Source organism: Poecilia reticulata, chromosome 9, assembly GCF_904066995.2.
Source record: "Poecilia reticulata chromosome 9, P_reticulata-male-v2, whole genome shotgun sequence".
Taxonomy (NCBI): domain Eukaryota; kingdom Metazoa; phylum Chordata; class Actinopteri; order Cyprinodontiformes; family Poeciliidae; genus Poecilia; species Poecilia reticulata.
The window spans coordinates 2,334,031-2,459,143 of record NC_088838.1 but is presented as its reverse complement, the minus strand read 5'-3'; the positions used below and the strand labels follow the sequence as shown (position 1 = coordinate 2,459,143).

At 39.1% G+C, this 125,113-nt stretch overlaps 6 protein-coding genes across 8 annotated transcripts; 2 read left to right on the top strand and 4 right to left on the bottom strand.

The window, feature by feature from the left end:
- Positions 1-4,028: 4,028 nt before the first annotated feature.
- On the bottom strand, positions 4,029-36,778 carry stxbp1b (syntaxin binding protein 1b). Of its 3 annotated transcripts, none has more exons than XM_081611206.1 (20): positions 36,661-36,777; positions 29,977-30,026; positions 29,803-29,884; positions 29,246-29,322; positions 28,970-29,048; positions 25,947-26,050; positions 21,171-21,319; positions 20,451-20,535; positions 18,207-18,337; positions 16,788-16,895; positions 16,645-16,705; positions 16,073-16,138; positions 15,210-15,290; positions 14,656-14,794; positions 14,277-14,386; positions 10,402-10,503; positions 8,895-8,980; positions 8,568-8,722; positions 7,408-7,531; positions 4,029-4,743 (listed from the first exon to the last, which is right to left on the bottom strand). In XM_081611206.1, exons 1-19 carry the CDS (start codon positions 36,695-36,697, stop codon positions 7,422-7,424), a joined length of 1,812 nt encoding a protein of 603 aa, XP_081467332.1. In that variant the 5' UTR covers positions 36,698-36,777; the 3' UTR covers positions 4,029-4,743; positions 7,408-7,421. The 3 variants fall into 3 exon arrangements, with proteins under 3 accessions (XP_081467332.1, XP_081467334.1, XP_081467333.1); XM_081611208.1 differs by lacking the exon at positions 36,661-36,777 and adding an exon at positions 33,541-33,559; XM_081611207.1 differs by lacking the exon at positions 7,408-7,531 and having other exon boundaries at positions 36,661-36,778.
- Positions 36,779-40,693: 3,915 nt separating this feature from the next.
- On the top strand, positions 40,694-86,100 carry LOC103469623 (protein Niban 2-like). Its single transcript, XM_008417415.3, has 14 exons — positions 40,694-40,963; positions 59,990-60,120; positions 61,529-61,657; positions 61,754-61,859; positions 62,020-62,187; positions 71,855-71,970; positions 72,722-72,826; positions 73,141-73,303; positions 75,233-75,420; positions 75,496-75,651; positions 81,739-81,852; positions 82,366-82,473; positions 82,606-82,717; positions 83,970-86,100. Exons 1-14 carry the CDS (start codon positions 40,909-40,911, stop codon positions 85,196-85,198), a joined length of 2,880 nt encoding a protein of 959 aa, XP_008415637.1. The 5' UTR covers positions 40,694-40,908; the 3' UTR covers positions 85,199-86,100.
- A 2,526-nt stretch (positions 86,101-88,626) lies between these two features.
- LOC103469625 (phosphatidylinositol 4-phosphate 5-kinase-like protein 1) lies at positions 88,627-98,495 on the bottom strand. Its single transcript, XM_008417417.2, has 10 exons — positions 97,861-98,495; positions 94,744-94,932; positions 94,615-94,665; positions 94,343-94,497; positions 94,088-94,212; positions 93,128-93,162; positions 92,993-93,048; positions 92,806-92,918; positions 91,284-91,446; positions 88,627-90,074 (listed from the first exon to the last, which is right to left on the bottom strand). The coding sequence occupies exons 2-10, from the start codon at positions 94,930-94,932 to the stop codon at positions 89,633-89,635; spliced, it is 1,329 nt and encodes a 442-aa protein (XP_008415639.1). The 5' UTR covers positions 97,861-98,495; the 3' UTR covers positions 88,627-89,632.
- LOC103469624 (uncharacterized) lies at positions 96,161-103,593 on the top strand. The gene is made up of 6 exons (XM_008417416.2): positions 96,161-96,459; positions 97,273-97,403; positions 102,527-102,697; positions 102,841-102,970; positions 103,069-103,146; positions 103,256-103,593. Exons 3-6 carry the CDS (start codon positions 102,643-102,645, stop codon positions 103,344-103,346), a joined length of 354 nt encoding a protein of 117 aa, XP_008415638.1. The 5' UTR covers positions 96,161-96,459; positions 97,273-97,403; positions 102,527-102,642; the 3' UTR covers positions 103,347-103,593.
- Positions 103,594-105,474: 1,881 nt separating this feature from the next.
- Positions 105,475-120,924, bottom strand: ppm1f (protein phosphatase, Mg2+/Mn2+ dependent, 1F). The gene is made up of 8 exons (XM_008417418.3): positions 120,637-120,924; positions 119,264-119,473; positions 115,305-115,435; positions 114,381-114,577; positions 114,115-114,303; positions 113,880-114,023; positions 111,006-111,099; positions 105,475-109,578 (listed from the first exon to the last, which is right to left on the bottom strand). The coding sequence occupies exons 2-8, from the start codon at positions 119,437-119,439 to the stop codon at positions 109,247-109,249; spliced, it is 1,263 nt and encodes a 420-aa protein (XP_008415640.2). The 5' UTR covers positions 119,440-119,473; positions 120,637-120,924; the 3' UTR covers positions 105,475-109,246.
- A 1,645-nt stretch (positions 120,925-122,569) lies between these two features.
- Positions 122,570-124,513, bottom strand: LOC145552987 (uncharacterized). The gene is made up of 3 exons (XM_081611204.1): positions 124,408-124,513; positions 123,604-123,776; positions 122,570-122,954 (listed from the first exon to the last, which is right to left on the bottom strand). The coding sequence occupies exons 1-3, from the start codon at positions 124,420-124,422 to the stop codon at positions 122,708-122,710; spliced, it is 435 nt and encodes a 144-aa protein (XP_081467330.1). The 5' UTR covers positions 124,423-124,513; the 3' UTR covers positions 122,570-122,707.
- Between the last annotated feature and the right edge of the window lie 600 nt (positions 124,514-125,113).

Here is a 125,113-nt window from a genome sequence, read left to right as displayed (position 1 = left end):
TCTCCGACTGTGGATGTATCAGGAAGTACAGAAGGGATGTTGGTTTAACTGTATTTAAGCTTTGTTTGTGATTTTTAGTTTGCTTAGTGGTATTTGCATGCAGCTCAGATTTTTTCTGTATCATTATTTCTACCTTATTCATCTGTTTCACATGCTTTTTATGTGTTGTAGCTGCAGACTATAATATTTTATATTATTTCCCCTTTTTGAAGAGTAATACATAATTCATCATTCATTCAAAATCACCCTGTGCACCCATCTTATGATGGCTACTTCCAGCAACATAATGCACCATGTCACACAGCTCAAATCATCTGAAGCTGGTAAAATAACCGTGACGATGAGCTCACTGCACTGCAACTGCCACCACAGTCACCAGATCCCAACCCAATAGGTCAATTATGACATGATGCACAGCCAAAAACTCTGCAGTGACTGAATGATGCTATCTTACTAAAATCTCTAGGAATGTTTCTAACCCTTTGTTAAACGCATGCTGTGGAGAACTTCAGCAATTGTGAAGGAAACATTGGGTCACCTTCAGAAACCCAATATTTCTGAATGTCCATCCTGCCAGGTGTCTGTGATTCCGTTTTCTTATCTGTCTGTTCTGGGGGTTTTTAATCACTAATCATTTAATGTTCAATTTTGTTTCTTAAGAGTGCTGTTGTAGTTTGACAGAAAGGCCAACAAATAAGCCATTACAGTGTTGTTTGGATTAGAGAAATGACTATAAAAATGTATTGCAGTCAAATCAAGCCATATTAGCTGTTGCATACTTTACATACTTTGCAGATGAATTTTAATGAATTTTATAATAATGTTCACAACATGAATTAGCTTTATTTTTGGCATATAATTAAACAAATTTAAATCACACAACATTTTAAAGAAATACTTGTTTACATCATAAGCATGCCTTTTGTATTAGCTAATGAGGCTGCTAGCAAGATACATTTTATAACCCCTCATACAATTTGTCTTCTGTCTTTTCATTGCTGTTAAGCTGACAGTTAAACAAGAAATTGCCCCTTCAAAACAAAAGCATCACAACTCAAACAGTCAGGCTAAACTAAATAAAGACTATGTAGCAGGTCTTATATCCTCTAAGTTATCAGTAAGTCATTTGCACATTGTAGTCAACATTTTAACCACATGCTGCCCAGATACTGCAAAACCATACAATCATGTATCGATAAGACATAGACATAGATTTTATTGTCATTGTCAACTTGTACATTTAAAAATGTACACGTTAAAAGAAATTTTGTTGCAAGGCTCCAATAATAATATAAATAAGTAAAAATAAATGTACCAATAGGGAGAACAAACCATGCTGAGGGTAGAAGTGTCTTTGTGATTGGCTGAACCCTGGATTCAAGTTATCCACTCTAAAACCAGTGGATAACTGGACAGGCAGCGACTGGGAACGGTGTCAAGGATGGAAGGAAGCTCAGTTCCGATGACGCTCTCAGCGTCCTCACCACTCTCTCTACACGCTGCCAGTCTGAGGCGTTGCATGTTCCAAACAAGACAGATGCTGCTGGTCAGTTTGCTCTCTATTATTCCTCTATGGTGAGGATGGGAGGGAGGAGGTTTGCTCTTCTCATTTGAGGTAAAAAGTGCAGATATTGCTGAGCTTTTTTCAACAGACCAGAGGTTTGGAGGGACCAGGTCAAAGTATCAGTGATCTGTATCCCCAGAAATGTAATGTTCTTGATCTGCTCCACTGCGGCATCATTGATGAGGAGGATTGTGTGACTTGGCTGATTTTTCCTGAAATCAACAACAATTTATTTTATTTAGAAATTAGATGTGGAACAAAAAAAAGAGTAACATGAATTAATCTGCTGATTCAGATTCACACGTTATAATATTGACTTCCATTGTTCATTTATTAGGCTAAATTTTCAAATGACTGATATGATTATGATGTTTTTTTAGTTAAGAATGTTCAATCGATCTGCTTTAGCATGTGTTTTTAGTTTTTTTATTGAGTATGTTCTGCTTCAATTCCTCATAATCCGCCATTAAAAGATGTTCATTTGGTGTGGGGAATATGGCGTACGCAATAGATTTAGCCTGACATCTGTGAATTTGTGATTGATTTCATGGTTTACTGAAGAAATTTGTTGATTCACTTGTATTACTAGCATGACATAGTCGCTCCTTCCGATAAGGCTGGGATGAACTGATGGTATTAGTCAAGCCTGGTTTTATCTCTTATCCTGGATTTTGTAATCCTACTTTTGTGAAACAGCCCTCTGGAAAAACTAAACAGTGTTCAAACTGTTTTCTCTGAACACAGCTCATTAGTAAGCAGAGAGACAAATTGAAGACCCATTTAAAGACATGGGAATAAAATGTACCAATAAAAAAAGCATTATGGAAATCCTTTGGTGTGTACTTGACACAATGGTCTGCTTATATAAGCCAGCGCTTAGTTGTGCAGTGAGCTGCCCAGCAGTGGTGGTGAGACTGGAAACTACTGGTTTCCATAGCATTGAAATGACTCATAACATCTTCTACTCCCTCTCTTCTTCTGGCCTTGAGCACACTCATAACGAATAAGCTGCACCACACAGACTGCAGAAGAGGATCTATGTTGAGATTCAGTTTTTAACATGCCATTTAAGCATCTTATTGATCTGAGATCACACAGAAAGGTAGAATAATCAGTGACATCTTCTATCCTGTGGCTTCAGTTCTGGGACATTCAAAAGCTCCTTCGCATTTTTATGATTATGATGATTAAATCATCCATGCAGCTGTAGAAGGAAACAAGTCTATAAATAGTGCTTTTATTAAGCCATAGTTCACATGCCTCAAAGCTCTTGGAATGAAAGAGCCTCATTTGTCAGATGGTTTCAGTGCTTCTCATCACTTTGGCAAGGGCTCTCTCCTCTGGTTTCATAGGCAACTACACCTTCATGTCTGTGCAGTAGAGATCCAAACCAAGTTCATCTTCTGAACCCAGAAGGATTTCTAAGGATAATACTTTTAAATCCTAATACAATGTAGTGACAGCCACAGGAGCATCTCCATAACAGAATGTTAATGCATTACAGTGTATTATATTTATGAAAGAAACACAAGAAGACATAGTTAAGTCATAAGGTGTTCTTTTTAAAATTCGCAGGAAACAGCAACAAAAAATGCTCAGTGCAGATTAGAATAAAAAGCTTTATGACCTACATGCAAAAAGTTCTGTCAGCTGGTGTTAAACTAATCAAACTTAACTGTTGGGACCCAAACCATGAAGGACTGAACTAAATACAGAACAAAGAGATAGATTATGACATGATGTCTGTGTTCATGTCCTGGGGTCGCTCCAAGGTCACCCTACACCCTCTACCTGCACAATCTTTTTCTTTCAACAGTTTGAGTTGCTCAACAATCTATTTCCAAACAGCAAACTGAGTTGTTGGTCATCTCTGCTCTCATTTTAGTTCCTCTTTTCTCCAACCTTTACTGCCAGTAAAGGTTGATTGAAGTTACACCTTTTACATCATTTTAAGTTCATTATCAAAATCACATTTATAACCTCATTAGCTTCTGATTTAGCATTCATTTATAATATTATAACCATAACTTATTAGTTATCATAATGCAAGTAATTAGGCATTCTTCTGAAAAGAAAACAGGAATCATCCATGATTCTAATTATTTGAAACCAACGTTACAGTTGTTCATTCTAACAAGTAAAACAATATTAATATAAGTCTTCGGCTTTGAACTTATTCAATTACTCAATGTGTTTAGACTTCATTCTATAAAACATTCATGCACTGGAATAAGGAATAGTCTCAACTGTTTTTTTTAATAAATCTGTACTTGATTTGTAAAGGCACACACCTGTTTACTTAATGTCCCTCTGACCTGCACAGAGGTGTTTGACCTCTGCAGGTCAGAGGTCAAACACCTCTGACCTGCACAGGGGTGTTTGACCTCTGTGCAGGTCAGAGGTCAAACACCAAGCATGAAATCGGAGGAGTTAATGATTGGACGTTCACAAAAACCAAACTAGATTTTAATTGAAACAAATTTATTAGCTCCTTCACAACTGCAGATGTCAAAACAATAACAGCAACATTGTTTAGTGTTTGTCAGGAAATCAGTCTCTGATAATAGATTTGAAATAAAATGTTAGAATGCAATAAAACCCAACAGCAGCATTAGGAGCAAACAGTTGGAACTAAAAGGTAACTAAACACTACAAACACAGCTGATTATGAAGAAAATACAAACTAAATGGTGGCGCTTGAACTAAACCATTATTATTGTGGCTTTCTGCTGCCCCATGTGGTCCAACATGTCATCGCACATGAAATATCATGATTCTGCATATTTATATTATTGCTTGCTTCTAAGGAACACACAACTGTTTTGTTACAAATGAATCTCTGAATAAATAACATGTTATTCATGACATGCCATCTTATTATCTAAATTAAATCACAAGTTTATTCAATCATCATAAATTCCCTATATGCCACAAACAAACTGCAGCAAAATTCAGAACAACAAATCCACCAAACCTATAATTTAAACAACAGCGTCACGTTACAGTGGCTCAAAAGTATACAACATGAAGTGCTACATTTAGGTTAGGGGTCAACACGGGCTGCACAAAGCTTTGACTTATGGGGGCTGATGAAGGAACACGTTAACTGGGCTGCTCTCCCTTCTCCAAATCTTTCAGGGTTTTAAGAAGGCAAGACGGGGTGAGGATTTCTGTTGATCCTGAGAAAACACAGGAGAATACAGGGTTACTTTTCAGCATCTTTATCTGGAGACTCTGATAAACAGAAATCCAATGGTCTTCAAATGCATTTTGTAACACTAAGATGTTGACCGAAACTGGACAGGAAAACAGTGTGATATCAGAAAGTCTGTGTGAATAAGAGACCCGAGCAAAATCAAACAGGCTTTAACCTTTTCCTGTTAGCAGCTCCATGCTGATCAGTTTCAAACATGCATATTGTTACCTTCCCAAAATAACGACGAAAGTCATTTATTGCCAAAAGTGATTTTTTTGTTTTACAATTTAGGCCATTATTTTAAGAAGGTGACATTTTAAGAATGAGCATCTGATGTCATAATGTGCCTGACCAAAGAAGAACTGGATTTCAAGAATGTTCAAAATGTTTCAAAAACATCTTTCAGAATCCAGCACCAAAGTCTGAGATGCTCTTTAAGGTTCTGATTATTCTGCAGAGCTGACTCATTCCCACTCATCCCTTAACATGCTTGCTGGTTTATAGTTTGACTTTATGTTTATTATAACCAACAATAAAACTCTAAACACCTCTTGTCATTCCCTGACTATAAACCTATTAGGATCATGACACCATGGATAATCTAACATATTCATCTTTTTTAAAAGGTTCTATTGGCTCTAGTGGCCTTTATTTGATAGTGAATTAACAAGAAAGTGGGTAATGAGAGAAGGGGGAAGACATGCAGCAAAGGTCATCAGGCTGGAACTTGAATATGTGACGTCCGAGTCGAGGACTAAAGCATCCATATATGGGTTGTGCTTTAAACCTGCAGCACCACATCATCCCACCATGTTCATCTTTTAAGTGTGACATAAATCTTGCAGTAATAAAATTAGGCTCAATGAAATTCTAAATAAAGTCACTGACATTAATACATTAAGTTAATGGCAGCAGAATGCATGTTTGAGGCAGAGATTAGAAACAGAATGAGAATATAACAATTTGTTGAGTTTGACCAAGAGCGAGGTTGTGACCTGATGCTATAGGATGTACCAATTGTGTTCTGGTAAGAATCAGATTTGGCTCAAGGACTGGAAACCAGTTAATGTCAGAGTGTTGCAGGTGCCGGTGCTAAGTGATGCCAATGGGAATTGGAAGTACCCAGACACATCCAAAGGAAGAGCTAATGTTGTTCCAGTTGTTCAGAAAATAACACATGCTGGTTCTGCTTTAAAAGTAACAATCTGGGGAAAACTCATCAGCAAGGGAGCAAAACCAAATCAGAGAAATGGATCCCCTACTGACGGATACCTCCAACCCTTTGGGAGTGTAGGAAAATTCTTAGTTTGATGACTATGAATGATAAATATTTGGAGGCAAGAGAACAGTTTATTTACTTTATATGATGTATTACATTACTTAAATGTATTACACTGTTTCAGCAGGTCAGAGAGCATGACAGAGTTTATAATTAAAGACCAAAACTCTTTCAGCATGACATCAAATGTACAACAGTACATTTGATGCTGTTTATCCTGGTAATAACTTCAGGACAAATTATGCTATTTATCAGACTATCCATAAACAGAAAAAATAAATAACATTTCCATTATAGCAAGAAATAACCACAAAAAGAAAGTAGGTTGAGTTAAATGGATAGGCAATGATCAGAACCAACAAGAAATATATAAAGCAAAGAAACCGCTCCAGATGCCGCTGGAGACACAGAACAAGCACACAGGGGAATGAAACCAGGAAACATTGAACAACACAGGAAGGTGAAATAAGCTTACAAAGGGATTTTCTGTTCATCTCACAGTGTCTGTGCTGTAGAAATCAGTACCACAGTGATTTCTACAGCACTGTGGTAACTCCTCTTAGACACAACATGTCTAAGAGCACAATCCTTGCAAAACAACAGATGTGGAACTGTAGTTCTTGGGAAATCTTTGGAGTGTGAAGCTATAATTACAATTATTTGCTTTTCATCAAAAAATTGTTTCAAGCTAATCAGTTGGCCATGTTGCTGAGGTGACCTGATACAAGTATAAGCTGATCTGGTATTTTCTTAAATATGTTCCATTTTTACAGAATGAACATTTGGTTTTTGACTTGCTGCAAATTATACATTTTATTGGCAAAACTGTAGATTTTACCATGGTTGGTGTCAAATGAGTTCGGTAACCTGGCTGGAACAGATTGGGTAGTTCAAAAAGTTACCAGATGGTACAACTCACAAGCATGTTCATATTTCTTCAGAAAGGTTTTTCAGAAATGTAAAATATTAAAAACATTTTTTCAAATGTTCATTACTTAACTTTACTTTATTCTGATGTTCATAAATTTTGAAAAGCATGACATTTCTATGTTTGTGGTGATTCCTTATCCGTAGGGTGATTGGTTCCACATGTGTGAATATTCAACTCTGATATTCCACAGATTCTTGTTATAAGAGGCTGTCTTTATTCGCATGCGATTACTTTTATAAATTCTTTATAAAAGTAATCACTGCAGCTGAATCACCAGTAATTACTTAGCCATCAATGTGACAGGGTCAATGTTGGAAAGACCTTGGGAAAACATAGCCGACATCAATAGCAGCACGCATTGAAGTGAAGGGAACAGTGCTGAGGGTTGTCAGACAGCCAGCAGCTAACACAAGGGAACATAACATTTAAATATTTACTTGAGAATGTGTTTTTATTGTGCCGGTGATTCCTCTACGCCCTCTGGTAGGGCGTTGGGATCCAGGAAGTCTGGGTGTTGCAGATCCTTAAGGTATCTAGGGGGTGTGAGGATGTGGGTGGAACCTACAGGAGGAGAAAATCCTGAACGCTCAGTTAAAATGGAATCCTGCAGCAAAGCTAGGAAAAGATAAAATTGTTCATGACAAGAATAATGGTGCATACATATTAATTAACTCGAGATTTGCTAAGCTGTAAAAAAAAAAAGAAAAAAGAAGAAGACGGGTTGTTAAGGCTGTGGATGTGGGTCAGTGTCTCAGAAGATCTGATGACATTTTAAAACATAAATAATTAAATAGTAGGGATTCACCATTATGAACATTTGGGCCAATGTTAATATCCAATATTAATATTGCTGAATATAACTGACACGGGTGTGTGTGTGTGTGTGTATATATATATATATATATATTATTTTTTTTTTTTTTCACTACCCTTTTGACAACTTGAAAAAAAAACAACCACACCGCTGACTTCACCACTGCTGTAGCGAAACTCCCCACAATCCTGTACTGCATCACTATTACTGTCACATGACCAACCTTTTGCCCCCCACTCTGGAAACAAATAGCAATAAGATAATATCAGCTCCGTTTTATTTATTGTATATGTTAGAAAATGACTAATATGGACCAATCCAGATGCTGATATATTGTGCCTCACTACTAAACAGGCTCAGCTGTTCCTTTCCAACAAGTCCCAATAACATGCAGGTCCTCACAGTGTGATCAATATACAGACACTCTCACTCTATCCAGTGTACACAGTAATACAATGGTGATCAGTTTAGTCCCATTGCATCCAGTACTAAACACCTTCATATACTGTGTATCAATCAGTCAGTATTAATGACTGACAAGATTTTGCTAAATATTGTTTAAAAGGATCCTACTACTCAACAAACTGTTGAAGAGTAACACATGAAACTGAAACAGGTCTCTTTTATAAGTAATGGAATCTTTCTGTCATAAACTACAAGCTTTTTGACACACAGTAAACCTTATGCTTTTCTGCATCTGAGAGAGTTATATTTTTACTCCAAATCAAATCCAGACCCAAAACATCAGTAGTCTTCCCTTAAAGACTGTTGTGGTAAACTTACCAATCAGAGCCTCCCATTTGCCATTAGCCTGTGTGACCTCATAGACACAGCGCATTTCACTGAATGCCATGCCTCCAATTATGAAGACTATGATCCTGGGACCGGTCTTCATCTCTGTGGGGCCTCTGTTCTTGTGCCAGTTACCATAACGAGCACTGGATGATGAAAAAAAACAGCTTTTGTAGCACAATACTTAACAGAAAAGAATTTATAGTTCAGGAACATCTACATTCTACAGAAATAATATCAACCATTAATACAGGGTCAAATATGTACATTTATTTGCATCATGTAATAGTTATAGTTGCGTTAAAAAAACATGTGCACCTTGACGGAGCACTGGCCTTGGCAGAGACTTGTCGCTGAGAGATGTATGGGTACTGTTTTGGGTCAAGTTTGTCCTCGATTGCATCCTGTAGAAACATGATCAAAACACATTCTGCCATTTTTCTATACAAGATTCTGAATTATTAGGCCCAAGCAGCGACAGCACTGCAAAGTATTGTATTCATAGTGTTTATTCTTCATGGCCTACTAAAAGTTATCAAAACAGTGAATTTTTATGCATGGTGAAAGTACGTGGCCAGGTCTCAAACTCACTGAGACAACAAACCTTCAGTGATTGATCCCTATCCGAAACCTTACAACACTCAATGGTTAAATCGTGACATCATTTAAGCCATGGTGCTTACATTGATCTGTTCCTATCTGATTCCTGTGACCTAATCAACATGAAAGTGTGCCCAGTGACAGAAGACATCAGTGGAGGATGTGGGTGTGGCAAAGTCACATGTCATGATTCAATTGACTGTATGCCATGGACTTCCGTTTGAGCACTTCTGCATTTTTTCGCCACATACAACACTTTCAGTACATAAGGAACAGTATGTTAGCAATGCCTCCTTGGTCGCTACAGGACTATTAATGATGTTCATTGAATTATTCAGACATCCTCAAAAGCTCCAACAACAAGAATGAAGTTAAGCTGGATGTGTTAAGCTTCATAAAGAACTTAGAAGGTAAGTTAATAAATCGTTTGCGTGTTCACCGAAATGCCTCATACATGTCTGTCATAGCTAACACTGAGTCTTTCTGTCAGACTGTTCTCTGCTGGATCCTCTTGATTACTCTATTATTCATATAGACACTGGCTGGTGGCTGAACCATGTGGGCGTGGCTGAATAGCAAATTTCAATCCTGTAGCTTATCCTACAGGAAGTCCTCACCAATCCTTCCACACAAAACAGGAAGTGACAATAATTCCTTTCTTGAAGGCCCAGTTTCAGCAAAACTTTTAAGACATGCTGCCGGCCTCGCATTAAACTGGACTGAAGGCTATTTGGAATATTTGCCAAATGCGACGGGCTGCACAGTGGCACAGTTGGTAGCACTGTTGCCTTGCAGCAAGAAGATCCTGGGTTCGATTCCCGGCCTGGGGTCTTTCTGCATGGAGTTTGTGGGTTTTCTCCAGGTACTCCAGCTTCCTCTCACAGTCCAAAAACATGACTGTCAGGTTAATTGGTTTCTCTAAATTGTCCCTAGGTTTGTGTGTGTGTGCGTGCGTGTGTGTGTGGTTGTTTGTCCTGTCCTGTCTATCTCTGCGACAGACTGGGGACCTGTCCAGGGTGTACCCCACCTCTCTCCCGGAACGTTAGCTGGAGATAGGCACCAGCACCCCCCCGACTCCACTAAGACAGCTGCAGGAATGGTGCAAGAGCGCTGATGATGGCAATGGGGTGGTGCTGGCTGCGAGGGTTGACAACTCTGCTTGCAGATTTACTTATTATTATTATCATCATCATCATTACCGTCGTTGCACCATAAAAAGCAGTACCTCAATAAGATCTTTGATGAGTGGTGTCCATCTGGAGAGCTGGTATGTCTGCTCACTGACCCGCTCCTTACGATCAGGTTTCTTGGGCTTTTTCGTGGTTCCCTGCAACAAACACACCAGTAGAACTTTTCAACTGGTCAGAAAAAATGTGTTCAAAAGAGTAACTAAGCACAAAATCTTTTGCAGATACCCACCATAAATTGGGTGCTAGGTGTGCTATATTTTGCTACTGAACAATGTGTGATATTTTCAAGTAAACGTATTCTGCAACATTTGGACTAAAAGTGCTGCCCACTTTGAGATGAAGGACGGCTACTACAGTTAAAGTTTTCTGTTGGTAAACGGTACAGCTTGGTCAATGTATACAGCACAACCCCACATTCAATTATAAAACCATCACACTCAGAAACACTCCCATAGTAAGTCAAGAGTTGGAATTGTAAGCACCAATTAAACATGGTTTGGTTTTTTTTGCACATGTGTGATTCAAGCTTTCCTTTGGCTGCCACCTTATCGTGGTGGAGGGGTTTGAGTGTCCCAATGATCCTAGGAGCTATGCTGTCTGGGGCTTTATGCCCCTGGTAGGGTCACCCAAGACAGACAGGTCCTAGGTGAGGGACCAGACAAAGCGCAGCCTGAAGACCCCTATGATGAGGAATAACTTTGGACTTGGTTTTCCCTGGCCCAGACACGGATCACTGGGGACCTCTCTGGAGTAAGGCCTGGAGGTAGGGCACGATGGCGAGCGCCTGGTGGCCGGGCTTTTACCCATGGAGCCCGGTCAGGTTCAGCCCGAATAGGAGACGTGGGTCCCCCTTCTCATGGGCTCACCACCTGTGGGAGGGGCCAAAAGGGTCGGGTGCATTTTGTGATGGGCGGCGGCGGAGGGAGGGAACCCTGGCGGTCTGATCCTCAGCTGCAGAAGCTGGCACTTGGGACATGGAATGTCACCTCTCTGGTGGGTAAGGAGCCGAAGCTGGTGTGTGAGGCTGAGAGGTTCTGGCTAGAAATAGTCGGCCTCACCTTGACGCATGGCTCTGGTTCTGGAACCAGTCTCCTTGAGAGGGGCTGGATATACTTCCACTCTGGAGTTGCCCACGATCAGAGGCGCCGGGCAGGAGTGGGCATACTTGTTGGTCCACCAGCTGGCATCTCAGGAGGGGGAAGCAGTGCAGCACCAACAGTGTTTATAGTGGGGATGGTGTGCTATTGACCTCGACTTGGTACGTTGTGGGCCGGTGGGCGGAATACTTCGAAGACCTCCTCAATCCCACCAACACGCCTTCCACTGAGGAAGCTGAGCCTGGGGACTCTGTGTCGGGCTCTCCAATCTCTGGGGACGAGGTCACAGAGGTGGTTAAGGAGTTCCTTGGTGGCAGGGTCCTGGGAGTGGATGAGATCCGCCTGGAGTTCCTTAAGGCTCTGGATGTTGCAGGGGTATGCTGGCTCACGCGACTTTGCAATATCACATGGACATCGGGGGCAGTTCCCCTGGATTGGCAGACTGGGGTGGTGGTCTCCCTGTTCAAAAAGGGGGACAGGAGTGTGTGCTCCAATTACAGGGGGGTCACACTCTTCAGCCTCCCTGGTAATGTCTATTCGGGGGTCCTGGAGAGGAAGATCGGTCAGATAGTCGAACCTCGGATTCAGGAAGTGTAGTGTGGTTTTCGTCCTGGTCCTGGAACACTGGACCAGCTCTACACCCTCAGCAGGGTCCTGGAGGGTGCATGGGAGTTCACCCAAATGGTCTACATGTGTTTTGTGGACTTGGAGAAGGCGTTCGACCGTGTCCCTCAGGGGGCCGTGTGGTGGGTTCTCCAGGAGTATGGGGTACCGGGTCCTTTGATATGGGCTCTCATACAGGTCATACTGAGTCCCTGTATGACTGTTGTCAGAGTCTGGTCCTCATTGCCGGCAGTAAGTTGTGCTAGTTTCCGGTGAGAGTTGGACTCCGCCAAGGCTGCCCTTTGTCACCGTTTCTGTTCATTACTTTCATAGAATTTCTAGGCGCAGCCGAGGTGTTGAGGGGATCCGTTTTGGTGGCCTTAGGATCACATCTCTGCTTTTTGCGGATGATGTGGTCCTATTGGCTTCATCAGATCGTGATCTGCAGCTTTCGCTGGAGTGGTTCGCAGCCAAGTGTGAAGCGGGCGGGATGAGGATCAGTGCCTCCAAATCCGAGGCCATGGCCTTGAACCGGAAAAGGGTAGAGTGCCTTCTATAGGTCAGGGGGGGTGTCCTGCCCCAAGAGGAGGAGTTTAAGTATCTTGGGATCTTGTTCACGAATGAGGGAAGAAGGGAACGAGAGATCAACAGACGGATTGGCGCGGCGTCTGCTGTGAAGAGGGCACTGTACCGATCCGTTGTGGTGAAGAGAGAGCTGAGTCAAAAAGCAAAGCTCTCGATTTACCAGTTTATCTACGTTCCTACCCTCATCCATAGTCATGAGCTTTGGGTCATGACCTAAAGAACGACATCATGGATACAAGTGGCCGAAATGGCTTTCCTCTGCAGGGTGACTGGGCTCTCCCTTAGAGATGGGGTGAGAAGCTCAGTCATCCGGGAGGGACTCAGAGTAGAGCCGCTGCTCCTCCACGTCGAGAGGAGCCAGTTCAGGTGGCCCGGGCATTTGGTCAGGATGCCTCCTGGACACCTCCCTGGTGAGGTGTTCCGGGCACGTCCCACTGGGAGGAGGCCCCGGGGAAGACCCAGGACACGCTGGAGGGACTATGTTTCTCGGTTGACCTGGGAACACCTTGGGGATCCCCTGGAGGAGCTGGAAGAAGTGAATGGGGAGAGGGAAGTCTGGGCCTCCCTTCTGACGCTGCTGCCCCCGCAACCCAACCCCGGCTGAAGCGGAAGAAATTGGATGGATGGATGGATGGAGGGAGGCAGGGAGGGTAAGGGTCTCAGCTCTGTCTGACTGCAGAGGTTATGCTTTTAGATCAGCATTGTTCCACTTCAAACATAAATTATTTAATATACATGTGAGTAGACTGGGACATTAGATTGGTGAATGTAGAATTAAAGATGACTTTAGGTTAGTTACACAACAAGGTTGCTTCTCTGACTTTGCTACATGAAATTAAAAATGTCAGGAGTAGGGACATGCACAGATAGACACTAGGTGGTGCTAGAGCACCTGACATTTTTCCTCTTTGGAAAAAAATTTCCTTTTTGAAATGTTTTGTTTTGTTTTTACAGTGTATAATATATGTCCCAAAGTAGCATTTCTGGATTTTAAAACCTATTTTAGCAGCCCAGACTTTCTTCTCCCCAGCCACTTGTTCCATCTCTTCTGGGGGAAGTGCTGGAACAAGCAGTGTCCTACATTTTAGTAATTTTGTCTGACAAGAACGTCCTCCCCCACATATGTCCTCTCCTCTGCCGTCAGAGCCATGCCCTGATGATGGACTAACCACTCAGGTAACAAAAAAAAGCCTCATAAAACTCAGATGTAAATTTAAAACTTTACTGGCCTAAATTTAGTCAAAGGAAGCAGATCAATTTATTCATCTTCCCCACTATGTCTTCTAAAAGTTAATTACAAAAGGGTATCTTTTTCAAGAGCAGAATTTGTGTTTGTGGGATTGTGATTGGTATGTTATGCAGTCACTGCCATACAATTATCAAAAAAGAAGTAACAAATAGCTTGTATTGTCATTTATATTGTTATTAAATTAGTACCATAACATTTTGTGATAAAACTTTAAGTCTATGTCACTCATCCCTACTATGCAGTTCACTGAGTTCCCTTAGATTAAAACCTTTGGAATATAGTCTGAATTTAACCAGTTGAGTGACCTGAACAAACTTTATGTTTAACATAATTAAACTGAAGGATCATAGCCGACTCCCTGATCAGAACTGCTCACCTCAGAGACAATGGGAACGCCCAGGTGGGCCATGTTGGAAATAATGTCACTGTCCTCAGGTGGGATGTTAGCATGCTGCAGGAGCTTACACAGGTTCTCCTCAGTCACACCTGACACAGAGGTTCAGATACACATGCAGCACACATGCATGCAAGCATGCACAGTCACATATTCAACTTATGCAAACAGCAGGATAAGTGAGATTAACTTCAAACCAGCAAAGCAAAATGCAAAACAAATATATATGCATATACATCTAATATAATGATACAATCTTAGTACAAAACACATAAATATTGACCCAGATTAAATTACAGAGGAGACAACACATTATATGCAAAGTCAAAAAAAGGAACTGGAAGCACTGATGCTATCTGACCATTCTTCATGAAGATGTAGAGCAGGATGATGCGTATCTTGTCGGACACGTTGACGTTGGCATCCAGGAGGACAGGAACAATGAGCCTCATGGGATCCTTGATCTTCTCACCCTCTGCATCTGTGCCCATGGCCAAATCCTGCAAATCAGTAAATGACAAATGATTACACTTCAAAAAATTTATATTTTTTCAGTTAAATTAAGTGTGCGTTAAATGCACGGTCAAGTTATTGGTTCTGGTGGGGGAGCAAAGTTTCTTTTTGAGGTTCTTTGCTGAGATGCTCCTACCCAGTTTTTATACTTCCAATCTGATCCTGATATCTGAATGTGAAGTGATTCATTCATTATTCAATTAGGGCGCTCGGAACAATGTTCTAAAATACATTGCACCCTTCCTATACAATACTCCACCCTGATGTAGGGGGATAAAGGCACTTCCTCGGTACCCAACTTGTTAGATTCAGTAAAACCAACAAGCTAAAGAATGGGAACCATAGATTACCCTGGCTCCTTGCGTGTGTGTGCGTGTGCACGCGTGTGTTTGGGTGTTATACCTGCTCTACACGACAAAGTTTGTCCACAGTACCCTGGTAGCGGTTCATGCAGTCCTCTGCAAGGTGAAGATGGGTTGAATACTAAAGTAAGACAGTAAGGGTGTTTTTAGCAGGTTTGGCATAAATAACAATGACTAATGAAACATCAAGTCGTTGTCTCTTAGTAGCACATGTATTAATGTTGCCAAGGAGTTTTTGCTAGAAAGATGTTAATGATTGCTGATAATGCCATAGATTTAGTTACTATGGCAACGTTATGTGATCATACAAAGAGTAACATAATGCTCCTGTGGTAAATGAAACACCTCTGACCACACCTGTTGACTGAATGAGAATTTTTCTATGCAGTTTAAAAGGGCAACAAAGAGCCGCAGAACATACAATTATGTACACACAGAGCCACCTGTAAGGGCAAATTAGAGTGCTCAGTTGGAAAAGTGGAAATTATTTTTTTTAGGTTTTTATGAACTATAAGGGAACAGCTCTCATTAATTAGGTGTATAATTCACCAGCAGTCAGTATCCCACAGTACTATGAAATATTATTACTAATCTGTTCAGATTTTTTTTGTCTACATTTTCAGATCATCAAGCCAAAAAGCATACTATCAGAAAAAGATCCGAGTAAATACAAAATGCAGGTTTTGATCATTATTTAATTATGTGAAAAAGTAATAGCTCCCTACAACTAATAACTGCTCAGGCCATCTCTAGCATTTGCTATCAGAATCACATTATTTCCATTGCCAGGACATTATTGCCATTGTCAGTACAATGGTCCAAAAATAAATAATGTATAAAAAGTATACATACACCAGAAGAGTAGGGTTAGGGTGGGGTTAGGTTTAGGACTTGGGTTCCTACCTTACTGAGCTCTTTCTGATACTGAGGCATCTTTTTTAGCATCTGAGACAGCTCCTTCATGGTGGTCTGAAAGCAAAGCACAGAACTTACTTAGAACTTACTCAATGTCATCTGCTGGGTTTCCTTAGATAGATTGTTTTTTTAGTAATTTGAATATTAGACTGAGCTTGACTGCATTGTTTGATAATACGGATAAATTCGGAATGTATATAATAAACTTGAAATTTTTCTGTATGAACAGATTTAACGGATTTTATTCTTATTTTATTCCCGTTGCATGTCTTACTTTATACAGTCCAATATTTGACTAAACTATTTTAACACATAGAGATGGTCATGGTCAATTCAATGACTTCAAAGTGCCTTTAGTTCAGAGCATTTTGCTCCACAAGAATTGATTTTTATTCACTTTCAACTTGAACAAGTTTTTTTTTTCTCAGATCATCTACCCCGTTAACAAGCAAAGCACAGGCTGATGTCCTGTCACAGAACAGCACTGCCACCTTTTCCTTCTACCTTCATGTGTCTGTGTACAAAACAGTGAAACAGCAAGAACACAGCTGGGCCTCTACCTTTTCTCCTGTGTTCATCTTCTTGCTGGCAGAGAATTCTTTCAGAGAGCGAGTTACAGCCCTGCTCAGAGTGACATGATAAGAAAGAGTTAGAGAAAAAGGCATGAGAAGCTCTTCTGAGTCCTGAAACAGAAAGCACTCACGTTGAAACCTCAGCTATGTGTTTGTGTCTCAAAGTCAGCCACAGGTCATCATCTTCGTCCAGAACCACCTCCTTCATTCGGGTTTCTCCCATCCCACTGGTCTCATAACTGAGCAAGAGTGAAAGCAGGATTAGATGCAGCTTTTGTGCACCAGAGAGTTATTATAATATGATGGATGTTAAATCAACTTAACATCCATCACATTCATTAACATATTTGTGTTTTAGATTTGCATCAGTATGCCTATTGTTGCATTTCGGTGGTCAGATAGAGCAGGGAAAGCCAGTTTGAGAACCCAATGAACAGTGTCCTGCATGTTTTCAGCAAGTCCCTGCTTCGAGATATCTCAGAAAGAGTGGATTGGTGTTCAAGCTGGGCCACAGCTGGCTAAAGGCCTAATCCTTTAAATCAAGCAGGAAAACAATGGAAAATGCAGGACAATATCTCTCAAGGATAGTGGAACTATGGACCAGAACCAGAGATTAAAAGCAGTGTTGTCAAACATTTTAAGTACACCTTGCTGCTGGACTGAACCCATTTTTTTAAACTTCAGAAACATCTTAATCTTTATGGCATAGATTCCAAATGGTGTCAGCAAGATTCCTCTAAAGTGTTGCTTGATAGTTACATGATGGTTTTATCCATTTGTCTTGTATTCAGAGACAGTTTCCTACATATCAAAGCTTACAATGATTGGCTGCCTAGCCTGCCATTATCTTGATGCTCAATTCTGCTCAATTTCCATCTTCCTTCAGTGCTTCATATGGGATTTCTTTCATTGAACTAGATTTCTCCAGTTGAATTTGAACCAGACCAATCAGCAACAGAAGAAGCAGTTGGGAACAATGACATCAATTTTCTGCAATGTTTTAGAAATGTCGTTTGCCCATGTAAGGTTGTAGTTTGTCAAAGGCCACGAAGGAAATGAATGAAGTCTTTCAGTCTGTGTTTGCCACACAAGTCAGAAAAATAAGAATGTCTCTATAGAGGAAGCTGTAGAACATTTAATTTTCCTCTGGGATCAATAAAATATTTTTGAATTAAACTTAAAGAGACAAGGTCTGAGCAGCATGTACACAAGTTGGGTTGAAGGTGCTAAGGCCCTTCTCCAGGCTCTTATTGGTTATTTCTGAAAAAGCTGAAAATTGCTGCAGATGGCACCTACAGTTTCCCATTCTGACAAAAAACTCCTGCTGATAGCATCAATCTCAGCGCACAGCAGCGTTACGTGTCAGTAACTGCCAAAAATGATTCTTTTCATGCTGTGAAGATTCTGAGAATTTAATATTTTCAAACTGAAATTAATTTCAAAAACATTGTAAGTAAAAAAAAAAGTCTTTTGTGAATGTGCATAACCAAACATATACTAAAAGTGCTAGACACAATTGTTGAAGATAAGGCCTTGTGTAGCATATGTACCTGTAGACGTCATTTTCAATGCCCAGCAAGTCGTAGGCCATAGCCTGCAGTGTGAGCTCATGCAAGAGGGGGGACACAGGGTCAAAGCCACGATCCAGAATCAGCAGCTGAGTGCGACACTTGTCTGGTCCCTGCATCAGAGCATAAACAAGGCATTCACTGCATATGATCAACAAATACTACAGCAGATTTTTTTTTAAATAGTAAACTGAAGGGTACAGGCAGCTGCCAAAGAATGACAACAGAAAGTGAGGGTGAGAAGATCCAGTGAGCCCAGGAAAGGCAGTAAATCTCTAATGTTCTCTGGGATTTCAGGGCTGGTGCCAATTATCCGATGATTAGCTGTTTAATATAGCTAATCATCTTAGGCAGATTTAACATGTGTGTAAAAACACAACATGTTAGGGAAAGTCCATTTACAGAACAAGTTTGTTTATGTGTTAATTACTAAACAGTGTTGGGGTAAACACTTTAACATGAACAACATTTTGTGTTTAGAAACTCTAGGGAATTTTATCACATTGGTACTGTGTTATTTTCTGTTTCTGTTTTTATTTCTGTTTAACAAAAAAAGTATGCAGAGTTTCAACAGATAGTAATAATAATCTATTAGCCCACTGGTAAATGAACAGATTATGTACTATTATACACAAGGCTCACGAATCACATAATGAAAGCAAAGCATTTGAAAATAATTAAATGTCTGATTTTCACAGGACTGCTGATCCACAGAGCTGGGTCTCCTGGATTCTGTATAGCTCTTAACTTTGCCATTTGTTTGCTCACCATCCATATGAATTTCATGTTCATTTTGGACTTTATAATAATGCATTTTAACAAATTTTTGTACAGTGGAAATGATTATACAAAAACGAATGTCAATAAGCTTTAAAACGAAAAATCTGTGAACCAAGCTGATAATTTGTCAAAACTGATCAAAGTCTAAATACATGGTTAGTTCAGCATGAACATTTGAATATATAACCTTCAGCAAGTTATAAATAAATCACAAGTTTTGGTAGCCATCCATAAAATCATCTGCAGTTCTGTCCGGATATTTGGTCCCTTTTCTTTACAGAATTCAAGCAGCTAATATAAAGTAGTTGCTGTCCTGTCAGAAATCAGGCTTTCACGCATAAATGCAAAATTCCTACCGAGTTCAGGTAGCAACTTGGGGTTTCTACCAAGCTTCCAGGGTTATTCTGGAAGCTTGGTGTAAATCCAAGCTTAATGTATGTTTGAGGTCTTTGTCCTAGTGTAGAATACAATATTGCTGTATTGTTATCATTACAACCCAAACTGTAACCCTTCATTTTGAAACATTGACTGGAGTGTTTAGGAACAGTTTAGGAGCAATCATGGCTAAATCCCATTACAAACTGGAAGATCCTGTTAAAGCAAGTTTTGACGTTGACAATGAATTGAGTTTAATGTTCACATGAACCAACAGTATGCAATCAAGAAAGATGCAACCTTTTTAGAAAGCATATCTTTCTCAGTCTGCATGTTTTTGGTTATGAGAACATGACGTTTGAAGTTAGCTTTCTGGATTCTCTTGGTAGAACTATTCAGCCATCACAAGAAGCAGAATATTTGGTGGGGTCAAGTTAAGGTTTTCCACCTAACAACACTCTACCACTTGTTAAGCAATTGGTAGAGTGTGGCAGTAGTAGTCTGTGGGTGTTTCAGGTTACCATTGGTATTGATGCATCACACAAAATGACGGGAATAGGAAAACCTCCAAACTCTTTGACTTTACGTCTAATCATCTCAGGTTTTTATATTTGGGAACAGTTGGATGTTCCAACAGGACACTGATACCAAACAATAAATTAATAATAAAAGTAAGGGTTTTCTCTCTTTTTTGACTTTATTGGCCTTTATTTCACAGTTGACAGGAAAGTGGGTGTGAGAAGACAGGTGGCAAAGGTCAATGGGCCGGGACTCAAACCCGTGATGGCAACTCGAACTCATGGTTTCTCTGCATCTTTCTAAAGAACATGTCTCCAAAAAGTACAGTTCACTTTAGTGCCTTTAACTTTAATACTGGTAATGCATGGACTAGACAAAATCCAAAATAAATACACATGAACACCTAATGGTTTTTTAAGAAGTCTTGAAGTTGTATGTTTTACATTCCATCCTAAAAAACAAACAGCTAAAAACCATTAGAAAGATCCATATTTATAATGTTATTCATGTTAGTGTGATTGTTCTCACTGGCGATGTATTTCCATCCCATACCTCTCCCATGGTGGGGTCATCAGCCTTGTATCCATCTAGTTTCTCCTGAAGCATCTGGGCAAGAACTGCACAGTCTTTGTACTCCCTGATACAAAACATAAATATATGGATATATTAGCCTTCAGCTCAAATCCTTATTTAGTTCTAATCACAAATTTCTAGAAGAGACACTTTAATCACCTTAATTTTTTCACTGGTTCACCTTTTAATCCTAGTTGTTTGAATCATTATGATGTCTAAAGTTGTTTTTTCACCAATTACCAACCTTACTTATTCCTGTCCCATCAACCACAGCATGTTTGGTTGTGATTTAGTCTTTTTTTAAATGACAATGTATCTGATTACAGAGAGTTCCAACTCTAAAACAAAGCAAGCAATCTGGGCCTCCGTTTAAATTGAAAATTCAGTGTAGACATCAAAGAACATTAATAGAAGCGTCATTATGTGGCTAATGTGGTGACTGATAATTCAACTGATTTTATTCATTAAAATCAAATGACCTTAAAGGACAGTGAGGAAGAAAGGATCTATAGAAATTGTATTACCTTGTATTTATTTGGTTAACATTCAAAACTGAAATGGTCAGCACTAAAATGGATGTCATTTTTTTTGCTCTTTTTTTCCCCCTCACCTCCAAAGGATGTTGTCTCAAAGCTGAACTAGTTACTTCCATCATACAAGGAAAAACAAAGACAGAAAGCTGAAATGCTTTGCTCTCACCCTCTGTAACGGACTCCAGGATACTCTTTGAGCGTTGCACACATGGTGGCTATCTGTTCAGCACAACGCTCCAACATGTTATTCTTCACATCAGCTTTGAAGGGGCTGTAGAAGTCCTGGAAGGCATCCACTTTATCCAGGGAGAAGACCTGAACAAAGATCATAAAGGTTAAAGAGGCTGTAAGCATTAATGTCATGTGGATATTTTATGCTGCTGTGCTGACAGCAATAGCAGTATAAACATTTTTCATGGACCAAAAAACATTGGTCTGTGAAAACCAAAAAACTTGATTTTGTCCATGTACTTTAAAATATTATAGTTTAATAACACTTATTTTTTACTAAACCGTGCTAAATAGAGCATGTTGATAGGAATATTATGTGGGATTGAAGCTGCATGATTATGGAAATATTAGTGTATATTAAAACATCCTATAACTTCAGGTGCACAGTGACCTATGCAGTCCGCTGCATTAATGCACAATAAAGAGTTTGCAGGGATTTGTATTTGTGGATGTCTGTGTTTAATTTAATTTAAATAAAAACTAGTTTCCCCTGTCTGATACCGTTTCATTCTTACAAACAGCTCTATATTTAAAATATATGTAAAAAGGCAGAATATTCTACCTTTAATAATAATAAGAGTCTAGGGAACCCAAAGCAATAATGATAAGGTAACTCAAATACATTTGTTTATTAACTCATTTTATTTAGTATGTTGCAACTTAAACCATTAACTATGTTGGACTAAAATGCTCTATTTATTCTTACTTATTTAAATGGATTACATGTTCATTTTAAAATTAAGTCAAATTAACTTCAGAGTTTCTTATTTAAACAACTTTGATCTCAACTGAAGTTACTCAATCCAAATGGAGAAACCGATTGCACAAAACTGTATGAATCTTATGAACACAACAAACTTTGACTTTTTCCATTCAGTTTTTATTAACTCAAAACCGTAGCTTCAAACAGAAATCATGACTACAAAAGCCATTATCAAATATCACAAATTGGTCTTTTAAAGCTGACACCTTAAAGGTATTTATTCATTTGTACTTCTATTGAAATTGCTAAACGCTTTTTGAAACATTGATTTAGGTGTACATCAGTAAATTAGAATACTGTACAAAGTCAGAATAATGTCAGTCTTTTTAAAGTAAATTGTTTTAGTTGTCATTATGAGTCGTAGCAATCACAGAAGATGCATTTTGATTATTATTTTACTTGTTCACAATATCCTGATATAATGATGCACAGCCACAACAAATGCAAATATAGCTGAACTACAAGGATTCAATATTTATCCATCCAAACAGTAATAATGCAACACTAAATGAATGAACTCAAAAAATCCACAACACTTTCCAGGATTGCTCAGATGCACAGCATAGATTAGCCCAAACAAACATACTAGTGTGTCTGTTCATAAGTGATAAGTCTTTCCAAATTGATCCTCACGCACAACAAACATCTGATGTGGTGAGAAAGGAACTCCTGCAGGATCCTCTTCCTCATCCACATGAATCACCAGAGCAACTGCATCTTTATAGGACTCCTTTATGTCCTAAAATGCCACACAAAGTGCAAAATTATTGAGCAATAATATCCATATCAAAGACGTAAAAGTGAAAATAAATGCACTTCATCAGCTACTGTTTTGAATTTTTTGTTAAGCTTCATTCCTTATTATCCATTTTAAAATTCTGATGGCAAATTAGTGTAATCCTCAATAATATCCATATAGTATAATATATCAAGTATAATATATCTAGCATATTTTGAAAACTCCTAAAGATTCCTTTATAATGGTACCGATAAGGCCAGCCAGGGATGCTCCTCTTTTTGCATGCATGTGTTTTTTGCCCTTAATTCTGTTAAATGTTTATACAGAACTTGAAGGTGACTTTATTGTACTATTTTGTTGATTTGCAGAAAAATGGGCCATTCTAGCCCAGCTGCCATCTAGCATTGCTTAAAGTCGGCATGGATAAATTTAAATTATAGCGATTGGTGATTTATTTGGGGAAATAATATTTCAAAGCTACGTAGCACAGAATGTCATGGTAAAATAGAGTTTAATCATTTTAACCACAGTCATGGCCAAAAGTTTTGAGAATGACACAAATATTATATTTTCACATGATCTGCTGCCCTCTGGTTTTCATGTGTGTATGTCAGATGTTTTCGTCACATACAGAAATACAATTGCAATCATATTATGAGTAACAAAAGCTTTTATTCACAAAATGAGTTAATGCAACAAGTCAATATTTACAGTGTTGACCCCTCTTCTTCAGGACCTCTGCAGTTCTCCCTGGCATGCTCTCAATCAACTTCTGGACCAAATCCTGACTAATAGCAGTCCATTCTTGCACAATCAATGCTTGCATTTTGTCAGAATTCCTAGGTTTTTGTTTTTCCACCCGTCTCTTGATGATTAACCACAAGTTTTCAATGGGATTAAGATCTGAGAAGTTTCCAGGCCATGGACCAAAATCTCTGTTTTGTTCCCTGAGTCAGTTATCACCTTTACTTTATAGCAAGGTGCTCCATCATGCTGGAAAAGGCATTGTTCATCCCCAAACTGCTCTTGGACGGTTGGGAGAAGTTGCTCTTGGAGGACATTCTGGTACCATTCTTTATTCATGGCTGTGTTTTTAGGCAAGACTGTGAGAGCCGACTCCCTTGGCTGAGAAGCAACCCCACACATGAATGGTTTCAGGATGCTTTACAGTTGGCGTGAGACAAGACTGGTGGTAGCGCTCACCTCGTCTTCTCCCAACAAGCTGTTTTCCAGATGTCCCAAACAATCGGAAAGGGGATTCATCAGAGAAAATGACTTTACCCCAGTCCTCAGCAATCCACTCCCTGTACCTTTTACAGAATATCAGTCTGTCCCTGATGTTTTTCCTGGAGAGAAGTGGCTTCTTTGCTACCCTCCTTGAGACCAGGACTTGCTCCAAGAGTCTCCGCCTCACAGTGCGTGCAGATGCACTCACACCTGCCTGCTGCCATTCCTGACCAAGCTCTGCACTACTGGTAGCCCGATCCCGCAGCTGAAACATTTTTAAGAGACGGTCCTGGCGCTTGCTGGTCTTTCTTGGGCGCCCTGGAGCCTTTTTGGCAACAATGGAACCTCTCTCCTTGAAGTTCTTGATGATGCGATAGATTGTTGACTGAGGTGCAAACTTTCTAGCTGCGATACTCTTTCTTCCCTGTTAGGCCATTTTTGTGCAGTGCAATGATGACTGCACGTGTTTCTTTAGAGATAACCATGGTTCACAGAAGAGAAACAATGATGCCAAGCACCAGCCTCTTTTTAGTGTCCAGTGGTGTCATTCTTACTTAATCGTGACAGATTGATCTCCAGCCCTCTCCTCATCAACACCCACACCTGTGTTAATGTAGCAATCACTGAAACTATGTTAGCTGGTCCTTTTAAGGCTGCAATGAAGTTGAAATGTGTTTTGGGGGATAAAGTTCAATTTCTAGGCAAATATTGACTTTGCAATTAATTGCTGTTAAGCTGATCACTCTTTATAACATTCTGGAGTATATGCAAATTGCCATTATAAAAACTGAAGCAGTAGACTTTGTAAATATTAACATTTGAATCATTCTCAAAACTTTTGGCCATGACTGAACAGTTTTTCACTTCTACATTCAGCATATGATGCAATATTTTTTCATGTTTTTTGCTCATTTTCCTCAGCTCTACTGCTAATTTCATGGATTACCAGTCAGCATGGATGTATATTCTCCTCAGCTGATTGGACTTTACATAAAGAAGAAGACTGGAGGAGCTGATGAAAATATGGACAAGCTTTATGTAACACTTTTACTCTATTGTTAGCATTATAATTCCAAGTTTCATGTTTTTTTTAAATATTCTTTAAAGAAAAAATGCTTTCCTTGTAATTTTCACGCTGAAGTTGCTAAAATTCTATTTTGAAACTTTCCTCTAATGGCCGACAAGTCCAGGGAAACACCTCATCATCGTGTGCAAAGCTCAGTGATGTCACCAGAAAGAGGAGGAGTTTTATTTCTTTGGTTTGAGTCAATGATCACAACTTGAACAGTTCAAACCAACAATACTCAAAATAAATAATAAGCATATGTGTACTTATTGTAAATGAGTTAGAAAATCAAACTGTTAGTTTTGGATCTACTCAAGAGTAACAATTTATAAAAGTTACTCTTACTATTTGGCTGAAATGAGTACAAATAACTAACTTCTGTTTAGTAAGAAGCACCATTGGGTTTTACAGTGTAGTTTTTACTGCTCCTGAACACACGTAATGCACTGTAGTCTATCTTCGGCAGTGTTGTTCTGGCTTTTTCACAAAATGAATGACAGTTACAAATCAGCTGCTTTAAGTTCAAAAGTGAGTCAAAAAGGGCAACTCAAACCAAATTTAACAACATATTACCTACTCAGGCAATTACTCTGACTCAGCAGGGCAGTAACTATTCTAATGTTGTCTTCTGACAACCAAACTTTTCCAAAGTCTTGTACTGATACATTATATTAAAATCCTGCATGAAAACAAGTCTAATTTGAAAGAATATTCCCAAAACAAAACAGACAGCATGTTACACACCATCTCCAGCACAACTGTGCACATAATCAGAGCTCCAAAATATGTACTAAACATCTGTACAGAAAGCTGAACTGTTCTACAAGTCCTATTCTCATAACATCCTCTATCATTAATGATAATGTGGATGAATTTTCACTTGCCATGACACATCCCAGTCTGGCCTTTGTCTTACCTGAGACTCGTAGGGCAGGAAGGCTATGTGGATCTCTGTCAAGGCCTTCATGGCTTTGGAGGCGCGGGATTTGGTCAGCAGTCCAAACAGGGAATCTGGGATCGCTGCAAAGTATCACCTTTCAATCAGTTATTCTCACCTAAATTTTGAGAAAGATTTCCTTTACTGATTTATTTTCTTGATACCTAATTAAGTTATATTTGGATTAGAAAACATTAAAAGAGAATATATACAAATAAATTAGGGCTATAATGATTCCTCGAATGATTTGAGTATGTTAATCATTAAAATTCCTCCAGGCAAATTATCTGCCTTGAAGCTTCATTAAATTATGCTATATTATTTAGCACACCAGTTCTGGTCGGGTGATTATTTGTGTTGTGCAATGTTCTTTTGCACTTTTGCCTATGAGTTTTTGACAAAATCTAAGTGCTAGCAGCACAATGTCCAAATTTCAAGTTCGGTCCGGAGGTATTTCATTGACTTATGACAATGTCCAGGTTTTTATCGCTTTTCAGGGGATCAATAACATAATATTATAGTGTTAGAAAATACAGACTCTGTTACAGAATGGTCTATTAAAGACAGGAAGGCCTTTAATAGACTGTGGCAGTGATGAGGTTATTAGAGAAATAACTGATTTAAAGAAACAAATGTATTGTAATTAAATCAAGCCATATTAGTTGTACACATCAGACTTCTGTCATCTACAGAAATACTCAGATGACTGTAGTTGTCAGGTGTATCAGAGATGGACAAGAGGCTGAGTACAGAGGACCACTTTGTGTCAAGGTGGGGAAATTCATCTTTAATGTAAAAAACAAAACACAAAAAAAACTAAGGAGATTATTGTTGATTTCAGGATTAACAGGGCTAGATCAAACCCTATTTCCATCAAGGGAGAAGAAGTGGAGGTGGTTGAGGAATATAAATACCTCTTTGTTCACCTGGACAACAGACTAGACTGTAGACACAACAGTGAAGTCGTCTAAAAGAAGGACAGAGCAGACTGGACTGGTTTGCAGCAAAATGCTGCAGGTTTTCTATAAGTCTGTTGTTGAGAGCATCATCTCTTCACCTAAAAAGGCTCAATAGTCTGATAAAGAAGGCTTGTTCAGTTCTGGGGTCAAGTGTGTTAATGTCTCCACAAAGTGGGCAGTAGTGTTGTAGTACTCGAGATCGGTCTTGGTCTCGAGACCGGTCTTGAGACCATTTTTTGATGGTCTCGGTCTCGTCTCAGACTCGACCGCATTTGGTCTCGGGCGCTGAGAACTCGGCATTTTATTTCAAGACCAGTCAAGACCGCAACTGTGAAAATATCACTAAGAGTACAGCACACTGTCCAGTTTATTTGTTAACATCTTTGTTTTCAGTGGATGCAAAACGCACCAATTAAAATCCAAGTAACTACTTGTGTTTCTGTTACTTCCCCTTCCCCTCTCCCTACCTTTCACTCGCACACGGCGCTCCAAGACATGCGCAGTGGTTTTCTCTGAGCGGCAGAAAATGTCTGTCTAATCGTCAGTAATACAATAACGCTGCATAAATCATAAGAAATCCGATGGCCACAGCTAACTCAGCAGCGCTTCGCTTTCACAGATGGTGGGGACTACGTCTAACTTTTTGTCACTTAGAAAAGAAGCTCAAAGAAAGGTAAGCTCCGTTGACGTGATGTTAGCAAAGCTAGCTGTACAGAGATACATAAGCATTTGTAATGGAAAAAAAGTCACTCACTGCGCTGAATTATTGTGCGGAGGTGTTGACTGACTTGTCGCACATATGGGACAACGCTGTGTCCAAAAGTCTGCAATATAGTGATGTGACATTCAGGAACAGTCCGATTCTTCTGAACGGCTCTTTACTTAGAAAATAGGACTGAAGTGTCACTGAGAGCCATTCCTTGTTCTTGTAATGCTTTGCGTACACTGCAGTAGCTATCATTATTTTATTTAATCATGTACATTGATATTTTTTTTACTTAAATAAATAAAACACAAGAACGAAAGAGGACACAGAGCATGCACATTGCTCTATGATTGTTTTCATTCAAAGTGGCAGCTTTAATGTCTGCCATGGTGTCAGACTGCCTGGCTTCATGTAGCGGGAGAGAGAGTGAAAACAGTCACGGTGAACGCCTTGTGCTTGGTTACTTCTTTGTTGGTCCTTGGTCAGAGTTCATAGTTGAGCGTTATTTACCGTCAGGGCATTGCTTCAATTGTTATGTTTAATGGTGCAGACAGTGATGGTTTCTGACATGAGCAATATGTCAGGGTGTTATCTTTTTAGGGATGGCACGAGGCCACAACGGATTGTAGCACAAAGATGGAAACACTTCATTTTAATATTGGTAAAATTTATTAAGTATTTAATATCTAGATGCTTTTATGGGAATATGGATCTTTCAGATCAATTTGAGAAGCAATTTTGATCATATTTCACATTTTATCGTGTCATTTAGCACAGGCCGCTGGTCTTGGTCTTGGCTCGGTCTCAACTTCCCTCGGTCTTGGACTTGACTTGGTCTCAGAGCCTAAAAGTCTTGGTTTTGTCTTGGTCTCGATACGCTCAGGTCTTGGTCTTGTCTTGCTCTCGGGTTAGGTGGTCTTGACCACAACACTGGTGGGCAGTATAAGTGAAAGAGTATGACAATTTTTAATGCATTTTAATCAGCTCATTTCTGTATTTCTCTCTCAATGTCAAATGCAATTTTATTTCTTTTTTTTTTTTGCCCTTGATGTTGCAATGGAGATTCCCCCCCCCCCCAATATTCCTCCTGACTGTAAGCTTCTGTGTTTGATTATCTGCTCCTGCTCATGGGCCACACAGAAGCTTTAGGATGCATTAAAATGTATCTTTTTTTTTTTACAGTCCTTCAACTTCGTAAAATAGATCATTAAAACAGTCTTAGTAGCACAACAATATGAGGACTATTGTTATTTATAACTAAAGACTCTCAGCCAAACATTTACCACATCAGATGGAACAGAAACAATTTGTATTTGGAGAAGGTTAAATGAACTCACTGTCAGTGAAGAAGACATGGGCTGCTCGGTACCTCGGAGCCTGAGGGTCTCTGAAGTCTTCAATCAGACCCTCAACAGACTAAAACAACAGAAGACTATGTGACACCTTCCAAACTGTGCTGGGGAACAGGCAGCTCATCGATATAAAAAGGAGTTATTCTGGTTTCATATAAACATACTTGTATGAACTCAAACAATAAGTTGACACATATCTTCTAATCTTTGATAAACATAAAGACTAGACTTTAAATAATTGGCTAGTCCTCAATTATTTACCTCATCTGATGGTGTGATTAAGTAGATGGCCTCCATGCTGGGCAGAGGCTCCCGCCGCTTATTTATGTCTTCTACAACTGAAGGGCACAGGCAGTAAAGGTTAAACCTCATCACACATCACTCAAATCTATAATTGTATAACTGCTGATCTTATTTAAAGTACTCTATCCAACATTTATTATGATATAGTAAGATTCTACAATATGCATTCAGGCCTTATGGTTCAGGATAAAGGACTGAAATAATGTTTTATTGATCATCATAGTCAAGTCAGAGAGGGGCAGTAAAAGCCCACCCTGTGGGGAGAGGAGACAAGTAATAACTTTATATCCTAGCATCCAGTTCTTGTTTTTAAAGATATTTTAAGTTATTTGTTGTATAAGAATTCCACAAAGAAAAAAACTGTTCAATAAAGACTAAATCATTAAAGCCCCAAATTATTAAAAAAAACAACACTCTTACATAGTAACATTGTCAAAAAGTGTGAACTGATAAAACTTCGAATTAGTTTAAATGAAGCAAAATTGATTTCACATATAGAATCAGATGGAGCTTACTGGTGATTCCCTCTGACATGATGTCTGTCATCTTACAGCAGGATGAAACCATCCTCATGCTCAGCTTGTCCACCACCAGGACCTACAGCACAGTTCCACAAGCCAACAGAAGTTTCACTTGAGGTCAGACTGAAGGATATTTGATGAAAAATATGATCAGAGCAGCACAAATACCTTCCATTTTCCTTTTTCTCTTGCCTTCTTAATCACGTTGTTCATTATCTCTGCAATGTCAAGAGACAAAAAGTGAAAACAACAGTAGGAGTTTAATATTGAACCCACGTTAATTCACCATCATTTGCAATAAAATGAAAAAATGTTTTGCAGCTTTTCACTGTCAACTACAGAGCTTCAGGACAAGATTAAAAATAAATAGTAAATGTATCAAAGCATATTTACAGCCATTTTATGAAACCTTGTGCTTGTGTCAAGTTTATCATAAATGCCTTGTATGGTTCTGGTGGTAAGACTGATTATAGTGTGATCAAAAGTTGGATGGGGTGAAAAGTTTCAGAGACAGGTGCAGCCCCAGAAGTTCATGATGAAGAAGGCCTGTTCAGTGGAACCTCTGGAAATTATGGTGCAAAGAAGGATTCTTCATAAATTAAAGAAAATTATGGACAACCCTGAGACTGTCATAGAACAACAGAATGTCTGCAGTCAGGAGATCCTTCCTGTCCAAAGCCATTGCATCCTCAACAAAATGTTTCTGGATCTTTCTCCAGATTTGTGCCTCAAAACCATCATGTCTCTGAGGTCTACAGACAATCCATTCTTCTTTTGATTTTTATTGGCGGCTGGCATTCAACTTCAGACAATCCCTTCAACTGTATGTAACTATGGGACTTCATACAGACAAGTGTGAGTCTTTCCAAATCAAGTCCAATCAGATGGATTTTCCTCAGGTGCGCTCCATTTAAGCTGTAGAAACATCAAGACTTTTCTACAGAAATAGAATAACTATTTTGCCAGGAAATTGAAGGATCAGTTTTCAGGTTCCAAGTTTGTTTTTTTCAAACTGTACTTTTTCATGGGATGTGGGGTGCATGGGTTGCTCCTTACTAATGAAGTCACAATGATTTCATTAGTAAGGAGCTGTGTCCTTATTTAGAATAGAAATATTTAATTCCCAATCCCATTCCAGCTGTTTTCTGCCTGTTATCAGTTTTTTTTCCCAAATTGCACATGGTAAAATATGTTGACAGGGCAACTACTAGTTGGTCATGCCACATTCTGGTATTTATGGACAACTGAACAAGAACAAGAAGAAAGTTATTGTTGAAAAAAATGTTGGAAAAATGCAGCTAAATACAGTCCTGGAAAAAAAACCTTTCAGATGTTGTAAAAGATAGGAGACTGTGGCAGATGTTTACTTTCTAGCAGGATCCACTACACACAACCAGAGCTACACTGAAATTATTTTTGTTATTTGGTTACTTAAGTCCAGACTTAAATCCAATTGAAAATCCATGAAGAGACTTTAAATGTTAAATGTACAAACTGACAAACCTTGAGCTATGTAGCAAAGCACAATAGGCAAACCTGTCAGTCTTTTTAGACACAAAGCTGGCAGACGTGCTTCAAGACTTTCTAGTTGTAATTTCAGTGATAAGTAGTTCTACACAGGTCTGACTCAGGGAGATGAATACAAATGTAAGTCACATTTTCAGACATAAATTGTTTACAAAATGGAAATCATGTCTAATTTTCTTCCATTCCCATGTTACAGCCCCTGGCCTCTAGAGCTGTACAGGCTCTTTTGTTTATGCAGGTTCAGCTGTGAGAGCAACACCTTCCTGATTGGCTACAGAAGAGCAGCAACACCATTGGACCAGCAGAGGATTGTCAAGCCAATCAGATGCTGATAAGGCCCACCTGCTCCCTATAAAAGACTCCTGCACCCAATCCAGTGGGACAGCTTGTAGGAAGAGGTTTTATTCAGCTGCCCCACCTTAATTTGCTTGCTTGCTTGTAACAGTTGACTGTCTTGGGCAATTTTGGAATATTTTGGTTCTGCTGACCCATTTTGTTCTGCAAAGCAGTTTGACTCTGCTTTTGACTGCTTATAATCAATCTAGAAGCTTGTGTTGGGGAGGATTGGTGTGCCCTCTGTGTTCCTTTTGAGTTTACTTTAGACTGACTTGTTTTTTTTTTGTTTGTTTGTTTTTTTTTTTGTTTTTTTTTGGTCATTTAATCAAATTGTACTGAACCCTCTTTTTATTTTAGTCCTATTTTGAGTATTAATTGGGTCAAGTTGTACTTTGTAAAAAATAATTTTAAACTTAACTTGTTTCTTTGGACACTTTGTTACAACCCCTGATTCCCTAGACCTCAGGGTCGTAACATCCCATATTCTACATCACGTTATTCCAGTGAAATGCATTGAAAGAATATGTAATATGACAAGGCAATGACTGTCACATTAATCTCTGTGTTAATACAAAACATTTTGCCTGATACCATGTGATCTGAAGAGTAGGATGGAATATTTTGTTAGTGTTGGACAATAAACTGTAAAATCTAATTAGTTCACCTTATTTAAAATATGCAAACTCATTACCTTAAAGAATTAAGCAAAGTAAGATCAGTAAGAAAGCAGTAGTAAATCAAGTAGTACAACTGACACAAAATAAGTTAATTAACTTATTTGTCGTGCTTTGTGTTAATTGTTTATGTGTGTGTGGACTGCTTGGTACAATTTTAACCCCACTTAGGATGACTAAGTACCTATAAATTACTACTTATTTTTCAAGTTCACTTAAACCAAATTTCTTGAATGAGTCTTTGCCTTCCTCTCTCTCCTTTTTTCTTTAGGTTTTATTGGCTCTAGTGGCCTTTTCTTGAGACAGGAAAGTGGATAATGATAGAGGGGGAAGACATGCAGCAAAGGTCACCAGTCTGGGAATTGAGCCTGTGACAGCATCCAGGACTAAGGTCTCCATACATGGGTTGTTTTACCTCTGCACCACTGCAGCACCGCTGTCTCCCACTTCCCAGAATTACTAATTACATCAGCATAAAATATTCTAATATAATATGCAACAAAGGTTAATTCACTCTCGACCATCACTGTCACTTGAGTGTCAGATTTACAGGAATACCAGAAACACAATACAAAGGTTCCGGCTTGGGATGTCTACATGAAGAAAAAAATGCAAATAATTGTATTAATGGCCAGAAAAAAAACATTGTTAGTTGACAGGTGATATCTCTAATCATAGGTCAACACATAGTGGTTGTCCTGTCTTTGACAAGCACAGACTGTTATTGTTAGCAACTAAAGTTAGCATAGTGCTAAGAGCCTCGCTTAAGATGAAATGATACACTGACTTGCTCTGATATTCCCCTGTGTGAATGTGCTCCTGTTCATGGAAACGCTGGGATTAGTTTCTCTATCATGAATCAAATGAGATAAATTACTCAAATCAGCCATTTGTACTTGGATGCATGCAGCATTGGGTCTTAGTACTTTTCAACACAGAAAAAAGCATAATTATCAAATTGCTACTTTTCTAAATCAATCCAGTTCAAGTGAGTTGGTGATTAGAGACTTTTCAACCACCAATTCCAAAATTACTTACTGAGGGTGAGTGTTGATAGTAATTTGATGAAAACTTGCTATCAAGTTACTATTTTCTATTATATACCATGTTTTAATTTACAGTGTTTGGCCACATAACTTCCAAAGCAGCCCTGACTGTGGCGGTCTTTAACTGTGCTAAGCAACGACTCTCACACCTCAGTGATGACACAGACACTGAAAGTCTTTCTCCAACTGTAGTCGATGCAAGCGTTTCCAGCACTGTGTAAGTCCAATCTGTCAGATGGAGAATGAAGAGACTCAGTAGGAGGGATCTGCTGCAATCACTCCACTAATCTGCTCCCAATCCTCTTACCAATCCCTGTCGCTATTTCTGTTCTCTTTCTGTGTCAGTGGGTGTGACGTCACATGTAAACAGCCTGGTTCTAGCTTACACACACACTAAAAAACACAGAACACTAGAGTCATCCAATACGGTGACACTATGAATATTGCACAAATATACAAATGTAGTAATTTGTAGGTGTTGTCAAAAATGTAATGACTGTCCCAGCATATCCCTGTATCACATGTGGTATATGATAACATGGTGTGCAGGGTATTTGTTGGACTATTATACATAGAAGCAAAAGTAAGATTTAATTTCCAAGGTAATTATTTTAGTTCTGATCAGATCAACTTTGATGTTTTTCCATAAGGTCCATAAAGAGAGTCCAGCAAGTCACAGGAGGAAACTTCTAGGTTCACATATTCATAAATTCTCCAAGTCTATGACTCACTACTTTTACATTTAAAAAGCCCTTTTAGTGTGTAGTTTATGCATACATGCTTTAATATTCACACTGAAGATGTTTTTCTTGATTTGAATGTTCACCATGTTCACACAGACACCAGCTAAATCTGTGATGTGCCCAATGTAGACACAGTATGAAAATGGGTTTTCTGCAAACTGTCACCTGACTTGAAACCTTATTAGATTGGAATGTCTCTTATGAAGCCTGTACTGTACATTTCACCCTCTCTTAATCAAAATCTTACATATTTAAGCTGATCAAACATGAACTGAACTATATTATATTGAACATAGATTCTTTGAAGCCCAGTTATGAGATCTCTGAAACCTAGACTTTATCTGTGAAAACATAAAACTGGAAATTTGTTTGTGTTTTCTGGACATGAGTACCACCTCAGACTGAGACAAGTGTGAAAAGCAACATATTTCAACTACAGAGAAAAATGGATGACAAAATAATTTATCTGTTTCATAAATCAGAAACATTTATGAACTCATGTAAAAAATATATTGATAATTTTCCTTAAAATGTCTTTCAAATCAGCTTATTTGTCCAACCAAAGTGACGGATTAATATATTTAGTTTACCTTAGTTATATTTCTGATTAATTACATTACCTTTTCCATTAAAAGGTTTTTGCAAAAATATTTAGAGAACAGGAGGAGTTTACCCAGGATTAAGTTTACATCATATTTTTTAAACTACAAGGTGAATCCATCCATCTGTAGACTGGGTTGAAAATCTGTGCTTTTCAGCTAACTGTGGTGCATATACAATACTATATTTATATGAATAATATGTCAGAGAAAAGGAGGAATAAATGACATTGAGTTCATTTTTGAGGATATGAACTCAATTTGAGAATTCCAAATGAGAATGCATAAACATGAACTAGTTCAATGTTCATTTCTGTAGCCATAAAATTCAACCCACAAATACTCAACCACATATAACCAGCAAAAAAACCGGTTATAATAAACTGTCCCTAAATAGCTTTAAAGATTGAAGATTTAACGTTCTCAGCAGTATACTCACATTTACAGTCACATTGGACTGAATTGATGTGGTACTTTGACAATAGTTTTATATTTACTGACACATTCACTGAGTTACTTTTTACCTCCACTTGAGTGATATTGTTTTGAAGTACTCATCTGACTTGAGTACAGGTTTCTTGCTTCTTACTTCACTAAATGAATAAAAATTGTTTTAATCATATAAAAGCACCAGATGCACACACACACACACACACACGCACACACACACACACACACACACCTGTGAAAGTCAGACTTCTTATTTTTACACAAGCTTCATTGTTCTATTTTTATTTTCCATCTGCAGGTCTAGTGTGTAAACAGTAGATATTAATGGAATTGCTTTAAACTGTTCTGGCGTATACAGTGAAAATGAATTCCGTCTTGTTTTTTTCGGGTGGGAGTATTAACGCAATTAATTGCACTTTTTTTCTACATGCAAAAGTCCCAAACCAGAACATTTATATTGTGATTTTGGTATTCCTTTAAATCTGACACACAAGTGACACCTGCAAATGACAGTGTTATTTGATAACAGTCAAATAACTGTTAGTCTGTTGGTGCCTTACTCTTAGTATTCAATTTATTTTCTAAAACAATATATTTATATACAATGTCTTCTATACTACATGTATTTGTGTAGATTCAGATTACATTCACTTCACCACAGATTTTTGTTTCAGTGTGCTTTAACCTTGCACCATCACACCATCCCTCTCTCCCACTTCACAGAATTACTAATTATATCAAATATTTGAAATACATAATGTATTCAAAAAATATTCTGTCTGATACAATATACAATAAAGATAAATTCACTCTCACTCTCGACCATCACTGTCATTTGCAGATGTTTGTCAGATTTACAGGAATACCAGAAACAGAATACTTTTTGGGACTTTTGCATGTAGAATAAAATGCACTTAATTGCTTTAACATCTTGTCATTATTTACAGAATTTCAAGATTGAATCAAAGCGTAAATGAGCACTAACCCATCTGTGGGGTTTTATTTTAAACAAAGTGAAATGGATTTGAGTAATGAGAGACTTTTTAATCTGTTTTGGGGTTTGACTGAATTTGATCTTCCTTCCACTGTTCTCTTCCTCTGAAACGCTGTCACAACAGTTAATCCCACAGATAAAGATTAGAGAGGCAGGATTTACATCGACCGAAGTATCCATGCGCCTATTTTCCTAACAGACACCAGAATAAGGGCTCCGTGTATCCTACAGTTCAGTAGAAACCTAAGAAACTGGCTTCAATGGCATCAGGGGCAAAAACAGCTGAGCGAACACAGAAACCTGCGTCAACAGATGACTTTTTATCGACAATTATCCTCAAACTTCTAGACTGCCTCGCGCCGCGCCTCACACACCTCACAACATCCACTCACAGTGGGACACACTGACTGTACTTCACGTCAGAGACAAAACCACATGGCCGAAATGGATTCCTAAAAAGGAAGACAATAAAACTGTTCTTACTTTCTCCAACAATGGCTTTCAGTCCCAGCGGTGCCATGGTGCGTCCTGTCTGCTCTGCACTGCGAACAGCTCCGACTGCTGCAGCGCTTATCTGGACACAACAGGCTTCCGTTCCAAATTAAAAGTCGGGCCAACGATTATATTGTCATTCATTAGCATGTTAGACTAGACTGAACCAGAAAATCCTTTCTTATCACATCTAAAGGAATGCTTTTCTAAAAGGTTGTAAATAAGGTTTAACATGGTGGTTGTTTTTATGTGTCATTTTTTGTGATTTATCACTGTAGCTTTTTATCTAAGGTTAATTGGCAAAATACTAATATGCCTGCCAAGCGGACGGCTGCCAAGTTGTTTGTATTATCGTGCAAAAGTAATAGAACCAGACGACAGCAGCAGTAAGCGGCTGCTGAAGGACTCCACACCGCCAGAGGGCCCCCAAGAACGTCAAGCATGATTAAACTAAAAAAACACAAACATTTTTAAAGTAACATTAAATAACTAAACTAAATGGTATTACACAAAGAAAAAACTATTTTTATTTTATTTTTATGGTTGTACACAAATATTAGGTTAATCTCTTCATTCTGTTGGCTGCTGCTTCTGAGGAATTAAGATGTTAAACGTGTTAACTGTAATCATTGTTTGTCTGATGTTACTTTCAAATTGTTAAAATAATAAGGAACACTTAAATACTTCTCTGCGTTTATTTATTTTTCCTTTTTTTTGGTTTCTCTAAGCTTAAAACCAATACCAATAGTACTGGTTTTGGCACAATACTGGTATGACACAAGCTATTTTTCCCTCTATTCATCAAACTATATAAGTTTGATGAATTATTATTATGAATTATAATGATGCTACACACACAAAGAAGCATCTGGTGTTGACATGTTCGTATGGGGGCCCCAAATGAAAATATGCTTAGGTCCCTGAAAAGTCTCCATCCAGCTGCTGCATCTTGCCTTGTTTAGTGGATCAGGTGTCTGCATCTCTACTAGATAAAAGACCAAATATGTTTCATCTCTAGCTGGTGTTGGATGAACATGAGGCTACAAAAAACAAAAGCCATACTAGAAAACAAAACAGGGAACCGTGATCTTGGTAACCACGAGGGTCAACAATCTGGCGTTAGTGCAGACTGCCGGCTCCTCTTGGTCCTAGGATCACGCTGATAGCGGGGTGAGCTGCGGGCGCCCTCTGGTGGAAAACTGGCAGCAGTACGTTGACTGAGGATCCCAACATATTCAAGCATCACTATCCTGAACCTGAAAATGAACTGGAATTGAAATGAACCAAAACAGGACCTGTTCCCTTTCTCTTTACTGGATGAGCGATGACCTTTGTTTGGGATTTGGAGTCATAAAAAACTGTCTGAAACAATCCATCTGATATTCCCAGAGTCTTGCCAGCTGCTGCTTACAATCTTAACCCATTGTGGAGTCTCCTGGAGACAAATGGGTAAATTCTAGATGTATAACTCAGTAACACCATTGTTAGGTCAAAAAAACAATGAATAAATTAATGATAACATATAGAAATACATATTTTAAATACATTATTTTATGCCAGAGAAAATATATATGGGCTTTCTGTCATTGAAGATTCTAAAGGTCCAATAAAGTGCATACAGACACATTCAATGGATTAGAATATTATTGAAAAGTTCATTTATTTCAGTAACTCAATTCATCAAGTAAAACATGGTATCTAACATCTGATGTTTTCAAGCCTTTATTTCTGTCAATGATTTTTTTTTTACTCAACTAATGAGTAGAGTATGTTTAAGATTATGTTTTAAGATATGTTTAAGCCGCCACTGAACTATGTGTGACTACAGAATGCAGCTTTAATGGGTCCTTCTACAGTATTCCAGATGTCTAACATGAATAATTCAGATGATCAAAACAGGCGATATGGGAAGAAAAACACACTGCATGTAAATTCTGGAAATTCTGAAGTTGTGGTCAGGAGTGTGGAGGGGTGGTGGGGTTAATGTGTACTTTGGATCGGCCACAGCTGACATTCAGATCCTGTTGTTGAGAAAGCAGGGGCTGGGTACGCGCAGACCGAGCCCCCCTCACATGATGCCACCCTGGGAAGTAGCCCATGTCGCTCATATCAGAAACCGCCACTGCTCAGCACGACCTGGGTGACATGCTGTCATTTTATCAACCTTTGCTAAACACAGCAGAAAATCTCCGACTTAAAATATGTATTTCTCTTTGAATGACAAACAGAGGATTCAAGGTGTCACAATGGCTCAGTCAAAGTCGAGACAATAATTTGATAATTCTGAAATTCTCGAGTGGAACCTGAAGAGATTGTGTTCGGATCAGGCTCATTTGTCAGATTAAAAGTACCTTTTACAACCATTAAGCAGGTGTTGAACATCATTTTAATTCAGCCCTCATTTCTGTATCAACATGTTTTTGGTCAGATGTAAAATTCTAATGTTAAATGTCATGTTTTCATTAGATGGAACTGAATATGACCATGTGTTGTGTAGCATTGTGTCAGTATTCATCATTGGTTGGATTTGATACTTTTAAATACCGGCTGAGGGACAAATTATTTGTATTGTGTATTAAAATGCGAACTATAAACAGATAGAGATGGAAGGCTGGAACGGACAAACTCCTAACAGTCAGAAGGTCTTGTGTTGTTGAAAACCTTTGAGTTGAGCAGTGGCCCAGGTGTAGCATAACTGGCTGTGGCCCCTGAGTTCCTTAGTTTGCTCCCCAGGTGTGCAAATGATCTAATCCAGTGTCCAGTGCCTTGAGGACCCAACCCTGGTCCTCAAGGCACACTGACCTGCATGTTTTAGATGTTCCCCTGCTTCAACACACCTCATTCAGATGATTGCAATTCAGCAAAACCCTGTTAATCAGCCATCATTTGAAATCATATGTGCTGAAGCAGGGGAACATCTAAAACATGCAGGTCAGTGTGCCTTGAGGACCAGGGTTGGGAAACACTGATCTAATTGTCTGACTGTTGGTTGCAGCAATCTGCTTTATTAGCAGAAATAATAATTATTAGCACATGATAATGAATAAAAAGGGGCCGGCGGGATACTCTGGCCCACACTCCAGCACAGTAGATGGCGATAATGCACCTTAAAGTTAGATGCTACCCATCATTAAAAATCAAAAAGAAGAAGAAGGACGTCAAACATTGAGAAGTTTTAATTGTTGTTAAATACCCTCAGAAACATGTAGGGCCAACCATGAGAATCAGCTCATTTAAAGTTAAAACTCAGTTTCACACAAATACAAACATTCTTTGAACAGGACCGTTCTATGGTCCTATCTGCAGCTCCACAAATCTTTTTGATAAACATTGCATTACCAATGCAACATATGCAAACATACCTTTATTTAGGCTTTTTTTTCTATCCTTCCTCTTCCTTTTCTCTCTCCCTGAAGGATAAGTCCTTTTTTACTTAATTGTTTTGCTGATTCATCTTCCAGCAGTGCTTTGATGCTGGATGCGGTCTCCACATTGAACTGCAGCACAGGTGAGGCGTGACCTACTGCGGCCACCAGGGGGCCCCCAAGAGCAATTTATTTTCTCGTTTCGTCCATAAAGAATGATTTCTACATGCATTATCAAATATATGTTATTGTAAAAATCACAACTTTATAATGAAATTTTGTGTTTTTGTTCATATAATCACATAGAAATCATTACTAAAAAATAATTCAATTTAAACAAATGTATCAGCCGGTTAACTTTGCCCTGCTGTACTTTATACAAACATTCATTAAGTCAAATAAATAATGCGGCTGTAAATTTATTTGAACAAAATCTTAATGTTAAAAAATGTGAGTTTGGTAATGAGCATCTTTTTTAGTACATTTTACAGATGTGGTTATTACTTTTTATTATTATTTTTCTTTCCAAATTTGACCAATAAGACGGTATGCAGACGGTAACTTCAAACACGGATGAGAAGCGTTGTTTCCCTACATGATTTGAACGCACCAAGGCAGACAGGAGGGTGGGAGTTTCCCTCCTACTTTTAATGGAGGGTGTGTCTCTTCAAGAAGGAAAAACTCCTGTGGAGGTTTGGAAATTAGTCTGGAAGTCATTTTCCCTTCTCTTCGCCGTGCCACACAAAGCCTTGGAGCCTGTTACAGGGACGCTGCTGTCAGCTGCGGGGGTTGCGGTGGAGAAGAGGCGTGTTTGTTCCAAAGTGTTCTTGAAGACCTCTGTGGAGTCCGATCGAGACTTGGACTCTTTTCTGCCATGGGGGACGTTGTTTCCAGTCACCTGGATGAAGCCAAACGGGAGATTATCTCAGGTGAGGAGCGTGTTACCAGACTTCGCGGTGCGTTTTGATCCATGTGCGCTTTTACGCCTCAGCGGTCCACAGAGAGATCCTCCTCGGGTTCCGTTGCTAGACAGAAACGTTAGTGGAGTCTTTATCAGAGAGGGACAGTCTGTTGGATTCTTTTGAAGAGTCTCACTAAAGTGCTGGGTCGCTATACCAGCGAAACGGCTGAAGTGTGGAACAAACCGGGAGGTGGAGACAGACCAGTTTGAAGACCTGTGGTGTACCCCTGCTCATATTCCTTTTAAAAACTGCATAAAACATTTCTTCACATCTCTTCATCCCATTGAACTTTGAAATGAACACAGCAGACATTGTGTTCATTTCTCTTTTTCTGACCTGTTAAGCCCCCTGGCCCCACCCCACCCCTTAAGTTACAAACTGGTTACGTTTCATTCTCTTTGCTGCCTTTCATGCTTATTTTTGTGTGTGTCCTATTACTCCAAAATATTTTTTGGCCATTGTCTGTAGCATTAGTCATATTGTAAAAGATGGGGGACAGACTGGGTCGGCATACCTGGATCTGTTCTCTCTACAGGTTTATCATTTTGGTCTTTATGTCCTAGTTTCTGACATTTCAAGTTGCTTATCAATACATCTTAGTTCTACTGATCAAGGGTAGAGCACTAAAATCGTATGTATAACTGAAAAAAATGTCCTTTAAAGAGTTTGAATCCTAATTTTCAGGTTTCTGTGGATTTCATTCGGAAAAACTGATCAACTAAAAGTCAGTGATATTCTGCTGAGTTTCCACATCAGTTAAAGTTTCAGTGTTTGAGTCACAGACATGCAGATAGGTGAAAGTGGCCTTTTGTGTTATGGAAGAGCCAGCCCCGCCCTCTCTGTTGAGTTTACCACAGCTTATTAACCAAGGTTAAAGGGCTGTAGTCAGGGAAAAGGAATCATGCTTTCAAGGCCAAAGCCTTTCAATGCTTAAATCCTGGTAACCATTGTTTTCTCTCTGGCAAGGACAGATGCTGCTGTATGTAGTATAATTGATGCATGGGTGCCTGAACGTTTTCCTTAAATTACATTGAAACTAAAATGAGCCATGAAGATACCAGCATCTCAGCTCCTCATGTGGCCTGCTGGAATGTGTCCTGGTGAAGTCAGCTGTAGAGCACAGTAGATTTTTGAAGATAAGCTTCCAGAACAGTATATGGAAGTGGACATACACAATCAGCTATGACATTATTGACATTATCCCCAACACTGACTGGTACCAAGCCCCCTGCAGTAGAAAATATGGAATCTAAATGGAGCAGATCTGTTTGTCCAGCTCGTCTGAACAAAAGTTTGGAAAATTTGGAAGACAGATTCACCCAAGGCGTCTGAGGAGATTGGTTTTTCACAGCCAGTCAGCCATCTTACTTCTACAATTTTGTATAATTGTATTTAGTGTAAAGTGGGGAATGTGACTGCAGCTCCACATGGTGTAATGACCATCCCTAAAATAAACCATGTAAAATAAGACCAAGTTGTGCTGCTCATATGAATCTCAGTTTTTCCCTCTTTTTCTTTTTTAACTGGACTGATAAATAACCCTTAAATATTGTGTTCATAATATTTTATTTGGCCGTTGGTTTATATGAGGCCCTATTTCCAGATTAGCTTGGTAAGAACCAGCTCCTTGTTCTATGCTTTGCTTCATACAGAAGGTCTGGACCCTCAGCTTGAGAAACGATTGCTTCCTGGACGGGTGAATTCTGTTGAAGTTTTAGTCAACTGGTTCTGATTTTACTGGTTAGTGACTGCACTAACGTATGACTCTGACACACGCAATGTGCCAGCTTGATGAAGCTTATTGAAAATTACAGTGTGCTGTAAGCAGAGTGTCAGATCGTATGACATGTGAAAACAGGAAAATGGATGATTGACAAGCATTAATTTGCACCAGATTAGCACTGCAACTGGTTTGGTTAAAAAAACTCCACCACCATGATGTGGCTGCATCCAACGTTTCCCAGTAAACTACTGTCCAAAACTCCCCAGAACCTAAACAGTTTATCTTCTTCCCACCCTGATAACATATCTTTCCCAGAAAATTAACAAACATTAAAATTAAAATTAGAATTAAAAATCATATCCACATATGATTAAACAAATCGATTCGTAGGATATTATTCCAGTTGTCTGGAATTAAACATCCAACACATCAATTGTGTTGGACAGTCTGGCGACCTGTCCAGGGTGAACCCCGCCTCTCGCCCTGAAAATTAGCTGGATATACCAGCAACCCTCCTGACCCCACTAGGGACAGGGGTGTACAAAAAATGGATGGATGGATAGATGGATGGACACATCAATTGTGAAACCTGAATGGACAATGGGCACACCCCTCCCAGTGCTGGGAGCTGTTGAAATGAGGTCTGTACCTCATAGCGATATTGCTTTGGTTAAATTTTGTAAAGTATATTACAACTAATTGCATAACCTGTTTTTATGCAACAGAAAAGGGCAACTATAAACAGATGGGACATGTGACAAGGCCTTTCATTTCTAACTGAGCAAAACTTTCCTTGTGAGCAGTAATTTTCAAGAAATGAAGTGATCAGATACATGTCCAGTTTAGAGAGAACAGCAGTAACCCATCTGCAGTAGGAGACTAAAACCAGCAGAAATGTTATCCTTTCTGCTCAGACTTCCAGGCTTTGTAACTGTGGCCTGGTGACTTGCTGACTTTTTTAAATATTACTTTTGTTTGCTACAGTCACTTCCTCTTCTCTGCACTGCACGTATTTAAGACGTATTTAAGCTCTAAATGAGCTGGATCTGTTGGAACTGTCTACTTCTCTCAGAGATGTGGACTGCAGATGCCATGTTACAAGCCAAATATCATGTCTGCCTTTAGTGGCCTGTTTGGAGTGAGACCCACAAAAATTTATCAGATGTGGAATCTGAGGAATGCATGAAAAAGTTTGTGTGAACATGTGTGTGTACAGGATTGGATGGAAACTTCCTGGCCTTGAGTTGCACAGCCTGCGCCACATAGTCTCTGCAGCTGAGATGAGCCGAGTGCCAGCCTGGATTTATCATTAAGCACACGCAGACACACACACATAGAGACACGCAGATACATACACGCACACAGACACGCACACATATGTTTGCATGGCTATCTTTGTGGGGACTTTCCATTGACTTCCATTCATTTCTACAGCCTAAACCTTACCCTTATCCTAACCCTACCCACCTAACCCTAACTCTAACCAAAATTCAATTCACACCATAATCCTAAATCTAACCCCTGACCCAAAAACCAGGTTTGGTCCCCACAATGAGAAATGGGTCCCCCACAACGTAATATGTGTCAGGAAAATAGTTCCCACAATACATCAAGTACATGTTACAGGCAAATACAAAGCTGTGCACAAATTTCTCAGTAAAGACATATTTTTCATTTATCATGTCAGCACCCATCTTATAGTTGTACATGTTATGACATAACTTGCATTGTTGAAATAAATGGTCTGTATTTAGACCTTTCAGAACACAGAATGAATGTTTCGCCTTAATCATAAACTTTTTAAAGTTACTTTCCTCTCTGGCAGATGCAAATTTTGATCAGAAATAATAAATTATTCTCGGGGGAGGGGATTATTGCAAGCAGTAAACATAATTACAGTAGGCAAAGCTTTGCCACAGGAATCAAGTTTGATCTATTTGTTGATGCTGGTAATAGGGTGTGGTGCACTGGTTTCAAATTTAAGAATTTGTTGGTTGAATAATTTGCTTATAACTAAAGTAACTTCCTTGCGTATTTGACAAAGTGTCTTCCTACTCTGCTGATGGATGAGTCGCGCTTGTCTGTCATCTCACTACAGGGAACGCTGCTCTTACTGATAAGAACAGACGTGTGAGTCCTGGAGGAGATTTGCCTGTTTGAGCAATCAGCAGTTGTACTCAACTTCCCTTGTATGCAGCAGGGCGAGGTCAGCTTCAGTGGGAGAGGGGAAGAGAGGGTGTGTGGTAGGTTGGACATGACCCAGATCATGTGACTAACCTCTCATTTCCGTTTGGTAACGGGCATGATGAGCAAGCATGTGTTAAAGTCAGAGGCCTCAATATACACTCAAACAAAGCATTATAAGTGTTTTATTGTGTTATCAGTCTTCCGTGTTTTGGGAAGAACAGTTTGAACCATGGAGGTCTGCTGGCTCCCAGAATCTTTTCATATGAACATCACATCAAAAAGAGCTGCTAATTTAATTCAATTAATAAAAAAAAAAAACTACAGGTTTAATTCAATCTGTATCATGCATTGCTGCTTAAATTTATATTTGGATTTCCTGGTTGTAGCGGTTACTCTTAATAAAAGTAATGTGTGTGAATAAGAGTAACACAGCCTGACTTGCTAAATAGTTTTTTTTTTTTTTTAGAATTTGTTTTATGTTCTAATACAACCATTTATGATTTATACTTATACAGATTTATAGAATAGTTTATTAATTTCTATTTAGGTTTGAGTTCTACATGCTCGTCTCCTTTCTGGTGCTATGGGCCCTTTCTTATTTGCAAATTAATGAGTGAGGTTAAGCAGAAGTCCTCAGGATTCTAATGTTTGCAGATGGTTTTGTGATCTGCAGTGAATGTGAGCAGCAGATGGAAGGAGAAGTTGAGAATTATGATAACTGTCTGAGAAAATAACAGTGTTTTCTCACCTCATGGTGTGGTAGACTTGGTTTGATTAGGGACCAAAATTGAAAAAATAGTTACATTTTCAGCTGGTGCACTGTCAAACAACCAAACCTAACTGAAAAATCTGTTCACCCCCTTGCCTGAGGTGGTGCTGCACCAAGAACCACCAAAGAAAACGAGCCAAAAACCTCTGAAGAAGACATAAGAAACAAAAAGGGAGTAGCATCAGATTTGAGCAGTTTTCTCTTTTGCTTGGTAAAATACCTCAAGTTATTTCTCCCTCAAGCACTAAACTCTTGCATGTGTTTTGGTTGATTGACCCAGAAGGCCCTGCGTTGTAGTCCACTTTCTGCTTTTGGAGCAGTCTGGGGTCCACTTGACATTCACATAGGCATTTGAACTGCACCAGAATTCACAGAACCAAAACCTAGGTTCATAGGCTAACCAGAGTTTTGTTTTTTGGTCCTCATCAGAGTTTGGTTTTGCATTCACACCTCCCCAATCCCTGGCAGGGTTCAACGTTTCATTAACACATCATGAAAATAATAAAAATGCAATGTTATGTTTTTCTAATGTCATTTAGCCCCCAGTGAGACAGAGGAACTGCTCCAAGGTCAGAGACTAGATGCAATCAGTTGGGCTTCAGCTGTTTGCTTTATCTTTATACAATCAACTGGTTTTGATTGTTCAGTACAACATATCAAGTCCCAGTTACTTTTGCAACATCCACATATGCATTAGTCATCGCCAAGTGCTGCTTGAATGCAATGTTGGGTTGCATATTTAAAATTCCATGCATGCAACTGTGCATGCCAATAATATATGGGGCCGTTGAATGGACTCTTCCAGGCTGTGATGTCCACATGGAATGCATAGTTTTGGTGGCTGAGATGCTAGTAATGGGTACATTGTGAAAAAATGTTAATTTGCCTGATATTGTGAATTGCATAATTTTGCAATTCTTTTTTGGAATCAAGATAAGATAAGTTCATTTTATGAGTCTCCCATAGGAGAAATTTATCTTGGAAGCAGGGGCAAAACTGCAATACAACAATAAAAGCCTGTCCAAAAGGACGGTAGCCATGAATAAATACATTTTTTTTTTTAATTACATAAAAGCGCAAATGTGAGATCGGCAGTACATCCTATACATACTACCCTTGTCATCATCTGGATCTCCTGTTACTCTGTCATAATCAATCAAAATTGATTATGTGGTGCTTCACTCAAAATATTTGCAACAAATTTTTTATTTTTTTTTCCACATTATTGACCTTCCAAAAGTACTGTATTACAAGGTAAGCAAGATAATTATTCCAACTCTCATGGAGAACCTAGGGATTCTGCTTTGCTCAGTTTGTTCAGCTTGTTTATGATGCTAAATGTGACTTTTTGTTGTGACATGGGTCACAAACTATAACTTGACATCAAGTAAGGCTGAAGCAGCTGTCAAGTAAAAGCAAGAAGAATATTGCAGAGAACTGTCATTTAAACCAATATTTTTGGCCGTTTTTGCCAAAAAATTTCAAGAAATTCACAATTGCACGTAGCACAAAAAATGCAGAAATTTGATTTTTGCATGAATTTCTGTGATCACAGAATTGCAAAAACTGGAGTGACTAAATATGAGTTGAACATCTTCCTCTTGAGATTACAAGAGCTTAAAATCTGAAGTGAATTATGAGAAGTAACATGTCCTACCTAAACCTTTTATTTTGTCATCTGCTTGCCGTTTAAACAGCTGCTTTAAAGAAACCAGTTGAACTTGCATGTGTTGTATGGTTAACTAGTTCTAGTCAGGGGTTTCACATTCTACAAAACTTGGATTCTAAGGGCACATGTGTAACACCATAGCAACAAGTAGACGACACAGCAGTACTAAGATGCATCATGAACAGTGAGTCCAATTACAGAGAGGAGGTGGTACACCTGGGACAGAGGAAATAATTGCTGCATCGATGTGAATAAGACCAAGGAGATGATGATGGATTTCAGCCCCTTCACATCAGAGGAGCAGCTGTGGAGGTGGTCTCCAGCTATAGGTACCTGGGTGGGCATATATCCAGTGACCTCATCTGGAGTACCAACACCTCCCATCTGGTCAGGAAGGCACACCAGCATCTACTTACTCAGAAAGCTGCAGGGAGCCTGGCTTGGAAACTCTGAGAAGCTTCTATCACTGTGTGGTGGAGAACGTTCTCTGCACCTGCATCAAAGTGTGGTACATCAACTGCACTCCTGCTGAGAGGATGGCTCTGCAGAGGGTGGTTAAGGTTGCACAGAGGACCCTGGGGAGCAGCCTTTCCTCCACCTCTGACCTCTACTCAACATGATGCAGGAGGAGGGCGCTCCTCATCATGAAGGACTCCACCCATCCTGCACACAGACTGTTTCAGCTGCTCTCCTCCAGAGCAAGACCACCAGGTTGAGAAATAGTTTCTTCCCTTCAGCCATCAGACTCCTGAGCTCAAGCTGCCCCTAATTTAGCGTAATCCCAGAAATTATTTACACACACACACACACACATACCTATACATCACATAAATTTCTTTATTATTTATTTATTTTTGTGTAGTAAGTTTCTTAATCTGGGACCTGAGTCCATATTGTGCACCACAAAAGAGCAAAGGTGGTATAACAATAAAAAATTCTTGAATCCTTGAACAGTCCTACAGGCTCTCCCCATGCAGACAAAGAAACAGTCTGGTGGGTCAGTGGGTGAGGGGACAGGAAACAGGAAATACTTGAGAACCCTGCACCAACAGATATCTTCTATAAGTGATTCTGTTAAGTAACGCCTGAAAATAGGACAGTTTCAAGAAAGTTGCATCATGAGGGAACTCACAGAGTAGGATGAGGGGGAGAGTACAAACTAAGGAAACTTGTTTTTATTTTATTTAAAAGCTACAGTTCAAGTGCTTCAATCTCACTAGATGTTGACTAGTTAAACATACAGTTCTGCAACAAGGTTACACCCACCACCTTGTACAAATCCAGTATTCTTCTTCCACATCAGGATAATGCTTTATGTTCAGGGATTTGGAATATTTTAGTATTTCACAACCACCAGATTGCAGTCTTCACCAGCGTCATAACAACAGAACTTGAGCCCAGTCATCGGTGTGTACTTATTTCACATCCAGTCTTATGTTCCTGGTTCCATATTTGCCTTGAAGTTCAGATAAACATTTGGTGCTTCCATTAGCACTCTGGGAACACGGGCTTTATTTATGAGTCAGTGTGTGGGTCTATCTCAGTGGAATGTTATGTAAGCAGTGTGGAGAAAATGGGTTGGAACGTGGAAAAATTAAGTTGAGGGTCTCATTGGGCTGTGTTAGAGGAATGGGGATCTCTGTGATCCCAATTATCTGAAAATGTTGAATGAACCTTAAGTTTTAAGAATAGATTCCATGAGAACACCCTATTGGTGTGATCAGGTTAATTCAGTGATGGAAGACAGCACTGTAGATGACCTCAGCACCATGGAGGCCCGAGGGACAATTAATCTGGGAGCTGGCTGCAGCACAACAAAGAGTTAGCTAGATGCACAAGCTTACTCAGCTCTCTGTGCTCTGGGGTTGAAGTACACAGGGTGGAGGGGAGGGGGGAACGGGAGACATAATTTGTGGAATGTGGGACTGTGTGGAGACGCTGTAACTGAATTTTTAAAGATATGTTTATGGTACTCCTGTTATTTTAAACTCAGAGATAATCTCTTCTGTTTGCTTTGGTTGTTAACAGAGAACTCTGGTACTTATGATTATATTACAGTTTATTGTAATGCTAAATCTACATGCACTATGTACTCTCCTTTGGAAGAAAAAAAACAACCTTGACCCAACTGTTCTCTCCAACTGCTGGATTATGTCCAAACTTTCTTCCAATGATCTGGAGAAAGTAGTTTTTACAAAACTTTGCTTTGCACAGAGGGTCTAGACCAGTGTTTCTGAATCCCAGTCCTCAGGAAGCACTGCCCTGCATGTTTTAGGTGTTTCCCTTCTTCCACACATCTGGCTTGAATAAGTGGGTGATGGTTGTTGTGGCACTTGATGGCATACAGAGAAGGTCATGGTCATTTGAATCAGGCGTTGTGGAACAGAGACTCATCTAAGATATACAGGGCAAGCAGAAGGGGGCGGGGACCCATGGACCGGAATTGAGAAACACTTGGGTTTGGAGAAGCGATTGCTTACAGTCTTAATCAATTAGATCTGATTTTACCCAATTGCTAATGTTTGGCTGTGATGTAAGTAGTGTGCCAGGAATGGCTAGAAATATACTTTTCATATACACACATGTACAAAATTGCTTGGAACCGCTTAAATAACCGTCTTTACTATAATCAAAAATATGGAGAAAAAAAAATGTTATTTTGTCAAAACATCTTGTACGTAGCCCACATGCACACATGGACAAAATTGTTGGTACCCCTCAGTTAATGAAAGAAAACCCACAATGGTCACAGAAATAATTTCAATCTGACAAAGGTAATAATGAATGCAAATTTGTGAAAATTGACGAATGAAAGTCAGACATTGCATTTCAAACATGCTTCAACAGAATTATAAAAAAAAAAAATAAGCTCATGAAACAGGCCTGGACAAAAATGATGGTACCCTTAATATTTTGTTGCACAATCTTTTGAGGCAATCACTGCAATCAAACGATTCCTATAACTGGCGATGAGACTTTTCTGAAGCTCTCTATTTTGGCCCACTCCTCCTGAGCAAACTGCTCCACTTGTCTGAGGTTTGCAGGGTGAAGAGGCATATTTCAACTCCTTGCAAAGGCTCATAAAAGGTCACTGAAGAATAGGCCTCTTAGTCATGTTTGGGTGTTTTTAGCTGTGTGTTTTGGGTCATTATCCTGCTGCTAGACCCATGACCTGATACCGAGACCAAGCTTTCTGACACTGCGCAGCACATTTCTCTGTAGAATCCCAAGTACAATTTCCGTGCATCTGTACTTTACTTAAGTAGATTTAATAATGGGTACTTTCTACTTTTACTCCACTACATTTTATAGTAAGCATCTGTACTTTCTACTTCACTCAGTTTCTACAAAAGTGTCGCGTTACTCGTTACATCCAAGTCGCATTGCTCTTTTTGTCCGTTAAAATGTGAAGTTCAGGGACTTAAGGTGGCCCTGTGAAATCCAAGCAATAACGTGACTTACGTGTCTGTTGTCACCCATCGCCTCCCCCTTTACTCGCACGCGGAGCTCCAAGACATGCGCAGTGGTTTCCTCTGAGCGGGAGAAGATGTCTGTCTAATCGTCAGTAATGAAAAAGCGCTGCATAAATCGATATGGCGACATGTAAAATCAGCAGCGCTTCGCTTTCACAGACGGTGGGACTTCGTCCAACTTTTAGCATCACTTGGAAAGAAAGCTTAAAGAAAAGTAAGATCTGTGGACATGTTGCTAGCAAAGCTAGCTGTACTGAGACACATGTTGCATCTGCGATTAAAAAAAAGTTGTCACTCATGCACTGAATTATTGTGTGGAGGTGTTGACTGAGGTGTCGCATATATGGGACAACGCTGGTACCAAAGCGCAATAAAGTGGTATGATATTCAGGAACGATCCGATTCTTCTGGACGGATCTTTACTGATTACATTTATTTCAGCTCTAAGTAATTAATATCTAGATGTTTTATGGGAATGTGGATCTTTCAGATCAATTTGAGAAGCAATTTTGATAGGTAAAAGGTTTTTTTTAGTCGTGCTGAGTTTCATAGTGGTGCTGAATATTGTATTCCTTAAGCACCAAAACTGGCCACAGGCAGCATTTAGATTTTCTTTCATATACCGTATTTTCCTTAACTATAAGCCGCTACGTTTTTCCTAAGCTTTGAACCATGTGGCTTATATGTGGATTTTTTTTCAACCACCAGGGGGCTCTTTAGCAAGAAGTGAATCATTGGAAATTGGAAATGAAAGAAGCGCCCATTAAAGCAGAATTAGGTTTTAATAGGGAATTGAAATTTGAGAATGTTGTTGATCAGTTAAATAGCATTGAAGGGAAAAAAGAAGATTTTTCGTTTTTTTTTAAATAATACTGGGATTATTATGAGAATTTGAGGTATAGATATTAGGATCCAGTAGATGGCAGTAGTGCAACTATAATGGATGCAAGTTGCCGTTGAAATCTAAAGAAGAAGAAGAAAAAGTAGAATAAGAAGAATGCGCCTATGTTCATTTAGCACATGCTAGTAGCAACACGAAGGATCAGCACTTTTACCGTTACAGTTACCTTTCGGAAACTACCGTATTCAGTTCAGTTAAATCTAAACTTATCAACTTTTTCTTTTTCATCCGTATTAAATGTGATATTCAATTGACTTGTTATGAATTAAATGTTGGGTGTCCGCCCCCCTCTGCTGCTGCTGCATCTCTGTATCTGCGGCTTATAGCTCAGTGCGGCTTATAGTCCAGAAAATACGGTATTTATTTCATAAATAGTATTATTTCCTGGATTTTTTTCTGGGAAGAACCCAGAGAGAGTTATTTGATTGTGCTTTCTGTTCTGGAAAACAATAGATGTTTACATTTAGGCACTCCTGCAAACGTCACACTTTTTCTGTTACTACTCAAATACTGCATATTATTTTGAGTGTATAGTCAGTTATTTCAAAATATAGTTACCGATGTCTCTGTTTCACCTAATCAGTTTTCTTCTGTTTTTAATGTGACTGAAGAGTAAATATTCTATGATCTTGTCCTGGCGTGTTTCTGTGTCAGATTCAGATGTGACCCGGTTGGAACCAGTCGAGTCCAACATCAGCTAAGTCTTAAAGTTTTTTGTGTGTAATTTGACTAAAGCAACTAGAGCAGCACAACTAAAACTTTAAAGCTGATTAGATGAGTTGTAAAGTAAAGAACACTGAGAGCTGGGATGAACAGTTTTCATTTCAACACTGGCCCTCCCAGTGTGTGGGTCGTGGGGGGGTTTTCTCAAGTGCTCTCATTTAGTTATCATGAGGAACTTGGTGCTGTGTGACTAATGTGTCAGGGATGACTGCATTGTTACTCCCAGCTGTTTGAAATGTGGCCCTGCTTCACCCTCCATGTTGAATCACAACTTCTGTTGAATCACAACTTCTCGGATATTTATGGTTAACTACAGCCTCTTGAACTGTGCTGTTCTATTGACTATCTACAGAATTCCTTAAATGGCCACTCTACAGAGTCTTTACATACTGTATATAAAGGCAAATTTATTTTCATACTCTAGAAAATCGAAGACTTTATAGGAGCAGGGATGAAAAAACATCAAAGACCAACAGTTAGGGTTTAACAATAGTAGGAGAACGTGAAGTAATGATGTCACAATGATGAAATAACTTTCAAAAGATAAACAAATATTGAACCAAATGTTAATGTCTTTCTGCCTTGGGTTTCTATTCTCTGACTGGAAAAAATATGTTGATTGCTTTCATCTCAACCACGTGACTTTAATCACACAGTGCCATCTGGATACATCTGCTGCTTCTAGTTCTTAGTTGGGATCACTTGATGATTTTCCCAGAAGATTTTAATGTCTTTCTAAAACATAATTTGCTGCATTAAATAACAAACCTCACCAAATATATTACTGACAAAGATGGCCTGAATACTTTTTGCCCGCATATTTGGATATTTAGTATTTATGGCAGCCCAGTTCTTTCTTATACTTTTAAATTAATTTTACGATACCAGCAACATTTCAACATATAGTGGAGCCTTACCAGTGTGACGGTACAAGGCAAAGATTGAAGCAGCAGTCGGTCAGTAGGTTGGTTCGCACTGAAAAGAGACATCAACTGTTCTGTACATGTGAGAAATATGTTGATTTGCAGTTTCAGATGAATACAGTAACATGCTGGTGTGTGATGGGTTGGCATAAAGCACTGCATGCTTTTGGTCAGCATGCACGGGGATCACAACACTGAGCTCACACCATGGGAAATTCTCTTCCTCAAATCCCCTACTGAGGCGTGAGTTGTAAAACATTTCCTGTTTGATTCTGCAATCCCAGCTATATGATCTGAAAGCTCACACAGCCCATCAGGCTAGGTTACCTATGGACCCATAATAAATTGATATTTAGGTTTGGGTTGGACTTTCAAATGAGGTCTGATGTTTGCTGTATTCAAAGCCTTTAAATGAGGATCTAAGTGAATGGAAGAATTTTCAATCTGCAGAATTTTTGGTCCAAAGCAGATATTCTGGTGTTTGTGGGCACCACAGAAAGGCAGGAGGTTGTTGATTCCAGGTTATGGGTCATTTTTTTGTCCAAGAAGCACAATTTAGTGGTTAAAATGATCCAGTTTCACTAGTGTGCAAAACAATGTTATCAGATGTGTATTCTCAGAATTATGTCTGTGGAAAGAAAACCATGAACACTAAACATTAACTAAGAACCACTGGACTTTAGACATCCTACTTGGCTTCCATAATAACTTTAACTGAACAATTTATTGTTTTGAGACAAAACAATGACTCAACTTTATATAAATAATTTTTTCTCTTGCATTCACAGTCACTTTTTAAGCAGCTATATGCACTATCCTGCCAAAAGTATACTTCTTCCTCCATTATTCCACCTGAATCTTTTGAATTCAGGTGGCATAATTATGTCCACATGTGTATAAAATCCTGCACCGGTGCAGGAGAAGTCACTAACTTTCTGCAGAAACAGACTTCCAAACTTAACGTGGCCTTAGATTATTTAAAGAACAGCATGTAGAGAGCTTCATGGAAAGACTTGTAATGGCCAAAGTGCTGCATCCTGAACCCTTCCCTTGGACAATCAGGGTAAAAAGTATTCACCCCATTGTATGCATCACCTTTTATTATTTTTTTCCAAATCTATGATCAACCATTTTTTACTGTTTCATTTGTGTTTTTAATGCTGTAAAGTGTCCTTGGGTGTTTTGAAAGGTGCTGTCAAATGAAATGTATCATTATTATTATTAAAGAGAAGAGCCAATGCTTCATTTGTGGTCAGCAGAGCCCTGTTTCTCATGCAGTGTGCCATCTTTGTAAGTAGTGGCAAAAATGCTCAAGTGAAAATGATGCCTTGTCAGAACTCTGACTTGAGTTCTGTATAAGGCAGGATGATGCAGCGGTGGTAGGAGAGTAAAGTTGGGCAGAGATCACAAATTGGCCAAATAATTACTTGGGCAATTATGCTGTTAGGCCAGCTATATTTTTTTATTAAAGTTATATAGTGCAGCTTGAACAAAATGCAACAACATATTTTTTGAGAAGTCTTAATTGCGTTATGTATATTTTGCATGTTGCCTGTGACTGTTACTGGTAGGGAGAGACCTTTTAGTGAGCTAAAACTGAAAATAGAAAAACATTTAAGCAACCTATTTGCATATAGTACTGTTGCATGTAAAATTCACTAGCAGCAAATATTGCAGTAGTATGAATTTTGGACCAAAGAAAACACGGCAGTTGCAAGCCTTTACAATTGTGAGGCTTTTGATGGGTCAGACTCAAGAAATTGTATCAGCAGCTGCACGGGGGGCCCAATTTAATTTGTTGTCATGGGGCCCAAGATTCCTGGCAGCACCCCTGGGTTGGTGGCATGTCTGACTTTAAATAAACCTGCTTTTAAGGTGTATTTTGAGCAGGTTAGTTCTGGAATATTCATTGGAATGGAGTTTCACTCCTATGCAGCTCTGAAAATACACACTGACTGTAAGTATGCCTTCTGAGAGGAACAATGCAGTCCCCTCTAACTCTTGTTCCTCTCTAATAAAGTCTTGATTAAGTGTAAACACATCAACTGAAGTGTGAAGCTTAAACTGAGGGCAGCATATAGGCAGAAATTACCAACATGGGCCACAAAGCTGAGTAGTAAACTGTATTACCAAACATCTTTGCCCACCCATCCTGGAATCAGGTGTACCAATCACTTCCTTGGCCACAGGTGTATACAATGAAGCACTTGGGCATGCAGAGTGTTTTTACAAACATTTGTGAAAGGTGTCGCTCTCAAGAGCTCAGTGAATTCCAGCATGTAACTGTGACAGGACCTGTGCAACAAATCCAGTCGTGAAATTTCCTCGCTCCTAAATATTCCACGGTCAACTGTTGGCTGTATTATAAGAAAATGGAAGTGTTTGAATGACAGCAACTCGGCCATGAAGTGGTAGACCACGTAAACTGACAGAGCAGGGTCAGTGGATGCTGAAGTGCATAGTGTTAAGAGGTCGGCTGGCAGAGTGCTGTGGATAAACATAACTGGCCTGACCTCAACCCGATAGAACACCTTTGGGATGAAGTAGAGCGGAGATTGAGAGCCAGGCCTTCTTGTCCAACATCGGAGTGTGACCTCACAAATGCACTTCTGGAAGAATGTTGTAATTTATAATTGCATTGGGATAACTAATGGTTTTAGCAGAGCACTTAATTACACAGCTCTAAATGTAAAAGCGGCGTTTCTAGCCACAACACAGAGCTGATGGGCTCCAGTTGGTCATCCTCCTCCCTGCTGCAGTGGCAGCTGGGAAGCATCATTCCCATGAAATGCAGATGGAATTTAATTTTGAGTCTCAGTGATTACCAGTCACCATTGAATGAATGTATCCAATTCATTCTGGGTTCCTCACTATGTAGGGTGGGTGGGCTCAACCTCCTTTTTTCAACAGTGTCTAATACCGTTTTTCTGAAGTGTTGAAGAGGTCAATCCGAGGACTCATAGTGTTGCTATTGGAGATTGACTCTGTTCTGAAAGCAACAAAGAAAGTGAAAAAAGTCTCCAGACTTTTCCCACATGACAAAAGTGAAGACATTTCCTCAGGATTTATGTAACCTCAACATCTTTCATCTGTTTGAGTCCTTTGTCAGCTATAAAGCTCCCATCAGTACCCCGCTCAATACTCCTCCTTTGTGTTCCAGGACCAACTACTAAAAGACAAGTGTGTTATCATATGGTAGCTCTTTCATCCATCAGCTAAACATATTTTATACTGAAGTGATTTTGTCTCAGAATTGAATCGGACTAGACATTAGTTTAGCTTAATGTCATTGATTGCCTTACTTAATTTGGCTGCATCTCTTAGCATCCTGATGAAGGTTTCAGGAACACCTCCATGGCTGTCGTCCTCTCAGCACAACACCGAGACTACTCAGGTTGAATCTGAGGCCAGTATTTTCTCTATATGTCTAGATAAGTCTGTCATATCATTAACCACCGATTTATATTAATAAACATGCTGTTTATTTGTAGCAACATACTGTTGTACAATTCTGGGAATGAAAAGAAAAACATATTAAAATATACAAAAAATACAAATGATAATGTTGGGTTCAATCTAAGCCCATAAGAAAGGAATCATTTATTTTATTTCATTCACCCTGCTGTTGGACATTTTAAGTCCAGCCATTTATCAAGGATTTAATTTTGGAAATCAGATTTGACACATCCGTCCATCCATCCTCCGCTTGTCCTGGGTCAGGTGACCGGGGGGAGGGAGTGTAGCAGCCTCAGAAAGGACGTCCGGACTTCACTCTGGGAGAATCCGGGGGAATCCCAAGGCATTCCCAGGCCAGCCGAGAAACATAGCCCCTCCAGCTTACCCTGGATTTTCCTTCCCCTGGTCCTCCTGCCGATGGGATGTGCTCTGAATACCTCACCAGGGAGGTGTCCAGGAGGCATCCTAACCAGATACCCGAGCCACCTTAACTGTCTCCTCTCGACGTGAAGGAGCAGCTGCTCTACTCTTGGTCCCTCCCGGATGACTGAGCTTCTCACCCTATCTCTAAGGAAGAGCCCAGACCCCCTATGGAGAAAACTCATTTCGGCCATTTGTATACGTAACCTTGTTCTTTCGGTCATGACCCAAAGTTCATGACCATAGATGAGGGTAGGAACGTAGATGAACCGGCAAATCAAGAGCTTCACTTTTTGGTTCAGCTCCCTCTTGAACATGACAGATCGATACATTTATTTATTCCGTCTGCAGTGCAGACGCTGTGCCAATCCATCTGTTGATCTCTCGCTCCATTTTTCCCTCATTGGTGAAGAAGATCCTGTGATACTTAAACTTCTCCACTTGGGGTAGAACATCTTCCCCCGACCCAGAGAAGGCACTCTACCCTTTTCCAGATCAAGACCATGACCTCAAATTTGGAGGCACTGATCCTCGTCCCAGCCGCTTCACACTCAGCTGCGAACCGCTCCAGCGAGAGCTGCAGATCACGACCTGATGAAGCGAATAGGACCACATCATCCGCAAAAAACATAGATGTGATCCTAAGGCCACCAAAACGGATCCCCTCCACACCTTGGCTGAGCTTAGAAATTCTGTCCATAAAAGTAATGAACAGAATCGATGACAAAGGGCAGTCTTGGCGGAGTCCAACTCTCACCGGAAACGAGCCCGACTTACTACCGGCAATGCAGACCAGACTCTGGCACCTGTCGTACAGGGACCTAACAACCCGTATCAAAGGGCCAGGTACCCCATGCTCCTGGAGGACCCCCACAAGGCTTCCTGAGGGTCACGGGCAAATCTCATCCACCACTGAGGTGCTCTTTAACCACCTTGGCAACCTCATCTCCAGAGTTTGGAGAGAACAACCTTTTATATCCAATGTAAATTAAGTTTCTCAAAGAAGAGCTGTAACACTTCATTTTTAGCAATTTACAGATATGAAACATTTTGCACATGGAATATTGCTTGTTTTATTGCAGTTGCGCTCAGATTAGACAAGAACAGTATCATCAATCCCTGAATGGCTTTTGATTGAGAAAAATTGCACTGTTAAAGTGGGTGCTTTAAAGGTATCAACAATCTAACGGTATAAAGATTAAGACTCAGGCTTTTGTGAATTTTGGGAGTGAGTGACAGTTTCAGAAATTTCATACCTTTCTGTTACTTCAAAAAATGCAAAAGCATTTCCTGTTTATAAGGAACAAGTGGATTCAAATCTATAGTTGTCTTTATACACACTACCTTAGGTCCCTTCTGAAGTTGAGATTTCTTTCTGCTAGAAGGGAAAAGCATCTATTGGATCTCTTGATGTGCAGGCACAGGGAGGAATTTCTTAAGGGGTCATGAAGGTTTACAAGTTCTGAGTGTTTGTTGAAATTGGAAAGCATGTGGAAACTTATGAACTCTGTGACTCCTTGGTAAGCATCAATGTCTGGATTTAGTCACTCCCCATAGTGACGAGCTACTGTTCTACTCAGTGGGTAGTGGCAGTTGTCTCTACTTTTGCTACTGGATCAGATTTGAACATAGTTGTGCACCACAACATAATTATAAATGTTTCCCAACAGATGTACCGATTTGTCTTCTGGACTGAATGTTGGCTTCCATGTCCAATAAATTAATAAATGTTCCTATGGTGGCAGTCCATGATCAGAACACAGCAGACACTAAGTTACAGGTTTTGAAAGACCACCCAGTTATCCAAAGGGTAAATATTAGCAGGAAAAAACAGTGGTGTAGTTGTTTCTGGGAGGTCAGCAAACTAGAGAAGTTGCTGAGAAGAAAAAACGATCCAACTTTGGTATTTAGCTTTTTCCTATTTGTAGATTGATATTTTGTCATAGAAAAAATGGCAGACAACAGTATGCACTGCTCAGGACCTGCAAACCTGCTGCACAAAGCAGTCAAGTTGAATTCAACCTAAAGATGTAAGTAATCTTTAGGTTGATCACTGATGATCCGTAATCATCAGTGTACTCACTTTGTTTTGTCCTGTATTAAAATAAACTTATTTCTGCTTCTGTACCCATGTTGTTCTTCCATACTTGATTTTTTGTACACATGATTTCACAATGAACTTTAATTTCCCTTATGACACACACAAAAATATCTGGTTGGTAATTTTTCTATATTTGTTCTAAGACTGAGTATGGGTCAGGTCATTAATGGTTACAGTCAGTGGCAGTGAAAGTATGTAGCAGGGTAAGTTTGACTAATTGAGTAGTCCTTAGACTTAGTAGTCCTTATACCGAGTAGATAAGGAATGTTTACACATTTCTTTAGGCTTTAATGATGAGATTATATTATCCTGTAACTAGCAGGATTCTTAGTAGAATAATTTGATCCTTGTTGTCAAACATAAATCATTTTAATTGGGGTTAGAGTTGCATAAAAATATCAGAGTTTAGCAGGCTACTTAACTGATTTGCACCAAACCAGTGAGGTAGATAGTGATCTATTTTGTTCTTCAACACTGATGTCTGTTTGAGACCCTCTCACAAACGGAGAGGAAGAGCCTCTCTGGTACCTCCTGTTGAGTCATCACTGGTTGAAGCTATTGTGCTCTTTTGTTTGAATTATGATATGAAACAATATACACTGTGTAGATGCCATGGGAGTCTAACTTCTGCTCTGTATTGCGTTTCAGCCCGGACTGGGGTGTTGATGGCTGAGTTTGGGCATGTGTATGAGCAACAGTACGCTGTAGCTCTTTTCAACAAAGTTCGCTTTGACTTAGAGGGAGGAGGCGGCCCACAGCCACAGCTACTACAGCGCAAGGTAAGGGACTCACTCTCAACCTTACACAGTTATCCTATTCTCTGTGACTATTGAGACAGCTCATGGAGGGCACATCAAAAAGGCGCTCTCAAGGGTTAGTCATTGCAACTTGCATTCCTGTGTATGCAAAGCAAATATAAGTTCTCTTTTTTTTTAAGAATTAAAAGCAGTAGAGTATACGCCTATAAACCAGTAGAGTTAATAATAAAGTTCTAATAAAGTGACCAAAGACTGAGTATGGTGCACAAGTTACTCAACATTTTGTTGCTAGGTAACTAAAGAGAGCGCGAGTTAGTTGATGCAATCCATTCAGCTTAGCTGTTTATGAGACTGTCATCAGCTGCAGTGGTCTCAGACTCCGGGCATCAAGGGCCAGTCTGCTGCAACTTTTTGATGTCTCTGCTTCAGCACACTCTGCTCCAGTATTTGCATACTAGCAGAGCTCTGTGGAGCATGGTAGTGAGGCAGTTTAACCATTTAATTCAATTGTGCAGGGCAAGGTGCGAGACTCTGGCCCTCAAGGAATGCATTTTGAGACGTGCAGTTCTGGATCAGAATTCAATGGATTTATAGAATATTCTATTGAATGTATTTTTTTCCATTGATGTTGGTCATGTGTCTATTATGATATATTGTTATTGATTTATTGCCATTTTCATGAGTGTGATGTGTCCAGTTGACTTTAGTCATTTAATTCAGTCGATTCTGTAGTCTGTGATCCATTAGCCGGTTAAGTGTGTGATCCTCAATCTTTGTCATGAAACGGAAACAGTCTTTTAGAGTGAGCCTCAAGTCTTAGTGACTACTGTTAAACTGGTGTAGTCTGTTCCCAACTTTATTTTCATATTTAAAGCTTAGCAGGCAACAGAAAGCTTCTTTCACAAACTTACATGCTGTAGAATGTTGCAGTATTCACAGGCCATGCTAAGATTAATGTCTAATGTTCAGTCCAGATTATATTACATTACATACTTGTGGTATGACATTAAATCATTATTGAGCACAAGGTTTTGTAGCTCCAAAAAGCCTATACAAACACAAGACAAGCATTCTCTTCAAATTTGCAGGACTGAACAGCTAAAAAACATGCAGATGTTTAACAAGTTAAGGTCTGATATAAGTCTTCACATAAAACAAGCTACATGGAAATGCTTTCTGCATTTGTACCTTATTTACATTTAGGCAAAGGTCTGTCCCATGGGTCAGACTTTCAAGTTATTTGAAGAACCAAGTGACTTGAAAGAGTTGCATTGACTTTTCTGGGATGGTACCTACTGGTAAAGAAAAAACAACTATAAATAACTGTAAAAAAGGATTACTTTTTTATGTAGATTTATTTTTAAATACCGGATGAAGGGATATTCTTTGGTTTTCCTTCAGTTTTTAGTTAGTGTGTTATTTCTCACAGAACCCATTGGAGAACAAATCCATCTTCTCAGGATCAATCTTCCAGTGCTTGGAGGAGAACAAGAAATGGAGAAATCGCTTCCTTTTTGTCCCTGACACTTACAATATCAGTTACTACGACAACAAAGCAGTAAGCAAGACTGGCTGGACAGCCTAAGAATTTGCCGACTGGCTTCACCGGCGCATTAACACACCTCCTGCTTTTTTTTTTTTTTTTACCTTCCAGGCTTATGACAAACACCTGCCTCCCAAAGGAACCATTAACTGTGCTGGTTACAAAGTGCTGAACTCTATGGAGCAGTACATGGACCTAATCGGTAGCAGTCTGCCTGGTGAGTACTGCATTGGTGACCGAGACACCATTGCTGGGTGCCTCGGTCAGCTGAAGCTGCTGTATTTTCGCTGAGGACAGCGGAACACGGTGCTGCTCTGTTGTGATGTCACTATGTAATGCTCAGTCTGTTGCTTTCTGCATCTCATACATTATTTCAGGTATAAAAGCCAAGGTGGGAAGCGCTCCCTTCCTAAAGTTTCCTTCCCAGTTTCCTCTGATGCTGTGGCATCCTTACGCCCGACACTACTTCTTCTGTGTGGAGACGGAGAAAGAGCAGCAGAAGTGGCATGCTGTCCTTCAGGACTGTGTTAGACACGCAAACGATGGTAAGAGCTGCCAGCTAATTGTCGACAGAGAATGCTAGATTAAATACATCAACTGATAACTGAGTTATACAAATATTACTGCCTAATCCAAGACTGTTGATTGTATTTTCAGAGGTAGTTTTTTTTTTTTTGTAGAGGACTTACAGCATACTCTCTGCAGCTGGAGTGAATAGCTACAGCAGGAGTCACTAACTCCAGTCCTTGAGGGCCACCATCCTGCAAATTTTAGATGTGTCTCTGCTCAAACACACCTGGATCAAATAAACTGCTCATTTCCAGCCTATTGCAGAGAGGAATGAATGCTGGTGAGGGAATTCAGACATTTTGGAGCAGAGGTGAATCTAAAAGTTGCAGGATGGTAAGACCTTGAGGACTGGAGTTGGTGACCCCTGAGCTACAGCATCTGTTGTCTGTTCAGCACCAAATCTTAAATGAGTTAAATACTGAAATCAGAATCAGAAATACTTTATTGACACATAAACAGCCCTGATCCAGGCCTGCAATGTTCTAGTTCATTTGAAGAATCAAATGACTTGAAAGAGTTTCATTGACTTTTCTGGGATGGTACCTAAAGAAAAAACAACTGTAAATAACTGCCTCTCGCCCAGTGACTGCTAGAGAACCGATCAGTAATTTGCTGTTTAATTAACAAAGAAACAAAAAAAAAAAACAGAATACAGAAATTGCTTGATAAACTAAGCAGAGCTTTCCCAGTGTGTGCAAACCAGCTTCAGCAGGAACAACCTCAGCAGTCATGTTCTGCTTCAGTTTATCAGCCTCTCCCATCACCAAAAGACTGATGAGGTTAAACAGATGATAGGATCATGTCATTGTTCATTGAGGTTTGGAGAAAGTGATTTGTGTACATCACTCTCATGTTTCCACCTCAACATGTTAATGAAGTTCTGGTCTAAACTTTGACTGGGCCAAAGCAACACCCTGGTTCTTCTCATTTTCAGGATTTTGTTCCAGATTTACTGTGAAGTTATTGTTGTGTTAATGACCCAGTTCCAATCACAGTTCAACCTTTGGACAGAGAGCCTCACGTTTGACTGTAAATACCTTTTGCAAAAAAAGCCCAAATCATCTGCCTCCCATCACCATGATTGACAGTCAGCATAGTGTGTTTGTACAGATGTCCATTGTTTTAGCCAAATGCTGTACTTTGGCCAAACAGTTCTACATTGGTCTCATATTTCCAAAGCATACTAATTAAAAAGTTTTTTGTTTGATCAGATGCAGCACTAGAAGCCTAATTTGCATGACCATATTCTTAGAGAAGGTTTATCTACTTGTTCAGCAATTTTCTAACTGTCTTGCCTTGACCACTAAACATGCTTTTGTTTTTTGTTTTTGTTTTGTTTTTCTTTTGTGAGCTTTCCAAACAATGCATGGGCTAATCCCTGGATAAATTTGCCGGGAAATCAACTCCTGGGAAAATTTCCAAAATTTTTTTAGATATTTTCCTTCTGTTACCAGCTGTTCCCACTTTAGACTGATGGACACTTTTCAGATTAGTGCAGAGCAACAATTGCCTTGTTAACACACACCTCATCTAAAATTTCAAACTACCAAAGGTTCTGCATTCATGGAAGGGAATGGACTGGCTTTATATAGTGCTTTTTGTTCTTCCTCCCTGTTAATGACTTTGACCAGTTCACTTACCTTGAACATATTCACTGCTTTCACCACTTGTTCTACATATTATATTTTTTCCAGATCTGAGATATTTGTCACATCCAGAATTATGTTCTGTGATTCAGAAATTAAACCTGAAATGAATCATGAAACCGGCCAAAGGGCAGCAGTGAATCAATCAGTCAGTCAGAAACCTGTCAGTTCCAGTAAGTGTATCTTGAAACTCTTTACAAAAAGGCAAACATCCTATGAGACACAAACACTGAGTGAACTGAATGAAACAAAATCTCTTTAATCATGTCTGTGGGTGTTCAAAACTAAAAACCCATATTGATAGGAGTGGCTCACAGTCTTCCAACCTCAGTCTACCATGAGAAACTGCCTGTCTGGCTCAGTCTTATTGGGCAATGTTTGGTCTGTTTACCTCTCGTACCGCTGGAGGCAAACTGTTGAAATACAGCAACTTCCCTAGCAGTGGTGAAGTCATCGTCTTTAAACTGTGCTTTTATTTCTGTGTATTTGGCACAAAACCGGGGGATGTGTGCTGATGACGTTGCAGCTCCTTATGTTGAATGGATTGGGGTGATGACTCATTCCTTAGTCTGTAATATTATAGCAGATGACACAACAGTTCTCTTGTCCTTACCTATTGTGCCCTGATATGGTTCTGTGTTATAAGAGTTGGTTTTTATCCAGGCCCTTGGCAAAATGTCATTCACCCCTTTTTGTCACAACCCTCCTGGCAAACCTTTTGGCCACCTCTCAGCATGGGAATATTGTTTGAGTTGTCAGAATTTCATTGTTGTGTAATTTATACTGAGAATAGCCACAACTACTTCACTTCCACAAACTGATTTTTCAGCCAGTGTGCAGGATGGATAGGGTTGAGGAGTAATTGTCCGACACCATGAGGAAGTACGTACTGTTGAACCAAAGCACTAAATACCTCGGGTAGCATATCACAGGTACCATGAACAATTCAGGCTGCACTCCTTTAACTTCACTAAGGCATGTCATTGTATTTTTGAGAGAAAAACCCATAATTTGCTTTCCAGAAATGTTATCAAACTCGGTGTGAAACTAACATGCGACTGAAAGTGGGAAAGAATGTAAATCCTTTGTTTGATGCATTAGCACATTTCCCTGATAAGTATTGTTCTCAGTTCACTATGCAATGTATGGAGCCTGGCCTAGAGGAACATGACAGGAGCTTTGTTCCTACTTCACTTTTGCTACTTGCTTTAGCAGAGGCCCTTTTAACTAACTAACATGACCAGGTGTTTGCTTAAGACCTACAGTTACTCCACAGCTTGGAGCTGCTGTCTGAATTACTTAATTAGTGCAGGCAGCAGATTAAAAAGTACAACTTTGAATGACATCACATAGTGGCTTCATGGTGGTTCTGTAATTGTTTAGTCAGTAATGTTGGAACTATAGATTGTCTTTTTTCGTCTGCTTCCTGACAGTCACAGGGTGGTTTTGGAAAAATGACATCTCCAGGTATAAAGGTTCATGATGTCAGTTCATCCCAGCAAGTTTGTGCTAAAGCAGCCAAAGCTTGGTAGAACTGTCCCTTAATTGATCATTAATTCATCCAGTGAGTTGGTTAGCCTTTAGGACCAGCAACTCTCCTTTAGTTCAACTTAGTCTTTGAGTTTTGCAGCCAAATGGGTGAATCAGTACATAGTAGGCAGCACTGACTATAAAAGGTAAGATGTAGAATGGATAAACATCTCAACACTGAACTGCTAACATGCCCAAATAAATTTACACTTCAGTTATATAATCTGTAACGTAAACATACCCATAATGCTTGTAGACTGCTCACCCAGCTGTGTTGGCTGTGTTTATCCATCTTTAAGTAGTAAGAGCTCAGAGGGGAGCTCTTCCACTAGCTAGGCCTCTTGTTGGGTGTCTCCAAAATGCTTATTGCAGAAGAGATTTTACATTCCCTGCCTTCAGCACTCTGACTAGTCAATACCATACTTTATCCTTCAGATGGTTAGGTGGCTAATTCCTACAGTGCCCCTTTAGTTTATTTTGCCTACTCATGTTACAACCACAAACATTAGACAAATGCCTAAGATAATTCTGGAAGAGCTGCAGAGCTCCACAGCTCAGGTGGAACAATCTGTCAACAGGCCAACTGTTAGTAATGCATTAATGTGTAAAGACACAATGATATCAATGAAACTGATGTTATTAAGAGGAAGCCATAGTCATCCTGTTTGCAGTTTGTTGTGAACTATTTATATGAAGCACAAAATAGGTGCTATGGTCAGATGAAGATTTAGACCAAATTGCAAAATGCTTCCATCACCATGAACATATCATCCTCATGGCAAAACATGAGGAGGATATAGGGAAATGTTTTCCTGATCAGCTGGTAGAGATTTGCCTCTAAATGTGGTTGTATAAAGTTTTGGCTGCGAGGGTGGATGAGGATGCAACTGCTCACCATGGTTTTCTGATATTAATTGTCAGAGAATTTGAAATCCATGTATATTTTTTTCCACTTCACATCTACGAACTTTTTTGAATTTCTCTATCAGAATTTCAGAAATAAATTTGAACAATCCTATTGGAGTTTGTGGTTGTAAAGTGACCAAATATGAAAAATCTTCAAGGGTATTCATACTTTTTTACTTTTCCCTATACAGACTCATTCAATAAATTAGAATATTATTGAAAATTCCATTCATTTCAGGAAGTTTATCACACTAAGTGAAACACATAGAGATTAGCTACACGCAGATGGTTGTTTGAAAACCTTTACGATAATTATAATTTTCCACTTAGTTAATGAAAACATGACATTTAAAATTCAAATATTACATCCGATCAATACAAAACATTCTTAATACAGAAATAGACTCCGTCAGATCAGATTTTTTTCTAGTGAGCCAAAAACATTTACTCAGCTGATTTTTACTCTTCTTAAGCATAGAAATAAAGGAGGAAAAGAGACATTTTTCCTATCTCATGTTTTTATGTTTTTCATGATGTCTATTGTAGTGGATATCACGACTAAATGAGCGTAGAATGTGTTGAAAACTTCTATACTTTTCCCATAGTTTCATGTAATATCATGATCTCAAACCTTTAAAACTGGATGTTTGCTTTTTTTGTTTATCAGTGTGCATGTCTGAATAGAGAATATATAATACAAAATGCTGTTTTGACTTTAGGAATGTGTCATTGAATTTTCAAATGCATTGACACGCTACTATGTACAGTAATATAAACATCTAAAAATGGATTACACAGTTGCCAAACAGTTGACAAAGCATTAGGTTGCTGGGTATTTTCATGTAATCTCACATTTTTGATGAGCACTCTTGATTGTGATGAGCACAGGTGGATTTTACATACAGTAGAAGTGTTTTTCCTGTGCATTATGGCCTCTTGCATCTGGTGGATGGCCTCCACCAGATGCCATCCACCAGATTTTTTTGTGTACCACAAAAAAAATCTTGACTTTTTCCAAGATTTTTGTGTGATACACACCGACAATTTGATCGACCAGGACAACGCCACCCACTGATTCACTGTACAGGTTGAACACCTCTGAATGAGACGCTTTGAAAAACTGGGACTGCTTTAGTCCTCAATTTACCATCTAATTCCTGTTTTTACATGACTTTTTTTCTACATCCCAGCACTCAAAATCAGATATCTCTTGATGTACAATCAGTTCAAGAAAGTCTGGGAGTTTATACTCCATCATTGAAAAAATAAAATGACATAAAATCATTAAGAAATCACAAACTACCTATGAAATGCTCAGACATGCTTCTTTCTTTGCATGGTAACACTGAATAATAAGGCATTGTACAACATATACAAACTCTTGATGTCCATTGGGAAGGACATTCAACTTTTTAAAAAATCCTACAATTTCATGATAGAAAAAAATGTCAAAATACTATAACTGGAAATACTTAAAATTATACTGAGCAATTTTTTAGGTTGCTATGAATATAAATTAATATTTTTGATTAAAAACAGATGCGTACTCCTCCCTGTCTCTTACTTCATACACATGCTCGTCTTGGTCTGATCCCTGAAACTCACTAGTATCAAGTTAAGTCTAAACTTCATTGTTTTTGTTTAATAAGAAACTAAACTGTAAGAAACATCCTGCAAATAACAAATTCCTTAATTTTTTATTGGTTTAATCCCAGAAAAATATCATGTCCATTCCAGTGGACGAGGGGGTCTGAAGGGGTTAATGAAAAGTTGTCTTAAAGGTTGTCAAATTTCATTACTTTTAATCTGCCAAATGAGCCTCATTGAAACACATATTCATGTGACTATGGACTATGTGATGGCAGCACTTTATCTGACTTACCTCTCCACAGGTGTATACATCGTCCTTGGTAACTGTGCTGTTGTTTATGTAGTGGTATTATTTCTGTAGCATAAATCTGTAAAGTTAACCTACAGTGGTGATTGGCGACAGAAGCCATAAGGAATGTCGACATTAGTGTTTTAGGCATGACACGCTGCTGGATGATATGAGCTCAGACTCTCTCCATTGATTCACCTCAGCTCACCAAGCTGATTCTTAGCAGAGGGCTGTCGGTGACACACCAGGTCATTACAAACCCACAACACCCAGTAATTACACTCCAGTGATTTAGTATGCCACTTCATGACTGTAACCATTTATTACAACATGCTGATCTTGTGAAGGTGGAACAAAGCTGATCATTTCCTTTCATAATAAAACCACCATCACAGTGGTTTATTGCATGAACCACTAATAGAAGATGCTTATGTTTTCTTCACATTGAGAGTAATGTAATTTTATTGTATTGAGGCAACTATAAGACGCATTAATTAAACAATGAACTGTGTTTATGGAGTCATGTTTGAATACATTGTCAGAGTCGATACCCTGTTCCTCCTGATAGGGAATCGGACCTTCATTCCTATAAAAATGAAGGGGTGGGACTGCTTCCATGTCACTCCCACCCTCTATCTGAAAACTTAATTTGAAAGGATGCTTCAACTTGTTTGAACACCTTAATGGATAAAATCTTGGTTGGCTTTAGCACACTCTGCTGATGTTGCAGAGCTATGGCATCTAACAGAGCACAAATGCCAGCCATCCATTGTACAGTCATGGCCAAAAGTTTTGAGAACGATTCAAATGTTAATATTTCAAAGTCTACAGCTTCAGTTTTTATAATGGCAATTTGCATATACTCCAGAATGTTATAAAGAGTGATCAGCTTAACAGCAATTAATTGCAAAGTCAATATTTGCCTAGAAAATGAACTTTATCCCCCAAAACACATTTCAACTTCATTGCAGCCTTAAAATGACCAGCTAACATAGTTTCAGTGATTGCTCCATTAACACAGGTGTGGGTGTTGATGAGGACAGGGCTGGAGATCAATCTGTCATGACACCACTGGACACTAAAAAGAGGCTGGTGCTTGGCATCATTGTTTCTCTTCTGTGAACCATGGTTATCTATAAAGAAACATGTGCAGTCATCATTGCACTGCACAAAAATGGCCTAACAGGGAAGAAAGAGTATCGCAGCTAGAAAGATTGCACCTCAGTCAACAATCTATCGCATCATCAAGAACTTCAAGGAGAGAGGTTCCATTGTTGCCAAAAAGGCTCCAGGGCGCCCAAGAAAGACCAGCTAGCGCCAGGACCGTCTCTTAAAAATGTTTCAGCTGCGGGATCGGGCTACCAGCAGTGCAGAGCTTGCTCAGGAATGGCAGCAGGCAGGTGTGAGTGCATCTGCACGCACTGTGAGGCGGAGACTCTTGGAGCAAGTCCTGGTCTCAAGGAGGGTAGCAAAGAAGCCACTTCTCTCCAGGAAAAACATCAGGGACAGACTGATATTCTGCAAAAGGTACAGGGAGTGGACTGCTGAGGACTGGGGTAAAGTCATTTTCTCTGATGAATCCCCTTTCCGATTGTTTGGGACATCTGGAAAACAGCTTGTTGGGAGAAGACGAGGTGAGCGCTACCACCAGTCTTGTCTCACGCCAACTGTAAAGCATCCTGAAACCATTCATGTGTGGGGTTGCTTCTCAGCCAAGGGAGTCGGCTCTCAGTCTTGGCTAAAAACACAGCCATGAATAAAGAATGGTACCAGAATGTCCTCCAAGAGCAACTTCTCCCAACCGTCCAAGAGCAGTTTGGGGATGAACAATGCCTTTTCCAGCATGATGGAGCACCTTGCTATAAAGCAAAGGTGATAACTAACTGACTCAGGGAACAAAACATAGAGATTTTGGTCCATGGCCTGGAAACTTCTCAGATCTTAATCCCATTGAAAACTTGTGGTCAATCATCAAGAGACGGGTGGAAAAACAAAAACCTAGGAATTCTGACAAAATGCAAGCATTGATTGTGCAAGAATGGACTGCTATCAGTCAGGATTTGGTCCAGAAGTTGATTGAGAGCATGCCAGGGGGAACTGCAGAGGTCCTGAAGAAGAGGGGTCAACACTGTAAATATTGACTTGTTGCATTAACTCATTCTGTCAATAAAAGCTTTTGTTACTCATAATATGATTGCAGTTGTATTTCTGTATGTGACGAAAACATCTGACATACACACATGAAAACCAGAGGGCAGCAGATCATGTGAAAATATAATATTTGTGTCATTCTCAAAACTTTTGGCCATGACTGTAAACTGATATTCCTGAGTCACATTTTATTTGAAAAAGCCCTTCCAACAGTGCAGTAGAACTGGAACAACGAGGGAGTGACTGTCTTCTTTAATTCAACCAATTAGTTTGAAATATTTGACAAGTGTCCAATCAGTTGCCTGTCTGTAAAGTACGGCAGATGAACATCTGAAGGGTGTTTTTATTTCTTTTTAAATTTTTTGTTGTTTTTACTGACTTGTCTCCTGGAAACCTGCTCAACCAGCTTGTTTGTGTTTCATTTTTGTCTTTGGTTCATGTGAATCAAATCAAATCTTCTGAACAATGAGGGCTTTGTTCTACTGACGCCTTTCCAAGAGGCCATGCCACTTCTTGATCTAGATATTGTCACTTTACAGTATTGATGATGTTTTCAGTTCTTTAGTCTGCTGTGACTTTGAGTCCTGTCAGTAGTTTAGTAATTAGGTCTCTGAGCTTAGACCATTTCTCTGAACTGCTTTTTTTTCAGGTGTTTCCAATATACAAATGACAAAAAAGCAATTTGAATAATTAAATAACGCTAGTACTGCAATCATTTCCAAATTGAACACTAAATTGTCCTCGTCAATCAATTGTTTGGTTTCACTTGATGCATCCTGTTGACAGCTTTAATGTTTGAGATGGAACACCTTGAAATGTTGGGCCTTTGCCATTATTGTTTCCTTGAGTTATTGTCCAAAATGTTAAGTGAAAAGATCATTGCGTTGCACGAACAAGAAAAGATACAAAAAGACACCAAAGGCCATGAATGTTCAGTTAGAAACTGAATCTGTGGGAAAAGTAGCTACGCCACATGGTGGCAGCAGGAGAAAGTACAGCAGAATACTTAGCAGGCAGGTGGTTATAATTTGCAGTTAGTGACAAGTTTTCAGTCAGACTTGGTGGCAGTAGTTACCGCGGTTTTATTTTCTGCATTATGTTGCATACTAAATGCTGAAAGCCTCCATCTTCCTCAAACCTCAAAATGGACTAGAAGTACACCACTACTAACCTAGAGGCACCACAAAGTCTACTTTATTTAGCAGTGGTATGTCAAATATAAAAACCTGCAAAGAATAGCAGTTATGCTTTGCATGGTGGAATTTTTCTGCCAAAATTTGAGAGCATACATTTTCAGTTTGAAAGCAGGACTTCACATCTTTCTTCTCAAAACTTGTAATGCTTGTTCTCAAAACTTCTGCTCTTTCAAATATTCATTGTGCTTTCTCAGACCTTTCTCCTCACGCTCAGAGTTGATGCCAGTGAATGCCAAAAACTGCAGTGACTAATATTTTTCAGTTCCTTCCAAGCTTTCAAAAGCAGAGCGCACACACACCAGGCTGCTAAACATGGTTCATTTTCTGTTTTTAGGTTTGTCTGAGGAACATGAAGTCCAAACGCCAGCTTTTACCGACACAGTCCGACTTTACCGCCAGGCTCAAGGGCACTTTGGCACCTGGGAGATGATGTGTGGTGTACCATCACAGGTAAAGCATACTGAACGTATGACCATATTTCCGCCACATACCAGTGACTCACCATGTGTGTTCTGAGTTGGGATTGAGAGTATCGGTTTGGATCTCATGGTAGATATGAAAGCTTTTGTTTATTGCAATTGAAATAGCTGAACACAGCTAAAACTACAGGTTGATTCTCTGAATTAAAACACAAACCTAGACATGTATGCAGTTCATCAATCCAAATGTTATAATACAATAAGAGAATTCAACTACAGTAGTTGTTGTCTTTATATGACAGCTGTGAGCTGTTTTTACAGATATTGTGTGTCTAAAGCATCTCCAGAGGAGCTTCTTATGTTCTTTGGATGCATATCAAAACCAGAAGTCATAATGGAATTTGAAGATTTATATTGTTCTAGTTACATACTAAGCTATTTGAGAAACTGCAGTGTGGCTCTTGGGAGATTCAAGCATCTTTTTCTGCAGCTGTTTTTACTCATGGAAAAATAAGAGTCAACACTTTGAGCTTCACAACAATCTGTTTTAATGTGCTAGGTGAGAATTAAAGGGTAAAATTTATTTTGCAGATTGTCAGAGTAAGAGCAACCAATGGAAGTGATTAGAAAAGCAGTAGTCTGTTCATCCCCTGGCCTCATGCAGGTGGCACCATTGTTGCCAGTGCAAAGATGTTCTACCATGATAATCCAGTTTCTGAATCTTGGTGAACATACAGTTGAGCCAGACTGGCAGACTGGCTCAACTACAGGATTCCTTGCAGATCCTGTCTAACCTGGTGATGGAGAGCCTCCTGCCTGAACTGCGGGAGCTCATCTCCCCCCGCCTCAAAGGAAAACTGCATGAGAGGCAGAGGAACTGGATGCTGGTGAGACACTCCATCACTTGTCTTCAGCTTTGAATTTAACAAACAATACTCATAGCTAAAACTCTGTTTTATGTCTTTTATTCCCCTATTTTTGGCAAAATGAGAAATATTATAAATGTAAACTTTTTTTGCTACTTTCTTTATTTTGCTCTACTCTTCTGTCGTGTTTCCACGATCAGTATTGGATCTGTTTTATTTTATAGAAATGATTCTTAAAAAACTATTAAGAAATTACACTTATTAGCCACTTTATTTATAAAACCAGTACCGCTGTAACAGGAGTGTAATCCTTCAGCTATGTGTTTTGTGTGCAGATCACGGATGCGGTGTACGGTTTGGTGCAGAGCCAGTGTCAGAGCCAGTATGAAGCGGCAGTGCAGAAGTGTGAAGCAGCGCGCTCCTCTCTGGAAGCTTTCATACGAACAGATATGGATCAGATCATCACATCCAAGGAGCACGTCACAAACAAGATCAAAGGTTGGCAGCATCAGCCTGTTGCGTTTCCTGGATGATCCCTTTAAGGGTTTCTTTGGCTGCTATTTTAAAAAAGATAATTTAAAATGAACTGACTTTCAATATTCTCCAGTTTTTAGGTGGTGATCTAATCTTGATTTTGGAAGTTTTGTTTTTACCAATATTATTAAAGGTTAAGAAAAATAACATTAAAGTTACAGTATGTAAGTTTTGTAAAAAAAAAAAAAACTTTTTGCATATTTGCTAAAACTATCATGTTTTAGCAAATATGCTAAAACATATTTGCTTATGTTTTACAGATTTTTTCAGAAAATCTGTGAAAAAAACTGAGCTCCTTTGCCTTCCCCCTGCTGTCAACTGGACAAATACACATCTCCGACAGAAACAAATCAGAGCAGAAAGAGGGTCTTAGCACTGTCAATTACCCTATTGTACGCACTGCTCACACCCTCCCTCTCACTCTCTGCTAACCTATATCTGATTCACTACAGCAGAGCCTGTCAGGAATGCTCTGGCTGGTTAACATGGTTACTGATGATGGCAAATGAACAGTTTCCTGGAACAGTTGTTTCTCCACTGAGTGTTCACTGCTCAATGTGCGTTCACATTGAGCAGTACGTTCACAAGGTTGATTGACCCTCCTTCTGGCTGTGATTGGTTGTTTTTCACTGGGAACAGCGTATTTTCTCAGACGACCATAGTAGCTCATGGAAGAGTTGGAGTAGCTTGAATATTTTTTATATGGTCAAGACATAGTGACACTTTCAACAAATATTTAAAAAACATATTTTTGTAAAAGTTCCAAAAATATAAACAGTAACTTAATAAACCTGACAAGACCTTTTCATATCTATGTTAACGCTGTGCTCTGGAGCTCCTAAATCCGTATATTGACCTCTGAGACTAAGGAAGAGGTCTTAGAACATTTCTGCAGTTTTAAAAAGACTGCTGCTGACAACTCTTGAGATTTTGTTTGGATGTTGATGTTGATAAAATTGTTTAAAAACGTGGTACAATAGCAGCAAAAATCTCTATCTTATAATGTCAGGCACTATTTATTATCTTGGTGCTGAAACCTTTACTACACAAATACAATTGCCTTTTGCTGCAGTTTAAAATGATACATGTGGCTTTGACACTGAGAGTGTGATGGTTTACATTGAAACTATTCATACTTTTTGTATGATCACTCGGTTTTATCTCACTTGTCTGCTAACTTGCTAAGTTAATATTTTTAAGTGCACCATCAAATTCTGAATAAAAATCAAGTCTGTTCTAGATTAGAGGATTATGTCTTTCTAGATGTATTAGTATAGTAGTGAAAGTATCTATAAACTTTCCTGTTCCTGATACTTGTATCATAGATATACTTTTACTGTCAACACACTGTTTACACAGGGAGCTGTTGGACAGTTACCTTCAATTGTCCATCAGCTCCCTGTCATTGTAGTGCAATAGAAACAATCAGATTAGCAGCATTTTTTCACACTCTGTGTGTAAAAGGCTTTTTAGCATCAGCTGTTTTTATTTCACTGCAGAGATCTGTTAAGTAGATTATTATGAACCAACATGCGCTGAGGTCAAAGGAAGATTAAGATATGAAGAACAAATATGAAGCATATGATATGCTGCATATGCCAAATATCTGACGCACTGCTGCTTGTTGATCATTGTTCAGTCAGGTTCTACCTCCTCCTGTAGTTTTAGTCTATTTGTGAACAGCTTGTAGAACTAGCCATAGCAGCAGTGAATCAGATGTAGTGAATTGGCACAACTTTATTAGATTTTCACATTATTATGGAGGAACTTTATCTCTTATTTCAGCCAATGTAATCAGACTACTAATGTCCATAGTCTGTTAATTTTGTCTGAACAGAAGGCTTTCTGATTTTCTAAAACTGGCTCAAACCTTTGTTCCCTGCTCTCCTGCAGCCGTGGTTCTTCCTAAGGCTGAAAAGTTGCTGAAGGTGAGCATCCAGCCTTACATCAGCTCCATTCTGGATGCCCTTATGGAGCCCACCAGCCGAGGCTTCTTTGAAGTCCGTGATGTTTTCTTCAGGGAACTGGTGGACATGAGCAAGAACAGCCTCAATAACGGTACAAAGGAGACTGTAGCACAGGTAAGCTGGAGAATCAGCAATTTGTACCTCTATTGGTTCCATCCCAAATGACCCCTCCTGCTCTTTTCTCCCCAGCACATGGAGAAGATCTCCATGCTGGCCTTCCACCCAGTGAAGATGCAGAGCTGCTATGAAAAGGTGGAGCAGCTGAGTCTAGAGGGGCTGCAGCAGCGATTTGACGTCGCCAGCCCCTCAGTGTTTGTTCAAAGGGCTCAAATTCTCATGAGAAAGGTAATCTGATTCTTATGCTGATATTGAAGGAGCATCGTAGGACTTATTACGACCAAGTGTCCAGATTGGCACATTGCAGCCTGCACTTGTAGTAGTGGAGGTGAAATAGAATGGGTCCTTAACCCTTGGGAGTCAGTGTTCTAAATGGCCGTTTTTGACTAATTTTTGATTTTACCTTTATATTTCTTAAGGTCCAGGGCTTCTCAGAATGCCGTCACACATTTTGTACAGCTAAAGTCCAAATGCTGGAACTCAGAAAGAAACAGATTAAGTCTAGAGTTCACGCTCCAATTTCTGATTTCAAAACTGGAGATTCTAATGTACTGACCTTACTTTAATGCATATTTAACACTGAGCAGCAGACTGGGGAGCAGCTTGGGAGATATTACAGGATACCACACACAGTCATCAGTGTGTGGATTAGGGTAAAATGAGGTCAGTGTGTGACAGCTGTTTGACCCGAGGTCATGAGATTATTAAAACTTTGTCATTTCTTTGCATTGTTTGAACACATGAGGACATGGCCTAAGCTTTAGATAAAACTTTGGCACCACTTTATTTATTTGACAGGATCTGCATAAGACTGACATTACATGTTCATAAACATGACTTAGCATCTGTCATGAAGATGGAGTGTTCATGAATGTTTATGGATGGTGTCATGAAGTGTCATTCAGTAAATAATGACATTTTTAATGCAAAGTTGACCATTTTGATGGACTTTTAATACAAGTTATAATGCAACGTTGCATTAAAAGTGTCATTATTTACTGAATGACACTTCATGACAACTGTCATAAACATTCATTATGTTCATAGGTAGCTCAGAATCACTGAGTTCCTTTAAACTCCTTTGAGTTATAGATTAAAATCTCAGCTGTTTAGACTTGTTTTTGAAACCTAATTATGAAACATTAATTAATAATCTGATGTGCAAAATGTAACGTTGTTGACTGTGTTTTCTATGACTTTGTATTTTTGCGTTTACATGATGTAAAGCAGTGGTCCCCAACCCCTGGTCCGTGGACCGGTACCGTCCGTGGACTGTGCCGCGCAAGAAATAATTAAATATTTCCGTTTTTTGTATTGAGTCTGGAGGATCTTTTATTTTGAAAAAACCTTTAACCGGATTCTCTCGGTTACTTGCGCGCCAACACTGAGCCCACAAGCAGCAAAATGAGTAAGAAACAGATCAGGTCTCTTTGTAAAGTTTCTTTGTAAAGGGGAAAAGGCCCAGAGAAGAGACAGGAGAATGGATTTATCCCGGACCAGTAGGTGCAGGCACGTGCAGAGAGGTGGTCATTGGGGGGGCTTGAGCACCTGCCCCTTTTGCTCCTTGCCCCCTAGTGCCCTTTTGGTCAATTCTTTTTTTTTTTTTTTTTGGTATTATTTCCTAAGCCCTCTTCTGACGCATAAAAACATGTACTAAAATTATTTGCTTTTTTGTATAATATAATAAGCCGGTCACCTTGTTACCTTTGACCTTTTAACCGTGACGCATAACGCAGTTGCCTCTCGCGCAGTGAGATAAAGCGGCTAACTGCGGAGCTCAACGTAGCGAACGTTCCAGATTATGGAACAGTTTTTGGTGAATTATAAAAAAAAACGTTTTTGGTGAATAAAGTAGAGAAGACTTGCTACTTGTCAGATGACTGAAAACGTTGAAGTATCCTTTCTGCTTCAGCTCGGAGTCGCGGTTTAAGCAGAGAGGTAATGAAATACAACAGACACTGACAGGCCTCTGTGTCTGCCTTTCTCTGAAGAACTACTGAGTGGGAGGAGACAGCCAGGTGAGGAGAAACTGTTCTTATCGATCGATTCAGTATTTTTATCATACAGACATTAGGCTGTTGTTGTTGTGCTACTAGCTAGCTGCCAGCTAACGACTTTGCTAGCAAAGCAAGATAACTAAAAAGCTTCTTCCCTGTATCTTTAATTATGTCAGTCATTCTTTAGTATTGCTTGTGCAATAAGGGCACATCGCCCGTCCAAAACCTATCAACACCATAATGGACATATGTCCGATCTTCTAATTTTCTTTTCTGCATAATGTACATTGCCTTTATTCTGGCGTTGGGTAAATGCATCTTGAAGGAGAATAACACTTAAATAAAAGTCCAACAAGGATATTCATTTAGAATTAAAAATAATTCACCCTGAATTACCATGATAGATATAATGTATGTAATAAAAGCGTGTCATTAAAGAAGGGGAAAAAAAAACTGAACCCAGACTTTAAGTTTAGGGTCTGGTTCGCAGAGTATGAAGTTAAATCTGTTTCCTAATTATTCAATGGAAAAGAAAAACTAACCTCAGTTAAGTAAAATAAAATTGTAATCAAAACTTTTGGAATTGTAATGATTCCTTTAAAAAAAAAAGTTTTGTTTAAGAGACTTTTTTAATTAAATAACTCATTTTTACCAACATAAACATTTATTTGCACACATCAGAAATCTTTTGTTGTGATTTTAGCCCCTGCCCACGACCTCGTGTGAGAATCACAAGCAAAACTTTGAGTCACAAACAAAAACTTAGAATAGCAAGAAAAGATTTCTGACAAGCGCAAATAAGTTTGTTTTGCAAAAAAAAAGTTAACTTCATGAGTCAAAAATGTGTGATTTAAATTTAAAAAAAATGTTTAAGCAAAACTCAGTAGGCTTTTCTCATGGTGACAAGCATTAATTCAATATTTGCTTTTGTTTTTTTTCTGCAGTACCACGTTAGTTTGGTGCAGCTCTCCTTTCCTGAATGGACAATCTTCATCTCCCCTGCAAGTGTAGCAAACAGGCAGCTGTTTTAATTTTTTATATAGATTACAGTACACTAAAAGCTTGCATTGTGCCCTTCTTTATTTTTTTAATAGTGCAATTCTGTGAAGACAAAATATGTCTGGTGGTCTAGCTCTGATTTACATATCTTGCTAAATTGCGGGTTTGAATATTGCAATACTTTCCTATAACAAAGTAGGCCTGCAGAAAGAAATTACTAATAAATTATCTTATTTTATAAGATTTTTATAAGATGTTCGTTAGCTTTGATTGTATATCTCACAATTTTGTAATTTATCATTGTTTATTAAACTCTGAAAGCTGAGTGGCTTTAATATTCTGTCCTAGAATGCGGTTAGATGGGCCCTTTTTATTGAGCACCTGCCCCTTTAGTGGTCTCTGCACGGCCCTGAGTAGGTGAGTCCCACATTACAAGCCCGCTCTGCGTAACATGCGGCGACCGGCTGCTAATGAGGCAATGAAACTTCAAACTGCTTCGCCACATAAAGACCAAGCACGCTGTGCTCAAGTAACACACCTCGGGTGTTATCGTCTCATCACTCCCAGATGGACCGTCTCGTTGCAGAGAAACAAGCTCAGGGCTCCCGTTAGTCATTATTGTGAGAAAGTAAAATGTTCATTTTTTGTGGCGTATCCATATATTATTTTGAAGGGATATGTAAACGTTACCATAGCGACCCAAGTCAGAGAGCGTTTGGGCAGTGGTCGAGAGGAGATGAGTAGAGCTTGTGAGTCTTAAGTCTGGTTTAGACAGAAAGATTTAAGAATTGTCAGCCCAATTCTCCAAACCTCTGTGACCACAGAGCTGATAAAAGTCCAACAGGTTCGATCGGTTCGTGTCTCCAAGGCAGGAGCAACACAAACCGATTCCAGTCACGAACATCCCGATTCCAGAAGAAAATCTACAAAACTCCCAACATAGCATATGGGAATTTAGAATAACCAAACACGGATGACGATGTAGAAGCAATAGTGATAGTTTGTGGAGTCATTTTAAGAGATAAAAGACGTAACAGAAAGAAAAGGTGGTGGATAAAAGACGATGGGAGCAGCCGCTCCATTTGCTGCACTATGATTTGGAGGTGACTGTGTTGTTTCATAGAACATTTTTAACTGAATAAACATAATGACCTTTACATATAATAATAAACATTTCCACATATCATCTCCGATATCCACCGGACTCAGTTGCGCGATATGTCAGCTATTTGGGTTTCCCCTCTGTTCTTACGTCACCGCGCTTTCTGATTGGCTCCCTGTCATATTCAACAGGTTGTATTCTCGTTCCCAGTCAGGGAAAACCCCACAGGCTGCGATAAAAAGGCCAAGACAAGGCAAATTGGGTATATTCAGGATTTAGCGGGAACACCAACATGCAGAAGCCTTATCTGACGGTTCACCCCCTTCCCCTCTCCCCCGGGCCGCAGCAAAATTTTCCAAGTCTTGACCGGTCTGTGGTAATAAAAAGGTTGGGGACCACTGATGTAAAGGACTTTGAAATGCCTTGTTGCTGAAAGGTTCTATACAAATAAAATCTGATTAATTGATTGATGTGTTATGCCATGTTTATGATAGTGTCACACAGTGATTCTTGCGAATAGGGACAAAACAGGTCCTATGGATAAAGCACAAAATTTGAATAAAATATACACAAAATATATTTTTTTCAAATATCTGACTAAACTAACCTAGGTCATGTGAGCACAACAATGTATGTTTTCCTGGTATTTGCTGAATATTTTTTTATTTTAAACATTGTAGTAGGTGGCTGGTGTCTTTAAAATCCCTTGTCCAGGAGCAGAACTCAATACATTATAATAGTTTAAAACAATTAAATAAATACCAAAATTATATATTATCACAATTAAGTATAAGTAGTCATATAAATAATTATAAAAGTATAAATAAATTGAATTAAAATCATTTTTATTTATTTTCCAACTCCATTGAAATTTGTCCCTAGTTTTTGTCAACACCGTCAGACATGAAAAGAATGTAAAAAAGAAAATCAGGCATTATTGGGGGGCACCAGAACTTTCCTTTCTCTTCCTTAGCTAAGAGGGCTAGTTAGCGCTGGTTAGCTTATGTTATTTTTTAGTTTTTTCTTCTATTTTATTCCTAACTTGCTTGTCATAACTATGATGTGTCAATAACATAACTGACAATTTACAAAACTTTTATCCATCCATCCATCCATTTTCTTGCACCCTTGTCCCTTAATGGGGTCGGGAGGGTTGCTGGTGCCCATCTCCAGCTAACGTTTCGGGCGAGAGGCGGGGTACACCCTGGACAGGTCGCCAGTCTGTCGTAGGGCAACACAGAGACGCACAGGACACACAACCATGCACACACACACTCACACCTAGGGGCAATTTGGAGAGGCCAATTAACCTAACAGTCATGTTTTTGGACTGTGGGAGGAAACCGGAGTACCCGGAGAAAACCCACCATGCACAGGGAGAACATGCAAACTCCATGCAGAAAGACCCCAGGCTGGGAATCGAACCCAGAACCTTCTTGCTGCAAGGCAACAGCTCTACCAACTGCGCCACTGTGCAGCCCGCACAAAACTTTTATGAAATTTTGTAAAATAAAAGCTTAATTTTGGTATAATGTAAAGATTTTATGGACCTGACGAGCTACAATATGGCCTCCTTCAGAATAACATCATATAAATTGAGGTAGTTTGGCTTTTTGTCAACTCCGTCAGATGTCGACTCCATCGGAGTTTTTGTGACTCTTTCAGTGAAATTGTTGTCAAATCTCACTTAAATGTGCAGTTAATTCATTTTAATGTATTTTACATAAATTGCATTACTTCACATCAAGTTTTTCTTTTTACTCACTAGTTTGTCACCACCTTCAGTTCTGTGTCAACTCCGTCATGCAGTGTCAACTCCGTCAGATGGACTTTTGTTGTTTTTTGTTTTAAATAATATTTATTATTCTTGTCAGATGGTGATGACAAAGTTCTGGGTCAGGTCGATTAAAAATTTAATTTTTTTTAAAATGTTGCAACTGGGAGCCTGTACCTTAGCATCTTTACATTTCCAAAACATTATTTGTCATATTTGTATACATAAAGTTGATAAATAATGAAAAAAAATATGGGAAAATTAAAACCCATTCTGTCCCTATTCTCAAGAATCACTGCATGTCAAATAAAGTGTTACCTAAACTTTTGTATCAAATAACTTTTTTTTGCCTTTTACTTAAGCAAAACAATTATTGAAATATTGTTTTCTGAAGAAATCACAGAAGGGAAGATGTCTGTCTTATTGCAAATGTTTACCCTCAGCAAATGGACGATGCAGTGTACACATTTGAACAGATCCTCCACCAAAGTCTGGAATCTCAGGGTGCTGAGGATCTGTGTAACACCATCCAGCGGTGTCAGGACAGAGTTATAAAGGTACAGCACACTTGCCCAACCACACACACACACACACACACACACACACACACACGTGCATACTGGTGATGAAACCATTCTTCTTCAGGCATCCATTGTTCATAAATCCAGTTTACTGTGCAGTCCTGACTCTACTTATGGAGGAATTTTTCTGCCATAATACAAGAGCATACATTTTCAGACGTTGTTTAGCAGTTCCACAGCAAATGTAGAGATGCCTTGGACAAAAACATTATAGCAAATAGAGACAAATGAACAAACTGAAAAACATAATCTATAAAGAATATAAAGATGTCTACACAGCACCAGAAGAGAGTACATTAAATTTTTTGCAATCCTAGACACTCAAAGTACAAAAACATTTAAGGGCCAAAAATGTTAATTTTGTATATGTCCCCTTTAAGTACAATCACTTACTCCCAAACACTCAGTACTCACTCTTTGATGTTAATAAGGAATGTCCCTGATGGAACTTTTAGCATTTTCTAGTGTCTTCTGTGCTTGTTTCTCCAGAAATTTGACTATGACAGCAGTACAGTGAGAAAGCGTTTCTTTCGCGAGGCCCTCCTCCAGATCTTCATCCCCTACATGCTAAAGCAGCTCACCCCATCCTGTGCTTCAGTAAGTCTATAAAATTTACCTGAGCAGAGGACATGATGGTGATGCATGGTGTGTTTTGAAAAGATGGCCACTGTTTAGTAATTGTAACTTTAGATATGAAGACGTTCTGACTTTTCTTGTTGTGAACACCAGGAGCTTCCCCGCTTCCAGGAGCTGATCTTTGAAGACTTTTCCCAGTTTATCCTGGTGGAAAACATCTTTGAAGAAGTGGTTCTGCACTCAGTCATGAAGGACATCATGATGGGTCAGTCTTCTAATGTGTTTTTTTCTGTTTTTGGATTTATATTATTTTATATGCAAAATAAATTTATATTGTTTTTATATTGCTCACACCAGCTACAGATTGTAATGGTATATCTTGGCTATGACTGGTCAAGAAACAGTTGTGGTAGCTCTCAAAGGAAGGAAAGTTTTCCTTATATGGTCACATTTGTTGTTTTATAAAAGGAATTGTTATACATATTTGGATATGGAAGGACACCATAGTGGTCATAGCACTGTCAGAGGTGGATAGAGTAGCCAAAAATTGTACTCAACATATTTTTGCTCAAATAAAGGTAATAAGTAACCATCCAAAAATAATTACTCAATGAGCAAAAAGTATTTGGTGCTACTTGAGTACCAAGTAACTCATCAGAACATCTGGTTTAAATGTTAAATTGAGTAATTGAGTGATTCTTCATAACGATATTCCTAATGTAAAATTTAGAAGGGCGGTGTTGTAAAACTACTCCTAAAAAGTACATTTAAAATGTAATAAAATAGCTAAAATAATAATAAATTGTCAGATTGGCATTGTTTAGAAAAAAATTTATTATTTATACTTCTAAAATAAATTCCTGTACATGTGAATATGCAAATGCATATTCAGTTGAAGACAGAGCTGTCAGATAAATTGACAAGGAACATGGCGCCAGTAAGACGAGCTGTCAGCTGAAAACATGAAACGGAATATTTTCAGGAAAGCTTATTCAACTTGGCACTCTTAAAAACATGTTGGCTGTTTTATTTTTATAAAATGCCATTTGGTTAAAAAGTTGCTAAGAAAGCCCAGGCTGTTGACTCCATACAATGGAAAGGAATAACTTTAGAACTTGGGTTCATAGCTTTTATGAAGAAATATCTTTTTACATATTTGTTAAAGCTGTCACTATGTCATGACAGTTTAGCATCAGACAGATAATCTGTGTAAAAAATCAAGTGGGAGGCCTTAAAACTTTGGAGACTGTTTTAACATGGCTTCTTGGAGAACTCATGATGTGAAAGAATAATAGGGTTCATTACATAAACTAGACATTGTTCAGAAGCTATGGTCCAAAAGTAAGAAACTCTGCCTTGTAATCTTCCGATTACAAGACGACTAGTCTACCCACTGAGCCACAGTTGCCCCAGAGATTTACAAAGCAGAAAATAGCTCTACATCTATTTTCTGTTCATGTTTATTTAGCTCAGCTTGTAGATGCTCATCCTCAACCTGTTGTTGCTTTGTTTTCTAGCTGTGAAGGAGGCAGCAGTCCAGAGGAGACACAACCTGTACAGGGACAGTATTGTCCTTAGCAACAGTGACCCCAGCCTCCATCTGTTGGGAGAAAGCCCATCCATTGACTGGGCAGAGAAGTATGGAGGAAAGCAGGAGGAAGGAGAAGAATTGGAGGAGGTTTCTGAGGGTGTTGGTGAATCCTCAGAGTCCCAGAGGATAAGAAGGGTAAAGCAGGTGGTGTCAATGATCCAAGTGGAAGGCTCCAGTGAGTTGTTCAGGGACACACCTACCATTGATGTGATCCTAGAGGAGAATGATGGAGCTGGGGAGGAGAAGGCAGATGTTGAAGCTACCACACAGACCACATCTCCAGTGCCCAAAGTGACCGAGAGCCAACCAGACTCCACCAATGGTTCAGCCTTACAGAAAGAAGAAGCTAACCCAGAAGAGCTGAATAAGGAAAAGAACCCAGTGGAGGTTGATTCAGCTGTGAAAGATGCACCAGGTAATGTAGAGAAGGAACAGGGAGAAAACCTCCACCCTGTGGTCAAAGAGGAGCCATCCCCAGACAAGCAGGAGATGCAAGAACCTTCACCATGTTCTGAGGAAATATTGTCTGATGGCACAAAAACAACTCCAAAGAATCCTTCAGACTTGTCCAATGGTTTTGATTTAGAGGTAGAGAAAGCCAACCCAAAGCATCTGTTTAAAGAAAATGCTGCATTGTCTAACTATGCTGTAGACGGTGCTTCAGATTTAAGTGAGGAGCGTAAAGAGGTTAGCAAAGCAGTGGCAGAAGAGGAAGCACTCCAGGAATCAGAGGAACGTCTACAACTCCCACCTCCTTCAGAGGAAACAGCATCTGAGGCTTCACACACAACTCTTGGGAACCCTTCAGAAATGTCCCATGCTTCAGACTTGAAGGAAGACGAGTCAAAAGCAGCTGAACCATGTGACCAAGACGTCCCACCCCAGGCTGAACTAGCTGCAGATGGGGCTTCTGTTAATATACAGGGAGAGGAAAAGAAAGAATACCACCAACCAGTGTCAGAGGAGCTGCCACATCTCAACCAGGAGGAGATGGATAAGGCAGTGCCAGTGTCAACACAACCTGAGGAAACTAGGGAATCAATTCCAGAAAACCCTGTACTCCAACATAATGACAATGACTTCCAGTCTCCCACCGCAAAGGTGGAGGAGCAGGGAGAGGTGATTTCCACATCTGTCCCTCAGCCCCCAGAGTAACTCTTTGTGGGAAAGGAGGAAAATGTAGCCGACGCAGTGCACAGAACTCGGGACTCTGTGAAAAAAAATCAATGTTAAAATAATTTCCACATGGCGCTCTCAAACTGAACCCTGCTCTGTTTCATTCCTTCTTTTAGCAGTAAAGGTCATGCTGATGCACCTCACAAGTTTTCACAGCAGCAATCACTAAGCAGCCTGTTTTCACCAAACATGTCCGAGTCAACCACTGTTTTCCCAACTTTTCATTCACCAGGAAAACCCTGAGGTTATTTTACTACACATACCACACATTTATTTTTTCTTCAACTACAAATATGAGCACAGTGGATGATAATGGTGTGACAAACAAAGACCAATTGCTTGAACACTCTTGATAAGGTACCTTTGTTGAAAAGCCTGTTCATTTAGCTTTTCAGTCTGTTTCAACAAACTGTTGTGGCTTTTAAAAATCTACAACAGTTAGTATTTTTTAATCAGTTAACCTGATGTATGCAAGTGTCTGTGTTCTTCAAGAATCAACGAGATAATGAGCTCAGACCAAGTGAGAAAAACCCAGAGTACAGTTGAATCAAACCTCTTCTATCAGTCAATAGATGACAGATTCTAGAGCGGAACAAAGATAGGTATTCAACACTATTTCTATGGGTTTCTGTCCTTCCAACCCAGTGCATATTATGTATGAAACGTTGTATGGAACAGAGAACCACCTAACTGTCACTTTTACTAATATATATATATATTTTAATCATTTCATGATTGTTTACTGATTTCTTCCTTTTCTGTTATTTATTTTTCACTCATTTTTTTTCTTTTGAGTGGAGTATATTTTATGTAGTTATCTCTTGTGTGAATCAAGTCAAACTGTTATTGAAATTAAACCATTATCCATTAAACAAAAACAGTTTTTCCTCAACCTTTTTTGGCCCCTATCCATTATACAGGTCCCTTACTGCCCCCCATCAAAGAAGATGTAGGCTACTTCCACTGAATATTATTTTATGATTAATATGATTATCATTATTCAGGGTTTCCTCCAGAAAACGTGCTAAGCTTGGTGGTAAGTGTAGTCACCCTGCGCCCTTCTGTGTTTCTGAGTTTTAAAAAATGTGAAAATTTCCTGTCAGATTCACAATACTTCAAAATAACTGTCTATTTTGTGTTGGTCTATTACATAAAATCCCCAAAAGACATAGTTGTGGTTGAAATCCTTAAAGGTTTTGCCATATAAATACTTCAACCTCTACTTCTCTTATAGGAAATGCATAAATGTTAGTGAAGCTCAGTTAGTAGTAAACAGATTTCCCTTGAGTTAATGTTGCATTCGCATTATGTGTTAACAATTCAGAAACACCAACTATAAAGTCTTAAAAAAGGCAAACATAAAAAAAAACAATTAAAATACGTATATACTTTTTGGCAGTTCAACCGTTTCATCCGTGACTTGTCACTTGTTATTTTGTTAACTGGTGAAGATGGACAGTGGTTATGGAGTTAAGGAGAATAAAAAGACACCTGGCCTCACTGTGTTCACATACTGACCATACTATGTTGTCATTTTGCTTCCAACATTTTCACCAAACAGACTCTTTAACCTGTCTTTGCTATCTGTTACCAATAGTATATATAAGCAGAAAATGCTTAGCCTGGAGGCCCGCCAGGCTTAAAATGCAGTGGGGGAAACCCTGATTAATGCGTTTTCTTGACTTGTATCATTTCTGTATTTATCATCAAAAATCCTTGAATGAAAAACACAATACTGAATTATTAGTTTGCCAAAACAAAAAGCCATGTGAATAGAAATCAAGGTAAGAAAAATGCAATTGACATCCAACTTAAAATTGATAGGCCTATCAGTAGCCATTCTGATGTTAGTTGCTAAATCTTGCACAAAATAGCCAGATAAAAGATGTACAATAATATCAGTTTAAACTTTGAACTATTTGCAAAAAAACAGTGGTCTGCAACATTACAACACGGATAGAATTGCAACTATATTAATCAACTCTTCTCTTCACTGTGTCTGTCAGGTTCTGGTGGTGCAGCTCTGTGCTGCCTTCAGGACTGTGGGACTGATATCTCATAGTCATCAACCATAAAATTTCGCCCACATGGTATTTACAAAACAGCTTTCAGTGGGATAAAAAGTTAGAGATCCCTTTAATGCCATACAAATATGGAACGAAAGCATGGATAATATTACTCAATAGACCTGTCTATTGATTTATATATTAATAGTTTTACTGTGCAGACACTACAAATAACAAAGCTGGTTCTTAATTAAATCCTAGTGAGTCAAATTGAAAGTGTCATGGAGTCATTAAAGAGCCTCATGACATTAACGCTGACATGAAAAATAATATTGCAGAAATAAATACAAAATAAAATCTAATTGAAAATATATAAAATCTAATTAAAAACAAAGTGATACTTTCCTTATAATGCACTTAATGGTATGCTATTATGGTCTGTAAAATATATTTCTTCTTAGTGCCACATGTGGTCTCAACAAAACCATGGCACTTCAACAATATGATTTTATCTTTAATCTGTCTGTTTGATCTTGCCCTGTATTAATTATTGTTCGAAAGGCCTTACCATACCAATTTACTCCTCTGTATTTACTTTAGTTTCTTAGTTTATTCTTTTATTTTGTTCTTCGAGCATTTCCATTAAGTTTCTTTTGATTAATGAGCTACTTTAATAAGATGCTTAATAAAGAGATTTATTATTTGGCTTATTATTATTATAATAAACCAACAACTAAAGTTAGTTTCTGTCCTGTTAGTTTGCTTCCCGTTTGTATTGACGTTCACCATCTTCCCTCATCATGTAATTCACCTGCTGCGCAGCTTAATCATCATTCGTTTCACCTGATCTGCCCTCATATAAGCTCTTGATTTTTCACCTTTCAACGTGAATCAGTGTTCTATCAGTACTACCTCGTCAGATAGTTAGAACACCGGTATGCAACGGCAATACCAGCACTTTTAAATCTCATTTATTACTTTATCGATGTTCTAACTGTGCTATCCCCCTGCCAGCATGCCCAGGTGGGCCCCATATGGGTAAAGGAGGGCTGACATATGGGTTTGTCCGCTGGTTCCACGGTGGCCCCACATGGGCCCTAAATGGGCAAACCCATGTGGGTCCACCACCATTTAGGGCCCATGTGGGCTGTGGCCCTACATGGGCAAACCCATGTTGTATTCTATCCCATATGGGACAAACCCATATCTGGTCTGCCCTCCTTTTCCCCATATGCGGCTTACCAGGACATGCTGGCAGGGACTGTGTGCTATTCTATAAGGTAGGACGGATTAATGTTCAAACTACCACAGATAGAACACAGGTTTAACACTGAACTGATAGTGCGGTGAAGCTCGCCAAGAAGCTAACAGAAAAACTGAAGAGAAGAAAAGCTACCATAGTTACAGTTGCAGCATGTTTTAATGTTACACACCTCAGTTGTTAGCAAGTAGCTCAAAGTCTAAACTGATGTACATATAAGGGGGAAGAGAGACAGAGACTGCGGCGGCAGCGTGTCGGTTGGTCTGTGTTACCCAGAAAGCAGTTGGGCACAATATCGCAACACCAACTCCGTGAGTGAAACCATGACTGGGGCAGCCTACTATATAAAGTACTAGGAGACCACTTCTTTATTATTACACATCCACATTTGTAGAGTACGGAACAAATCACATCCCGTATTGCGGAACAGGTGGAAACCTTAACTGTAGTGTCTATTCTATGCACCTTATAATGCGGTGCGCCTTATATATGAAAAAAGTTTTAAAATAGGCCATTCATTGAAGATGAGCCTTATAATCCGGTGCGCCTAATAGTGCGGAAAATACGGTAATTGCAATAATATTGTAACAGTAATATCAATGGCATTAAACATCTTTGACTCTTTTTATCAGTTGTGGGCATAAACGGCAGTTAGGGTCCATCCAACTGGCAAAATATATAATGTTAATATGCACAGAATAAATGAATTACATGTAAAATATGTAATCCAGCTAAGTGTGCATCAAAGCTGTCCTTTGCATTGTAAGATTACATATGAGTGGCAACCCTAACTGTAGCGACTATTCTATGCACCTTATAATCCGGTGTGCCTTATATATGAAAAAAGTTTTAAAATAGGCCATTCATTGAAGGTGAGCCTTATAGTGTGGAAAATACAGTATATAAGTAAATAAAATGTCAGATTTATGCATACCGGTACTTGTGTTGCTGATGATGCAGCAGAAAATTCCAGCATCTAGTTTTGTGTTCGATGCATCAGTGAGGTAAAGATGTTTTGAATCAGTTTTCTTTTTTGTGTGTGTTTCTTGCAGTCAATATGCACAAAACATATTTTACAGGATAAAAGAAAAACAACATCCAACAAAACATTTGTGCCAAAGTCATTAACCAGAAAACAAATGTCATTCACTGGGTGTGCTCATGTATCCACCTGCAAAACCTCTGGGAGTACTTTGTCGGCCTGACAGTAGAAAAGACTCTGCCAGGGTAGCGAAGGTTCTTCCACAGGTTCTCCAGTTTTTTCTTTATACTGTACACAGTGAAAATGTCCACTATGCCCACAAAGTAGCGCCACTCTAATCCATCAATCACATGAACTGCATTTTTTAAGTTTGGCAATAGTCTTTGATGATGTTTGTGAAATCCCTGTAGTTCTACAGGACACCTTGTATCTTTGGCAGGGCTGTTTATCTCCTGGGCTAGAATCTCTTCACCATCACCCTCAGCAGCTGCCTGATGCTGACCTGGCACACAGACAGCACCGTCTGGTACTTCCTCACTCCGACTCCGTAGTAAAGGAACACTGGAGGGCTCTAAGTGGGTGGGATAGTCTTCTATGTCCAGAGACCTGCAGGAAGTCAAAAGAAAGAAAACAGAGATTCTTGTTAAAATATTGTTCTAAGAAAAACACGACTTGTCCTGGTTTAGAATGACTGAGAAACACAGTAAATCTCACTAAGACAGCTCTGACCAACAAAATCAAGTCGGATTTAAGAAATGTCCAAGATTTTACTGGAATCAATCAAATAGTATAGGGGTGGTCGTAACAAACCATTTGGAAACAAGCTTTACATTAAGGAAATGCTTTTTAATTTTAAAACATAAGAATGTTTTTTTAGAACTCTCACACTCTGCAGTCAGGAAACTCCAACTTTCTCAATGTCCCATCACTATGGAGACTCCCTGCTCTGAGACACCTGAAGTCCCCCTTTTTGTGATTTTACAATCTCCTGATCATTTTCACTCAATTTTTACATGCAACAAAGCAGCAGAATACTTGCTCAATAACTGCATTAAAATATTATTTTAGTGTTAATTATTTTAATTGGGTGAGAAAGGGATCTGTCGAAACTCAGGTATTTTGACACTAGATGTCATCATTAAAAACTAGAACAGTCACATGGATTTTTTCACATGAGACCAATAACAATCCATTAAGAGTCTGCTTCTGTTTTTCAATATTTGGCTTGGTTTTCACAAATGAATTAATATTAAGGAATTAATATTAATACCAGTTTTCATTGTGTCAGGTTTTTGACAATAGGGAAAATATTCTGCTTGGAAAGCTCTGACATAAATCAGATTTTTGAAGGAATAGTAGGTTACTTTTTCACTTTGTTGGTATTTTTCAAGAGGAAAATCTCCTGGTTGTTTGAAGACTAGGTTTTCTTGTTTTAGATTTAGATACAGTAACAATTTGGAATTTCTTGTTTCAATATAGATAATAATTTGTCCATTATTATGGACACATTTATTAGTGTTATTAGAACACTAATAAATCAAGTGTTCTGGATTTAACTCTTTAAAATAGACCTAACCATTATACTACTGCCACCATGTTCCACAAGCTCTGTTTGCCCCAATCTTCCAAATCCTTCAGTGTCTTTTGTTGGGGATGCTCATATCATTTTGTTTACTGCAGATGTGACTTTTTCTTTCTCAGAATAATTTATTGTCTCCTGGCTTTTATTGTCAACCTGGAGAGGCAATTTCTGGGTCTATGGAAGAAATGTATATGTTTTGAATGCTTAAATGATTCAAAACTTTAAGAACCTACTTTGTGGTACGAATGACAAGGTCAGCGAAAGAATGCTTGCCCTTCAGCTCATCTTGATGCAAAGGTTGCTGGGCCAGCAGGAGACTGTAGTCCAGCACATTAAGATCTTGGAGAAAAGCTGTGTCTGCTTTCACTTGTCTCTCAAACCAGGATTTTTCTGGACCTACAAAAACCACAATAAATTTCAACTTTACATGTTTCCATTCCAACTCACCAACAATACTCCATATTCAAAAGATGTCAAGGCCAAAATTAGGACATATTTTAAAAAAAGAAAAGGGGTAAAGGTATTATGTATTATGGTACATTTTGCCATCTTATAGTTCAGACTAGGGCTGCACAGTGGTGCAGTTGGTAGAGCTGTTGCCTTGCAGCAAGAAGGTTCTGGGTTTGATTCCCGGCCCCGGTCTTTCTGCATGGAGTTTGCATGTTCTCCCTGTGCATGGTGGGTTTTCTCCGGGTACTCCGGTTTCCTCCCACAGTCCAAAAACATGACTGTTAGGTTAATTGGCCTCTCCAAATTGCCCCTAGGTGTGAGTGTGTGTGTGCATGGTTGTTTGTCCTGTGTGTCTCTGTGTTGCCCTGCGACAGACTGGCGACCTGTCCAGGGTGAACCCTGCCTCTCGCCCGGAACGTTAGCTGGAGATAGGCACCAGCAACCCTCCCGACCCCACTGAGGGACAAGGGTGTCAAGAAAATGGATGGATGAATAGTTCAAACTAATTACTATGAAACTATGCAGTATATAGACATAATTTAAACAAAATTTGACTTTGTAATTTGACACTTTGAAATTGGTCTCTGTCTCTTTAAGAAGCTCCTGTTCTTTCCGACACTCAGTCTTAAGCACCCCCGCTGCAGCTAATTCAATGAATTAGAATGTTAAGTATGGATATATATATTGACTTGTTTTAGAGTGAAAAGGAAAAATATGGGATGAACCTCAGGACCACTTGATTACCAGCACAACCAATTAATCTACATCAGTGTTTCTCAATCATGTTTTAGGCGTTTCAATTCTGTCGCACCTGATTTAAATAAGTGGGTGATTATTAGGCTTCTGTAGCACTTGATGAGTGCAGAGGAGGTCATGCAATCTATAGAATCAGGTGTTCTGGAATAGAGATACATCTAATACACACAGGCCGGGGGGTAATTGAGAAACTGATATCACATACACACTGACATGCTATAAATGCAGATGTCCAGGACTCTTTACATTTTCCAGTCATAATAGCAGAATGTGTCTGAGTGTGAGCAGCCATTTGCCATGACCAACTGGGGCTTTGAGGATGATTTTGTGAGGTATTTAAATGAACGTATCAGGGCAGGTCTAAATGTAATCCCAGCACAGAAAGCTCAATATCATGAGCTTAATATTGTTCAATATTCAAACATATTGATTCATGTTTGAATGATGAACACAAAGATAAAGTCTATCCCTCACTGGGCTGTTAAACAATGTCCCTGTCAGCTGACACATGACATGGCTGCAGAAAGGTGTGGCGTACAGATCACTCACCCAGCACAATGCTCTGTTCTTTGAAGTTATTGTCCTTCAGCACCTTTACGACTTGTTTGCCTCCTGTCTCAGGGTCAGTCCATCTACCCACCTCACAGCCTTTTATGTCATATCTTTAAAATCAAAATGTCCATGATAGCATTCATCAACACACCAAGACATAGTCAGCCATAGCTACAGGGAGTACCTGTTGTTGATTCTCTCATCAGGATAAAACACACTCTGCATCACAATGAAGTACTTCTGGAAAACACAACAAACAGCATAGCACTCTGAGTACTGCAGTGGTTCAGTGGATCCACAGATAATTCATTGAAAATACCTTCAGTTGGTTTGGAATAACAATCTTGTAGACTCCTGTGGAGGGGGAAAGAAATAAGGATTATCTCCATAAATCAGTTACAGTTGGGGCTTAAATAGAAGATTATTGGCTTCATTTTGTATTAGTAAGATGACTTTGTTTAATAAAAAACAATGTTATAATGAAACACTCTGACTTTAGCCACTTTTAGACTATCTAGGTGATTTTTTTTCATACAATGTTAACTACACAAACAAGACAGGAATCTTCTTTTCCTTTCATCTTTTCCCTTTGGGGTCGCCACAGCGAGTCATCTGTCTCCATCTAACCCTATCTTACACATCTTCTTCTCTCACACCAACTACCTTCATGTCCTCTTTCACTCCATTCATAAATCTCCTCCTTGGTCTTCCTCTAGACCTGCCTAGCAGATGAACAAGTCAGGATTATTGTATGGAAATCTGGTTGGATTAGAATAAATTGATTTCATCCATTCTGCTTTGGTTTGGGGGAGCAGATTTAATTTCTAGGAATAGGAAGACAGTCTCCCAAAACAATAAAAATCAAAGATCCAAACACAGAACACTGAGTTGAATCATTCAGATACTGTAGAAACGTGAAAGTAGATGAAACATTAATGGTTTACAACTGAAAACATGGTGTAATAGAAAAATCCTTCATGACTCTAAGAGCATTAGTTAAAGCAAACAAATGTTTAAACCCTGTTGCCAGGGCAAACAAGCCACCATTATTTAAACAGAGTGTTTCTTCTTCTAGTTTCTGTGAAAGAAGTCTTTGACATTCATGGCACTATCTCAACAATTTGAGCAGTGACAAGAGAAGCTGACTTATTCTGCCCTATAGAATGATTTGGGAGATATCTCTGGGTTTCTCTCCCATTGTTAGATAGACGAATGAACGAAACATGTCCTCAAAAACATTGAAGAAGTGGATTAAAATAGTATTTAATGAGGTTCCTACCTAGAAAGCGCACTAGCAGTGAATGAGGGTATTTCTCCAAGTGATCCATGTAGCGTCGCAGGTTGGAAAGGAGAAACCTAACTTCTCGCTTGCTCTGGGTTTTCAGAAAAAACCTTTTGTCATATCTACGAACAAGATATTGCACATAGACGAATACCAGCGTTTATGCACAAAAACTTTCTTGGATGAAATGACAATTTTGCAGTCAAATAATAAATTTTAAAAAATCTCCATGTATTTATGTGCTCTGCTCACGTGAGAAAGAAATCTGCCTTGCTTTTGGAGTTGCTGATAAACTGAAGGTAGTTGGCTCTGGGGCAGAGAGAATTCATAAATTCCTGCTCACTGATGTCCAGGGAATGTCTCAGTGTAGCAAACACTGGTGCTGCAAATGTATGCATCTCAAACCCCTGGGTGGAAAAACATAAAAAGAAATTCTGATGAATGTGTTCATGTTTCTTTTATTCTGCTTATGATCTTCAGAAGCAAAATCATACAGAATGCTGTAGGTGGGAATGACCTCCTACCTCAAGGAGTTGAGTACCCTTTGTCTTGAAATGCTCATCTGTGAGGGAGTTCTGTGCAATAAGAGTAAATGTTTATTATTAACTTCATTAGACTGGCAATCCAGCAACATTTCCAACTTTTCTTCCTACCTGGCTTTCTGTGTTAGATGTGGCCTGAATGCAGGCTTGCATGCCTTCCTTCATCATGGAAGTCAGAGAGTAAAATTCATGTCCAGTGTTGATTTCAAAAACCCCCACCATCCTCCATCTCTGTGTCAGCTGCCACCAGCGTGCTCGCCTGGCAGCTCTGGTTCTGCCGGCAGAGCTTTTCCCTGCCATCTGTAACAGCATGCACACATTGTTATGAAAATATATGTGAGGGGAGCTAAGTAATTATAATAAATACAGTATGGCAAATTTTCATATTCATTCATTTAATTTTATGGGAATATTCTCAGAAAAGAATGATTAAAAACATATTTCTCTATAACTTGAGAAATGTTGCCTGGCGACCTGTCCAGGGTGACCTCGCCTCTCGCCCAGAACGTTAGCTGGAGATAGACACCAGCAACCCTCCTGACCCCACTAAGAGGATGGATGGATGGATGGATGGATGGATGGATGGATGGATGGATGGATGGATGGATGGATGGATGGATGGATGGAGTTTTGTTTTTATTTCCAGTTGCCCCTGGAGAGTTAAGTTGATATGAAAAGACCCTCAGATCATAGAAAACTAATTGTGATATTGATAGCTCGGAACAAGCTATCAATGAGTTGTCAGGGTTTAAATCAGCCTAATTCTAGAAAGCAGAGCTCTGATTTCACTTGTGCTCTCAGTTAACAAGTAGTGCTTAGTTTGCACTTACATTACTTCTTTGTCCAGTTTTTATTTGTTGTATTAATACTTATTTAAGGTTACATTCTTTTGTTTACCTCAGTGATATGTAGATAATGGTTCAAATGAAATGTTATATTTCTACCTATTATCTTTACTAGGCTGTGTTGGGAATAAGTAATTCTGTGTTTTCCTCTATCTCTTTCAGCTGTTTGCATCCTACAAGCCGGTGACGTGCGATGGCCATCATGGAAAAATAATATATAAAATCATTTATATTGCTATTTTCATGTACTATAAAGTATCTATTTTTTACTTAGCTTAACCAATTCTGATTAGTTTTTCTTCCAAATCGCTGGATTTTCGCATTTTCCCATTCAAATCCTCAGAAGCGAAGCCGGTGAGGCAGCAGCGAGCTGAGCCTCACCGATTGCGCAACCTATCGCTAAATGCACTGGCTGCCATTATATGACAGCATGTTCGTCCTGTCTGTGCGCCGGCAATAAAATGGCTAAGAAACATTTAATATATGGACTGATTTTCCATAATTTCGCTTATGTATATAAAGTACAGTGTTTTATGACATTAACTGTGTGTATCGTGTTTTGTGTGCGGAGGAGCGATAAGAAACGGCAGAGAACAGACTCGAGGTGTCTCACCGCTGGGGGCGCTCATGTTCCCAGATATGGTGACTGCACAACTGCAGAGTAAACACAGTGAGCTAGCCATGGAGCTAGCCACACAGTAAATAAGTAAAGTACAGCGATATATTTGTTTTCTTCTCTCTTCCGACGTCAACATGAAAGACTACATTTCTACACTTTAACAGTTTTCTAAAGTGGATTTTCAATTGAAGCAGGAGATAATAACTAAAGGAAGACCAACACCGGAGCTGAACGTTTTACTTCCAGACAGTTTGATGATTCTCAAACGGAGTAGAAAAGACATGCAGAGGATAAACTTGGCTTTGGATGAACTGATATTTTTGTGCAGAATTAGCGGCGCATGGATTCCATTGATACGTAAAGGTAAGACGGCAATAAGATGTTTTTGTTTAGTTTTTTAATTAAATGTGCGTTTTGTGGGCTACAGTTAATGTTTAAATAATTAAAGTAGAAGCTAATCTACCACATCAATTATTTATTAATAAAACATTAAGCCTAAAACGTACTACAACAACAAACTAAATGTTCTGTATTGTGTGCAAAATTCTTGAATGTTCTTTGGTGTTAAATCCTAAAACATGAAGTGGCATTGTTGTCAGTTGCTATGGCAACGAGTCTGCGTAGCTTGGCGAATACAGATCACTGCTGTGGATCATAGCACGAAATTAATACCTACATTTTTAAGTTTCACTGAGTTAACACGGCTATGGATGACATGTAAAAGATTAGTCTTTTTGCCCCCCAGCGTTGTACGCATGCGCGAAATTTCCGTAGGTCCAACAACATGGATGGTGTCTAAGTCATACGTCAGAGCCTCACCAGCAATGAACCTCACCGCACGTCACTGATACACGCGCACACATAGTGCACACAAGCAGAGCTAAGGTTAAAGGAAATGACACGCTAGGAGACGCCCTCTTTATGGCTTAGCTTAGGCTAACAAAAGGAAATAGAAACTGTTTGGTGCCATTTTGCTGTAGTCTCCTTTAAGAAGAATATGAAAAATGGACCTACGCTGCATTTTAGTCTTAATAAATGGAACTCTTGAATTCAACTGACTGACTCTTCTTGAACCTCATACATTAAGAACCTAAATGGAGAAAAGATAATTCTCCACAGCTGCTTATACTTGTCATTGTATAAAATAAAAGGATATTTCTATATCTCTTTTCTAAGTCCTCAGGTTATCTGACATGTGATAACCAATGAGACTGGTTGAGTGCTTGACATCAAATTTATTTAAAGAGAACAAAAAGCAGTGCAGCCTGAGAAATGGATCTGGAGCCATAAAAGGGAACACAGAACAGGTAAGACAGGAAGGAACCAGTCTTATAGTGGAGATTATTTCTTTCAAATATTAAATTCAACTGTTGCACCAGTTACACAACACTGTCTATTCAACACCTAACAGCTACGCCATTCATTATTATTTGAAGATCCAGGGCTGTGGTTTACTGGAAGACGGAGGCAGGACACCTCCCCAATCAGCTGAAGGAGAGTTGACAGAAACAAAGATGAGAACAGAAACTTAGAAAGTAAATTTAGAGGAAATACTTCTTGATAGTTTTTTTTTGTATGTTAGCTGGAGAAAACATTTCAGTTCAAAGAAAGACTGAACAAACTCAAATTTTTAACTCTGAAAGCAAAACTGGTATGAATCATTCCATAGCTTAAAGAGCAGACTCATCAGTACACAAAGACATGATTTATCTTGATCCTAACTGAGGATAAACCATGGATTTAATGGATTCTTGCAGATCCTACCTGGGATTCCTGCTTTGACTCTTTGCTAAAACACACCAGTTGAACAGCTAAAGTGTACCAGCGTCATGCTTCCAGATGTGTCTTGTCTCTGTGAAAAGGACATTTACTCATTCCATTCTACTCAGATGAGCCCTGCAGGGTGTGTCCCATTCAAAATGCAAGGTGTGTGTACAAGGAAGGAAAGAGAAAACTAGTTCTTCAAGCTATTGAAGAAGTAGGGGGGGTTAATCATAGCTGTGGACACTGTTGGCATTCACTAAAGCAGGAAAATATTGAGAACATTAATATTGAAAATATTGAGAGTTTTGATGAGAATTAAAGGAAGGAATCATATTTCTAAATCACTTTGCACGTGTATGTAAAACCGTATATTTACACCGGAGGGTGTGCTCCAATTACAGGGGGGTCACACTCTTAAGCCTCCCTGGTAAGGTCTATTCAGGGGTCCTGGAGAGGAGGGTCCGTCGTATAGTTGAACATTGGATTCAGGAAGAGCAGTGTGGTTTTCGTCCTAGTCGTGGAACACTGGACCAGCTCTACACCCTCTGCAGGGTCCTGGAGGGTTCTAGGAGTTGTTTTGTGGACTTGGAGAGGGCGTTTGACCGTGTCCCTCGGGGGGACGCCTCCCTGGTGAGGTGTTCCGGGAACGTCCCACTGGGTGGAGGCCTCGGGGAAGACCCAGGACACGCTGGAAGGACCATGTCTCTCGGCTGCCCTGGGAACGCCTTGGGGTTCCCCTGGAGGAGCTGGAAGAAGTGACTGGGGAGAAGGAAGTCTGGGCCTCCCTTCTGAAGCTGCTGCCCCCGCGACCCGACCCCGGATGAAGCGGAAGAAAATGGATGGATGGATGGAAGGAATACTTCTAATTTAAATATATAGTGCTTATATATTTAGAAGATATTTAGATGTAATTATTTCACAAAAATGGTACACCTAAGTTTTACTAATAAAACATGGTTAATCCATATACTTAAAGGGATCCAAGATTAGTTGAACATGTTGGCCTAAATATGTTGTAATTTTCCTATCAACTAAAAAATTGCTGTTTGTAATACATGAAAAATCATGATGACTTCAAAAAATGTATATATTTTATTTTTTTCACGCATGGAGGTTGCCATGTTCTCACCTGCTGGATTGATGACGCTTTTGGTCCCTTCTGTACTGAAATCTACTGAGTAAAAACAGGAATGCTAACTTTACCTACGTATGACTGGTGTAATTTTAGATAATGCCACACTGTGTCACTGTTGGTTGTAATAAAAAAAACAGTGAGGTGAATCTTGATCGCTTCCCACATGAAAAAAGAAGAGCACAGTGAGAGAGAGCCAGTGCTGAACAAATCAACATTTCTCTCCAGAAGACTTTTAAACATTTGTATGAACAATACTGACAGGCTATAACAGTTGATCATTACCTTAACGAGTTAAAAACAAATTTGTACTGACAGTTTTTATCCACAAAAGGCCTAAAACCCCGCTGCCGCCGGAGCACTGGAAGCACTTAAAATGCTATCGAAGCTCTGCAGCAGTAGAACCGGCACACTCAAATATGATAAGATTTAATATACTTACCTTACAGGTAAGCTGGTGGAGTATAACAAGAAATTCATTGTGGATTCTTTCAAAGATAAAACCTTATGTAGGAAGTCAGTGCAGAATTTTTAACCTTGTTGTTGAAACTGAAACCAAACTGCTGATAAGTTTTCATTGCAGAAATGAAACAAAAACTGCTGCCAACTGAATAGAACGGCAAGCCCCTCATAAGCAGGCAAGTTGTGTAAATATCTGATAGATCTTTGATCCTTAATTACAGCCACAATTCTTGACAACTGGTTTGTCATTAAAATATACTCACACTAATTGATTTTCTTGTACTAGTTCAAGAATCTCTTGTTAGTAAGACTTTTTGCCAACTGATGACATTTGTTCTGATTCTGATCAAAGGTTTGACTATTCAGTCAAAATGCAACATGTTCAAACGTTCCAGCTAGTAGGTGTTTGAATGAACTACCACACTGAACTAGTCAACAACTATGTCCACCTACCAATGCACTAAAACACTAATGATCCAAATGATTGAAAGTCATTCAAATCTTGGTTGATTAGCGGACAGTAAATCTAGCACAGCATATAGGGCATTTGACTGATAAAGCCCTACTTCTTTCTAAAAAAGTCTGTGTAGCGTCTCAGGAGAAAGTGGAGGGCAGCTGATTATATGGACTGAAGACACTCCCTGAAATCACACCATGTCTCTGTGGCCTGGGAAAACGTTTCTTTTTCATGAGAAATGGACCTTGGTGTCTAACAGAATCAAACATGTAACTCTTTACTATGGGCCCTTTGTCTAACAGCATGTGACTCTTTCTCGACCTTGGTAAAGCGTCTCAACAAGTGCTATAGCCGAAGCGCTCCACTTAGACAACCAATGCACTTTTTAAGCTATTCATGTTAACTTGAACTTATATTTATCACAAATTATAGCTGATGTCAAGGATTCAGATGCTTCCACATACATTTTGCTGCAGCCACATCCCTGAGTCAACAGTGCACTAAAACTGTTGAGTTCCAGAGACAGTCCATCATAGAAGAAAACATGCTTTTCTTTCTTCTATGAAGAAAAAAATATTTTTTTTTCATTACCTGTATTCACTGGCCTCCTATTACTTTAAGACAAAAACCTCTGCTCATCAGAGTAAAGTTTAAAATCAAAAAATGCAGATATTTGAATTCTTATTCAGAATTTACTGTTTACTAGATATGTTCAATTCAGTACACCTTAATGTTTTTGAACACTGGCTTCCCGATTGTTCTTTAGTAGTGAGGTGTTTCACTGTGTTACTAGATTAGCTACTTTGGCATTTTCTAAAAAATTGGTTTATTTTGCCATTGTTTATCACGAAGGGAATGGGTGGACTGCTAATGTTTATAAAAGTTATTTGTGGCTAAAAAGCACAAAAACCATCATTAGACTTAAAGAAATCACCTGTCTTAAACATCACAAAGAAGAAGGAATACACTGCCTAGCGCTGTAATAACAGCTGTAATAACAGCGCTCAGCAGTGTATCTTTGTCAGAAAGTATTCATTGAACTTCAGAAACGGAAAGCTGTAAAAAAAAAAAATAAAATAAAACTAGTTAGTCACAAAAGGGTTAGTATACAGTTTATGAAAAAAATATAAGAATCCCACAAAATTCTGGGACAAAAAAGTGTTCTGGACAGACAAAGGAAAGACCAACATGGATCAGAGTGGTGGACAGATGACAGTGTGGGGACAAGGGGAAAAAAAAGCCAAAAGTCTAAAGTAGATGAGATCATCTGTTGAATATGGTGGTAGTAATAAAACCTGGGCTGGTGTTGGTCAGAAGTGCCAATGCCCTTCGCTTCTGTCTGACTGCCCCAGGGCAGCTGTAGCTGCAAATCAGCAGCTTCCATCATTAGTGTGTGAATGTGCCCTTTGAAATTCCCATTTGAGATTTAAAGGCCATTATAAATACTGCTTCTTCCAAACACAGTTTTTTTTTTCCTCAAATTGGGAAATATAACCTGAACAAAAACTACTGGGAGCATTATCCAACACAACACTGCTTTGGCCCATTTTTAAGACGCAATACGAGCAGTAAACTTTATTTTTGACAATTCATGTTTTATCAATAAAACTGCTGAATGATGTTTTTTCCAGCCTGATTTCTGATTCCATTTCTCCTAAATGAGGAGTTTATAGACATGAACTCTGTCCTCAGGCTTGCAGGATTAACAGTGCGGGTGGTGTTTTCCCTCCTCCGTTTACTTCTAGTTTCACATCCTATTTCTGTAAAACACTCTACAGAATTCACAGTGAGGGATGACAACAAACGTTTTGGTGTTTGGAATGTGGAGTGGAGCCAGATTTGTGATGACATTGAAAAAGTTATTTTCTTTTTAGTTGTGTTTTTTTTTATATAAAACCATCATCATGTATAAGTCACTTATACATGATAAATTATTTTGCATTTATTGCCAACCTGAGTAGAAATCAACCACACATGTTCATTTTTTTCACATTATCTGTAGGAAGTCCTGTTTTGCTTTGTGATCTGCATAAACAACAAAATGTGACTTTGGGGTGACTGCATTCTCCAGCTCACTATGTACTAACTTTTTTTAATTGTACAATTTCTTTGGACATAATTACAAAGAAGCATTATACTACTTTGACATATCTTACAGCTTTTTGAACATGCAGTTTAAATTTTTTGTGCAAGGATAAAAAGTTATTGACGATAGACTTAAACCTTCCCATGTGGAAACTAATTACAGTAATGCATCTATGGAGAAACTTTATTTTTGAGTTTAATTTGCTTCATAGCTGCGGCTTCTGCTCCCTCAACAGCTCTTAATGGTGATGCAAAAAGTTTAAGCTGATCTCAAATCTCAGCAGGTTTGTAAAGTGTTATTAATCTCAGTGACTTACTGATTTATGAGCTAAAGGCTTTAGACACAGCCTTTGCTTTGTTGGTAAATTGTATGTGTAACCAAAGAGTCATTGTGCAGGCAAAAGAGATTCACATCAGAGTTTGAAAGGAAGGTGCAGTTCTTGGAAACAGACTTTGTAAATGAAAAAGGAAGAGGCAAAGAAAGTGAAACCAAAAAGAGGAAAGTGAAACTGTTGCATCTCGTTGTACAGCAGTGCTTGTAGTGGCAGTGCTGCTATAAAACAGGACTGCCTGCTGCATCAGAGCATCAGCAGCTCAAACCGAAGACAGACGCTGAGGCTGATCCTGAAGCTTCTAGACCCACAAGATGAAATCTGCTGTGATTGGATTTGTGGCCTGCCTGTTTCTCCTCTGTGCTCAAGGTATTTTGAGTTTGTTTAGAATAATTGATTAAGTGTGTGGTGGGAAAAAGGATAGCTTGCATGTATGAAATATCACACTTTTGGGTTCTTTATTCTGACTGACAGAAGATCAGGATGTAATGAGACCTTCCTTTCTTCCATAGCTCAGCCAGCCAACAGGTCCAATAAATGCAAGTGTTCCAGCAGCTTCCTGAACAGGGTCCGACTGCAGAGCATCCTCACAGAGCCTGTCGTTTACCACCCAAGTACCTTCTGCCCCCGCACTGAGATCATGTAAGTTCTGTTTTACTTTGAGTGATGCAAAGCTCGGGTAACCACTCTGCATTGTTCATCCCTAATGTGGGTCCTTTGTTGTTTTTTCTTTCCTCTAGTGTTACACTGGCAAACAAGGAAAAGTGTGTGGATCCAAAGTCACGAATTGGACAGCTAATCTTGAATCTGAAGAACAGGTAAGATGAAGTGAAATGCTCTGTCTCTGAGGAGTTTCTGTGAAATTATTCAATGGGGAGTGTTTCAGAAATCTGCTGTGTCAGCCTAACAGTCTGGTCTTTGTTTCAGGTCCAGAAAAACTGGAGCTGTGTACACGACGACGGTTTCAGCTCACACTTCCACTTCAGGCTCAACACAGCAGGCGACATCCAGACTGTAGAACTCAGTTCTGAAAGCTGAAGGTGCCGAGCACCAACTCTGTTTCACAATAACACCACTCTAAATGCAGCAAATGTAGAAAATACCCAGTGATCATGATGGCCAGTTTCTTTACCTTCTGCATACTTTATTATTCCTTGTTAAAAAAGTCTTTACTTTGTATGTAAAGATACAACTGCATAGTTTTTTTATACTCTACAGCTTTTAGAAATTAGTTTTCTACTATGGGAAATAAAAACAACCTCATACTTTTTGTGTCAACTCTTTTTGCACTCCTCATGTTGAATGTGTTTTTAGCTGGAGTGGAACTGAGCTGCAAGGTCTCCAACGCTACTTGCAGTTTTAATTGAAATATTATCGTTCTTAAGAAGTAACGGAGAGCAGAATGTCACACTGAGATCAAAGCTATGCAGCTTCTAATTCCATCAGTGATCTATTTGCTGAGACATTCGAGGTCCAGTGAACATGCAGTAACAGCAGATGTCACAAGACGTACATTACACTGTTTATACACATTACTTAATGTAAGTATTGGTTTCTTGAGTTTTATGTTTAAAAATTGACTTGTAGAAGCATTCCTGAATTTATTTTATAATTATTTGTATTATTTTTGGATTTCAGTCTTTAAAATATCAGAATGTACAAATAAATATATTTTTCTGTCTGTCTGAATCCATCATGTTCAAATATTAATCAGATAGTATGATCAGTTATACAGAAACTGAGTAATTTCTTGGACAGACACGTTTTACCTTTACTTGGGTAAACGTATATTGAAATAGTGCTACTCTTAGTTGAGTAGAACTTTTGAATAATCAACCGTCTGATCAGCAACAACCAGTCATGAATTTTCAACCAAGACAACAAAAATAAGAATTAAAAGACTGCAACTTAAAGGCAAATACACAGCATATGGAAAATAATTACAATTATTAGACAGGTGTCCAACTAGGATCATTTTCTGAGTCTTCATGCTAAATAATTTCCAAAAAGTACAAAATCTAACTGAATAATTGCGCATAAAAACAATGAAATACAAGAGTATGAAAGAAAATGTAGTTAAGTGTAGTTGGTCATAAAGTCTAAAAGCTGCTGGAAGGATGCATCAGTCTGTCAGTAGATGGTGCTGCATCAGTAAAACTCCTTTAAATCCAGAAAGAGAAAAACTTCCCAGGTTCATGGGAAACAAGTTTCTTTTTAAAGGTAACTGCTGAGGTCCTGACATCGTTTTAGTACACCTGAATACCACAGTTGCAACCTGACAAAACTGCAGCATTTTTACAATAGTTCATGAATGTTAATGCTTATTAATAAAAAAATAATAATAATTACTTTCTTTTTCAATAGCAGTATGAACTTCAGACTTAGCTTTGGCTAAATAAACATTGACACATTTATGTTTTGCCATTTCTGTCATTCCACGCCCCTCGACCCCCACAGTTTCTTGGAAACACATCTGCTGGAGGAAAAACGAGAACAGAAAGTAAGATGAACTCAGTGAAAAGCAAAACATTTGTCAATTTTTCTTATGTCTCTGACACTTTTACCACCTGATAATAAAAACAACCCGGTGTTATTTTGGATTAAAATAAAAAGTAAAACAAAGCAACTTCACTCAACTACTTCAAATAGCCATGTGGCACAAGCTTCTGAAATTCTTTCAAAATGTAAATTACATGTTGAAAGAAGTAGACAAATGTTTTTTTCACAAGTCCCCTTAGTATTTTTCTAGGAGCAAAATATATTTTATCTTAATCAGCTGACTGCTTTGCTCTGTTTGCAAGGAAGAGCTAAGTGGTTTTATCAGATATGTCAGATAAGAGGAAATATAACATAAATCTTTCATGTAGTTTTGCATAAATTACACTGTACTCCCCGTCTCTTTACATGCCCATCTATTGGCATGTATTATTAAGTTGACTGACAATGAGATTCTCTAAAATCCCCGCCAAATGGACAAAACCACTTGTAAGGGTAAAAAAAAAAAGGATTTTTATTTAACTTAACTGAGTTTCTTTTAACTCTGAGGAAACTTTACACCATTCTACTCCCAGTCAAGCAGTGTCAGAGAGAATGAGGTTCTGGTGACACAAAGTGAGAACAGCAGCCAGATAGAAAACTGATGAATGTCTTGTTTTGAGTCTTTTATTTAGTTATTAGTGAATACAAAACTGCAAAGCCAACCATGTCAGTAATCCACAGTGTACGAGAGTACAATGAGATTCTGACATCACATCTAGTTGGATATGGTTCAGAACCATTTCTAAAAATCATTCACATTTTTTATAAAAGAATCATCAAACACGAGTAAATATTAAAATACCAACAGAATGAGAATCAGTACACAATCCAACATGTTTAACATCAGCATTTTCTTAGTACATAAAAGACGCATTTAATACTTTGTCTCAGAACACAGTTTGGAGTCTGGCCATCTTTTACACGATGGTTAAAAAAGTTTAGCATTCCTCACAACTGTAACCCCTTTCAGGTCATAATTTCAATCTGTAATCTAGCAGCTCTGCCTGGCCAGATTAACAGAGAGGTTAGGGGACATGCTGTGCTGTTGTTATTACTCCACCAATGATTTGACTCAGCAAAGCCATAATGGTGATGTGACAGTATGCCACGCCCCTTTGGTTCAGACTGCTCTGAAAGCATACATGGACCTTTCCAAGCTCCGCCCAGAAACGCCCCTCGAAAGTCCCACCTGACTTCATGTCTCACATTAACCTCCCCGCAGAGTTTAGCTTCTATGGGATTTTTCGTTTCGACTGACTCTGCAGAGTATTTCTGAGTCAATTAGTTTAGCATTTCTGCCGGATTTTCACAAAATATCAGCCACGACAATGGACAAGGGAACCAACAAGTTCATGTCATCTTTTTTGGACGACATCAAGATGTTTTAGCCACGCGATGCCTCTAACATTGTGCGAGTTGCAGCTAAATGCTACCAGTCGATGAGGAAAACAGCAGATCCTCAGACCCTCAGCATAACCCTGACATCGCCTGTATAGGTACCCCACTGACGGAGAACCATTTTTTTCCGAGTCTTGACGCAAAAGCTTTCTGTCGGTCTGGTAGTCCACAATGTACATTAGCATGAGTTTGTGAGCCGGTAACCCACGTGATAGCTGCGCTGTGACGTAAAATAGGCATTAGCCAATGAAAGGCGGGCCCTGTGGTAAGGTCCATTGATCCATGATCCTGCCAGGTTGACCTGCAGCTGATCTGTGAATGGGGAGGGGAGTTGTGATTTTCACAAAACTCTGATCTGAAAGAGGTTCCAACTGATCTATGTGGCACATCAGACTTTTAGTTTACTCACCTCCAAAACATACAAATCCATCAAGAAATAGCCCTCAACACTGACAACACCAACAGAACAGATTAAGTAGATCAAGTCTGAAAAGCATTCAGATTAAAAAAGTAACAGTCTTACCACCATATGACTAAATCTTGGTAAAATAAAACTTTCTAAACTGTAACTTAACCTCCTCTAAATAAATCAATATATTAAATCTGATAAAGTTGGTTGAAGGTTATGCAGGCTAAATGTAATGTGTTGCATATGAGTGTGGCTGCAGGCCCAACATGCCTGTGTGGGCCTGTCTCTGCAGGAAGTCTCTGCTAATTCTGCCAGTTTTGCAAACAGCAGCAAACTGAAATACCGATCAAGTCTAAGCATGTCGGCTTTGGACCAACCATTACCTGCTGGCATCACATTTCTTAAAGAGAAATCACATGGAGACACACATGCATGCATCCTCTGACATGCTCAGACTGAACAAATGGAACTTCCTGTTTGGAAAGTCCCTGAAGAGAGTGTGATGTGTGTGAGCTGGAGCGCTCAGCGCCTACAGTGAGTCCACAGGACATTCAGAGGTCAGGTCAGAGTGCTGCTTCCTGTCCGACTCACTGGAGTCGGACAGGAAGCAGCACTGTTAGTAACAGATATGGTAGCAACATTTCTGTGCCAACAGGTAGTTAGCCAACAAGTACAGATATTTAGTACCTGTTGGCACTTGGGTCTGCCAACAGGTACTGGTCACATCATCACCAGATCTGGTCAGAGCAGATCAGAACAGATCAGGTAAGAACCTGAAGGACTCCAGCAGGGGGCTGGTTAACATCAGCAGACTCTGCATCCAGAACCAACCAGGCCAAAGCGGTTTCTTTGGCCCAGTTAGCTTGGAACCTCTAGGCCGAGTCAGGACCGGATGGCCGAGTCGGACCCCAATGAAGGAGTCGGACTCTGAAGGTGGAGTTGAGACCCAGCGGCGAGTCAGACCCTGAAGACTGAGTCTGACCCTAAAAGCTGAGTTGGACCCTGACAGCCCAGTCGGCAGGCAGCAGGCGGGATGTGGCCATCGGGACAGACCCTGACAGTTAAGTTGGGAGTGTGTTGGTCCCTGCTGACCTGTCTACAGTGGGTCGGCATGGTCTCCCTGTGCATACGTGTTCTCACTGGGTACTCCAGGTTCCTCCCAATGTCTGAACACAAAACACTCTCAACTTTCCTCAGGTGTGTGTGTGTGTGTGTGTGCTTGCATGGGAATGTGTGTAAGTTCCTTTGTCTGTGTTGTCCAGTGACAAACTGATGACCAGTCCATCTTTCAGGCTGGGATGGATTTTAATTATCTGGGTTTGATTTATGGGACTATTAGCACCACTATCCCTATATATAACAAACTATACACACATCACCTGGCAACGTTAACAACTGTGACTCTCAAAAGTTTACACGCTCCTGTTAAAAAGTTTAAATATCAAAATGAAACCATGATAAATTGTTTCAAAACTTTTTACATCTTCAATGTGACATAAGGCCTCTATAATGCAAATGTTATGTTGGTGGGGGCAGGGATGGGAGTGGGGGGATATAAAACTTAAAAGGACAAATAACCTGACATAAGTGGACACACACTGATCTAATTATTTTAATCCAACATCATCATCCAGTCTGCGGTACGAGTCTCTACAGCAGCCACATCTTCACTTAGCAGTATTTACCTTGACAGCCTGGATCTGAACTCAGTCAGATCCAAACCGTTCTGTGTCTGGTAGTTTACACTTCAGTTGACCTGGATCTTGGACTCACAGTGGGGAATCTTGGCAGCAGAGACCTGAAGTTTTTGGGTAAAGGTTGACTGCTAAATGGATCAGTCACCTTTTCAAAAATCCCTCTGCCATCTAAAGAAAAGCAACCCCACAGTATGATGCTGCCACCTCTATTCTTCACTGGTGTTCTTTTTCTGATGCTCTCTGTCCATGGAAAATTCAAAAGACAACTGAAGTCTTTTGAATTTTTGGGTCTGCCAACAGGTACTGGTACTGGTCAGAGCAGATCGGATCAGAATAGATCTGACCAGAGCTTCATTTACCTGGAGCTTCAGGTAAATGATGCAAATGTCAGGACACTCCTGCTAGGACAGCTGAGCTGCATCAGGTTCATCAGATCATGTCAGTGTTTGGTGGATCAAAAGGTTCACAAAACAAACATTTAGTTTAACAAGTTTAACACTTACAACCAAGCTACTGAAGATTTCTCCACTAACTGATGTATATTTACCATTGTACAGTATGTATGTCTCATTAGTGGTGGAAACAGTTTTAGCATTATTTTTTTATATATGTGTAAATGTAAAACACTGTCAATTCCACAGGACTATGTATATTTTGATATCCACAATAATTTCCACTTAGAGTGCACATAAGTTCATATAACACTGGATTTGCATGATTTCTTGAGTAAAAAGTCAAGTCATGTGCCAGTCTAGCACAGATATTAGCTGTGGATATGTCAGATGTGAGGATTCTGGGTTAGTCTGGCTGCCTGCAGAGGGCTGAGTGTGTCCTGAGGCGAGCTGCATGGTTCCTTTCCTCTGGATGCAGCTGGGTTTATGTGTTAGCCAGCAGCTGGCCAGGTGGACGCAGGAACACCACCATCACTGTGATGTTATCGCTGGACCCTGCCGCCTTGGCATCACCTACCAATCTCTCAGCAACTCTGTTTCCCACTCCATCTTCAGCGTGTTCCGGTGGAAGACTCCCTCCAGTCTCAGAGTCATCAGCACCCCGGAGCGCCTCAGCAACCAGATCTGGGACCTCGGAAGGTGTGATGGCATCAAAGAAGCCATCACACGCTAGCAGCACATAGTCCTCGTCCCCCGACAGCTGGATGGTTGAAGAATCAGCGTCCCCAGACACATACGGCTTCTGGTCGAAGTCGCCTGGATTTAGGGATGTAAATGGGATTAGCAGCTCGGAGCAAACTCACAGCAGATCAGGCAGACAGAAAACCTCTTCACTGAGGAAGCTTTCAGTTGCTCACTTTGTTTCCCACACAGAGCCTCTTCAGGCTTCTTCAGCAATGAAAACTGGAGCAGTTCATTCTGAGGCTGGAAAAGCTCAGCAGTGCCACCTCCTGGTTATTATTAAAGTTTTTAGAATTAGTGCATCGTTAATAGTTTAAAGGTGTTGTTCACTCCACTTCAACACTTCAGTTGCTGTTTAATTTGAAGTTATTTCTGTCTGAACTGCCCAAGTCCCAAATTGTTAAAGAGGAATACTTATAAAAATATACATAGTTTTACATCTTAAATATTAAGTTTGTTGTTTATACCTCAGATTAAGACTTGTCTCTAAATAGAAAGTTAAAGGATAGTTCAGACTTTTTGCTGTGAGATTCTGTGACATCATTATTAGTGACTGTTCTACCACCTGATGTAAAAAATGTCATTTTACTGCGAGCATGTTGGAAAGAAAATCCTTTTTCAGAGCGGTGAAAGCCAACACATCATCCGTTTAATCTGACTTTACTTTTAAAACAACTCAAGATGACAAATTTCAGATCATTGGGATTTAACACTATGTTAACAGAGATTAACAGTCTACAGTTTCACAGCTGAGCGTTGCTGCTGAAGTTAAGCCGAGTAATGTCTGTATTCCTGTGTGAAGAAGCTAGGTTAGTTGAGGCTTCCGGCTGCAGCAATCCAACAAATCAAATACAAACTGTCAGAAAAAACTGGGTTAACTTTAGTGCCAGTGGTGCAGCAACATCGAAAAAGTTTTGTTGCTGTACTTTTCTAGGTCTCATTTTAGGACTCATGAGTAGTTCATTCATCAAGATCCCTTATTATCTTTATGTTCAACAAATCACAAAAAACAGTGTGGAAAAAACAACCAATCAGAGCCAAGAGGAGGGTCCATGAGTGTGACAATCTGTCCCTTTCTAAGGTTAACTGAAAGAATGATGGTGGAAGTATTTTTGGGCTCAGGAGTTTCAAAGTCTGTAAAATCTGTTCATGAGATGCAAGGATGCTTTGGTTTTCTACCTTTGACAAGTTTCCAACTTGGTATTTGGACCAGCTTGTTTAAAAAAGGCCTTCATTTCAGACATCAGTGTTCTCACTAACACGTAGCTGCAGGAGAACAGCAAGTTTTACCTACTTAATGATTTTTATCACCTATCAAATAAAAGTTGACTTTTAGTTATAAGGTTCTTAATGAATACAAATATGCGACTAGATAAAAATATTAAATATTGCAAAGGGTATATTTTCACAACAGTCACAACAATAGATAAAGCTTTTTCTAAGTGTATTGTAGCTTGACACAATTCTGTGTTCTCCGTTCTGATTGGTTGAGGATGTCTTACCGATGGCTCTGGAGACAGCATAGGTGCCATTAACTCGCCAGCAACCCATGAAGGTGATACAACCCCCAAGATCTTCTATTCTCTGTTTTTCATCCTGTAAAACAGAGAACAAAACATAACATGAACATCTGACTCCTGGTTATTGCTGGATCAGCAGTAATGTGCTTTGATCCCAAACAGTTCAGAAAAAATAATGAGAAAATGTCACCATTCAATGAGGCTCAGTGAGAATAAAGTATTTACTTTATTCAGGAGCAAACACCTCATCAATAGTCAAATTGTGTTTTCCTGATTATGAAAATACTAAACATTGCAAGTTATTTTGTTTAATAAGATTACAGAGAAACCACCAATGATGATGTTTTGTTTTGAAAATGAGCTGGTAGAATCTTTGTCAAGTTATGTCAACTCAAGTTTATTTGCATAGTGTATTTCATCAACAAAGCAGTTTAAGGTTCTTTAAATCATAAAAACACAAAATACAAAGTCATAGAACAGTCAACAATTGAAACATTCCATTTTATCAAGTGCCATTGTTACACATCAGATTGTTGATATGATGTTTCAAAAGCAATTCTAAACAGGTGGGTTTTAGTCTAGATTTAAAGTTCTTTTTAAATGGAAGGTTGATTGTGTTGACCTTTGGTAGCTTCATGTGGCACACGAGTCCAGCTAAAGGAGATATTATTAAATACACAAACAAAATTAAAGGCTAAATATCTACTATATAATAGATAATAGTCATATCTATTAAAATGTGGTGAATCAAAAGTTAGCATAGCTGACATCTGAAAGTAACAATTGTCTCCTGTGAATGTTTCAAAAACTTTGCATCTCAGTTTTGACTAAGGAGATGCATGTTGACTGATTCTTCTCCAGATATTAGGTACGCCAAGGCAGGTAGAACAGGTTCCAGCAGTGACCAATTCCAGGTCAGAAGAGGCAAAGTTCTAACACTCAGGTGTTACACATAACTGTTGGTTCCATAACCATTTCCTGCCCTAAACAGATTCATACATAGAATAATCCATAGCATGTCATAATTGGTGGATGTTCCAATTAAGTACTACATCATTATCAATATACATCGTCTGGGCACCATTCAGAACAATCTACACTGAGGGAGCCATCTTCTTTGTGCGCCTGCTGGTGTGAGGAGGCAGAGACAGATAAACTGGCCAGTTATCTGCTGAAGTCCTGTCTGGTCTGATCCAACTGGCTGTTATTATCTAAACCAGTCGTGAGTCTTAAGTCTGGTTTAGACGGAAAGATTTAAGAATGTCGGCCGATTCTCCAAACCTCTGTGACCACAGAGCTGATAAAAGTTCAACAGGTTCGATCGGTTCGTGTCTCCAAGGCAGGAGCAACACGAACCGATTCCAGTCACGAACATCCCGATTCCAGAGGATAATCCAGTAAAACCCCCAACATAGCGGGAATTTAGAATAACCAAACACGGATGACGATGTAGAAGCAATAGTGATAGTTTGTGGAGTCATTTTAAGAGATAAAAGACGTAACAAAAAGAAAAGGCGGTGGATGAAAGACAACGGGAGCAGCCGCTCTATTTGCTGCACTATGATTTGGAGGTGAATATGTTTTTTCATAGTTAACATTTTTAACTGAATAAACATAATAATGACCTTTAGATTTAATAATAAACATTTCCACATATCATCTCCGATATCCACCGGACTCAGTTGCGCGATATGTCAGCTGGTTGGGATTCCCCTCTGTTCTTACGTCACCGCGCTTTCTGATTGGCTACCTGTCACATTCAGCAGGTCGTATTCTCGGTCCCAGACAGGAAAAACCCCACAGGTTGCGATAAAAACTCCAAGACAACCCAAATAGGGTATATTCAGGATTTAGCGGGAACACCAACACCGACCCCCCGTCCCCCGGGCCGCAGCAAATTTTTCCAAGTCTTGACCGGTCCGCGGGAATAAAAAGGTTGGGGACCACTGGTCTAAACCACAGAGTCACAGATGATTTTCTACCCATTTCTATGCTTTTAAACTAGCATTTAGCTTAAAGTGCTAGTGGTAGTTTAAAGGAGACTTGGACCAGGCATCCAGGACCCACTTCTGACTGATAACTTTCCTACCTCAACACCTCAAAAAGGGGATTTAATAACCAATATATTCATAAATCTAATAAATGTTGTTTAGATGTGGAACTACATGCTCTGTATTTGTGTAGAAAACAGATGGCTCAGTGAAAATGTGAGAATTTTTCACACTTAGAAGTAGCCACTGTAACTATCACATTGTCATTGACTATAAGATAGTAGTCAATGATGGGACAGTATTCTCTTCAGATGAGAAAGGAATTCAAAGACTTCTAAGGTCACTGTTGTTAGAAAGAGTGAAAAATTAATTCCTAATTGTTTCAAATTTAAAACTGACTGATTCAGTGTTATTTAACTATATGACAACCAGAAACAGGCAGAGATAATGTCAGTGATGTTGCCTCAGACGTTATTGTTGGATCTGTCCCACATCCCACATTTGGAATATGAGCTCTTGCCTTCTTGAAGAAAGTACATAATCCCCAAAAAATTAACTCAGTTTTTTAAAATTCTCTTTGGTACATCATTACTATTTCAATTTTAATCAAAATTTTAAATAGTATGAAAGGTGTGCAGTAACCTGGGTATCTGTTGTTGTTTTGGATCTACGTTTTTAGCTGTTTATATGTGTTGCATGTTATTGTTAGTTTGGGCAGCAGCAACTATTCAGTGCACACCCTTGAGTCCATTATAAATTTATCATAGGGGACAATAAAGTATATTCTATTCCATTCTATTGTACCAGTGTCATTTGTTGTTGGCAGAGCAGGAAACAAAGCAGGAAGAATTAGTAGAACAAGTACCTCTCTCTCGGGTTTGTGGGGGTCCATGAGTGTGACAACCTGTCCCTTTCTAACCAACATTGCCTGAGAGTCTCCGAGCCAAGCCACGGTCAACTGCTGGCCGTGAATCAGCACGGCCACTCCTGTGCTCCCACTCCGCAGACGCTGTTGACACAAAACTCCACATATAGATTCATCTGAAGCATACAGTGTGGTTCATGGAGAGAAAACAACAGCTTGTAGAACATCACCATACCTCTCTCTTGGCTTTGCGTCTGAACATGTTGTCTGTGTTCTTGAAGGCAGTTTTAAAAGCCATGCTGGTGTTACTCTGCAGCGTCTCCTGTTTGCTCAGAATAACATGGAGGTGAGTGGCAGCGTAAATGGCAGCATCCACTCCCCCGTGACCGTCGAACACAGCGTAGTAGGCCCGCTCTACTCCATCCTAGAACAGGATCACAGCCAAGCTGAGTGACAACGGAGAACACTGGCAAAGCAGTGTTTACTTTTCAGGGTGTTTACCTGAATGCCGAAGAGCTGGTTGAATTCAGTCAGCGCCACATGCTTGTCCTCCATCTTCCTCCTTGTGTTCTTGATAGCATGAACAGAACACTGAAAGCTGGGAGGAGGAAGACAGGAGGGGAGCTCCTGGTTCCATCTGAGTGCTACATCTATCAGATGGTTCAGGAAGAGCCGCTGGACTGCTTCCGACTCGAGCACTGGAAGTAGAGCAGAGCCAAAAATAAAAATGTGAATAAATAGCATACAACTGCAGCAAACAAATATATTAGTAATTGATTATCTCATCAATTATTATGTAGATTAATCGAGTAATCAGATAAAAAATTTGACATTCTGCAGATTTTTCATTTACCCAAACAAGTCTTTTCATACAGTATTAGAAATGAAGATAAACAAATAATTGATTTTCTTTTAAATAAGACAATAAACATTTTCCTACCTAAAATGAAAAAACAATGTGAATTCTTCACCTTTTGTAGCAATGGATGCATCTGCAGCTAAAACAAAATTCTTCCAATATTGACATGTGAAAGCTCAGGCCTTTCTGCTCAACTTACATTGTGGGACTGATCTGGTCATTAATTACTGGTTCATAATTGGAAAGTAAAAGATGCTTAATAGGAGATCGTTTTTTACACAATTTGAACCACGTAAATCAAACAATTCCAATTGGGAAGTTTTGGATAGAACATATTTACATGCAATTAGAGTTTTTCATCTTCAAACCAAAATGTATATACCTTTCATGTAGTTTTGACTTACTTACTGCCCTGAGTATGTCGTTCTTTCACCAAATGGCATTCATTTTTTGAGTCTTCATATTACAGACAGACAATGATTAATCCCACTAATTGCTTCAGTCCTAAAATAATACCCCATTCTTATTTTTGCTACATATAGCAGGCAACTAAAAAAACAACTTACAGACAACATTTTCCTCATCTTCCAGTTTTGCTTGAGCTTCCTGCGGACAGTGAAACGGAGACAGGTCGTCCTTCAGAAGGTGGGTGACCGCTGCTTGGCAGAGGAGGACCCTGAGGCCTGACGGAGCTCCCCTGAATCACACAGACATGCACATTCAGATCAAGTTCTGAACTTGGGCAACAAACAGCTGGGCAGATAGATGGACATAAAGCCCAGAATAGAAATAAGTTTGCTCTAAAAAAATCTAGACCCTGAAGAAGTTTCATCAATAAGAAGCAGCAGGTAAAGTCAACAGTGAAATAAGTCATCTATCACTCCTGGCCCTTTACAAAATGCCACATCTTCGAAAAGAAACCCGAGTTTAGGAAGCAGGAAGCTGGTGAAACAATGGTGTTTCTGTAGACAGGATATGAGCTCTTCCTGACAGGGTAAAGTGGAAAACATGTCGGCATGTCAGAAAGCACATGAGCTTGTGATACATTTTCTACATTTTATATAATTATTTTACTCATTGTTTTCCAACTAAGAACTAATCAGTTGCACCGCTGTCAACACGCAGCACCTCTTCAGTGCGAAAATTCTTATTCCTTAGACGACTTAAAAAGTTGGCTTCACTTCCACAGATGGAGGCAACATATGCTGCTGCTGCCACAAGATGGCATCAAGATACCATCTTGTTAGGCGTTAGCCAATCTTTTTCAGAGGGATTAGTGAGAGACCCTACCAGCAAAGAAAACATTCAGGCTAAGGTGGTGCTGCTGGATCATTCCGATCATTACTGATCTCACCTCACTTCATAAACTAACCTCAATAATCAAATAAATGAAAACTAAGAAACTCAACCAGTTTCTTTTTTGATTCTCCAATCCAAAGACAGAAAAAGAAGGTAGGTTGGAATGATGGAATGAAAAAACAAACTAAAAATCACTGGGATCCATTGAATAAATTCCACAAGTATTCCTAAACATATTTATTTTCTTTTATTCACTTTGTTTTGGCCACAATATTATTCATGTCAGTATTCAATAAAGGTTCTATGTATATGGCAATTTACGCAAATTAGGTGATGATACTATTTAGCAAATTTTAGCTATTTATAGCACAGCCAATAAGCAATCAAGAAGAGGTAACTTTATTCATGAAATACATTTATACATAAGTAGGGCTAATTAATCATTATTCTATGGATCAGATAAACAAATGGTCACAATCTGCAGATTAATCAATTAACCACTTCAGTCTTGTCTATGCAATATTAGAAATACACTAAAAGATGCAAATAAACAAATAAATCATTTTTAAGACAATAAAATAGACATTTTATTACCTAAAATGCAATAACAGTAAACCTTTAGTAAACGCTTGATCATTTGGAGTAAAGAATGGATCTACAACTAAAAACACTTTCAGCATCAACACGGGAAGAGCTCAGGCCTTTCTGTTGGCTGAATATCAATACAGTGTAGAGTTGATCTGTTGATTAGTTCTTAGATTAATCATTTAATAACTGAATAGTGAAAGGTGCATAATAGGAGTTTGTTTTGTTTTTGTTTTCAAGAATTTGAACCAGGTGAAGCTAAAACTTGTTACGTGAAGAGTTTCGGGACAAAAACAGAGCACTTTGTTATCATAATGAAAATGTATACATTTTTGTAAAGCTTAGGCTTAATTACTGCTCTGAGTTCAGTAGTAATTAAAAGGCCATTTGTTCAGCAAAATAGTTGACGATTATTTTAATAGTTGGTTCATCATGATTGTCTTGGCATTATACACAAGATAATCCAAAGTTACCCAGAGAACATCAAAAATGTTCTGTATTTTATCATGTTAATGAAACATGATAAAATACAGAAATTGAAACTAATTCAAACAGAATATTGGCTAACTCTATCCTCAAAATCTCCAGTAAAAAAACAAAACAAATGGAGCTGTAAACAATAGTTAAAGAGCTGCTAGCCTAGCTAAAGAATCAGAATTCCTCTTAATGTCATTCTGCACAAATAAATTACAACGAAATTTTTAAAAACAGCAATTCTCCAAGAAACACTGAACAACTAGGATGTTAAGAATAAATAAATAAATAAATAAATAAATAAATGCACCAGTTCCACCTCCAGTCTGTATGCGGCCTCGTCTCCTCTAGAGATTAGCTCCACCACAGTGGTATCATCAGTGGAGCTACAGTCATGATTGTACAGGGTGCCTACTAGGGGGCTTAGCACACACCCTTGTAGAGAGCTGGTGCTGGTGCTCAGTGCTGAAGGCAGCTGGGATCCTACTCTCATCCTCTGGGAGCTGCCTGTCAGGAAGTCCGTGATCCAGCAGCAGATGTTATGGGGAAGACCCGGGTTCACCAGTTTCCTCACCAGTCTGCTCAGACAAATGGTCTCAAAAGTCGAGCTGAAGTCCAGGAAGAGCAGCCTCACACGGCTCCTTTACTGTTCCACATGTGTCAATGTGGTGTGCAGAGCGGTAATGATGGCATATGACTGAACCTGTTTCTCAAAGCACTGCATGACAGTGGGGGTTGGTGCCACTGGCCGGTAGTCATTGAGACTGCTAATGTTCGTTTTTGGAAGAAGGATGATGGAAGACTTTAACGCATGGTGGGATGGAGCACTGGGTCTCTCCCTCAGCAGTTCCTTGACCTCTTTGTTCATTCAAGCCTTCTGGTTGGGAAACACCAATGCAAGCTCTCTGAATATTTTTAGTTCATCAAATGGAGAAACTAAAAACAACCAGAGATTTTCCATCTTCAACCCTTTAACAGTCGAGGAACTGATAAACCGTCTGTCCAAGCTGATAACATAAGGCATGTTCTCTGCCAGCTCTGCTGATGGCAAATGTTTCTGAGGTTTAGAGAAGTTAACACCTGAATTTTTCCTTTGCAGGACAATAAAAGCTATTGCTAATAAATCTATCAATCTCTCTTTACCTTAAACCCAAAATATTAAAAAAGCTGGCCAGCATTTCCAACTCAAACAGAGGTTCAAAGTTAAAACAGAAAATACAGACCAGCTTTGTTGTATTCTGTTCAGCCTTCCTGTTAGCTGCTGAAAAGTCTGAATCTTTCTCAAAAAGGAAAAGCATACATCACGTCACTTTATATTCTGACTGTTTACATAGCATGAGCAGCTATTCTTTTAGAACAGTGGTGGCTTCCCCAAGCAGAATTAACAGTGGATCATTAATGAGCAGTGCGAGGGAGAGCTGCTGAAGTATGTGAAGAATGCAACACATGTACACGTAGGACTGGTGGATAAAGGATGAAGGATTTTTTTAAAAAGCCCAGGGAATCTAACATTCTCTGTCTAACCAGGTGTGTGATGTGTAGGCTTCATGTCTAAAGTGTATTTAACAAACATTTAAAAATGAAAGCTAACTTTTAAAGAGATGGAAAATGTCATCCTCAGAGGTTTGAGAGATAAAGTTTTTAAAGGGTATTCATAACTTGGTGTGGTGTGGAGTCATAAGCATGGTGGATGAATGCTACAAGCAAGAGCAGATTTGGATGTGATTTCACTAGTATTGACATATGAGGCAAAGTCAGGAATTCAGAGTATTTATGGATGCTGATAAATACTTCAGAAAATAGAAGGTTTGTTCAAAAAACTTGGGATAGTCCTTTTGAAACCATTCTTCAAGAGGAGTGTAAGGGTTTATGGTGCCTATTACCCACAGTGAGAATGCAGGAGGTGTGGTAAACCCTGGACAGGACCCACTGCAGCCCCTCTTAGAGACGGCGGGACCAAATAAAGAAACACGACTTGTGCTTCTGTGCTTTGATCTCCTCTTAACGGCACGACTCAGGTCCTCCAGGTGGCTTCCTACAGCAGCATGCATGCAAGCTCCAAAACTGTTTCTGAAGATAGCAAAGCTAAATTCCCCAGTTGGCATGTGTAACAAACAGCAGGTATTGAGGGCCAAGCCAAAAGAATGAATGAAGTGTATATCCATACCGAGCAGCCAGCAGCCTCTGGCCCAGCTCCAGGCTCTCTCCTTGCAGCTCCTCCAGTGAAACTCTCCGACTCAGGAAGCTGATCGGCAAAGGAGCGTCTTCTTCCAGAGCAACAGGGAATTCCTCCACAAGCTTCTTCAGGAAGCCCTGGGCCTCCTCCTCCTCCATTCCAGCCATTTGGGATCTCTGCAGACCGCAATCTGATGAACAGCTGATAAAAAAAAATTACTTTACTGTTTAGGTGGAAGGCATGTAGACATTCATCATATATTAAAACAAAAAGTTGTATTTTCATTGCCAAATATATGATGACAGTTAACTAGCAAATAGCCAAATGTATGCTTCAGTTCAGTGACGATAGTAACTCAAAATGTAAGGATTTATTAATCATGTGTATTATTAAAATATATTATTATTTTTACAAGTAAATTAAACCATTATATAAGCAAGTACAGAAGTGGAAACATGGCTTTAATCATAGATTAAGTATAAACTGAAATATGAATACAAAACAAACCATATCTGTGTCAAAAATAACTTTGTGTAATGTAGAAAAAAAACATGATTATTACTGTGATGTTACAAATTAATAACTTCACTAAAATGATCCAACAACATATATGTTAGTTAAACTGGTAAATCTATGTTACAAACTCCAGCAAAAATTGTCCAACCCAGGTTTTCCCAAATCAAAGATGGGAAATAAGTATGGATGGGGAGACGGTCCTGCACCGGCCATTAGAGCAGCAGCTCCAATCATTTCAGTTTCATGTCTCTATTAGAGATTCATCTTCAGAAACGCGCGTTTCCTGGGAAGATTCTGTGATATGACAAAAACTTGATAAACAACTTTCAAGCATTTTTGTGGAGCAGATCAATTGTCGAAGTGGCTCATATTGCTGAACAATAATAAATTACAACCAAGTCAGTATGCAGGAACAGGAAGTCGTGCTGCTTTCTTCTTTTTTTTTCACTGTTAAACACAAGCTTCCGTAAATTACCCAGCAGAGACCCAGCCAACACCTTTCAAAGTCAGCATGATGATCCCCGTATCGGAAATCAGGTTTCAAAAACTTACCGTGTCCTTAGAAAACAACAAAGGACAAATCCTTAAGTTCCCGCTGTGGTTATCAGGTGAGCCTGGATCACAAAGCGAACAACTAAAGATGGATAAGTAACGGTATGGATTCATCTGCCTTAGAAAGAGAAGAAAGCTGGAGAAACTCGACGAGCGGAATACGGACACCTTGGAATGTTTCTTTAAACATAATGTTGGTCATGTTCACACAGAATTGTGTCGTCAGAAGCTAAAAAGTCGAATCGGTGCAGAAATGCTCAATTTAACCCAAGCAAAAAGTTGTGTTTTCGTCTTACCCTGAGACAGAAACAGTTCCTTTGTAGAATAGTGGTACAGACAGAAAGTCGCCCTTCAGCTACACAAAGACGAGAGGAGATGTTTTTACCACGCTGCCTACTTCCACTATCCGCAGCGACGATGAAAACGTCTGAAATGAGCGAGTACTATCCATGGTGTTTACACACCTGCAACAACAACAACAACAAAAGCTCCGCTTTACGTTGGACTCTTCTTGTGAGAAGGAGCTCGTTTCAGCAAACAGTAAGGGGTGGGGACAGACCACATGGCAGAGACCAACACCATGTTTGGAAATGGGACCATTGCACTCCGGAAGTGAAGGTGGTGCTATTTTCTATATTATCCGCTGCCTCCCGTTTTAATTTTCTTTTGAAATCTGTGATATTTTCACCTGTAGGATGTGGTACATGACAATTGTTGAGTGTTTTAACTTTTCCATCTCCCCGATTGGTATGGATACACGAGCTACAGACAAACTTTTAAGAATACTTTCAATGGCAGGTAAAATAGATGGTAAACAGTGGCGACACCAAAAACAATTCTGTCTCAGCTGTTTGTTGAAAGAGAGTGGAAGATTGCCAGGAATGTTTTAGCAAATAACATCCATCCTTTTTTCATGAGTTTGAAGCTCTGAGCTCAGGAAGGCGTCATTGTGTCTCTCTGACAACTAAGAACATCAACATGATGTCATTTAGTCCCAGTGTAAAAACCATTAAAACTACATGACAACATTTGCGTCATGCAAAGTGTTGTCATGTTACTTGTGGTAATCTGTTTTTGAGTTAGTGCCATAACCACCTAACCTGTGCAAAGGTGAAGAGGTCAGGACTGACATTTTTCCACAGTTCTGGAGTCAGACAAAAAGAGAGAAAGGCAGCAAATTCAAGCTGCCTGAGGTTCAGTGTTAAGTTTCCCAGTCAGTGATGATTTCACACTGACTGGGAGTGTGAAATGCTGCTGTAGTGTTTAGAGCCACATGCTCTGTGCCACGCTGCTTTGGTAATATCATTAATATAAAAGAAGACCTGAATGGGTCCTGAGTGCAACTACTGTGTAGTAGAATGGATGTTTCGGTTTTAAAAATCTGTTATTTATTGTTCTAATGTAATAATGCAGTTTTCCAAGACATTGAATTTTACGTTTTCATTAGCTCTAATTAAGACAGATGCTGCTCAATCACTTAAGATATTCAAATCTACATAATCTCAATATAATCTCAGTGCTAAGCATTTCTAAAAACAGATTTGTTCAAAGAAGTTCCATGATTGGTGAGGAATTTCTGAAACACTTCACAGATGAGTGACTAAACACTTTGCAGCATGTCTGATGGTCAAATAACCTGAAAAACAGATTCTGAGCAGGAGATATCTATTTTGTTGAGCTCATTATTCAGCTCATTTATTTCTGAATAAATTGCTATTTATTCATCAACTTATCAATAAAAAAGTTTTAATTTAAAATGTTCCTTTACTTACAGTTGTTTTTAACCAAAATGTGATTAATCATTTACAGACCCTGCAGTTAAACTCGATGAAGAATCTTGATCCAATCTGAGTACCACTCAGATTCTTCAGGCTTCAATAAACACCTTTACATTTCAGGGGATTATAGCTTCTTCCACAACTCAGCAAAAGACAAAACACTTTAAAAACACACTCACTGGTAATCCCAGGCTGCAAGGCTGTGTGTATTGATATCTCCGGTCTCACCACCAGCTATAATCCATCATAATCGAAATGAACAAAAACAAACTCTTGAAATATATCATTCTGTCAAATAAATATGAGTTTCACTCCACATCAACTGTTCAGCATTTTATTAACTAGTATATTGTTGTTTTTATGCATATTTATGCTTTGACCTAACATTTATTAAAACAACTTGTTCAATACAACAATAATGATGCAGATGAATCTAACATGACTTCATTTACAGAGCTAATTAATTTGCAGATTTCTACTGAATGTTTACTGTCTTACTGATGAACACAATGGTTTAGAAGAGATAGTTCTCACTAATCCCAGATGCCACATCTTTTTTGACTAAATAAAGATTTCCAGACGTCCGTCTTCAACCCTGTGCTATTTCTTCCAGTGTGCGGGCTGAGGCACATATGCATGCGACAGTAATGTCCTCAAATTCTACATAGTAGCTGGGTAGGGGGAAGCACGCCGAGTTTTTCCTCAGAACAGGCATCCTAAGGGTAACGGGGATGATCTCTCGTCCCAAGGCAATGTTGCACCTCTCGCTAGAGTGGCTATCCTGGCACCTGGCCTCACGGATCACCTGAGGTTCTCGGTTTAAGTCAATTTTGTCTCTGTTGACAGAATAAAAACAAGGAGAGCATAAAATACTTTTTCATCCTATGAAAGCTCTTTGCCAAGTAACTTCAATTTGCATAAAAACAGTGTCAGATGAGCTCAGATACATCTTATCTCTTATCTTTTATTGTTATAGTTTAAGGCCTGAGGAATTGAAAATCATGAGTCAAATGGTGATCATTTCTAAAATTTTACATGCATTGTAATGTGGACATTATATTCTAAAGTCATGTCACATGACATAAACACAAAAAATAATCATCTGCTCCACTTTTCACAGCGGCATAAAGAGAAGAACTGTATAGTGTGGAGCATAAAATGTCACCAGAATCTAAGCAAATATTTCAAATATTTTATTTTATCTTTTTACTTCTGCTTTTTTTTTTTTTCTTTTTTTTTTTGGTTAAGCAAAATCAACATTTCATTTCTTAGAGTGAAGTGTGCTCAGCAAAGTCTGGGCCTCCCTTCTGAAGCTGAGTTGGGAAGGGTTCCAAACTATTTGGAATTCATTGTTTCAGAGGCAGAAAAAACAGTTGCCAAGTGCGCTCAGATTCTTCAGGCTTCAGTAAACATCTTTACATTTCAGGGGATTATAGCTTCTTCCACAACTCAACAAAAGACAAAACACTTTAGAAACACACTCACTGGTAATCCCAGGCTGCGAGGCTGCGTGTATTGATATCTCCGGGAAGGATAGGCATCTCTTTGTAGTTGTCTTTCAAGGTGTAGGTGCACAATGTTTCTCCAACACACTGGTTGCTCAGTGGCATGGCAACACACTGGTGGAGGATCAGCAGGCACAGCAGGAAGATACACAGCTGTTGCATATACACAACAATCAAGACTGTATGACTGTATGAATTCCACAGGAAGAAAACAGTAACCACATCAAATTTCAACACATGACAATTGAATTAGACTTCAGCATCGCAGTAGCATCAGTAAAATGGCCTATTAAGTAACAAATTTGATTTGTGGCAAACGATCTATAAATGTTGATCATGTCGGTTTTACTTTAAACTCATTTATAAACTGTATGTAATGCTGCCAAGATAAGTTCCATGCTCTAATCAACTGACTGGCAGAGAGGGCCAATCGGGCTCTGGAGGATACCTCTTACCCAGAGGTAATGGCTCCAACTCCTCATCTGGAAATGACAACCAAAATACTTTCACTTACACAGCAGTCTAAAAAGGAGTTCAAAAAAGATTTCCATGTTTTCCTAAAACATTTTACTTAGAATTCATGAAAAAACAAAATGTGCTACAGAACAAGTGAAACTGGAATTATCTGCTGTGGGGTTCCTATTTTCACATGTCACAACTACAATTTGTCTTAAAAGACAGAACATTTGAATTCATGTTATTTAATTTACTTGTCTATTAAGTTTTATTGGATACTAATGTGTAGTCATTATAATTATAATTTTCAAACAGGTACATTTCTTACCTGAAATCTTTCCATGATGTAAACCTGACTTCTGTTTCTTTCAGATCTTTATTAGTTGTTGGCTTTGTCCTTATGCCTGGCTCCAACTTGGAACCTGTGCCTGGACCTTCCTCTATTTATATGCCATGGACTTGTCATTATTGCTCCAAATCTGATCAGATTGGTCGAGGTATTGATGAGAACGAGTAGGCTGGACTTTACGTGTTCCAAAACTTAGGACAAGATGTTAGTCACTATCATTGTGCTTTTTCTGTTATTAGCATTCAGCCTTGATGGTGTACCTTTATGCTAATTACAGTTATGGAAGCATATGCTGATGAGGCCATGTAACTGAGTGGAGTCCCCTTCATTCAACAGTATTTCGACCTCCTATCAAGTGTTCATGTGTGAGTCATCAGATTGTTCAGTTCTATATAGCTTCAAATTTAATTTATAATGGACATGTACACATTCACACATAAACATACACAAAACATACACAGACTGTGATATTACTAAAAGGACATTTTCAAGGTACGCACAGTGGTACAGTAGTAGTAGCTGCAAGCGCCCCTGTTTGGGCTCATTTGCAGAAACTGGTCAAGTAAAGAGGGAGGCAATAGCAGTGGAAGAAACACAAGAAAGAATTCCATGGTCAATGATCGACTTCCTCTACATGTCTGTTTATATGTAACACACGGCACTGAAAGTAAACGAAAGATGGAAA

Excerpts from the sequence above, each read along its gene's own strand:
- stxbp1b (XM_081611206.1), bottom strand. The coding sequence starts at position 36,697 with ATGGCACCGCTGGGACTGAAAGCCATTGTTGGAGAAA. Across the intron at positions 26,051-28,969 it reads CCATGTCTTCTTCACTGACA|CGATCCCAGATTCCCTGTTT; the intron begins GTGAGTTCATTT and ends GATACTTTGCAG. Across the intron at positions 14,387-14,655 it reads CTACATCTTCATGAAGAATG|GTGTGACTGAGGAGAACCTG; the intron begins GTCAGATAGCAT and ends CCTCTGTGTCAG.
- LOC103469623 (XM_008417415.3), top strand. The coding sequence starts at position 40,909 with ATGGGGGACGTTGTTTCCAGTCACCTGGATGAAGCCAAACGGGAGATT. Across the intron at positions 60,121-61,528 it reads CACAGCTACTACAGCGCAAG|AACCCATTGGAGAACAAATC; the intron begins GTAAGGGACTCA and ends TATTTCTCACAG. Across the intron at positions 71,971-72,721 it reads TGTGTGGTGTACCATCACAG|ATCCTGTCTAACCTGGTGAT; the intron begins GTAAAGCATACT and ends GATTCCTTGCAG.
- LOC103469625 (XM_008417417.2), bottom strand. The coding sequence starts at position 94,932 with ATGGCAGGGAAAAGCTCTGCCGGCAGAACCAGAGCTGCCAGGCGAGCA. Across the intron at positions 94,498-94,614 it reads AGGGTACTCAACTCCTTGAG|GGGTTTGAGATGCATACATT; the intron begins GTAGGAGGTCAT and ends TTTTCCACCCAG. Across the intron at positions 94,213-94,342 it reads AAGGCAGATTTCTTTCTCAC|ATATGACAAAAGGTTTTTTC; the intron begins GTGAGCAGAGCA and ends TCTTGTTCGTAG.
- LOC103469624 (XM_008417416.2), top strand. The coding sequence starts at position 102,643 with ATGAAATCTGCTGTGATTGGATTTGTGGCCTGCCTGTTTCTCCTCTGT. Across the intron at positions 102,698-102,840 it reads GTTTCTCCTCTGTGCTCAAG|CTCAGCCAGCCAACAGGTCC; the intron begins GTATTTTGAGTT and ends TTTCTTCCATAG. Across the intron at positions 102,971-103,068 it reads TGCCCCCGCACTGAGATCAT|TGTTACACTGGCAAACAAGG; the intron begins GTAAGTTCTGTT and ends TCTTTCCTCTAG.
- ppm1f (XM_008417418.3), bottom strand. The coding sequence starts at position 119,439 with ATGGCTGGAATGGAGGAGGAGGAGGCCCAGGGCTTCCTGAAGAAGCTT. Across the intron at positions 114,578-115,304 it reads AGATGAGGAAAATGTTGTCT|TGCTCGAGTCGGAAGCAGTC; the intron begins GTAAGTTGTTTT and ends CTCTACTTCCAG. Across the intron at positions 114,304-114,380 it reads ACCAGCTCTTCGGCATTCAG|GATGGAGTAGAGCGGGCCTA; the intron begins GTAAACACCCTG and ends ATCCTGTTCTAG.
- LOC145552987 (XM_081611204.1), bottom strand. Across the intron at positions 122,955-123,603 it reads CTCGCAGCCTGGGATTACCA|AGACAAAATTGACTTAAACC; the intron begins GTGAGTGTGTTT and ends TTCTGTCAACAG.